This window comes from Poecilia formosa, unplaced genomic scaffold (genome assembly GCF_000485575.1).
Source record: "Poecilia formosa unplaced genomic scaffold, Poecilia_formosa-5.1.2 Scaffold32, whole genome shotgun sequence".
NCBI classification, from domain to species: domain Eukaryota; kingdom Metazoa; phylum Chordata; class Actinopteri; order Cyprinodontiformes; family Poeciliidae; genus Poecilia; species Poecilia formosa.
The window spans coordinates 1,495,707-1,634,486 of NW_006799971.1; the positions used below are offsets into that span (position 1 = coordinate 1,495,707).

At 40.1% G+C, this 138,780-nt stretch overlaps 2 protein-coding genes and 1 long non-coding RNA gene across 4 annotated transcripts; all 3 read left to right on the top strand.

Moving 5' to 3' along the window:
• The first annotated feature begins 12,437 nt into the window (after positions 1-12,437).
• Positions 12,438-20,837, top strand: LOC107835937 (sodium/potassium/calcium exchanger 1-like). The gene is made up of 3 exons (XM_016670263.1): positions 12,438-13,195; positions 19,767-20,009; positions 20,124-20,837. Exons 1-3 carry the CDS (start codon positions 13,043-13,045, stop codon positions 20,835-20,837), a joined length of 1,110 nt encoding a protein of 369 aa, XP_016525749.1. The 5' UTR covers positions 12,438-13,042.
• Positions 20,838-23,896: 3,059 nt separating this feature from the next.
• Positions 23,897-88,829, top strand: LOC103136412 (F-box/WD repeat-containing protein 7). 2 transcript variants are annotated; one of them, XM_016670292.1, is made up of 11 exons: positions 23,897-24,306; positions 61,967-62,049; positions 63,299-63,440; positions 67,208-67,342; positions 67,433-67,556; positions 69,694-69,830; positions 70,327-70,440; positions 78,815-78,996; positions 80,693-80,918; positions 82,276-82,486; positions 87,268-88,829. In XM_016670292.1, the coding sequence occupies exons 1-11, from the start codon at positions 24,079-24,081 to the stop codon at positions 87,534-87,536; spliced, it is 1,851 nt and encodes a 616-aa protein (XP_016525778.1). In that variant the 5' UTR covers positions 23,897-24,078; the 3' UTR covers positions 87,537-88,829. The 2 variants fall into 2 exon arrangements, with proteins under 2 accessions (XP_016525778.1, XP_007549712.1); XM_007549650.2 differs by lacking the exon at positions 23,897-24,306 and adding an exon at positions 54,578-55,194.
• Positions 88,830-91,591: 2,762 nt separating this feature from the next.
• Positions 91,592-120,311, top strand: LOC107835945 (uncharacterized). The gene is made up of 2 exons (XR_001661789.1): positions 91,592-92,001; positions 120,096-120,311. It is a non-coding gene; the product is annotated as an uncharacterized LOC107835945 (long non-coding RNA).
• The last annotated feature ends 18,469 nt before the right edge of the window (positions 120,312-138,780 follow it).

Sequence of the window (138,780 nt, forward strand, 5' to 3'; positions counted from 1 at the left end):
TATAAACTGATGGATTTTGAGACATTATAGAATAGTTTTAAATTAATGTTCTATTTGTTTACACTAGGTTTCTATTACAGTGTTCCTATTACACATAATTTTGTTGATATTCTGCTAATGTCGATAAAACACAATTTTTCAATTGTGTTGTTTCCATTAAGAAATGCAATTAAAAAAAATCACACCTGAATTGCGATAAGTCGTTAAAAAACATGTTGTGGCGTGATGCTGCTGCCACTTTCTATCGTCTTCTTCATCTGTTCATCTGGTAGTAACATCCGGTTGTTGAGCATGTAGAGAAAAGTGTTTTTGTTTCAGTTTTGCGAAATGCACAAATTCTGTAAAACCTCCTCTTTCTAGTGCAAAAACCTTTTTAGCTAAAAACTAGTTTTTAAAAAAAAAATTGTTTGCACTAAGAAACTTTGTGTTTGTGAGTTCAGTATACATAATTTTTATTATCAATGGAAATGCAGTATATTCAATTTGGTATGATTTATGCTGAAAACTAAGTCAGACACATAATTTTAACAGGAAACAAGCAGAATTGAAAATTGTTTCTGAATTATGACCCAAAAAATCGGAATTGAATCATTAGACACAGAAATATTTGCATCTTTATTTGCTGTTCTTGTTATGAGGTTATCTCAGTTGTCCAGTGACAACTGAGACAACTGAGATACTGACAGATAACCTGTCTCTGTCAGTCAAAAGATAGGTTATGCCTGTCTCTTGACTGACAGTCATAACCTTTTCTTATAAACAAGATGGCTTGCATTTGTTCCCTCAACTTAATTTCAGTTTGACGTCCAAACGCCTCCTATACTTTCACTTCCCTAAACTGGTCAAACATCACCTTCTTCCTTAAGACGAGCCTGAAACCAGAAGAAAATATTTCAAGATGATAAACATGCCAACAAGTTTTTACAGAAAAGTCTTATAGTATGGCAAACTTTAGTAAAAAAATATTGTTTCACCCTCCAAAAAAACGTATGACATTGCCAAAGTTGTTCTTATTTTTATTAGCAAACATTGATATAACATTAATTGGAAGGGTTTAAATAATGTTTACATGATTAACATTTATTTATTGTTTTGATTTTACTAAATGCACTAATATATTGTAATGGCCATGAATCCTAGCATCGGTTTTCAGATAAATGTGCTGATTGCCCACAATATTAAACCCTTTTGTCATTCTGCCCTCGAGAACAAGCTGAAACCAAGTGATCAAAGGACAGGCTAGCAGTTAGCTGCCTGACAGACAATGCTGCTCGCTGTAGAGTCAGAAGTACACCACCCCGATAAGAGTGCTGGGTGGAGCTCCTTTGGTTTCATGTCACAACTGGATATGCTCTAAACTGCCACATTTATCTCTCCTAAAAGAGAAGTTGCCAGCTGACCAGCAGTGTGCAACAACAAGTGGGAGGAAAGTGGAAAAGCTATTCCAAGGAATATTTGGAATAGCTTTTCTCATAAATGATTCATCAGATTTAATTTTTTTAGCTCAAACCTATGCTCATTGTTTCACTTTTATTTTGCTTTGTTTTTTTTTTGTTTTTGTTTTTTTTTGCTTTTTTTATCCATTTAATGCCATCTTTATTATAAACACGACAAAATGATTCTTGAGTTTATCACATTAAACAGCTAAAAGTCAGATGCATACATTCAGTTTTCAATTTGGTATTTGCAGTAACCCTCCCAACCCCACAAAGGGACAATGAAAATGAATGAATGGATGGCTAGTTACAACTGTGTTTAGTTAAACAGAGCTGAAGACTGCACTGGCTTTATCCCGCATGGACTCATGTAGTGATCAGGGATGTACAATATGAAAATTTGGGTCGATATTAATAATGTTGTCATGGCCAATAATTTATATTTACTGATATTGCATATATTTTCCTATCCTTTTGACACCAAGAAAATAGGATCAGACAGTCCTGTGTCCCCACCGCTGTCACATGACCAAACAAATACCACATAACGAAGCACAAGTCCCATACAGCTTAACAAACTTATTGTTGAAAATATCTCCCCCTAAACACCAGATCAGGCTAAGCTTGTGTTGCTATAGACCTGGGAATTATAACACTTCAGGATTTATTGAAGGGATTAAAGAGACTCGGAGACAGAAATGCTAGCAGCTCTACTCTAACTTTGACTCTGGAGTCAGCAACTGATTGCTGACTCCAGTTGCAATTTAAGTTTAAAACCAATAGATTGGTTTTAAACTTAAATGAAATTCTTATCAAAGTGTGAAACGCTCTTTAGCCGCATTGATTACTCAACAGCGTCTTCACAGGTCTGACTAATAAATCAATCAAACAGCTGCAGCTGATCCAGATGCTGCTGCTCGTGTTCTCACTAAAACCAGGAAGATAGAGCACATAAAACCAGTTTTAAAGTCCCTACACTGGCTCCCTGTAGCTCAAAGAATAGACTTTAAAATACTGTTGTTAGTTTATAAATCACTGAACGGTTTAGCACCACAATACATTAAAGATCTGTTATTGCTGTACCAACCGTCTAGACCCCTCAGATCTTCTGGTTCTGGTTCTGCTCTGCATCCCCAGAACCAGAACCAAACGAGGAGAAGCAGCATTCAGTTTCTATGCACCACAGATTTGGAACAAACTTCCAGAAAACTGTAAAACAGCTGAAACACTGGGTGCCTTTAAATCTCAACTTAAAACCCACCTGTTTAGAGTTGCTTATGGCTGAATTAGGGTTAGAGTGTGGGTTTTGATGTCTTCGATGTTTTTAATGTTTTTATCTTTAGTTTTTATCTATTTATTAATTTCTTTTTATTGCTCTTTCTCACTGTTTACATTTTAATGTTATAAAGCCCCCTGGAAAACGTCCCAGTTTAACGATGTTCAACTAAAGTCCTACGGGGTTTAAAGTCCCAATTGACGGCGTTTCACCTAAAACCCTAGAGGTTGGAGTCCTTGTCAAACGGTATTTTTGACTAAAGTCCCAGAGGGTTAGAGCCCCAGTTAAACGACTTAACTGAAGTCCTAAACGGGGTGCGGGTTTTAATGTTTTTATCTTTTTTAATCTTTTTCAAAATCTCTTTCTCTTTCTCACTGTTTATTCAATGTCACATGCTGTTTTTATTTTAATTATGTAAAGCACTTTGAAATGCCTTGCTGCTGAAATGTGCTATACAAATAAAATTTGATTGATTGATTGATTGATTGATTGATTGATTGATTGATTGAATGATTGATTGATTGGGGTCCTCTGGACTTGATAAAGCAATACACAAGTACAGGACATTTACTGTTTATTTCAGTGTTTGCTGGTGTACTGTCTGAGGAAATTGTTGTTCTTATCAACATTCAGATGATTTTTTTTTTTAAATAAATCCAAAAATGGCTATGAATGTCACAATAACAAAATCTGTTGGACAATAAATTGTCCCAGATATTATTGTGAGAAACAATATTATTTTGTGACAGTTTTCAACTAATAATAATGTTATTTTAACCTAGTTCCCCCTGAAAAACTGCTTACCCCTATGGTAGGGATTCTAGAGCAGTCTAAAAGCGACTCACCGTGATTTTGTGTTTAAATTTTTTTCAAAAATTTGGAGGTGCATGAGCAAGCATCATAATACATTGGGGTAACCCTGAATAATTATGGCTTATTAATTTAAATATGTCCACTCAAAGGTTCTTTAGAAATTATTATTTTTTTTATCTTTAACACTGGAAGTGGAAAGCATTTCCCAAAATAAACAAAATGATAAAAACAACAATAATTAAAATGGGTTATGAAGTCTCCTTAACGAAAATTTGTCCAAATGGAAATGATCACGCTCATTTTCATTCGCCGTGAGATTAATTCTTAAGGTGAACGACAGTTTTACTTATACATTTTTAAGAAATTAATAAATATCCTTCATTATGTTTTTCATGCAACTTTTATATGTTTTTAGACAGATAAATTATCATTGTGACTAAGCTGAGAAGAACAGACATGTTTCTTGGCTGCCAGCCGTTGCCCATTGTTCACTTCCTATCTGTGACGCAGAGGAAGAGCTGACACACGTGTGACGGTGAGTCACGGCTACATGCTGCTGCAGGTGTTGTATGGTGATCCTCTGTTAATGCTTTTACAGTCAAAAGAAGTAGTAACAGCGTTTTCTCTGCCATCTGGGGAAGAGACTGTGAAGTCCCATCATCCTTATCTTGCTGCTCTGACCTCTCTGCTTTCTTCCCCCTTAATTTAATTTGTTATGACATTAAGAGGACCTGCTGTTTTTCCGTGACCCAACCCTGGATAAGGTAATAATTAATATAAGTTAGAAGATGTTTTTGTTGAGCCCAAAGAAAGCCTGACGTAAATAATTATTTGTAGGGCTGTCAAGTGTTTCAAATTCTTAATCTAATTAATCTCAGTGTAGCAGTGAATTCATCATTATTAGTCTTAAATTGCATTTTGTTAAAATGAATGACTTCAGTTAATAAATGAGTTATAAATCATTTTATTTAGAAGACAAAATTAGTTCTCAATAATTATTCTTTGAAATAAAAACCAAAAATAAATCATGCCACTCCATAACTCTTCTGGTTCTTGCACCATTTATTAAAAAGTGAATGACATCATACTTTCACATATGAATACTAAAGAAGGATCAATATTTTGATTCTTACCGAATAAAATGTCCAAGTGTTAGTGATGAACTATCACACCCGGATAGTGTTAGTCACTAAGGTCCAGTGAGCTCCTGTCACAGTGACATACCCTGCAATTTTGCTTCTTTAATTGTTTCGTAGAGTTCAGGAATTTTAATAAGTACTCTGCCTCTTGACTGTGGATTGTAGAATCTGTTGAGATTTTTCATTTTCAAATCTGAAAACTGAAAATCATGGGCAAAGCCCATGTACTTGACTATGTCAGTGGGTCTACAATCCATAGCAGTCCATTCTGCAATAGTTGCAGTGAGCTTGTCAGAGGTAGATTTATTCAGTTGTCTGCATTTGCTGAGGGTTGTCAGGCACGTACTGGATGAAGCGGAGGCTCCGTCAAATAGGTGCGTTGTGTTAAGATGATACTCTAAACTCGAGGTGGTTGGTTGAAATGAAAGTTTCTTTCCGCAGCACGTGCAAATGTCAATGCATTAACAGTCTTCTTCTTGTGTTTTATGCCAGTTGTCAGACCAATTGATGTTGCATTACCACCACCAACTGGACTAGAGTGTGAATGCCGAGAGTCAGTGACAGCCCTATTTCTCAGATTTGAGATGTTTTATACCTTCTAGATGCAGTTAGTGAGTGCGCTGGCTGTTCACCACTGCTCACAAGAGAAAAGGAATGGTGAAAGTACAGTTCCCTGTGTTTCTGACACAGTCCTTCAGTCTAAGAAACTGTGGTCTGTTAGTGATGTAGTCAAAGATCCAGTCGATTGTTGAGGCCTCCACCTGTGTTCTCTGGAGTTTCTCACGGAGCAAATCAGGCTAAGTTGTATTAGATGTTCTGGAGAAATCAAAGAACATGATCCTCACTGTGCTGCCTGCTTCGTCCAGATGACAGTGGGTTTGTTGAAGCAAGTGTATGATGGCATCATCAACTCTAACTCCATGGCGATACGCAAACTGCAGGGGGTCCTGATGTGCTGGTTTCCTTACTGGACCAGCAGGAGTGTCACCAGGACCTTCAGGGCAACAGGTCTATAGTCCTTAATGACTGGTGGGTGAGTTTTCGTTGGTACTGGAACCAGGATGTCTTCCACATCCAGAGTTCCTTCTGGACTCTGAGCTGACAGCATCTGGACTCTGGACCTGCATCCTTGTTTTGGTTCAGTCTCTCCAGATGCCCCATCATGTGACTTCTAAAGATAGACATGTGAAATGGGAGGTAACGGGAGCAGCAGCATCTCCTGATTTGGTTGAAGACAAACTTGTGAAAGCAGAAGAGTCCACGATTGAGGTGGTGATATTGTTCCTCTGTTGTTTGCTCTCCAGCTCCCTCTAGTACACCTCTCGCTGTCTCTAATTTTGACCTTGAGCTGCTTATGTATTGTCCTCAATGATTCTTTCTCCCTGAAAGCTGCTTTTTCCCTTATTGATTTGTTTCTAAGGTCAACAGCAAGAGATTTGGACAAAAAAAAAAACAGAAGACATACAACTCCTACAGTAGAGGAGACAACATTTCATTTAATGGACTGGGAAAGAGGCAACAGCTGTGCTCCCATTACGAATGTGCACAAAACTTTGTCAATATTCCACTAATGTCGACAAAACAATTTCACAATTGCTGTGTTTCCATTAAGCGAATTTAATTATATGGTCAATGGAAACACAGCTATTGAGGTTTAGAGTCTCTTACGGACTCTTCACCAGAGACAAGAACATGATTCCTCTGTTCCATGTACGGAAGAGCCCACCCTGTGCTTCATTGTTAGCTTCCCTGGCAGGATGCAGACCTTTCACACTTCTGACTAAGACAGAGTGGAAGTTATCAGAGACATTATGAACAGACTTTCACTCTGAGGCATCCTGCTTTTATTGTGTCATTTTAAGCCTTGTCCAGGGTGCACCAAATATTAGAATTTTGTTTAAGTTTGTTTTGTCTTTGTGCTTGGTGTTCAGAGTTGTAATACTGGGGCTATAGGGGGGAGTATTCCTTAAAGCCCAGGCGTGTGGTGCAGCTCCTGAATAATTGATTCCAGCCACACGTTAGTAATCTAAAGGTAAAGTGATAGCGCTCTGCGTTGTCTTCTTCAGGCTGCTGCTGCATTTTTAAAGTGTGAACTGGCACTCAGGTGTCAAAATGTTAACCTTGTCATCTCCTTAAAACTCTCCCGTCTGCTCATGGGATCCTGAAAAGGGGGGACATCAGATACGATGCTTCAATAATTCACAACAATGGTTTGGGACTTGATTTTCATTTAGCTGCTGCATCCCTGTTTTTTTTCTCTGCTGTTTTAGACAAGATTGAACTTTCTAATATGATGACATTTAATATTCACTCTGATACTTGGCATATTTCAAAAAGCTTTGTCCTCTTCATATGTTTGAGCAACTGCTGTGATCTCACTTCACAATAATTGATGAAAGACGGATTATGAAATATAAAGCTAGAGAATTCAGTCATCCTAATTTCATTTGTTTTGTAGCATTTTCTTCCGTTTCTTAGCCCCTGTTTACATGGAGCCCCTCTTTTGAATCAGAATCACTTTATTGCCTTCAGTTCACCAGGACTTTGTGAAATCTTTCTGTAACACCCCCTGCAGAGGTGTGAAGTACTTTGCTGATGTAACAGTGAACATGCGTAGAGTGTACAGCTGCAGTGTTTATCCTACGCATGAACGGGTAGATGACAACAAAAACGGTGGCAGATAGCGTGCTAAACTTGTTCAGTTTAATTTCTGATAAGGAATATATTTATTTAGATGAGCACTTCGTTCATGGGAGACGGCAACAGGTTACCATAACCCATGTTGCTAGCATGGAACCTAATTATTATGGGCATTGGGTCCCATGCTAGCGAAAAATAATAACATTTTAGCTTGTTATCATTTCGGCATGATAACATGCTAAAATCACAGCGCCATGTAGTGGCCTGCCATGAACACTACAGCTGACCCCTGGTGTCCTTGCGGTGCTGTCGAAACTTTTTCCCAATCAACATCTGAAAATACCTGCAGTTTCCAGTTAACGGTCTTGTGTATAGCCTCAGTTGTATCTGTTTCTTACTGTTCGCAATCTATAGATAAATATATCTTGCATACATAATGTGATATTTTATTCGACGGACGCAGAAAGAAGTCACTGCTGTTGTTCTCCAACAGAGTAAACTGCTTTCTGCAGCCGGAGTTGAAAGTGACTGAGATTTAGGTATCCTCTGTGTCATTCCCTAATCAGACCCACTTATTCCCTCTAAATAATTCAGCACAACAGTTTTCCAGCTTCACAGATCTGGTGGCAAAGCGGGATTGGGAAAAAAAAACCTGCTGAAGCTGCATGTCAGAAATAAACATCCCTGAATGGTTCTGTTGGACCTTTATTTATTACAATCAGCTTCATGTCTGTGGTTTTGGTTAGTGTGATAAAGGAAATTCTTCTGGAGCTACATTAGATTTAAAATAAATGCTATAAATTGTCATTTTATTTTCTGGTCCAACAAGGCATTACTGCAGAGCATTTCCAGCAGAAAACTTTTTCTGTGGTTCATAAATAAAAGTGACTCTTTCCAGATTAATAAGTTTAAAGCTCATGCTGTGTGCATGAACTTTAAATACCTTTTAACACTGTGTGTATGTGTGTGCGTGCGTGCGTGCGTGCGTGCGCGTGCGTGCACGCGTAACAGAGAAACTGAGTTCAGTTTTTATCTTCAGAAATGTGTGAGTAGTTGATGCTTTAAGAGTTTCCAAGCGTAGTCTGTGTGTTTGGGGAATGTGTCTTCTTCTCTTAGAGCAGCGTTCTTATGATGGTCTATTAATGTTCCAGTAATTTAATTTTTATTTTAGCCTTATGCCACATTGCAAGAATGCTTGCAATGTGGCAGTCTTTTAGCTGCCTGTCAGTGGATGGTTTTGGCCACTAGAGTGCAGCACACTCATCATGTTTACTATCATTTCAGGCACTATGATGAGATCTGTCTCATTTGACCTTAACTAAATACATAGTTAAAGAGGTCATATTCAGCTTAAAGGGACAGTAACGTCCACTTTTAAGTGTCCAGGGTGGATTTTTTTTAAATATGGAAATTAATTAAAATCCATTTGATGTGTTTTAAGCACCGAGTACATTAACTATAAACTATTTAATAAAACCAGTTTAACTCCTCACTAACTTCTTGAAGTTTGTTAAACTGAAAATGCAAAATTTTGAGTTGATATTTAAGTAGCACATTTGAAAACAACAAATAGTTGACCAAAGTGCTGTACATCAAATAAAACTACTTAATGAAGTTAAAATTTTGAACAGACAAAAATAAAATAATAATGTTCTAGTGTCTTCACCAGATTAGCACCCCCCTATTGCTCAAAGTCCTTTACCTACCTGAATCATCACAGATCACAGTGAAACAAAGTTTTCATTACAGTATGGGCCTTATTTAAACACCATTCTGGTGTTTACCTTTATTAATGCGTTAATGTCCTGACCCAATGCGTCTACTGTTTGGTGTGCTGGTGCAGCTGGGCTGCTGAAAGCTGCCGGTGTTGCGCCCTCTAGCTGCAGCTGGTGAGATTTGCTCCTGGTCTTCCTGTGAGACCCAGTGCTGTGGTGCATTGACTCTCCTGTTTATGGATCAATACTGAAGCAGGGAGCTGACACAGTGAAAAGCAATATTCATAAATAATTAATGAGGCACCCTTTCACCCAGCTTTGTCTTCAAGTCCCGAGCAGGAAAAGAACAAAACTCTGAAGATTCAGCCTCGGATGTGTTGCAATGACGGATTGAAAATTTGCTCCTTTTGTAGACTATTTCTGAAGATCAGAGCATTCTGTTTTAAAGGTGTGTTGTAGTGAGATGATGATGGGCGGCCTGTATGGTGTCTTCTATCAAGTTTTATGATAGCATGGAGATTGTAGTTGCGCTTTGAGAGGTTGGCTTTGAGGGTGCGCGGGCCGCGCAAATGGTGAGGCATTTACAGCTGACGTACAGATTAGTGCAGTATTCTTCTAAAAGATAGGGGGCAGTATACTTTAGAGGTGGAAAATGGTTAAAAACAGCTAAGAATGCGTGATGCCGCATATCAAAATTGGCTGCGTGGTAAAACAAACATAAATGACGAAGAACTGTTGCTTTTATGACTTTTAGGCAATCAAAAACAACGAAAAAATATGGCGTGTTCGTCCGTCTTTTTCTGCACTGAGTTTAAAAATCTCGACCAGGCACCGCAACAGCGAGCGAGGCAAACACAAGTGAGGAGGGGTGCGACCGGCACCGACCTCATGCGCCTCATCTTGCCTGTTCAACGTGTCTGCTATAAACCGAAATTCAGATTAAATCATATTATGATGCTGCACTCCACCTTTTATATTTGTAGTTTCTACTTCCAGACACACACAACATTAATTTATAGTGAAATAATAAACTAGAACTTATCTATTATCCACCTGGCAGAAGAATGCTGCTGCTTTAAGACAGCATTTCATCCAGAGAATGTAAATAGATTTTAGGATCTTCTGCATCATCATGACGTTCAGACGTTGATTTGTTGGAACTAGTTCAAGTCAACTTTTTAAGGAGCAGTAATTCATTTCTAACATTGATTTTGTTCAAATATAAATCGATGTGTGTTTTCATGAGGCCTCGTTGGCCTTTCCCTCTGAAGTGCTTCCATACTACATGGTGGCTTTTACTAGTCAGCTCTTAACTAGGTTTGTTAGTTTAGACAGCCTGCTGTTAAGAGTAAGCAGAGTTTATAAATTCAGATTAGAACAGGGTGTTGATCTGAAGCTGCGGCATGCTGCCCTTTTAACAGAACAGGTGTCAGCATCTGTCTGAACTGAAGCAGATTAAAGATAAGAGTTGTTCATTTTGAGATGGGGATGTTTTTTATAGTGTTTAGTTGAAGGTTGGACAACTTTAAGGACTGTTGTGATAAAATTACTTAGAATAAATGTTGATTATTCCTGCAGCTTCAATTGAAGAAGCAGTAAAATATAATTTCTCCAGACAGGAGTTGAGTGGAAAGAAATCCTTAAACAAGGTGAACACCACCCTGCTGCCTGAGTTAACTTTGAAACAGTACAAACACATGTAACGGACAGCTGTACGTTATGAAATCACTGTATATAAAGGCTGAATACATAAATATGTCACCGTTTGTGTTCCTTCTTTTACTCATATTATTGAACTCCATTGTTGTGTGTGTCATCTTATCTTTGAAGTTGACCCTTGATATGATATGCAAGGTCAAGTTTTATTTTATCTTCTTCCCACAGCCCAGTCTGTCTCTGCGCCTTCTCTCATGATGGCAGGTTAGTCCAGGGTCTATCTGCAGCGTTTACAGCTTCCCTGTTCCTTCAGTCTGATGATGCAGTGCTCCCTCCCCCAACCCTCACATCCACCCCCTTAACAGTGAAGTGCTGAGGTTATTTCTGGACATCTAGTTCCATCTGTCATTAGTTAGCATCATGCATCCTCTATTCGCAGCAGGACACTAAACACAATTCAAAACATGAGTTATTGCCATAAGAGTATGGAGAGATTGATTTTTCATTTAAAGCATGAAATAGTCTAGATAAATATGGAGAACAATGAGTATGAAAATATGTTCCATATCCCTTTCTTAGTATTGCATCCATCCATCTGTTTGACTTTAAAGAAATATATGATAAAAGTTTACGAGGGATGCATCGATCCACTTTTTTTTTCTGTTTTTTTTTCCTTCTGACCAATACCGATCTGATGCAAATAAACAGTGCCAAACTGATTTAAAACTTTTCTTTTTTTAAAGTACAGACATAAATGGACTGAATTACAAATTTATTTAATAACTTCGCATCAGTACAGCACAGTTATATACACCTGTAGCTTCACAAGCTTCGTCAGAAAAACAACTTTAATTTGTTCAGTCAGTTCAGTTTGGATTAGAACAGCCAAACTGACAAAAACAATAGGACTTCCTTGGTCAAACTTCAACAAATCATCTTTCAGATGGTTCAGAAATTGTGATGAGAAATTCTAAATATGATGTAAAATAAATAATAAAGCATGATGTCGCTCAGAGCACAAAGCATAGAGTTAGATTGAGTAGATCTGCCCCTGTGGATCAGGCAAATAGTCACTGATACCCAAACTAGAATCATATTGGTGCATCTCTAAAAATCATGAGAAACTTTTGTGTCTTGATTCTCAAAATTAACCAACATTTTTACCATTTTCTCATTTTTGAGCAGAAAATAAATAAATTTTTGTAAAAAGTCAGAAGGAAACTTAATAACTTCCCAGCTATTTGTGCCACATTCATGTACTATTAATAGCCAGCTGTAGCTAGTCCTTTAACTGGAGATTTTTCTTCCATTATTCCCCCTCCGTCCCTCCTTGTCCCAAACAGTTAATTTGACCCCTGAGAGTAATGTGGGGATTAAAAATACACATTTATAAAACTCATGTTTAACTGGCAACTACTGAAAATGCATTTTGATATCTGATATACTGCCAGGATCAAAGCATGCGCGCCGTTAGCCGCTTAATGACTCAGATGGATCTTAATTGCCACATTTCAGAGGATTTATTTTCTCGTCGCCTCTTGGTCTTTTCCATCAGTGGTGGACGTCTCTGCGTTATTAGGAATTTTTCAGCATCTCTCCCGTTAAGTGTTCTACACTGCATTCACACAGCGCTGACAGATTATTGCTATATGCTCCCCCTCCCCACTCCCCACTGTGGTATCCTCCCATGCTTATCGGTCCCTGTAGTGCTCAGAGTGGCTCAGATCTCCTGCTGTATTCCGTCCTTCCTCAATTAACGGAGCGTCCGGCTCAGATTTCACATGGAGAAAAGCACTTTTTTTTATCAGCGAGTTGGAGGAGTTGAGTCTGAGTGGTTTACTGCTGCAGCTGGGGGGGGGGCTGTGTGTGTGTGAGAGAGAGAGCGAGTGTGTGTGTGTGTGTCGGGGAGTTGGCATCCCTCCCTGCACAGCAGTCGCAGGCAGCAGAGGGAGCGGATCGGGAGACTGCAGGGACCGGCAGCAGACTGCAACCTGGAGAGTTAGTCTGACTACAGAGGAGGGGGCGGGTTGTGGATGGAGGAGAGTTTGTAACCGAGGAGGTGGGGAACAGCAGGAGACATGTGCTGCTCAAGGACCATAGCCGAGCAGAAGTAGAGTCGAGAAGAAGCAGGACCACCAGGGACTCTAGTTCTCCACCTGTCCTTTTTTACTTTGGATGGACCGTGAGCGCTACCGTTCGTGCTATGAGCGTCTCTGAGTCGCCACCTGTGGATCAGAACCAGCCGGGTCCCACTCCAGCTCCGAGGAGGTCGCCTGGCGGCAGGAAGCGGGGATCGGCTGTGTACCGCAGCCCATCTCGCCCCCCCCAGCCGCCGCGGCCCCCAACGCCGGCGCGGCCTGGCCCCCCATGAGTGGGTCCATGTGCGGTTGCGGCTGCAGCATCATCTCCTCCCTGATGAAGAGACTGGGCCGCTCGGCGTGCTGCTCGGACCTCCTCTCCTGCAGCCAGACCTCAGAGCAGCTGCAGCGCCTGGCCACCGGCCGCCCACCTCCACCCAAGGTAACCACCTTCAAGCAGCCGGGGCTACGGCTCGGAGCAGGAAGTGGGAGTTTAAAAGGCCAGCGTCCTTTTTTTCCCTTTCCTGTTTTCAGCCTGGAGAGCTGAGCTGTAATTGATTCTTTAATGGAAGCAGGTGATTTAACGGCTGTCTGGCTGCCTTGACAACAGTGGACCTCCTTTCAGTTTGCCCATTTATTTAAATGGATGCCTTCAGTCTGCTTGTGGTTGACCATGATTGCTGCTGCCTCCCTCCTCCCACTCCAGCTGAAGAAAAGCTTTTTCTAATAACAACATGCTGGATGTTTCTTAGTTGGTCCTGATCCTGGCGGTGCGTTTGAGGGTTTCCCGTCTTCTCTGCGGTGGGTTGTTCACGGCCAGCAGCCACAGAGATATTAGTCGTTTTCTGTCTTCCTGGCAGCTTGTCTGTGTTGCACCAGAAGGCCAGTTCTGGTTTCCAGGAAAATCCACAAAGGATGCTGATGAGTTGTTGCATGGCAACAACTTAAAGAAAACAGATGAGTGACAGTTCTAGAGATGAGCTGTTTATAGACAGTGTCACTCAGAGGTGGGTAGAGAACCCAAAAATTATACTCAAGTAAGAGTAGCACCACTCTAACATATTTTTACGCAAATAAAAGTAAAAAGCATCCGTCCAAGAAATTACTCAACTAAGCTTAAAAATGTACTGGTTAAAAAAGAAAAAAGATACTCAAGTACTGAGTAACTGATCAAATTGTCAATCATTTAATATTTAAAACTTACATAATCATATGGACCAAAATGGAAAGTGAAGTGGACATTTTGGTATTTCAAAGAACAAAAGGACAATTATTCACATAAATAACACAAAATAAGAAAATCAGGCAAAATACCTTTTTACCAAATCAGTTTATTTCAGTATAAAACTTATGAAACTTTAACAAAACTGCAGGTGTTGATTATTTTTATTTGTTAAACCATGTTTGTTTTTCCTTCAGTGGATAGAGAATCCAGAATTTATACTCAAGTAAGAGTAAAAAGTACAGCGTAGTAAAAATACTCCTAAAAGTAAATTTTTTTCCAAAAAAGTTACTCAAGTAAATGTAACTGCATAAGTGTAGCTAGTTACTGCCCAGCTCTGGACAATAGTGTCACTCAGAAGTGGGGAGTAAGTAGGAACTACTGGATCTACTTCAATATATTTTGTACTCAGATAAACGTGAAGAAGTATCTGTCCCAGAAATTACTCAAATGACAAAAACGTGAAGTTATGTTTAATATCTGGTATTTTAAAGACTAAAGTGAAAGAAAAATAGAAATAAGTAACATGATTACAAAATAACAGATGCAGGCATCACTTCACATCATTGAAACACTGAAACTAATACAGTCTGTAATGCAAACACAGTGAATGTGCTGAAGCAGCAGGCTCAGCAGGGAGAAAATAACATTAAAAAAATAAAACTTGAACACAAACAAGAAGTCTTACTTCTGCATCTCATGCATTTTGTTTTTCTTCATTCAGTGAAGTTACTCACAGTACATAAAGTATCCAGAATTTTACTCAAGTAAGAATAGCGATGCCTTATAATACAATTAATCAGTAAAAGTAAAAAAAATTAGTAGTATAACTACTCCAAAATGTAAAATTTTCTCAGAAGGTTTCTTGAGGAAATGTAACTGAGTAAATAAAGCTAGTTATTACCAACCTGTAGTGTCACTTTTAGGTTGCTTAGAAACTTTATGCTATGTTATTGAGTAAATTAAAAATAAAAGTTCCTCAGTTGAGCCACTAATGACCATTTATTTATGCATTCAATTTTGATTAATCTAAATAAGCAATTTTCTTCCAACAATTTTAATTTGTTTTATGAAATTAACTCACAAGTAATGCATAGAGCAAAATGCATTTCACGTTGAACAATAAATGGTGTGTTGAATATCAATCCCTGTTGTTTCTCAATGCAGTAGCCTGCATTAGCGTGAAGACAGTCCATCCTTCCTTATAATTCAGTTTGTCCGCTCATCCTTAAAAAGTCTTAAATTAATGTATCTAAAATTAAAACCTAAAAATGTCTCAAATTAATGTTAAAAGATGTAAGTTGGCCTAAGATCACTGGATCACTGGTATGAAACTTTGTCGTGGCAGAACTATTCAATCTTGTGTGTCGTTTTTTTCTTTTCTGTCAGGCAACAGTTTGAGTCACACAGGCATCTTTATTGCTTTCTGTGTGGTATGTGTACAACTAGCTGCTAACATACCTTGGCTAGCTTGCTCTCTTTTTGTGTTTATTGTGGGTAAGTGCAAACGTATGAGCAGCTGGCTGGACGACGTTGGTTGCTGAGATACGAGCCAGCAGGATCACCCAAACCATCACGGCTGATTCTAGTGTTTCTGGTCTTCAATTTCAGTCAGGCTGGCATTAAAAATCTTACATTTGACTTGCTGAAACCTGCAGATACCCTGGAGTTGTTGACATTTGTCCATGTTTCCTCAAGTATTTTTTGGTAATTTATCTGTTGCTATTAGTTCCAAGTTTGTGAAGCCGCCCTCACCTTCAGCTCACTCCAGATTCTTCATCAGGTTCAGGTTGGGACCTTGAAAGCCTCTTCAGAATGTTAATATCACCTATAGTGCAGAGACGTGCTTTCAGTCTGAACATGGCAAGGTTATGAGTGAGTCAGCTGTTCAATCACAAGTAGCACTCCACCAAATCAGGAAACTACTTAGTTGCAATATTATTGTTAAAAATTGCCATGGCGATATTCCTTCTGATGGAGCCAGGCTTTCCTTGCTTCACCTTACATGACGCCTCCACCTCCCTCCATCAGCTGTACTCAACATGGAGATCAGATGTGGGCCAGTCAGTCCATCTAGCCGGCCTGATGTATAATCAAGATGCACAGAGACAGAATGCCTCGCACGTGAAATGTAACATCTCACTAAATATTATGTTCAAGAAGTAATTTATGATTGGTGAATTTCTCTGCCAGATTCTTTGTTCAATCATTATTAAATGGGATTAATATTAGAGGCGAAAACTGCCTGGATCAAGACAGTAACGGTTCCTCCAGCAATTATGAGCACTGTGGCTAAAATATGAAATATTTCATATACGTCCGATTTTATTTAATGTAAACACAGTAATTGTGAAATAATTATTATTTTTTCTTTTTGGAAATTGACATTATCAGAATATCGACAGTTTTGTGCACATTAGTAATGGAAACACAACTACTGACTGCTTTTGCCATCAGCTGGTGTGTGTGTGTGTGTGTGTGTGTGTGTGTGTGTGTGTGTGTGCGTGCGTGTGTGCGCGTGTGTGTGTGTGTGTGCGTGTGTGTTTTGCGTCCTGTCTGTTTCAGTGAATGTTGATAAAACCTAGCAGACTCTGTTCTCTTCACCTACCGTGACGTGCTGCTGTATTTCAAACCTCCAGGGCTTTTAGAACTCTGAAAAAACGCCTTTTGACTCGGCTCGTCTGAGACTGAAGCAGACTCTTTGTGCTGCAGTTTTCTTTTGAAACTGTAGTTGACGTGAAGCCAAGCAAACAAATTCACACAAGCACAGTTGCAGACAGGTTGTGACTTTTGTTTAAGAGGTTTGGAAACATAATGTTGACTGATTATGGCAAAAAATAATTTTTATATGAAGTCTCACCTTACTCTAAAATGTTAATTTTAAACCAGAGCTTTTAGAATTAATTCCTCTGATTAATGAAAAAGGACAGTTAATGACAGATGTTAAAGAAAGATTATAGAACGAGTCATAATTTTTTCTAAAATATTCATTAGCATTCTTTATTATGATGGTGTGTAAATCAGTGTGTTGTGCATTTGATGTGGGAGTGGCTAATTCCTGGGAAGATTGGAAGTTTCTGATTAGTTTCTTGAGTGACATGGACTTCCAAGTATATCACGATATTTGGTTATATAGCATTGTAATGATAAATGTGCCAGTAAGAACTATTTATTACTTCTTTTTTTGGTAGCTGTTTGGCTATGACTTCATGACACAGCAACCATAATCCCACATAATACAAATACTGCTCTGGAAAAACATTCCTGTTTGTGATGTTCTTATACAGGACAGCAGTCACGAGGGCTGGACGATGTGGCTGAAAAACGTATCGCGATACAATCATTCATATCAGTCAATGTTGATAATTATTTAGTTTTTTTTTTGTTTGTTTTAAATATCTGAAATCTTGCCAAATTGGTACCGTGACATTTCCTGTTTCATCCGGTTTTCTATCCACATCTTTGTTTTTTACTTATAAGCAGTTATGAGGCACAGTGGCAAAACCTGAAACTGCTGCTGTGCAAGTTAATCAACAGGCTGTTGCTAGGTAACCAAGGAGTGACTGAGTTGGTTCATGACACCAACCTTTCATAGCTCAACTATGAAAGGTTGAGTGACTAAAGTTTTTCTTTTTTCTCCCTACATTCCCAGAATGCTGTGCAGTTCTGCATTGGAGTTCAGTCAAATTATTGAACATTCTATCAGATGGATATTGATAAAATATTTTCAGATGTATTGGTATTTGTTGATACTCTAATTGAACTAACAGTGGAGAAAGATAAATATAATCCTGAGAATACAGACAATTTAGAAATTATCATGACAACGATATAGCAAAATTCTTATGGTAAGAAATTAATCACGATAAATGATAAATGACATGATAAATATCCATTCCTTCAATGAGAAAGCCTCTGTCTGACTGTACCAGAACGTTGATCTCTGTTGGGAACAAAGCAGCTCTTCACTCTTCATTCTGCTTTCGGTTTGCCAGCAGATGTTTTCTCTCCTCATAGAAACACAGTGGTTATTTAATCTGTCTGTCTGCGACACTAAAACAATCTAAAGTACTTTAAGATTCAATAAAAGAACAATTTGTGTCGTTTTTCTAGCTGCTGTGTTATTTGAAGGCCAACTCTGGAATGTGCTTTATTTAGTGATCGATGTCAGACTTTAGTTGTTTGCCTGTTTCATAGCATGTTCATCTGCAGCAGAAACTAGTTCCAGCTGTGCGAAGGCCTGGCTACAGAATCCTGGTCGTTCCAGTAAAAGGGAGAGAAATTTCAGCTATTCATAGTCTTCCTTTTCTAGGCGGTCCCAAGAGACGGGGCCGTGCAATCCGAGCTAGGTTTAATGCTTCCCACCACGCAGCAGCAGCAGCACCGGGTCTATCGGCCAGACAGGCAGAGAGGAGAGGCCTTTCAAAGCTACCTGCGAGTCTCTCCTCAAAGTCGAAGCTCTTAGTGTGAACTGGAGATGATAAAGGTTGCCAGCATCCTTCCAATATTCATCCATTTTCTGGTGAAGTGGGATGTGGGTAAACATTAAGTCTTAATTTTTCACAGTCTGGATTAGATAGAGGTTTTTCACTATTGGTTTCCATGCTTATTTAGAATCTCATAGACACTTTAACAACAATTACAATGGAACTAAACTTGATTCCTGTCACAGATGAGCAATCTGTTGAAGCTAAGGATGCAAGTTATGATTGAGTTAAACTAAAGTTGGTTGATCTTATTGATAAATTAACAATTTATTGATGAGTGGCAATTTTCTTAAAAAAACTTGAGTTTTCTCTGAGGGCCGACTGTTTTGCCTTAACATACATTTTCTACATTTTACATATGATGAATTTAAAAGAAAACATTACTTTGTGTCTGCTGTATCAAATACTGAGTGAATGAACCAGAAATTTTGCTTTTCACAATAAAAAATGGTCATAGTTATAAAGTAGCAAAACAGGAACTTCTTAGGTTGCTGAATAGAAAAATAAAAGATGAAAAGAATGAAATATTCTAAGCACTATATCTCTCTGTTCCCCATAAACACAAAGATATTCTGTTAGACGGAATGTTAAAACTTAACTCTAAAGTTAACTCACGACAACCTTGATTATTGATATGTTGTTTTCCAATGATACATTTTTTCCCCTCCACTTTTCTGTCATATTATCTTTGCGTTTGTAGTGGATCATGAATTTTTGGTTGAGAAGTTAATGCTGTGCCTTCTTGCAGCTCGGTTGACTGAGCGCTATTAACTGAAGTTGGTAACTTAAAGAGCTTGAGTGTTTGTATTTCAAAACAGAACGGCAAAAAGCGCAGTTATCTTCCCACAACGGACTCTGGTTGGACCGCTTCTTTTTACCCTTTTTCATCCTTTACGTTTTTCGTCTTGGTATGGCCGCCAACTTTAATTTCTGTATCAGCTGGCGCCTCTGAAGGAGAAGTAGCGCCCTTTGCTGGATGGGGGCCAAACTACAACACTATTAGACAGTCGAAGGCTAAGCAGATGTTATTATTCAATCCAATTTTAATCTGTTAAACCATTAATTGACAGTTAATTGTAAATGTAATAATTGTTTGCATCCCCAATTGAAGCCCGGCTTCCACAGACTCATGTTTTAAAGAAATTCAAGTTTCAAATGCAGGATTTCAGTATCTGTAATATTGCAGCAGTCGGGGAGAAGAATTTGGAATGACCTTTGAACCCCACTCATTCTCTCTCTGAACTGTTTCTATGGAATCTATCCAATGTGAACCCACTCTCTGCGTTTCTGTGTGTTTCCTGCAGAATGCCAAGCCCTTCCCCTCCTCAGACAGCCTAGCGAAGGTCCAGGAGGTAGCAAGCTGGCTTTTGGAAATGAACCAGGATCTGCTGTCGGGGGGCAGCAGCAGCAGGCGCAGTCGGGGCCTCGGGGGTCAGGCCGTGAGAGGTAACGCCTCCTCCACCACCCGGGCACCACAGCAGGCGGCCGAGGACGATGAGGACGAGCACGTTAACCGAGTGGTGGAGGAAGAGGAGCTGCGGCAGAGGGTAAGGTCTCAGGAGACGCAACCTCATAAATAGGGACGAACACTTTCTCATGAGAATGTTGTCTGTTTTTTTTCCCCTCTTCTTTTTCCCCTCTTCTTCTCTGATCCCGATCAGCCGGAGGCGTCGCAGGCCGACGGCGAGCGGGAGCAGCCGTGGGCACCCGGCGAGTCCGGAGCCAGCAACGGCCCTCATGGTGAGGGGGAGGAGGGCCGAGGAGGGCCGCTGAGCGAAGTCACCGGGGACGGCAAGGGAAGCCAGTGGCAGTGGGGGACGGACCAGCAGAGGCAGCTCCAAGGACAGCGCCCCCTGGAGGAGGATGAGGACGAGGAGGAGGAGGAGGAGAACAACAACAGCAGCATTCACCAAGAGGAGGAGGACACAGAGGGGAGGACAGAGGGAGGGGAGGAGCATGGGAGGGAGGAGGGAGAGGAAGAGGAGGAGGAGGAAGAGGAGGACGATGAGGAGATGGACCAAGACAGCGATGAGTTTGAACATTCAGCGGAGAGTGGGAGAGAGGAGGAGGAAGAGGAGGGGGGAGAGGGAGAGGAAGGGCTGCGCTCCCCCTCCCTCAGGAACAGCGTGTCCGCCCCTAGTAGGAATCAGGAGACGGGATGTCCACACCAAAGTTCTTCCAGCAAGAAGGTAAGCTGCTGCTGCTGCAGGTTCTGTCCCGCTGCTCTGCAGGCCAGAGCACGCCCCCCTGTGGAGTCAGCTGGGACGTCCCAGAGTTTATCTTGGCGCCATACCTTGCTCACCTGCATAAACGCTCAGGTCAGTGCCACATGCTGCTGTCTGTCCAGCTGTCAACTTGGTCAGAGTCTGAAATAGTGGCAGTAGCCCAGGGCCAAATTTTTTTTTTTTAGGGGGGGATGGACACAATTTTAATAAATAAATCATTAACGATGTATGTCGCGATAGACATGTGATCGATATCAATAGATAATACATCTTATAGAATATTCAATATACAGAATAATCACTGAACTCTGAACCAGAACCACACAGCTTTCTGGGGGATGTAGGGAGAGGAAAGGCTATAGCCGATCAACCTCTCATGGTGAGCTAAGCAAGGTTGGTAGCATCAACAAAGTTTCAGGTTTCACCACCGTGATTCATAGCTGCTTAAAAATAAAAAACATCAGCACTGAGTGAAGACTGGATAAAACAGGAAAGGGGAAGCCACTAGTTTGGCAGGATTTCAAATACTTGAAACCAGAAACGAGAGAAAAATTGACATTGATTGATATTAAACGCTTATAGTCTATTAAATGTTTAGCCATATTGTCCAGCCCTTATTGTTCTTTATATAGTAGCTATAGGCCCTTATCTGGTGAGATGTAATAATATTTGGGAATTTTTATGAATAAAAACACTCAGTATTTGAAAATGATAAAGATAAAGTCATTTTATGGGGGGAATCGCATGTTAATGACCAAGAAATTAATTAAACCAACCGACATCAGTTCAAACCTAATTATTTATAGAACTACTTATTAATATCCTGTAATTTGCATTAGCAAAATGATTTTTCTCTAGTGGACAGAGTCCAGCGACTCATGTCCTTTTAGACCTGGCCCACCATGGATCTCAAGCTCCATCTAGTGGGCTAATGCTGCCTTCACGCTGCAAGCAGTAGGAATCAATCTGAATGAGAAAAAGAGCTAAAATATCCATTTTGATTGGACGCGTGAGGTATTTGTTAAAGGTGTTTAATGTCCCTGCTGGGGCAGAGCTTAAGGCGGACTGGAGGAGTTTCCAGAACCAGAAGCTCTTATCAGGATCTTCCAGGTTGGAACAGACTTTTCTCTGCCAGGATGCCCACAAATCCTTAAAAAGTCTTAAAGTCATTTGAGAAAAAGTAAGTTCGTGGCTTTAATATGTAAATCACAGGTATTAAATTTTGTCTTGACAGGACTGTTTAGGTTTATAAAATATATGTATTTTTTAAATTTATTTACTTTTTAGAGAAAATTTGTATAAAATATATATATATATTTTGGTTCTCACGGCATTTTCTGTCAGGTAATAGTTTAAGTTAGATCTTCAAAGTTCTTTAACTCAAGACAGTTGAGGCAACAGTGCCGGTAGCCTCAACTAGTTACTGCTAGGTAGCTAGTTACTAACTAACATGAGTCCTAGCTACCTAGCTAGCTAACCAGCACCTAGCTAGCTAACCATGCTAGCTGCTAGTAACCTAGCTAACATGGGTCCTAGCTACCTAGCTAAGCTGCTAGCTAGATAGCAGACTAGCTACCTAGATACCCATACTATCTAGGTTACTAGCTAGCATAGGTACGTGGAAATTTATTGCCAGTCGACTGGATGTGGTCTTAAAATTATTATTTTTAATTAAAATGTTAAATTTAGAGAATTGATTTAACAATAAACAACCCCCCTATACTGAATGTGCACCCCCTGCTGCCCACTAGTACGTGGGAGAATGCAGGAATGTATCAAACTGAACCTTTCTGGCCTCATAAGCAACTTGTGGAGTGTTTCTGTCCTCCCAACTTCTCTCAAGTATTTGAGAGAAGTTACACATACCAAAGACAATATGTGTATCTTTGGTTTTCCACATATTATTTATTACTTTTATTTGTTCAGTTGATAGAAATACATCTAAAAAAAAATGAGAGAAATTTGGTTGGTGGGATATCTTTGTTTGCAGTGGGGTGGTGTTATGCTGGTATTTGACACCAGAGGGCGACATTGGTTCGTTAGATTTTTGTGAATTTTATTGTTGAGTTTTATTTTTGTTGCTAGATCCATGTTATTGGTTTTACTGATAAAATAAAAAATATTGCTTCCTATTAAAACACAGTAATAAATGTAGTTTGCATTGTCCATCTAAAACACATGGCATGGTTGTAGTTAATGGTTAGGACTTTATTTTCTTGACTTTGAGTACAACTCAAGTGTTTTCTTACCTTCACTTTCCTGTTGAAACTCTGGAGCTTATTTCACTACACCCGCTTCTCTCAAAGAGACTCTTTAGCTCATCTTTGCCAACCCTGTTGCTGGGGTACAAAAAAAAAATTATAATAAATAAACAAACAATGCCTAGCCTGGTGGGGGCGCAAGTAAAACCTGGTGGCCCGCCAGGCTGGTAATACTCTGAGGGAAACCAGTCATCTCCGTAGTCTCTATCAACTCATTTCAAACTAAAATGTGAAGGAAACAGTTAAACGACCATGCGCGAGAACTCAAGTTGTGCACAAGAGTCTGTCAGCATATTTTAGGTTATCAAGTTACAGCAGGGAATAGTGTGAGAGTAGAAGAGAGTTTCAGTCTCTGGTTACCTGTGCTGCATACTGCCCGTAAAGTACAACACCACCCTACTTCTGCTCCACTTTTCCCCAGTAAACGGCTTCATTTGTTGATATTTTTACCAGTAAAGTTCTTGTGTTCAGACTGAGTGAGGAAGAAGTCGTGCTTTTCTTTGTATTTTAGCGTGACGTTCTTCTGCAGCTTTAAATAACAGACGTTCTTGCTCAGGTGCCCGGGTTGCTCAGAATAACCTTGAACTACTGATAGCTGCTGCTGAAGCCTGACCAGCCTTCCTCAGCACCTTTCCACAGAGATCCTGAGCTTCTAACAAACCCCTAACGTCTTCTCTCCGGCCGACCCGTGAGGTTCAGATGAGGGTTGGTTGTCTGCTGTCTATTTAGGAACTGAACCCCAGTGATATCCAGAGACTCTGGTCTCCAAATCGAAGGGGTCAGAGTGGTGACAGAACGACCCTGGTGAGGAATCGCCCCGATCACACGTGTGCTGTGTCAGACGAGTCCCGGTGCACATTCCAGCACCCAGGGGTCACGAGAGCTGGGTCTGACTGGGCCCATCCTCTTTTCAGACTCTGACATCAGCTGCTGCGCCTCGCTAAGCTGACACTCTGACCTCAAAGACTACTTTAAAGACTGCCAGGCAGACGGCCGGACGAGTTTCTCATCTGGTCGAAGCTCAACAAGCGCCTCTTTGAGATATCTGGATGATACCGAGAGGAGCTGGGAAAGGTTCTTCTGTCTCCTTCTGGGACATGATCCACTAGAAGGTTTGCGTTTTTTCTGCAATGCTGCGGCATTGCCCCATTCCCCGTTTCTCATCGTCGGGTGCTCGGGCAAAGATGCCAAATGCTGCCACTGAGAAGGAGAAGGCTGTACGTGTCCCGCAGGAGAGACAGGCCCTGGACCTGCCAGACCCCAAGGACATTACCTCCAAATCGTTACCGCCCCAGAAAGTACTCAAGATCTTTAGCATCAACATCATCGCGCAAGGTTTACCGTTCTGTCGCAGACGGGTGAGTGGCATCCGTCACCAGAGAGGAATGCACTTTGGTTTCAGTTTAATCACTGATCCTAAAATATCAGAGATCACTGCAGAGGCTAGAGCTCACTCACGGGCAGACTCAAAATGTCTGCCGAATAACTACACGGTTAATAACTAAAGAGATCTGCTGATTAATGCTGAACAACTGCAGATGTTTGCTGAATAACGGTGAATAACTGCATATAACTGTTAAATAACCACTGATTTGCTGAATAGCTACAAATATCTGCTGAATAACTGCAGAGATCTACTGAAGTCTATTCAACACATTCTCTGTTCTTGACCACAGCTTAGCAAAGAATAATTACCTCTTTTGCTCACAGAGATTGATAAATACTTATCTGACAAACATTTTTGCTAAATTTGACACAAAACTACCAAAGTATTTTAGGTTCTAGTCATAATTCATAATTTTAAAAATAAATAGGATGTGAACAGCAGCTTGATTTGTATTATGGTGCTGAATGTGGTAGGGCATTGATTTGTCTTTTTGTCCGTTGTTTCCGTTTCCCATTTATGGTTTGCTCTCTGTGGCTCCGCCCCCAGCAGATGACGACAGTGTAGCAGAAAGGACCGGGCCGAGGGCCTATTTTAGTCTTCTTTAACATTCCTACTGAATTCAGTCAGCTTAATGTTCATCTAGATTAATGCACAGTGATTCGTAGAGATGTCACAAGACAGCCGTCTGATGTAAAAACTGGTTCTGTGTGCGCGTCTACTGCATGTGATGCTGAGTGATATGAAAATATATATTAATTCTACCAATTTGCATATTTCAGAACACTTGACTGCATATTTGATAAAATTGGTTCAGTTGCCAGACAGATCTATGGTTAGCTATAAAATTTTTTTCCATTTAATGTTAAGGTCTCAAGTCCTGAATGTGTCAAAGACATCGAGAGTTGCAACTTTACACCTGAGCTGCTGTTTCCATTTTAAGGTCCTAGTTTGTTTACTGCTGCTGGAGGATCTCTACATTCCCCCCCGCCCCGTGTGCTTTATCAGTGAAATAATGTGAGCAGTCTAACTCATTAGTGTAACTCTAAAATTGCTTCGAGGATGAAACAAACCCCCATTCCTAGTTTTATTTTTTCTTCTTCAAGAACAAACATGTAGGCAATCAATATAACTTTTTAATTTGTCACAAATCTTTGAACACAACTGTGGAAAATATTAGGTAAAAAAAAGAACAATCTAATTATAAGGGATTGAGATTAGGTTCAAAGCAGTCATAGTAATTTCTATGGGGCTGAGATGCTTAGACTTACCATAAATGGCGGGAACGTTGTGAGAAAGTAGAAAGTTCAGAACAAAACTAAGGTAATCATAGTTGCCATTAACTTCTCACTATTCAGCAAAAGTCCTGCTGATGAACAAACTACTCTGATGGTTGGTAGCTTCATGGATCAAAATGGCTTGAAGTCCACACAACAGTCATAGAAAGTAAAAGCTGTTTCCATGTGTTTGTTTGTATCGCTGTACCATATAATTACGCAATTTAACATTTTGAAAATAAATTTGCTTAATGGAGTCATGCCAGTTTTGGAAAAAAATAGTTGATTAAAAAAAACTTTTTTGGTTTAAAAAAAAGTTTTGGTTATCTTGAAATTGGCTTGTTTTGCAAAACTGCAGTGGAAACACTTATTACATGATCAACAACCGGAAACTGCCACTGGCGCAAACCAGGAAGAAGAAGACGGGAATTAGTTGGAGAATCATTGCGCAGTGAGTTTTCTCATGACTTGAACAAACGTGAACAAACTTATTTCATGGAAATGTAGCAATTGCGAAATTGTTTTTCGACATTAGCGGAATGTTGACAAAGCTTTGCATACATTTTGTAGTGTAATTGCAGCTAATGAGGAAGCATCGATTCCTCCATGTCTTAGCCGCCATGCTGCCCTTTGGTCCTCCTGACCCGTTTCCATTTCCTTCTGGTCAACCAGTAAGCGGTCCAGTTCATCTTCATGCAACTTATCAGTTCAGTTCTCCTGACAGTTACTCATTTTCATTAAGTATGGAGGGAAATTTCACATGTAATTCAGTTTATTCACACAATTATTTTATTTTTGTGCATTTCCTACTATGCCCTTTCTCCATTAATTGTACTTCTGATCCCAGAGGAGCCAGTTAACCCTTATGAAACATTCAAACATAACTCAAGCTCAAACTTTTCTATTTTAGTCAGCATGTGAATGCTGGTTAACAGGCAGAGTTTCACTCTGATGACAGAACAGCCATGCAGACTGAGTGTAGTCACCAACTGGAACCAAACCCAGCTGTATGACCAGGAGTCCAGTCAAAGTAAGAGTAGTTGCTCTGTGCACGTTGTGGGGTAAACTAAGCCATGGCGGTTCATGGAGTTCCTGGCCCTGGTCTCCTCTGTGGCCTCTGCGGTGTATGTGGCAGCTGTCAATAAATAGCTTCACAGGGAACTTCCAATGGCTCCCTCTGGTATAATTTAACTAAATCATCCATCCATCCATCCATCCATCCCTCCCTCCCTCCCTCCCTCCTTGTCCCTTAGTGGGGTCGGGAGGGATGCTGGTGCCTATCTCCAGCTAACGTTCCGGGCGAGAGGCGGGGTCACTCTGGACAGGTCGTCAATCTGTCGCAGCTAAATTAGCCTGAAATCAAATCTTGAGAACAAATGGCTGATACCAAAACACAGTTTTAATCTTCGTTCTTTCGTTTCAGTGCCTCATTAGTTCTGATGCAAAGTATTTACTTCAGCAGTTCTCCTTTTTCTTTTTATGTATTTGTTTGTCTTTTGGCATTAAAAAGGCAGGGGTAAAAAACAAACTTTCAGTCATTAAACACAAACTCAGAGTAACAGAGTGCAGCTTAAAGCAGCTATTAGCTTACACTCCTGCTATTCTGATGGTTTGCTAATCATGTCTTCCACTCGTGGTATTTACACAGCAAAACATATCCAGAAGTATTTTGCCAGTTTTACAAAATACTGGTGAAAGTATTTTGACTCTCCAACATCAACCCTGATGTTGGAGAGAATTTCAGAGCCTTCAAAATGCATCTGAAACATTACGCAAGAAGACCAAACTATATTAATAAACAATGCTACTGTCATTCAGTGCAACAGACATTAACATTTGGATAGTTTTCACAAGCTTGCACTGAAAATGGATTCAACTTTCCCTTCTGACTGTCGTCTCTAGTTTTTCCAGCGCAGTGCACAGTAGCCAGCTTCACAGCCAGACAGGCAGGCGCTGGCGGTGTTGCTTTTTTGAAATAAGTACATTTTAATGTTTCATGTTAGTTAAATTTATTTTAAACTCTAACTATGGGTAGTATAAGTTAACAAATATTGACTATGTAAGTAAAATGTTTTACATTGTTTTAATGTAAAAAAGTCCAAGAAAAATTAATTCTGAAGTTTGTGGCGTCTTTTATTTAGCCACGACTGTGCGCTACAATCAGTTACACGTAGAGGAAACTCTGGACATCCTACTGACCCATCAAACAAACAGTTTAAAATTCTGTCCATCATCAAATAGAAACTTATATATTTATAAAAACTCTCAAACTTTTGCTTTTATGAACATAGAGCTTCTATATTCATCACATTTGGTTTAGAAATATGTTACTTTTATTCTTAAACTTTTATTTTAGCTAAACTATAATCTAAAATCCTGGAGCTTTTTTCAAGTGATCTTATTTGAGGTTAAGTCATCTAAGACTGGGATTTTATGATTCAAACCAGCCGTTCATTAAGACAGAGGTCCTCTTCTCCAGGTTAAAGAGCTACAGAGAGAATTCCCACTATGTCTGAACTTCAGGAAACAGGAATGTAGCTCCAGCTGTTGAAGGAAATGGCTGCCATGATATAGATCCTTAATGACTGGAGGTTTTAGCTGCACTGCCACTTTAACACGCCCCTGCTCCCTGAACTGCAGGCCTGTCGGGTAAGGCAATCTGGACGTGCCCACTGCAGCTATGTCTGCATCTAGAGCCATCAGCAGAATGCATCTGCCATGTGAGCAGGTGTTGTGGGTGTGCTGGAGCTTTCTTTAGCCGCTTCCTCTCAGTGTCCAGTTCCCTTCATGAGAGAGTTCAGCAGCTCCAGACCTCCACCTGGATCAGATGGATGGTTGATGACCAGGCTTTGGTCAAACTGGCTGACAGGCCAAGGAGGTCACTCAGCCATCTGATTCAGCTGCGTTGGAGCAGCAGACTGGAGTTGCTGACCTCTGACCTGGGCATTTCTCACACCAATGTGGTTTGATTTAACCCATCCCACTGTCGCTCTGGTGTCATATTAAGAGTTCTTCTGCTGGAAACTGAAGCTCCGCCCAGGTTTCAGGTCTTTATCGGCATTTATTTTGCTTCATCTGTCTTTCCCTCTTTTCTCCTGTCAGAATGAGGAGCAATGTTTTCTTTTCCATAGTGGTGCGTTCACACCAAACGCGTTACGCGTATTCAGAACATGTCCAACACTACTAAGTTCGATGTAGACGCTTAATATTTTGCTCTACACCCAGTGCTTCACACATTAGGCGCGTCTGGTTTACATTCAGGGTCTGTATGGAGGCATGTGGAGGGTCAAAATCGCTCTAGCCATTGTTTTCAGTGGACGGCCTATATGTCCAAAGCGTTGAACGCTCAAAATGCTTCAAATTGCACCTTACTAGATGATGGCCCTCGATGTGTCAGGTGTGGTGGTTGCGAGGTGGTGAGGAGAGACGCAGAGACCCAGATTGTGATAAAGATGATGATGGATTTAATGAAGAAAGCTCAACAGTCCAGAACAGGCAGCACGCAAGAGAGTTAGCACACAGCTAATTACCGGTAGCAACTGAAAACCTAAGGACTGAAAAAGAGAGCTAAACCAACACAGGACTTTGCATTTGTTTGCAGGCAGACAAATGACCTATGACATATGTTTGACAAGGACCCGACAAGAGACAGAGACAGCAGGTGGACTTAAATACACAGGGGTAATCAAGGGAACGAGACACACCTGGGAACAATCAAGGGCTGACAGGACAACACAGAGACTCAGGGAAACAGGACTAAACACAGAAAATCCCAAAATAACTAAACAGAAAAACACGGATCATGACACAATGTGCCTCTGCATAGACTTTGAATGTAAAAAAAGACGCTATAAATGTTTATCTAAAAAGTTTTGCATGGTATTACATCATGCAGATTAATCTCATCACCTATTTTGACCTAGAAGCCAGTGGAGGGTTACCCACATCACAGCACCGTTTTACACGGTCCATGTTATATTGTACTGTGGTCAACAATCGAGTCACAAACTGGAGTGAAAAGCTTCGCGAGGAGAGTCAGACTGGTGCGCAGCAGCAGTTTCAGGGGGTTTTGCCACTGAGCCTCATAACTGCTTAAAATAAAATAAAATAAAAAAAACAGCATGGAGTGAAAAAATAGATGTAGTACATACACAAAGTTAGTGGTTTTATGGAAAAACCATAAAAAATGTGGTGTCCAAGCATTGTGGACACTCTGGTGTATGTTGTATCATGCCAGCTGTAACATCATATTACGACACAAACCTGGACGTGGACCTGGAGTCAGATGATCTGATGAATCAATTCCTTAAAGGGGCAGTATTATGTAAAATTTACTTTTTTAATCATTAAAACATATTATTATGTTATTCCCTCATCAAAAGCATACTTGGAGTGTTGCCTTGATTCTTTCATGCATGTTTCAGAAATCCTTCAATCTCCCGTGGCAACCATTCAGCTGTGCAAAACACCTGGGTGGACCTACCTCTGCGTTCCAGACGTAGCTCTTCCTCAAAGCTGCAGTTTCCAAACTTTTGAGTTACCACCTCAAAGAGCACATTATGTCCTATTTGATAAATATTCAACATTTTATAACAACTGAAAGTAACATAGTTTCTTGATTGTGCTATAAAATGCCACTATGTGGCTGGAAAATAGATAATGCTGCCCCTTTAAGAAGCTACATATGAATTCCATTTAGTTACCATTTATAGTATTTACTGGATAACTTCCAAAATGATGTTATGTTTTATACTTATTTACCATATATTTGTAAATTTTGCACCGCCATTGATCAAAAAATACAGTATAAAGCATCAACATGAGCCTGTTAACATGCCCCGATTACTATAGTTAACCTTATAGGTGCACTTGTGAAAGTTTTCAGTCTCGCTGCTGTTTCTGCCTGGTTCAGAGTTTTTAATCTGCAGACGTGTTTATTAAGCAGTGTGGCATGAAGGAGCAGCTGTGTTTACCGTTGGCGCTCTCTGTGGACCCGAGTGTACAGAAACCAAAGCTGGCCTGCAGGCATCCTGCTGCTCCACAAACAACCAGGCCTTTTAACTAGTTCTAGTTAAAAGGCTAGTTTTAGTTTACATATAGCCTGATGCATAATGATGAGTATGACGGAGTGAAAAGCTAATTAGTCTTTCCAAGTTTTTATTCTTTCTTCCCCGACTTCCGTATGTGATGCAAGACATTGCAACGCACTGGAAGGAAGTCTGGATGAAGCTGTGAAGAGTTTAGATCAGATGAACTGCTTGATGTGAGAAGTTCATATTAACATGTTTCAAACATGCATAAAGTACATGATGGAGATGTCAGCAATGATTAGAAATAATAGACATGGAGCATCCTCTTCATTACTGAAAGTTTAAGCTGACTTTAAGCTTCAGCATCTTTCCTTTGCAGATAAAGGATGATTGAAGAGATGAAATATTCTGAAACTGTATGAAAAAAATGATCTAGAACTCCTTTCTAAAGCCAGCCACTTTTTATTTGCTTTAAATATTTTATTATTTAAACAAAAACCTTGTTGATAAAAAGCTTTGGTGATAGAATGATGTTTTTTTTGGCTGCATCAAATTTTTTTTTATCTTGCATAACTTTAATGGAAACACTTTTTTCATATCACACGAGACACATGATCAACATGTCACAAACCATGAAGAAGATGACAGGAAGTTGTTGGAGTATCATTGTGCAGCATGTTTTTTAAAGGGCCACTTTTGTGTAATGTTATTCCCTTGTCAAAAACTTACCTGGACTGTTGCTTTGATTCTTTCATGGATGTTTGAGAAATCCTTTATTGAGCTTGTTATAGGAGCTGATAAAAACATTTTTAGGGGTTAATAGAGGAGCCATGTTGGGATGACTTCCTGAAGGCAGAGTTTCAGAAAGAGCAGCAGTTTCTTGAAGAGACAAGAGGACCAATTTCAAGGTCCTCTTGTTGAATGACAAAGTCATATCTTTTAAGTCATATTTGATAGAGCATTTCTATAACAGCTGAAGATAACATAGTTGTGTGAATGTGCTATAAAACGGCACTGTGTGCCTGGAAAATACATAATTCTGCCATTTTAAAGATTTAGTTCTTAGCTAACGGTCTGTGGTGGAGCAGCAGCAGAAGCGCTGCGCTGCAGGATGGCAGATTCTTTGCCCTTGGGCTGCAAATAACCCAGAGCAGAGGCATCTGCCATTGGCTATTCTGAGAAGCTGCTCCATTCCGGGGAGGCGCACGGATCCGGTCGACTGGCGGCCCAGACCCGGGTTCGCCCGAGCAGTTGTGTTTAATCTGCAGGTTGCCAGGAGGAGCACAGGCTGAGGTAGAGGATCAGTCAAGGCGCTTACATCCTCCTGGTTTATTTTCCTCCTCATGTCCTGATTATTCTGATTCCAGCATCAAGCAGCTCATAATGGCCGAGCTGACACTTTTTTTTTGAACTGAAGTCTGGTTAAAATATGATTTGATGGTACACATTATTGTTATAGTGTTATACGGTGTTTTACATGCAGTGAATACTGGATGTCGTCATTGCCTCAGCTGCTGCAGGCTGCCTGGAGGCTCTGATAGCTCCCAGGAGGGAGGAAGAGGCTTCTTCCATCGGTCACAGACCTTAAATATGGCTTTACCTTCAGTTTAAAGGTACACTAACATTTGTTTAATTTTAAGCTAAATAATCTTGACTGAGGTAGTGGTGCGCCTATCCACTTTTTTCACTTCCGGTACCAATATCGATCTGAAGTTAGGCATCAACCAATACCAATCCAATACAGAAAAACAGCTCTGGATTGACTTTAAAAAAAAAAAAAAAAAAAATTTAAACACAGACATAAATGTACTGAATTACAAATTTATTTGCCAACTCTACAGCTGAACAGCACACTAAAATACACCAATAGCTTCACAAGCTTGGTCAAACATCTAAAAACAACTTTAATTTGTCCAGTAAGTTCAATTAGGAGTAGAAGAGCCAGTTGAAAATGATCTGACATTGACAAAAACAATAGGTTGACTATGTTGGTCAAACATGTAAAAATAAACTGCAACAAAATGTTTTCTTTCAAATGGTTGAAGTGTAAAAGAAACCATTTGATCAGACTTACTTTGTCAACAATGGTTTGCAAAAGCTGCTTTGACCAATATGTAAGAAATATGATTTCATTATTATTTAAATTTATTTAAATGGCAAAATTTACCATTTTACCATGGTAAGTTTATTTACCAGAAAAAAAAGAAAAAAAAAAACAACTTTTTTTTGAAAAAAGAATTCTTCAAAAAATGAAGAATTTTTTGGTGAAATTCTTCATAATAATATGTTTATGGATTAAGATAAATAAGAAAGTTGCTCGAGATGAGGGTAAAATAATCTGGGATAAACTGTAACTTGTTTTCAGCTGTCGGCCACATTCTCTCCGTCCGACCTGGTTCTTTATCAGCCTGGATGGTGCAAGTAGTAATTTAGGCCCCAACGTTCATGATGTGCAAGTTCTCATCTTCATAATGACCTTGGCTGTGGAGTAATCTGCCTCCATGTCTGACGGTGGCGACGGCGTTCAGACCAAAAATATCCATCTGTCAGAAACGAGGAGCCACGTCGGTACAGGTAGCACCAATGAAATACTATATGGTCCAACAGATGAAGGCTTATCACGTCCCAGCTGCAACACAGAAAGGCTTGGAGAACGTTTCACCATGGTTGCCGAGGTAAACAGTATTAATAACACTCAGATTTCACCGATGTTTCAAAAAAGCACAAACATTTACAGTAGAAATATTTAACTCGTGCTTATTCACTCTAGTTTTCACATTATTCTGTGAGGACATTCCTGACAATTCAAAGTTAAATCACGCTTCCTTGTCCCTATTTATTATTAAAGAAACGTTTCCTGCATGCGTCTCGGGCAGCGGGTGATGTGGCTCCCTTTAGCTCGCCCTCTGTTGGCTCAAACAGGACAAATGCTTCCTGACTGGCAGAGGATTAGCTGCTGGTTCAGAAATGAAAGTCATCTCTCTTTTTTTTTGGCACTGCCAACGTGTTTTATATTACTTTTGAAATTTGGCTCCTGATGTCTTTTTTCTATATGTTTGTTTGGAGGGGGATAAAATGTTGGCAGGAAATCCCTCTCCACCTCACTGGAACCACATTAGAACATTGGATTTTAAAACTTGACGGTTTCATACACATTTCAAGTACAACTGACATTTAGTAATACGTGATACTTTTTCTGAACAAAAGTTGAAACAAACGAATATGTGTAGGGCTGGATGATATGACTGAAAAACTAATCACAATATAGGGCTTCATACTATTCTGTGAAGTATGAAACCATTATTGATATCGGTCAATATCAACAACTATTGATGTGTTTTTGTTTTAAATATCTGAAATCCTGCCAAACTTATGGTGTCACCTTAACCTTTTTATTCACACTTGTGTATTTTTAAGCAGTTATGAGGCACAGTGGCAAGACCCGACACTGCTGTCAGGGAACCAAAGAGTGAAAGAGTCTTAGTTGATGCCACCAACATTTCTCTCGCCAACCGTCTTTCCATAACATAAAGTAATACATTTTTCATATGCTGAATGTAAAAAATAAAAAATGTTAACTTCATTTTGTCAGCTTTATCAAATATTGACTTGATAAACAGAAAATGTTGGTTTTCTCACATTGTTAAACTTGGACATGAAGTGATTTAATTTACACCCGCCCTCAAAATCAACCTTGCTTATAAGCATCATATTTTTTTCTACCATGTTACAATTTTCCAGATTTAACACTTTTGCTTCTCTGTCATCACTTTCTCAACTTTGTAGCCTATCAGTAATTTATGAACGAGAAGTTCTGTCATGCAGCTTGACTGAATGAGCTCTTATTAAGGTGAAACATAAGGAGCTTGTCGAGTGTTTATATTTCCAAAGATAACCGGATAAATTGCTACTTTTCATCCCACAGCAAACTCTGTTTGTACAGTTTCTCTTTCTCGTTCTGGTATGACCTCGCCATATTTATTTCTGTATTCACTGTCTCCACTTAAACATGACCAGTGGTGCCCTATTCTGGATAGTGGCCAAACTACAGCACTGAAAGAAGGTCTAACCGGATGTTAATAATTTAATAGATTGGAACTAATTTTAATCAAACTAACCATTAATCAACATTTAGTTGTAAGTCCATTTATAGGCTGCATTCCAAGATGGAAATAAACTAAGACTTAAACTTAGTTTTAATGGCTGGGATTCAACGTGGCGCCTAGAATTGCAGACACTGCATAACTGGCATTTTAACTAAAGCAGCATCAGCTTAGATACTTAAAAGAAATAATAAATTCCTACTTATGACAAACCAGCAGTGATGCACAGTGGGCCCAGAGTTGTTGGGGGTGATGAGGGGAGACGGTGTGTCCTGGGCAGGTTTAGCTCCAGGTGGTTCCGACCGCAGCGGACCATCTGTCCCGTCTGTAGCAGAGAGAGAAGCCGTCTGCTCCGGGGTTCCTGCAGAGATGCAGGAATTCTGGAGCGATTCTAGCAGACATTGTTGCCGTAACAAAAAATGGCTGAGTCATTCTGGACGTCTTCTCCAGGAGACAGAGGAGCAGCCTTGATTTGCTCAAATGATAAAAACACTCAATGAAACATGACTCATTGTATGACTCGTTCAGATGAGTCAGACCAAGAACAGGAGCTGGAGTTGCTTCCGAACAGAAGTTTACAAAAAGTCTTAATGCATTTTTATTAGGCTAATTTTAAACTACAGCGTTTAAGTGATTATAAACAAAAGGTAACAAAGTATGTATAAAAAACTGGCGGATAAGAGACAAGTGACCTGAAGGTAGCTTGGTTACTTGACTGTGCTATAAAATGGCACTAAAATACATAAAACTGGTCCTTTAAAAACTCCTAAAAGAGATTTCTGATAATCTGTAATTCAGCCTTTAAAAAGTCAATTGAATCGTACTGTAAACTGTAAAAAAGAAAAAAAAAAGACCTTTTAATAACTGAAATCTTTCTCTTATTTTTTTTCTATGTCTCCTTTCTTCCGGTTGGACGGGAACATGAAGGTAAGAAAAAGTTTTGTTTTCCTGTAAATGCTCATGCTGTGGTTTCCTTTCTCTTTTCTAATCCTTTATTCTGAACCACATTTGTTGCAAACACATTTTGTTCTCAGGCGCAAAAGCTCAGAATATTTCTGTGACCAATAGGGGGCAGCATGACCTAAAATCTGATGACTTTTAGAGCCTTTGTGTGTCAACCAACCAGGATCCATACGTTCAGCCTCAGCTTTTTGTGCACCACTTTGCCTGATGTGTGAATTTAGTTGGCTGCGGCTACGTCCTCCCTCCCTCCCTCCCTCCCTCCCGCTGGTCTTGTTGTTTGTGCCGATTTTAAAATCACGCCATTTCCTCTTCTGCCCCTGTTAAAAAAAACAAACAAAACAAACAAACAAAAAAAACATCCATCCTCGTCTCTACTAAGCTAATAAGTAAAAGCAGTCCTGGTGTCTGCAGACACACCTGGCTAAGAGCTTTGGTAAACGTTGACATTGTCATGGCCGTGATTGCAGCACTCAGCGCCGTATTAGTGGACCAGATCCACTCCTCCATCTCCCACATTAACGCAGTGGTAAGTATGCAACAAAAACGAAAAAACATCCTTTTGTACAAGGTCAATGCTAACAGGCCTGTAGCTTTTGTTAAATATTGAAGCAACAACTTAGCTTAAAAGCAGAATAATAAGCAGACAACTAAAAATCAAATGTACATTAAAATAAGTTGTTAAAAGCAAAGTTTTCTTTAAAGATTCAGCTGTTTAATGTGAATTGCCTCAGGACGTTTCTCTTACATAAAACGGCTTTTAGAGGAAGTTTGATGTATTTATTTCTAAATAATATTTCTAACAAAATATTCTTTGACAAATAAAGCTGACATGATTTAGTCATGTTTCTGCTGAGTTGTGGCGAATGTGCAGGCCAGAGTCAAAGACGGGGCTCGGCTATAATCATGCAGTCTAACAGCATGATTAATATTATTATCATCATTAATATTATTTCAAAGTATTTATATATTTAGAAGAAATTTTAAAAGAAAATACAAATTACAAATGCAGTCCATAACTATAATTATAAAATAAATTTATTTTACCACATGTACTTTCAAAATGTTTGATACATTGATACCCTTAGACCCAAAACATTGTTGTATTTATCTTAAAAATTCATCTTCAAAGCATGAAGGTTTATCAAAATTAATGTAATCTGTTTAAAATAAAATGACATTTTTTGTCCCCAATAAGTGATCATTTCTTACATCTTGACTCCACTGTTGTTTTTTGCAACAGTTGCCCTTCTCATGCATCTTATTTACATCATATAATGTGTAAATAAGACGCATAATATGCGTCTCGGATTTTACTGGGAAAATCCTAGAAGAGATTATTTGGCTTCAGTAAACGACCCAGAACAAAGACATAACAATAAAGCTTGATATATTTGTGTATCAAATACCATGTCACATTGTTCAGAACTAATTTTCCGGCTTCATTCGAAAAATTAACAATGCGGTTCACTCATGGCATCACTTTAACAAAATAAAACTCTCCTGCATTAGTTTATAGTAGAATATTTTCAACTCAACCTGCATCCTCCTAGGAATTACATCAGACCAAGGTTATTAAATTTAACTAAAACCAACAAAAACTGAAATTGAGGAAACATTTTCGTTAACTGAAACAAATAAAAACACTAATTAATGAGGAAAATCTATAACTATCTGGACCTATGTCACGTGTTTGTAAAACTACAACATACTGAAGTTGTAGATATAATATTCTTCATCATTAGCCTTTCAAACTGAACCTAAATATTAACCAAAGCATGGAAAAACTAAAAGTAGTGCTAACATAAAAACTAAAATAAAACTAAATATTTAACTAATGATAAAAAGAAAAAACTAGCAAAGACATTCTAAAAACTAATTAAAACTAACTAAATTAGACAAGCAAAAAGCCACAACGAAATCAAGCTGAACTATCATGAAAAACCCAAAACTGTCATGGGTTTTCTCTGTCTGTGTGGCAGACGGAGAGTCTGCCACACAGCTTGGGATGATTTCTGTGCTGATCAGCCATCAGAGTGATGAGCTAAAACATTAAAGTCCCGTTTCCAGGCGGTTCATCATGCAGGACGCTGATGTGGCGTCAGCTGATGCATGTCTGTATACTTTTCACTGTGGAGGACGGAGCAGCCTCTCTGACAGCTCTGATCCGCTGTGCGTTCCCGCTGCCAGGCCCATGATGGATCCATATCATGTCCACCTACAGCAGGAGAAGAACCTCATAAAAGCTTTTCATATGGATTGTTGTTTTATACGTCCAACCACGTCCTGAATGAGACTCTGAGTAGGAATACACTTTATCTCAACATGGAGGGAAAAAAATTTCTTGCTGAGGGAAAATAACCACGGGGGGTGTGTGTGTGTGTGTGTGTGTGTGTGTGTGTGTGTGTGTGTGTGTGTGTGTGAGAGAGAGAGAGAAGTACTTCAAACCCTCCAGTGTTCTCTAGAGTGTTATCACCGCTCTATATTCCTCAGCCGTTGAGCAGAATCGTGGCGTTAAGCACAAGACGGTGTTCAATTATTTTCCGTCTCTCTTTAAGTGCTTTTTTCTACCTTCCTCTTCATTTGCCAATGGTTCTTAAGAGAGGAATATGCTTCTAAATATGGCACATAGTGATAAGAAATTAGTTTTCTGTACATCCATTTTCATCTGTGCCATTGAAACATTTGGTAAAGAGTCATAAAACCTTCATATGTTATAACGTACTTCTAACCAAAACAACTGCATAGACTTTTTTGTTAAGTTATGGAAACCCAACATGACTAACTAGATCTATTGCTTCTGGAGATGCAAATTATGATTAATGAGTTATGTGTTGATCTATAGTTGACCGATGTTATTGATCGATTGATGTATTGATAAGCGGCCATTTTCTCTTGTATCAAGATCGCTGACCATCTTTCCATAACATAAAGGGCTACATTTTGTCAGCTGTATGAAATACTGACTGAATAAAAAGAAATTTGTGGTTTTCTTGCATTATTAAGCGTAGACATATTTACAAAATATAACAAAACAGGAATCACTTAGGTTGCCGATTACAAAAATAAAAGATGAAAACAATATCTTTTATTTTGAAATATTAAATTCCCTATTAACAGAGCGATATGCATGCAGAAGTATCTGTGGTTGCTCTGGAAGGAGTGTTCAAATGTGGCTCCATGAAGTGCTTCAAGTACTCACAACAGAACCTCAAAATCAACTTTACTTACTGGCATCATGTTTTTTTCCCCCCCCATCATGTTGCAGTTTTTCTGAGTGATCCCCTCCATGTTTCTGTCTTCGTAGCATATCAGTCACTTTTGGTTGAGAAGTTGTCGCTGCTCCACCACATAGCTCAGCTAGATCAGTGTTTAGGTGAAACTTAAGGTGCCTGTCAAGTGTTTATATTTCTAAACAGAACCGCGTCAAATTCATTTTGCATCCCACAAAAGACTCTGTTTGGACTTTTTCTCTTTCTCGTTCTGGGATAGCTCCACCATTTTTGTTTCTGTATCAACTGCTTTCTGGTTTATGATGAGCAGTGACACACGCCCTCTGCTGGATGGTGGCCAAACTACAACACTAACAGAAATGTCTAAGCGGACGTTATTAGTTAATCCATTGGAACTAAATTTAATTGAATAAAACATTGTTGACAATTAATCATAAGTCAGTTTATTGTTTGCATCCCTAGCTGCTTCTATAGAATTTGTGCACATCTTCAGTGCATTATTATTTTGGGTTTGATGCAAATAGACTTAAGACTATATGCGTCAGAAACGCTAATTATCAAGCAAGCTTAGAATGTTTTCACTGGTCTGCTGTTTATTGAGAAACACTGGGAGAGGAACAAGCCGATTGGTTTTCTAGTCGGGTCTTTGAATGTGGTAGCTATCCTGCAGTCTGCTGCTTAACAAACAAGCTGCTGATAGTTAAACTGTATCTTTAGAATGACTAAATTATTACCTTAACAGGGTAATAATACTGACTGTTTACCCAGTCAGTATTTTATGGTTTTCACAACAATTCAATTCAGTTTATTTATGTTGCGCCAATTCACAACAAATGTCTCACTTTACAAAACGTGTTTCAGTTCAGTTACACATACATGGATCCTAGTTATCCAACAGCTATCCAACAATTATGATCAATTAATTATTCAAAGTAGATTTAACAGTTTTAATCTAAGTAAACCCAACAGGTTGCAAATCATAGACTTGCAATAACTATTCTCTCCTTGATAGCAAAAAGACACATTTCTGGGACTATAAAACTGGTTTCTTTGCACGCACGCACACACACACACACGCACACACACGCACACTCACATAAACCCAGACCATCTGGATTGTGTGTGTTCTTATTTAGTTATGCTAGCTTGATGGATGACAGAGGAGGGGAGTCCATGGCTACATTAGATTTTTCAGCTTTGTTTCCGGACCAGAACACAACATTCATAGTCAGGCTCGTTATCTCATTAAGCCCGTCTTTCTAACTAGAGGACAGTGTCCTATCTGGACAGTCAGTCTAGTGTGGATCAGTAGAGTAGTTGTCTTCCTAGAGAAACAGGTGAAGTGTCATATTTGAGTTTTTCAACCATACCTTATTCTTTCTCATGTGCACAGGCTATCCAGACTCATCGTACATCCATGACCTGAAAGGACTTTACACATTAGCTGTATGAACAGACATCTAGTTTCAAATTCTTTTGGCCTCAATGGAACAAATCTATTCTTAGTTGAAAAAACAAAATTTGGTTCACTTTCAAGATGTCTGCTATTTTCATTGTTAAATAAAATGACAAAAAAAGCAGATTTGGGTGCAGCAAAGTCAGCATTTCAGTAAAAGCATGTGGATAGACTTGGTTTGACTCGTTATAAGAACTTGGTAAAAATACACAAATACTTTGTGCTGTACTTATCATTTTCTGTTGTAAGAAAATTCTATCTGTAGTAATTTTACCATGTTTTAAAAATAAAAAGTCTCCATTTGCATCACACACCTATGCTGGATGGCCCAAAGTTGTGTCGAAGGGCCACAAATGGCCAACGCGCCGCACTTTAGACATCCTTGGCCTAGTCGAAGGAACTGTTTGCATTAAAGTTGCTTGAGGATACCAGAAGCCACATGTGTTGACTCTTCACCATCCCAATCTGGTCAGGATCTCACCCAACAACCCCCCATCCTCCCACGCACACACAGAGATGTACACCTCCTCCAAACATCAGCATGCTACTCTGGATAGAGCAGAAAGTGCTGATGTAGTCCAACTGGCCTCTTTAATTTGTGATGAGCGGGGCCAGCACGGGACCGCCAGGGCCTGATGGCCAGATTGTACTGCCGTTCCATGCCCCCCTCCAACCCTTCACCTTCTTACATGCCAGTGGTAGAAGCATCTGCTAAGTCAGCAGCAACTACAGAGTTCAACTTCCCGTTCTCACTCCTGAAAAGACACATATTTGGAAGCTCAGACCTGAACTCTGTGTACAGGCTCGGGAAGTGTCAGCTTCACTTTTGGTTGGTCTCACTATAATAATGGTTAACCAATGACCAGCTGTTATGTTACATTGCTATAAATAGTAGGGTCACCATCTTAACTGAAAGCTGAAACTTAAAGCTAATCTCACATTTTTCTGGATTTCCAAAGATTAAACCGTTGCATTTTGCGATGGTTGCGAGTATTCCACAGGTGTGAATGCACACATGTGCAGAACGCAGCTGCAAAGTTATTCTTTACATGAACAGGCAGACAACAACAAAGACAATGGCGGATAGCATTTTTCTGCATTTTGGTGTATTGTGCTACTTAACCTGTTCAGTTTAACACAATTCCTGATGAGGAATATATGTGTTACAAAAGCACTTCATTCATGGGAGACAGAGACAGGTTTCTCTTTAAAGGAAGCGGAAGTGAAGGGTCAAATCACATGTTTGATGACATGCTAAAATCACAGTGCCATGTAGTCGCCTGGCAAGACAACTGCTGCTGTGACTCAAGGAGTCTTTGCAGTTCCATCTAAATCTGGAACTTTTTTCTTAATCAGCACCTGCTATTTGCATTTGTTTTATGCAAATATCATTATTTGTCTCTAAACCAAGACCTCCTCTGTGGAAATCAGATCACAATCTTATTTATCTCTGCTCTGAATGTAAACCTGACTACCTGTTAGGAAGACGACTGTTATGAAGTAACTGATTGGATTGCTCTTTGCCAGCCACATAGAGAGGACATCAATGCCCTGAATGAGTGACAACATAAACTTCTGTGTGGACAGCACCATCCCCACCAGAACAGTGAGATGCTTCCCTAATAATAAATCCTGGACACCAGTGAGCTAAAAATTTTATTCCCCTTTGGGATCAATAAAGTACTTTTGAATTTGAAATACCATGAGGCAGTGGTCTGTGTAACTAATCTATGTCTAAGCAGCAGGGTCAGGGAAGGAAGAAGAAGTACATCTTATTTTCAGTCTCGTTCACCTGTGTGGGGATATTAATGGGGTATCTGGGTGAAGGAGGCAGTGAAGCTGTTATGTTACACGCCGACAGGTTTCTGGTTTATTTCCAGCCTCATATTCTGGTCATTGCTCCTAAGAAATGGAGTTTGCGGACTTTAGAGGCGAATGGAAGTCTTCTCCTGAGACAAGGCCAGAGGCAGCAGCACACACTGCAGGCTGAAGGCCAGCCACAGCGAAGACTGTTGCCTGGCAACAGTTTACAGAGTCTAGCGGGGTCCTTCAAGGCTGCCCACAGCCCTGCCTGCCCTTCGTCATCGTCACATGAAGATTAGGTCTGCAACTTGCCTGGCCTTGAATTATTTATCTGTTATTTTCTGGCAGCCTTCAGTGTTTCAGTCTGCTGGTCGTGCTTCAGGTATCCACATCACCTGCCACTGATCTGAAGTCTGATGTAGATCAGATCAGACGCCTCTGTCCAACCATATGTGGATCGAGGAGTTTGAAGATAGATTCAGTCAGGCTCGTTTGTTCTAAAGACTGCAGCAAAGAGAAATACTCCTTCAGCCCCAATGCGTTTGATGTTTTCTGTTTGTTAGTTCCTTCTCCCTCTGGGCTGTCTCTGCTGCTGCTGCTGATCAGGGGTGCCCGCCTCTGATTATTTGTTTCCTGAATGTCTAATCTGCCAAGTTCATGCCTCTGGCTACCCCACTGAGAAGGGCTTCCTTGTTCTGCGTCTGCCTGGCAATCCCAGTGACTGCTGCTGTCCCCAGCCTCTTGTGCACATTACCATACAGCTGTCCCCCAGGACGCAGAGAGGCAGACACCCAGGAGCTTCAGAGGAACGCCGGCCACTCCCTCCGCCCTCCCAGGCTGGAGCTACGGCAGATGGGCCGTGCAGATTAAACCACCAGGCACATGGCGCCCATTGTGCGTCGCCTATTGTGAAATCGGAAAGGTCACCTGTTGGGGTCAAGGCTGAATTGGTTGCGAAGAGCGCTGCCTCTCATCCACGATCTCTGCTGGTGACGGTTTTGCTAATGTTAGCTTTATGACTGCAGGGAAATATTGAGCAGTAAAGGCTCAGACTACAGGTCCGGCTCTTTGTTGCTGTGGTGTTGTAAAACAATTTCTTCACCAATCGAACCAATTAAAAAATCATTCAGACTGGTCATTTCTGTGCCTAAATTGTTATAGTCAGCTAAAACTGGTGAAATAACGAAAACTGAAATTGAGGGAACATTTTTGTTAACTGAAGTAAATAAAAACGGTAGTTAATGGGGAAAAAACTTTGACCAACTGGAACTGTATCATGTATTTATGAAAATAACTAAACATACAGAATTTCTAGATATAATATTCTATTTTTTTGTGTTTATGAATCTGCTTATTAGCCTTTCGAACTGACGTGAAAGGCTAATAAACTATGCCAGCTGTTGGCAAATTACTGTCCTCCAGACTTCTCATGGTGGTACTTATTCTAGTCCGCAAAATGGCAACAGCAAATTTGGGAGAAAACATTTTTTTTAAATTGTATCTTCTGTTGAGTATTCATTACCCAGTGAATCGGTACATCTATCTATACATAATCACAATACAATATTTTGACCTTTCTGAATTCTGCACCTAAAAATGAACCTAAGTGTGAAAAAACTTAAACTACTACTATAATAAAAACTAATTTAAAACTGAGCATTTTTTAAGTGATAACTAAAAATAATTATCGATCACACTCTAAAAACTAATCAAAACGAACTGAATTTGACAAAAAAAAATCACATCGAAATAAAACTGAACTATAATGAAAAACCCAAAACTATTCTAACCCTACTATGGACAATACATGCAAACACATCTCCTGGACTACATCTTTTAGTGAGACTCCATTAAAATGTTTAATAGAGTCCATTTCAGGATGCTGTACTATAGGAGAGATGTGCCGCATCGAAGTCTGTAGCGCCAGCATACCAGGTGCCCACTCTGACCGCTGTGCCATGCACCGCCCCAAAAATTACCTTTACTACAGCATAGTGTGAAGATTAGAAATGCGCAACATTGCATCCAAACATGTGAACATGAACCCAACACCTAAAAGTTAGATTTTTCTAAAAGTCAGAAAGATGAAGTGAAATGTGTAATATAGACAGAGGTTCGTCACCAAACCCAGCATAGAAATCCAGCTACTATTAGTTGCAGTAATAAACACTGTACTACACTTCTTGCGGTTTATTTTTTTGTATTAAATCCATGGTGCGTAGTGTCCTTACCAACACGATTTATTGGTAATTTTCTGACCTGCACCTGGAGCTCTGGTCAGTCAGGTGTGTAATCATTCCCATATCAGAGTTTAGACATGCATCTAGTGGTGAGGCTCCATTAAAATGTTAAATCGAAATCATTTCAGGGTCCGTTGTTAATTTCCTGTTCAAACTGTTACCTTCTGGCAGACGGTGTAGAGCCGTGACATCCAGAACGTCTATTTTTTTATTCTTACATTTTTTCAATTTGCATATCATTTGTAATGAGTTTTAATTACATCATTCAATGCCTATCCGTACCATTTATTGGCATCTTTCAATTTTTGTTGTACTGTTACAGTGCAGTGATGATAAAGGCTCTCTATTATAATAATTTTTTTTTTTAAATCACATTTTAATCAAATTATATGTTGATAAAATAAGCAACACGGAGAAGCCCGAGTTTCAGACCGGTTCTTGACGTGTTGCATTCAAATTCCAGGTTCTGAAAACCTTAAAGGTTAGAAGTGGCCCTTAGCCTGAATTCTGTTGAACATCATGAGCTCAGATGAAAGTTCCTGAATGTCCTGCACCAAACACTGCACCTCATCATATCTAAAGCCCATTAAAAATACATTTTAGCCACTATGAGAAACGTAATCTCCACTGTCAAACACCAACTCATGTTTCTGTTTGTATCCAAAGTGGAGTGTGTCAGGACGAGCAGCTGGAAAAGTTGCTGCTGTTCAGGTAACTCCTCATGCTGTGGTTTCATTGCAGAAAGTGTTAAATCCACTCTTGGGAAGATTAAAGTTGACCAGTTGACCAGTTGGCTGGTAAAACCTTCTCCTGTCAGTGGGAAATGTAAATAGAGGATCATCCTCAAATTTTGGAAAGATGCTTTTAAAGGGGCAGTATTATGGGTTTTCCAGTCACATAGTATCATTTTATAGCACAATCAAGTAGCTGTTATCTTCAGTCATTATAGAAAATATTGTATTGTAAAATTGTAAATATACCTTTAAAAGAAATGTTATTTTGTAAACACCTTGAAATTGGGTCTCTGTCTCTTTAAGAACTCCTGCTCTTTCTGAAATGCCGCCTTCAGGAAGTCATCACAACATGACTCCTCTATTAACCCTTTAACAACATTTTTACCAGCGTTGCTCTGAGAAGTGGCTCCTATAATGAGCTCAGCAGATGCATAGTTCCAGTGTTTGCTAATTGCTGCTGGCTAGTCCAAAGGAGCTGTATTGACCCAAACACTTAAACTTTTTTTCTGGTATTTTTCTTTAAACCGTAGAAACAGTTTGGCTTTAACTTTTTAAAACCTTTTGTTTGCATAGATATAACCAGCTCATCCCTGATCTGCATGTATCCACTGTTTAAACAGCACTTTATCCTGCTTTTTAAAAGCTGCATGTTTAATTTATGCTCTGAATAAGACTCAGCAGTCAGTCACTCAGTGGCATATTAATATCAGCCCATACCAGAGGAACTGCTGTGCAGTGCTAGTTGTATGAGTGAGTGAGTATCTGTCCCACATGTTTCAGTCTTTTGGGAGAAACATTGACAATCTTTCTGCATTATTTAAAGCTCAAGACATAAGCAAACAGAAGCAGTAAACAAACAACCCTCCGGCCTCTGGAGGGTTCTCCCACTCCGACTGGGAGTCAGGAAACAGGGAAGTGGTGCGTGCGTGCGTGCGTGCGTGCGTGCGTGCGTGCGTGTGTTGGAGGACTCTGTGAGTTTGTTCAAACTTAAATGAGTTGGAGACGGAAAGGATTGGAGCAAAGCATACTCTGTCAAAACTGCTTCCAGTGCCTTTTGTTCTAATTAAAATATCTTAACATTGAATGCATCAGTTTCCAAGCCCTCCAGCGAGATAGCTGGATCATTAGGTAATGCCTCTTTAAAGTGGTGCACCAATCCAGTTTTTTCACTTCCTACACCGATACTGTATCAGCCACTATGATCCCATATAGAAAAATGATGCCGAACTGACCTAAACGTTTTTTGTTTTTTTTTAATAAAGACAAACATAAAAGTACTAAATTACAAATGTATTTGCTGACTCTGCACCAGTACAGCACACTTAAATATACCAATATTTTGACAAGCTTGGTCAAACATGTAAAAACAACGTAACTTTAATTTATTCAGTCAATGCAATTAGGAGTAGAACAGCAAATACATTTTGCAATTGTAGTGTTAGATAAGAAACATAATTAAAAACACACGTAAATACGTTTGTTCACACAAAAAGTCATTTAAAAACATGCAGCACCATGGCCCTCCTTCCACTTCCTGTCGTCTTTTCTGCCGGTTGCAGTTGAAGTACTTGACTGTATCAACCTGAAATTCATTTCAGTTTATTTACACAGCGCCAATTGATAGCGCATGTTGTCTCAAGGCACTATACAAAAAAAAAAAAATCATTTAATTACATTTATTCTAATTGATCCATTTATCAAACAGTGTTCTAAGCTCCATTCGCTATTCAAAGTAGCTGAAAAAGTTTGTCTGTCGCACCTCCTGGACCAGCAGGGGTGACAGCACTAAATTACTTGCATTGTAGGCGTGGGCGATATGGACTATGAAATTTTAGCACAATATTTTGTAATACTATTGTGATAACAATAAAAGGGATGATGAAGAACTATTTCATGTTTTCATGTGAATGCGTGGCAGAGCAATAATAGTGCCACATACTACTCTCTCTCTCTCTCTCTCTCTCTCTCTCTCTCTCTCTCTTTCTCTCTCTCTCTCTCTCTCAAAAAAAAAAAAACATTTCTATTTGTAATCGTCTTCTTCATGATGCCACTTATTTAAAAAAAAAAAGAAGAGGCATTTATATCACTAAACCGCCAGAGGAACTGCATGTAATCGGTTTTAAACTTACTGATATTTATTGATCCTCTTGTGGAACAAACGGTGGAGAAAATAGTAAAAATGTTTCCAATAATATCCTTTTTTTTTGACATCAATAATTAAAATTTATCGAAGCAATGTGGAATCAAAACGTTAAAAGAAATTTTCATGATCAGTGATAAAACATACAATAAATGGCTAACCCTTTCTCAGCAATCCCTCATATTGCGACAGTGGAAAGGGAAAACTTCCCTTTAAGGAAGAAACCTCCACCAGAACCAGAACCTGGCTCAGTATGAGCGACCATCTCCCTGATGTATGTTCATAAAAATAAAAAAATATACTTTTAACAATAGATTGTTGCTGGACTGGGGAACAACTGGAAGTGTGGATTATCTTGTACACAGAATAAAACCAGAAGGAGTGAATAATACAAAAGCAGTTGGGCTGCGGATGCTAATCCCAACACACTGTGAGCTCCTTGAAAGCAGATCTGGGTCTAGAGACGACGGGAACACCTCGCAGTGACTAATAAGCTCACTTTGCCTCATCTGGGATGCCGAGTGGAAATTCTGGATGATTAAAGACGTCATTTTGTTTCTGTGTAAATGTTTCTGCCAGCTCTGGCTGAGTTTCATCTGGCTTGTCAGACACTTCTCTGCAATCATCTTTTCTTTTCTTCTAAATGAGAGCAGACTGCTCAAACCCCACCTTTCAGGTGAGAGGGTGAAATGGAGGAGCAAGTAACTGTTACTTTCAATTGTTACAAAAATGCTATATATATTAAATATGATTTAAAGGAAATTTGACTTTGTAATTGAACCCTTACAAATTAGGCCTCTATCTCTTTAAAACCTCCGGCTATTTCTGAAGTGCCACCTTCAGTAAGTCAGTCACTTAAACAGAATCTCTACATCATTTGAAAAGGAAAATTGGTTTCTGAATCAAATCAGGACCCTAAAAATCTGAATCGAGTCGCTACATATTGAAAGATTTGCATTTCCAGTATTTCACTTTAAGGTGGATATTTATTTTATTTGACCTTGAAGTCTGTTAGAATGGTATTTAATAAGAAAGGTTTCAAAGTTTTCCAGACTTAAGTGAAACATTTTCCATTTCCTCCATTTTGACATTTCCATGTTGTGCAGGTACAGGTCTGAGTCCAGTGGTCCTGAAAAGCTTTCTGACCGCTCTCCTGGTTTCTCTCAGATGCGGTGAGCTGAAGCGGATCACCCTTTTCTCTCTGAAGCATCTTTTAGTCTCCGTCGAGCCTCTGCTGCGTCACCCCGCTCCTTTACTGTTTCAGCGCGACGCTTGTGGCCCGACAGTATCATGACTGAGGGCATCATTTAGCAGAAAAGCCACTCAAACCCAGTCATTGATTTCTTGTACTTCATTACTTCTGCTGCTGCAAAATGACCACATTGAGGAAGCTAACGAGGCAGTGTCCATCTTAATCAGCTCTCCCAGTCATTGTTCTTCCGTCCTGGCAGGACTACCGGGGCATGCAGTTGATAATACTGCTGTCCTCTGCTGCCGGGAACAGCTGGGATTGTGGCATTGTAATCATTTTAATAAGGTAAAAATAAGGAGCTCTAGGGTTTATGAGCCTCAAGTTTCCTTAAAGGTGAAGTATGAAACTTTTGTAAAAAATGTTTTCTTTTGCGTAAAACCGTCACTATGTTGTAATAGTATAGTGTGAGACAGACGGTCTGTGAAAGAAAACAAAGCTCCTGCAACTCCTACCTGAACCACGATTGTTGTCTGAAGAAATGCACCACTCTGGTCAGAAACAACCAATCAGAGCCATTAGGAGGGCCTTAGCGCTGTCAGTGAACCTCGTGTACGTGCTACAAAGTGCGCTAATGGCGGAGAAACAACTTACTGTTTCAGGAAAACAATTTATTCACCGTCATCGGTGATCATGGTATCTAGGCTTAGCATTCACAACAGGCTTCAATCTAAATAAATACTGAAGCTCAAAGCGGTCAGAAGATACTCAAAAAATCTACTCCAAGGGTAATATTATGCTTTTTCCAGGGATATAGTGCCATTTTATAGCACAGTCAAGTAACTGTTGCCTTCAATTGTTATAAAAATTGTTGTATATATAGCAAATATGACTTGAAACAAACTTTACTTTGAAAAATAATACCTTGAATTTGGGCCTCTGTTTCTTTGAAAACTCCTGATGTTTCTGAAACTCTGCTTTCAAGAAGTCATCACAACATGGCTCCTCTAAGAACCTTTTAGCAACGTTTTTGCCAGCAACATTGCTCAGCAGATGCACAGTTCCAACAGGTGTTTGCTAATTGCTTCTGGCTAGTCTGAAGGAGCTGAGTGGGGCAGTAGCAGGGAGGGTCTCCTCTGTGAGGTAGAAGCTTGGAAACTGCAGCTCTGAGGGGGAACTTTGTCCGTGCTAGGTCCACCCAGGCGTTTTGCACTTCTGAATGGTTGCCACAGGAGATTAAAGGATTTATCAAAAAAGCATGGAATAATCAAGACAACCCTTTAATGAGGGAATAACATTATAATGTGGTGTGAAGTTTAAAAAGGTTGATTTTATATAATACTGCCCCTTTAAGTACAGCACTCAATTAGACATACTCCATTACTGTCCACCCCTGGTTTTAACTGACATGTAAAAAACATATTTTTATTAAAAGCTCCATACTGCAGCTTTAGCAAGATGAGCATCTGCTCAAGTCAACTGCCCATCATCTCTACAGAAGTGAAAAAGTCATATCTGTTGCATAAATATTAAATGAAACTTTGCTTCTCTTTTGTGCTGGAAGAAAACTTTGAAAACAGTCAAAAGGCTCAAAGAATATTGATTTACAAACCTTTCATTCTTCAGCCTCCAGGTCTCCTGCTTTGTTTCTTTCTGCTATATTTGGGCTGGTCTCTGGGTGATGCTTTTAAGCTGAAGGTGAGCAGACAGCAACGTATGACAGCATGAGGGGGCCTGGTGGTGTAAAACATGTCAAAACAAAGTTGTATCCGCCTACTTACTTTTCTGGTAAAATATCTCCACTGTGCACACATTTTACATCCAAATAAAGACTCTCACAGAACATCAGTGACACCTTATGACAGGATTTTTAAGGTGGGTTTGGAGGGAGGAGTCACGATGAAAGACCCAACAGGAATGATCAGGATTGTGTGTCACTAATCTGGATTCTCCATCTTATTTCAAGTGATTGGCTTAAAAAGTTAGTAGTAGTAATGTATTATTTTATAGTTTTACATGGTCTACAGTTTATTTACTGCATCATTATTTGTGGGGGGTTTTCTGACGCTGACAGTCCCATCAGTCAAATGTGTTCTACAACCTTACATTTCTAATTTCATTTTTGAATTGGCATCCAGCTGAAGTCTAATGAATTTACATCTTTGGTTCTAATGCTAGGCTAACAATAACATATTTAGTCTGTATTGATTATTTAGCTTAAATAATCTGCTTCCAAAATTTCTCACTTTGAACTTAATGACTAGGTGGAGCATTATGTTTCTGACTGCAGAAACAGTCAGAAACATGCACTTCTGAAAAAGTGCAGCAATTAGCAAACACCTGGTGGAACTGCGCATCTGCTGAGCTCATTGTAGGAGCTGTTTCACAGAGCAACGCTGATAAAAAAAAAATAAAAAAATGTTGTTAATAGAGGAGTCATGTTGTGATGACTTCCTAAAAGTGGAGTTTCAGAAAGCTACAAAGTTTTAAAGAGACAGAGGCCCAAATTAATGCCGTTACATTACAAAGCAAAATTTGTAAAAAAAAAAATAAATAAATAAAAATAAAAAGTCATAATAATAAATAGCTACTTGATTGTTCTATAAAATGCCACTATATGCCCTTTTAATTTATTTATATATTTTTATTTGCTCAGGAATATAGACTAAACACCTGCAAAATGTTAGCATAAGTACTTAAGTAACAGTGTTTATTGTGCATAGTATACATGTATGTAATTATCTGCTCTTCATAAGGACTCACTGGTCAAACAATCCACACTATATTCATCCTTAAGTCATTTAATACTGTCGAGGTTTTTAGTATACATCTGCACATTTTACACATTTACCTCTGTGGCAAGGTGGTGGAAGTCTCATCTAATTCTGATGGGTTATGGATAGGAAGTAAAACTGCAAATATTTGACTAAGTACTCCAACAGGAGAGCATACAAAGGTCTTTATTTTTACATTTTTCTCCAAAGCTAATTAGTCTTTCTAAGTCACAATACAGAAACCTTGACTTTGACGTTGTCTTTGTGTGTGCAGTCAAACGAGACGGCATTTGCATTTACCCACAAGCTATCCCCTGCACAGCTCTGTAGCAAGTTTATATTTATACACCTGCGGCTGTTCAAATACTGCAGCAAGTGTTTAATGAGGATGTTCACCTGAATTTGTCTGATTTAAGATAACTTGATTTAGTTTTACACACAATACAGATGCCCTGTGGTTTCCTTCTACAGTCCCATAAAATTAACAATACACAAAAATAGCATTAATCCAACACCATGCAAAATATGGAAAACATCCCAGAACACAGACATGGTTCACTAACCAGTAGAAAAAGAATGACGGCCGATCTAAAGGCCACAGTCCAGCCTCCCTTGCATGCCAAGCATTCCAGAGTGCTGTGTAAAGGTTGCAGCGATGTTGACCATCAAGAGGGGCTTCATCATCAGAGCCCCATTAAAACACACAAAGACCCCAAACTCTGTTTCATACACTTCAACATCTCATGACTCCCCCCAGCTCTTTCACCACTGAAGTTCCACTAAACCTTTGTGCCCCTCAAAAGACATCCATTCCTTCACCTTCTACTAGAAAATTAGCATTTCACAAGCATAATAGAAGAAGGGTGGAACTTCACTAACTAAATAAAAGTCTGTTGAATAGTGACCCATTTCAAATTTTAGACTGCTGCTAGATGTGAACCTCTAACCTCCAACTCCAGGTCACTCAGCAGCTACTGGTGTCAGCAAGCGATGCTTGAGAACTGTGTTCCATCACCTCTGAATAAAGTCCTTCCCATGCTAATTCTTTATGAATTCCAATGCCTTATAATGTCAAAAGAAGGAAACATTGAATGTGATTCAGTTTAAGCAGGTAGGTAGACTGGCCTATTGAAGCCTTTAAAGACCCCGACATACTTCATGTGAAGTGCTGAAATCAGTTCTCATTGATGTAGGTGCTTGATGAAAGTTGTGTCATTTTGTTTGCAGGCATGCATTCGCTTGTTGCACTCAACACCAGGCCCTGGTCAAACTATTTCGACAGAGCTCTGTGCAAAATGTGGTGTGATTAGTTAGAAGTTTGTTGCTGTGCTTTATACTGAAATGCTGTCTGACATTTCACTTCAACTAGTCCGCTTCCCGATCCGGTTTTTAGTATCTGTAGGAGCCATGGAGACTTTTGAAGAACATTTATCTGATGCGGTGAGAAATTATGTTAGATCATATTTGTGTAATTCTTCACTAAATAACTCCTATTAAAATACGCCTGGTGAATGATTAGGTTAACTTCTGGATGGAAATTGTAATGTCGTTCACCGAGGAGGATGTCTGCAGAAAAATGTGCTGCTCTCTCCATGACCATTTTGTTAAAACAGAGGTAGCAGGGAGGGGGGAACCCCCACAAGTAGTGGAGTGACATATAGCGAAGTAGGAGGGGTGTCCCTCAGGTGGTCTGCACCGTTGTATGAAAGGTGTGATCAAATATGAACATGAAAAAGTCACATGACTGTTTGGCTTCGGAAGGCTGCATCTTTTTAAACCTCACCATCAGGCATGAAAGAAAAAAAAGTCTGCTGCTGGTCCAAACCAAAGGGCTTTACTGGTGTGAATAAACCTTGAAATAGACAGTAAATGTTTTCGTGGACTTTGTTTATTTATTCCTCCCTGTTTATATGCTCCTACCTAAAGGTCAAAGCAAACCCCTCACTGGTGGTTGGCTTGATGGGAGAAAATGTCCAAGTTTGTGACAGCTTTCATCGCCATAAATATAAGCTGCCAACTCCAGGTTGTGATATTTTTCCCTTCGGCTGCTGTAGTTGACGTTGGGCTACAGGCGGTGCACGGTCTTTCAGTCAGTCATGGATCATCATTTGGAATTTCACTCACTGCTGTTCTGACAGAAGGCAGTACAGACTACATCAATCAGATTTGACCCATGGAGCCATTGGCTGACTGTAGAGAAAACATGATCCATCAAACCAGATCCCCTTCATCCACCGATCCTTGATCCAGTTGTGAAGCTCAGTGTTCATTGTCATATGTTCAGCCATCTTCCATCCTTGGACTAATTTTGATAGTTGGTGATCTCAGCAGACTGGGAACATTCCCCGGGAGCTCTGACCCAGCTGAGGGCAGTTTGGTCCTTGTTAAACTTGCTCACGTTCTTGTAACTTCCCCCATTTCTCCACTTCTGATCCAAGAATTTCTGCACAAATATTCCATTTGCTGCTGTCGCAAACATGCGACATAATCATTATGTAAAGTCTACTTTTTATGAGCTTTACATCATGTTGTAATGTTATTCTATCATCAAAAACATGCATGGTGTGTTGGTTTGATTCTTGGTTCATGTGTAAGAAATCCTTTAATTTCCTGTGGCAACTATTCAGCTGTGCAAGACGCTTAGGGGAACAGAGTTCCAGCTTCGAGACACTATTAACTGCATTTTCCAAACTTTCCTGCTTGCTCCCCACTCAGCTCCTTCAGACTAGCCAGCAGCAATTAGCAAACACTTGGTGGAACTGTTGAGCTCATATATGAGCTGCTTCTCAGTGAAATGCTGGTAAAAACGTTGTTAAAGATATTAACAGAGGAGCCGTGTTGTAATGACTTCCTGAAGGCGGAGCTTCAGAAAGAGGAGTTTTAAAGAGACAGAGGCCCAATTTCAAGGAATAAAATTACTAAGTAAAATTTCTTTCAAGTCATATTTGATATTTATAGCATCTTTATAACAATTTAAGGTAACACAGTTACTTGATAGCTATTTTATAGCGCAATGTGCCTGGAAAACACAAAATGCTACCCCTTTAATCACTTCCTCTGCCAGTGGTCATAATGTTGTGCATTGTCGGTGTGGCTGAGAGGATGATGTTTTGAGACGTGATCTTCATATGTGGATCCATCGGTGTGATGCGGACCGGTTGAAGCAGAGCCACGAGGCCGCTGGGGGTGTGTGTTCGCTGCGGTTCGCAACAAGTGAAGCCCTCGCGAGCAGACCGTACCCCACCCTGCAGCCTCCCCCTGCTCTCCTCTGCTCTGCATAACCCCCCCTATCAGCAGAGGATGCGCCGCACACGGTGCTGCTGAGGAGACGTAGGACTGCACCATTCCTGCCGCCTCCACCGGGGAGGCTGTAATCCCATCCTGTAGGGAGGAAGAAGAGGAAGAGTCACTGCTTTGCACTCTGACGCTCCGTCCTCTCCTCCCCCCGGTTTTCCTACCGTGTCTCTCTCTCGCTCTCTCTCTCTCGCTCTCTCTCTCTCCCTCTCTCTGTGTGTCTCTCTCATCTGTTCCCTCCCCTGAACGCAGAGGCTGCTCGGTCGCAGCTCGCGAGCCTCCGGGATCATCGTATTGTTCGCCCACCGCTTTCCCCCCAACCCCCCTTCTCTCCCGGTTAAAACGAAGCAACACGGCGGACCTTTTCTCCTTTTCAACCCCCTTTCCTCCTTCCCTTCTCCTCTGGATGTCCTCACCGTGGGAATCTGCGGCAGCCGAGCCAGTCCGGTGACGTGCCCGAGCATGTTCTTACCAGAGGCGGATTTACCTGACAGTCCGTCGCTGCCCTCGCTCCCCCGCCAGCACGCGCGTTTGGACTTCACCGACCGTCACTGAGGAGGAAAGGAAGGAAACACACCCCGGCTCTAAGGATGGGGTTCTACGGCACTTTAAAGATGATTTTCTACAAAGTGAGTATGGTCGGCTCCGGCCGCTGCAGAGGAAGAGTCGCGGTGTGACGGACCCCCACCTCCCTCTCTCCTCCCCAGGGGCGGCTCTCTAACTGCTGGGGCCTTCGTGTTATCACGGGGCACGGTGGGCACCGGTCACTGCTTCACTGCATCGCTGTGATTTGTCCTCTTCTTCGTCTCTCTTAACTTCAGCTGTAGTGAATTAAAGCCTCTGCTCCCATATGGTTTGGAGAAGGATGTTAGAAATGCTAATAATGGTTGGATTTTTTTTAAATTATATTATTATTCACCAATATTTCTGGAGAAATATCTAGATTTTTTTCACACACACGAGAGCAGCTCTGCACATGAGCTGCTGTTCTGCCTTTCTTAAACCACCTGGACACATTTCCAAGCCACATCCAACCGACACACAGCAGACAGAACCGCTAGCTCTGCTTTTGTAAAATTAGACTTTTTAATAATAAGTTGGAAACAGGGAGCTGACAAACAGCCTGTCCGCCTGCAGGCCAGCTTGCAGGGTTATCATAATTAGATGTTATGCAGCACTGCTTATCTTCCTCTGAGCGAAGTGACTGCTGGAGATGTGTGCATGTGATCGGCGCGCCTCTGCCTCTTCCCTGACATGGTGCTCCTCGCCTCAGGCTCCACAGCACAGATAATGGGTCACTGTGTCAGACCGGGTTGAACTACAACCTCCTCAAAGATGCTTCCTGTGTTACTGGAGCTAATTTAAATGGTGACACACCGTCCAAGCTGCTAAGTATTAAATTAACCGTGCTGTGATCTAAATAAAGTAGATCATTTCTATTAAATTTCTAGCTCTATTCTTTAGAGACTTTTCATTTTGTCCAAATAATCATTATGAGACGAAAATCTCATAGTAGGAAGTGATTTTTATGGCAGAAAATATTTGCTCACTGAGCTCTAATCAACCACCTGGAGATGGTGATCCTTAGTAGCAGTGAACCGATTGCAGTTTTCTGGCTGATCACTGATACCGATTTTGACTGATATATATATTTTTCTTTTGGGGGTCAGGGGCGGGGGGGGTTGTCTGAAATGTTGCTAAATATAGCAAGAAAGTCGCTGAGCTGGCTATAGAGTTGGTGACTAACTGTCAGAACTTGCAGACTTGACCTGGTGGGTGTGTCAGTCAAACCTCTCACAGCAGAACTAACGTTGATTTTTAGACCTTTGCTGAGGTAGATGAGATCAGTGGATAGCATCGACTTCATGTGGAAGTTTTGGCTGATCACCGATCTCCCAACATGAAGGAAATCGCGGCCAGATTTTTTTTGTGCACTGCAAATCCTTAGATCAGATCTGATCAGCAGGTTAGATCGGTTCTCCTATTAAATGTGTCAAGACAGGAACGTCAATCACTTTTCCTGTGTTTTCCATCCACTTTTCCATATACTTTCATGAGTGATTATCAACGAACCACTTTTTTCCCCCATGTTGGGTTGAAAAGTACTTCTGCTTGAGCAGTTTTTTTTGTGTGCTAAGAACCTCAAAGCTTAACTTTGCCAGACTTTGCTTTCCTTCAGGAAAGCCCTGAACATGGAGTGTCTAACAGTGATGTTAGTTTGAATATTTATTCTCTTCTGTTTGATTTCCATTGTGGTTTTTGAAAATCATAGTTTAGATTTGAGTGGGTGCTGTTGCAGCTCTATTTTTTTTAACTATTTTTGAACAGAACTGTTCTACATGCTGCCTTAATGAAAACGCCCACGATTCCTGAGAGTGATTGCTTCTCTGAGAACGCCGTTAACCCTCTTTGTATCCATCCCGTGGTTCTTTATTGGATCGGGCAGAAGAGAGGGAACCCAGCGGTGACGAAAGGGGGAGGGAAGAGGAGCGACTCGGTCGCGGTGATTTCCAAACACTGCGTTCTCTCCGTCTCTTTAGCACAACTCTTTTTTCCTTTCCTGTGCTGATGTCCAGTTTCAGGTTTTCTCACAGAGGCGCATATTCTCAACCCAACCAGTATGCCCTCTTTTTTTTTTCTTTCTTCTCTCCTGTCTCACTCTGAAACACACACACAAAACAATACCACACACAAACACACACCCTCCGCATGCATACACACACCCAGGCTCTCCTTGGCTACTAAACTGCCGATGCAGTGAGATCACCACTCTAAGAACAAGGCTTTTGGGTCTTATTTGCTACTCTAGATATCTAATAACTCACCCTAATTACACCATCTTAAATTAAGTCTGACACAGGTTACACACCTTAAACTCCCAGAGATGTTTCTGTAAATTTCCCTTCATGGATTAACTGGAAATTTTTCTAGTAATACTCCCCACTTTTGCATGCATGAGATGAAGTTTGAGGAGAAATAATAAAAGACTGAAATAATTAAGTGGATCAGGAAACTTTTAACGCACAGGACATTGTGTGTAATCATTTACACACAGGTTTGGGTTCTTGTCATTTGTTGTGGTCTAAGCTTGTCAAAACTGGATTCCAAAAACACTTTGTTTAGAAGATGAATTGATCATTTTCAAGTGAAAATTGCATTTATGAGCAGTGATTTAAAAGTGATCCTGTAAAACTGTGATGAAATTAGGGTGCACCTATATATATATATATATATATATATATATATTATTAGTATACATGTTTGTTTTGGGATGCTTCTTTAAACATTCATATCTTTGAATATATCATGTTTGAGTTTCTAGAGGGGGTAAAAACCATCTTACATTTAGATTTGGTGTTCATAACATTTCTGTAAGCCCAGGAAGCTGAAACCACAAACAGACGCTCAATCTTTTTCTCCCTAAATTATAGTGATAAACAAAAAAAGCACATATCTGGAGGTAGACGTGTAATCATGCCACTGTAGAGCCAGACAGCATGGAGTCAAATGTCCAGCGCTGTTCTCTGAGTAGAATACAATAGCACAATAATAAACCTGCATCCAAACGGCATTGTCTGTCTCTAAGGGAAACATGGGTTGCTTTTGGTTTCTGGTTTCTATAAGCCATCATCTAATTATGCTCTGACTTGGCACAGATGATTGTTTTCCTGCACAGGATGTGGCAAAACAACTGAAAGTGACACAGTGGACAATGGCTAGCTTTGCCACCAGTGTACTAACAATGTACTAAGTTGGCCTGGAAGAAAAACCAAAAATTAACTCACGAATTGTTGGTTAATTTTGAAAATTAACAGATGAATTGTTGAAAATAACCAAAGTCACCTTGCCCAAGTCGGTATTTTTGGTATTTTAAATAAAAATGAAAAGAAAAGTTTTTTTTCCGTTTCTTTCTTTCTTTCTTTTTGGCTTTGTAAACGTCAGCTATGCTAATGTCCCTTAACGACGCAGCGCTACCTGTGCTGTCTGTGGTCACATGGCTCCATCACTTCCAGTCTTTAAACAAAATTTGTAAAGAGTGACGTTTGCAAACAGGAAGTCAGTTTAATGGTTCCTGTAACAAACAATTAAAATCCTGGAGAAAAGGAGAGATTGTGACGATATGCGACGTGAGTTTTTATTTTGAAAAGTAATTGCACAGGGGCTTAAATTCACCAGACTCGCAGCACGAAATTAGCACTTTGACATGGGAGTTCTCCAGGCCTTATCCGCTTTGGTCAAGGACGAAGAGAAGCTGCTCAAAAAAAAAATGTCATCAATCATTTGGTAACATTTTGTGTTCATCAAGGACATTGGAAATTAAGTTATTTTATACTTCTAAACTTGTTCAGCTGTGCTTATTTGTTCGGTAACAAATAAGCACAGTAACTAAATAACTAAAAGTACACAGTTCCTTCATTTATGTTCAGATGCTGTAGTTTTAAAGTGACAATAAAATAAAAGTGGCATATAAAGTAGGGCTGTGTAATATCGATTTTGCGATATATATCGATATTTTCTTTCCTAGAAAAAAAAATCGATATTCATCTGCAAGTATCGTAACTGTCACCTTGCTCACTCGCTGCTTGCTTCGCCGGGAGAGTGATTAGGTCATCAGGCTTAGAGTGATTCCTTCAGATGTTAAGTGTCAAGGTTTAAAAGGTAACAAACTATTCAGAGCAGGATACTTGGTGCACTTTATTTACTTTACAAATGCATGTAAGCTACAGTTTGTACTGTTTCAGTTAAAAGAAACATGTTTTCTCATCACTTCTTTGATTCATTTTGTCCAGCGGTCGACTTTAAGTCTGTGTCCATGTCCAACCAGAGCCAGGTATTGTGTAGTTGGTGCTTTTAATCAGTTTTCAGTTAAATTAATTCAGTCCAACTCTATAACAGTCACAAAATGTCACCAAAATCACTCTGTCCCTCTAAAATCTTTCAGAAAATCGCAAAAGTGTATTGAATTGTATCGTTTGCTGAATATTGCAATATATATCGTATCTTGAGCAGAATATCGTGTATCGTATTGTATCGTGAGATTATTGTCTCACTACAGCCCTAATATAAAGGATGGTGGTTCTTAAGCAGAGATGAATTTATATTTGAGCTTCAAAGATGAAGTTGTTCTTAAAATGGTTCATGTTTCTCCTCTAAACCAATTGAAAATGATTATGGTAAGGCCAGGCGGTTGCGTGTTGCGTCTCGTTGTGGCAGGACACTAGAGGAACATGATCACTAATTCCTCTTGCTGATGAAGGGAGGGAGATCACTCGCATGTGTGTTGGTTAGTCTGGCCAGGGGGAGTGGCAGGCCTGGGATGAAGGAAACTTGGCTGGCCCAGGCCCCGCACACAGCCGCTTTTGTTTGCCCAGTCGGGTGGGTTGTAACGGGGACCTGAGGCAGCGCTCATACGCAGGTGATGAAGAATGATAAAGAAGCCACTCTCTGGTGTTTGTTGTGAGCCGTCGATGTGAATCACAGCCAAAGAATCCGGCGTGTGCCCTCTTCCTGAGAGTTGCCGTATTCTGTGGTTATTTAACGAACATTCTGTACCCTTGGAATCTGGGCGTGAATGTGTTTGCCTCTGGAAATTATTGTTCGTCTGGTTGCTTAGGGATCACCATCCCCTGTTCTTGTGGTTATCATGTTCAGGATGGGAACTCAAACACAGTGAAACATCCAACCACGGTGCGCTTTCTTACAGTGATGACTCTCTTTAAGTCTACCCATAGATCTGGTTTCTGTTTGGTGCAGCAAAATGTTGAACTTATTCTGTAGCCAATAGGTGAATTTAATGCACACACACGTGTCTATGCAGTGGTGTTAATGTTTGAATGTCCTCAGTTTCACAGCTAATGCTGACAACGTTTCTAACTTGCAAAAGCAGTCCTCCGACAGAACACTGAGGCATGTAGGTTCACACACAAAATAAAAGTGTACAAATAACAAATATACAAATAAAATTAAGAACAAGATGGCAACATACAATCCTGTTCACTTATTAAGAATGCACAACTCAGTAGAATAATAATTTTTAAAAAAGCTACATAATGTACATGAATATTTGTGCACGGCAGAATAAATCTCCCTGGGGCGTCTCAAGATCTTTACAGATTTTGAAAGTGTGGCCTCCAAGCTTTCCAACAATGTCAAACTCATGGAAATAAATTAACAAAAAAAACAAAGTTTTCGTTTCAGCTCCTCCGCCTCTCGTCCAAAACATTCCTCCTCTTCAGCTAACTGCAGCGATGTAATGCAGTCGCTTTTGCTGCATTCTTTCGTTTCATCCCGTTCTGATCCAGAAGCTGAGGTGAGACCAACGACTGCCTTGTTGTAGAAGTTGCCATAACGACGCATTGTATAACCACAACTCAGTTTGTGAATTTAGTAATAGAAGCGTGTGAATGGCCAATAAGACCCGGTTTGTTGATCAGCTGTGGGTTTCTTCCTCACCCCGAAATGGCTCAGATTTACTCTGTAAACGAACTGCATTCAAACACAAAGTTTGTCTTTTCAAAACCTCCCAAACTGCTGTTTAAAGTGTCATGGGAGGGATTCTTCATAACTTTGACTAGTTTATTTGGTAGGAAAAAAAAAATAAAAAATTCTTTTGTCAGAAAATGGTTTGTCTTGAAATTTTTGTCTTCTCTGTTCGTCCTCTGATGACTTCTTCCACTTTCTCTGTGGCGCGTCACATTTATGCATTTAAAAACAATAGGCTATTTACAATATGTGGAAAATAAAAACTGCAAACACCAGAGACATGCAAACACTAGCAGGGCTGTGAACACTTACTGAGTTTCTAGAGCCTAACAGCTGCTAGTTGGAAGGATCCACGATAACGCTGCTCTGTGCAGCGTTATCGTGGTTGTGATCCCTCTGAAAAGCAACCCCCGTGTCAGATCAACCCCACAGAACGAGGCTGCTACTATTTATGATGGTGATTGTGTTTATTGTCACATTATAATTCACATTTAGGCTTTGCGTTGGTCTGTCACTTCATCATTAGGTACAAAATGAAAAGCGTTTTTAGTTTTCACATTTTGTGGAAAGGTTTGTTGGTAAATTCCTTGTAAACACTGCCTTCTTTTTTTTTATCTCTTTATCTTTACTTTAATTTCTTTTTATTTCTCTTTCTCACTGTTTCTTTTTCTTAAAATCTCTCTCTTTCTCATTGTTTATTCAATGTCACATGCTGCTTTTATTTTAATTATGTAAAGCACTTTGAAATGCCCTGCTGCTGAAATGTGCTATACAAATACAATTTGATTGATTGATTGATTGATTGATTGATTCTTTAAAAGAAGTGTGATTTATTTATCTTTTTCCTTTCTGAACATAAACTTGAGTGGTGTCATGTTTTCTAACGTTCTCCCTTTATTTCTCTCCTTTTCTCCTCAGATGAAGAGAAAGTTGGACCATGGCCCAGAGGTCCGATCTTTCCCTTCAGGAAAAAAGCCCTGCAAAGGCCCGGAGTATCCGAGGTATGCTCAGAGATCCTGCTCGCCGCCGTTTTCCTGAGGTCGCCAGGCCCTGGCCGTTCCTTTGTTTGCCATCTGCCTCATAGTGTAACGGTGCCAATGAAAATGTCAAGTGTTCTGAACTCTGGGAGCTGCGTTCGTCCTCCAGCGGGAGGCCGGTTACGTCCGCAGTGTCCTGCCTGCCGTTTGTTCCTCTGGCACTCGATCTTTAATGCATGAGATCACATGTAGCTGCTTTAAAATTCAAACCCAACACAACCTCTTCTGCGTAAACGGTGCGCTGTAACCGGCTCCCCGTGCCATTAAAAATGAATCGATAATGAAACCGACCCCCTGGCTTCCAGTTTTTCCCGCCAGCTGACTGAACCTGAAGCATGGAGAGGTTCTCCTGCTGTCCGGACCCGGATCAGTGGTTGTAGAAACCTCCTGCCACAGAAATGTGCTCTTGCACAGTTGATCAAATGAAATCTCTGACTGAAAATAAATGTAGCTCAGCAGAAACCTTTGTGTATGTCCAGATTTAATTTGTATTTAAACGTTTAAAACAAAATGATTTCCGTTAAGCCTTCCAGAGTATAACATGGAAACCTGAGAGTCTTCAGACATGTTTGGTTTGAGACAATAAAACATTTTCTCGAACATTATTTTGAAAATATTCATAAATTGGCAGTTTTTGATATGCGTTACATGGGCAGTTGCGCAGGGCAGCATCAGAAAGGGGCAGAGCACCTAAGAACTAGAAAATAAAATATATCTTATCTGTCAGTTGTCCCCTGAACAAGTTTGCTACTACTTGTATGCATTTGTAATGGAGTAAGTTTCCCTTAGTTGCTGTTGAGCACTGGGAGAATACACAAACTGCTTTCTGCTGGAATAAAAAAAGAAATCAAACAGATAATTCTTTTCATTTGAACTCCCGCCTTCTGCCGTTGGAGTGCAGCAGAAGGCGGGGTTTGCCCAGGGCCCCATTCCTACAAGAACCAGAAGTGTGTGCATATTTATATTGTGAGCATACAAAGTTAGGCAGTGCTAGATTAATTTGATTACATTTCTTAATCAACTTACTGCACTGATTTAAATATTTGTCCGGATCGCAGCAAAGCATTGCCAGATACTCCCGTGATATGTTCCTTATTGTTGATGCTGAAAGCAGAGCTTCCTCTGCTGCCTGTTCATGCGCTCCTTTCCTGTAGAGGAGCAATAAGAGGGGCGATGCTGACTTTAAAGGTGCTTTGTTGTGTGTAAATTGCAGCCCAACAGGAATTGTCCCGTGTCCAGCCACACCCACCACCTTCGGCCACATCAGAGCGGCCAACGGCCAGGGCCAGCAGAGACGACGAATCACCTCAATCCAGCCTCCTACGGGGCTCCAGGAATGGCTCCGAACATTTCAGGTGAGCCACCTCTGACAGGCCGTCAGAGAGCAGGTGTTCGTCCAATCACTGCGCTTTTAGTCTCCCACATAATTGGTTGCCTTGTTGTGTCGGCCCAGCACATTATCAGGAGCATCGTGGTGAGGGATTGGGATGAGCCAAAGCTGCTGGACAGAACAGCAATGAAAAGATGAGTTAGTTGAGAGCTAGCTCTTTATTAAAGCTTCACCTGAATCTGATAACCTATCTCTGTTTCTGATAGTGATGTATCGATCCATTTTTTCACTTCTGATACCGATACAGATATCTGAGGTTTAGGATCGGCCAACACCAATCCAATACAGACAAACAGAGTTGACTTAAAACATTTCTTTTTTGTAAAAAAAAAAGACATAAATGCACTGAATTTAAAATTTATTTGGTAACTTTGCATCAGTACAGCACACTTAAGTCCACCTATAGCTTTCAAGCTTGGTAAAACATGTAAAAACATGTTTTAATTAACAACTTTAATTTGTTCAGTCAGTGCAGTTAGGAGTAGAACAGCTAATAGCTCAATTTCACAAATGTGCACCAAATGTAGATAAAATACCTTTTTTTTTTTAATCTCGCAATTACAGTGTTTTGCTTAAACGCAATTACAATCACACATGCATAAGTTTGTTCCCATAAGGCTTTAAAAACATGCCATGCCATCGTCCTGCTACCACTTCCTGTTGATACAACTGAAAAACCACATCATCCGAGCGCCAAAACCTTTTATTGAAAAATTTACTTCTGTCTTGTTAGTCTGGAGCTGTAATGACCTCCGACCTCAAGGAAATAAGATGTAATATAAACTTATTAGCCCTGATAATCCCGGTGATTTTGTAGCTGTAATGACTTGTCATAGATTTCATTTCCACAGAGAGTTATGACTTATTATCTTCTAATAGCTGTGTGGACCTGTGACCCCTCTGTGTTTGTTCTAAACATTATTTCATCAAAAATATTTCTGTTCTGACGGCAACAGGGAGATGAAGTTCCATGTGTAGAGGCTGGACGTGTTTTCCTGTTATTACTGGTTTGTGGTGAATTTAAGAAACAACGTGTTTTATACCGTAGGCTGTAAGCTAGCAAAGAATCACAAAAATATATATCAGTTCCCTATTTTGTTCCCCACAAATACTCTAATAAATGCAGGGGGTAAAAAGTGTATTCTAGTGTTCCTCTGATCATGTTTCAGTCCACCAAATTTTTGCTGCAGTTGTGAAAGACAGTTTATAACAAGGTAGAAATTTTAGAAGAGAAAATCATTTTAATCTCGGGTTGAGAGGACGGACCTGAGGAGGAGAAGCTCGTGTTTGAAGCTGAAGATCAGTGGCTGGAGTTGATGTAAGAGTTAACTATCTGTTGCTCAGCGCTGTTTGTGGGCAGCTCTCTGCAGCCCCTCATTACCCTGAGAACCAGCACCTCCGGCTAAACCTTTCAGTTGCCAAATTACAGGTGTAGAGCCAGATTTTCCACCCCGCCTGTAATCAGCGTCAGAGCCCAGCTTTTCCAGGGCAGGGGACCTGCATCTGCCTGCTTCAGCAAACACCTCAGAGTGTTGTTCTGAAGAAATGGTTGAGATGTTGAAGATGAAGGTGCTGCAAAGCAACTTTATGGTGTCAAACTTTTTCACTGATGCACTGGTGGAAAAACCCAAGACACCTGGAGCACATCCACGCCTCACTTGCTGCCTTTCCATGACAAAAGTGCGTAAAAATTAGCCTATATTCTGCCAACATTGGAAAAACACAATTTAGCAATTGCGAGAAATTAGCACAATCAAGTAACTGTTAACTTCATGCTACATAAATGAAATATGTTTCAAAATAAAATAGACTTTGTAATTTAATACCTTGAAATTGGGCCTCTGTCTCTTTAAAAACTCCTGCTCCTTCTGAAACTCCGCCTTCAGGAAATCATCACAACATGGCTCCTCTATTAACCCTTTAACAATGTTTATACCAGTGTTGCACTGAGAAGTGGCTCCTATAATGACCTCAGCTGATGTGCAGTTTTCCCTGGTGTTTGCTAAATCTTGTTCGCTAGTCTGAAGGAGCTGGGTGAGGTGAAAACTTGCAAACTTTAGCTCTGAGGAAGAACTTAGTCTGAATGCAACGCTAGGTCCACCCAGGTGTTTTGCAGAGCTGAATGGTTTCCATAGAGATGAAAGAATCAAAGCAACACTTCATGTATGTTTTTGATGAGGGAATAACATTATAATATGATGTAAAGCTCAAAAAATTATATTTTACACAATACTGCTGCTTTAAAAACATTTTGTGTCATCATCCTCCAACTACTTCCTCCCATCTTCTCATTCATGGTTTGCGCCAGTAGAAACATCACATCACACGACTCACGTGACTCGTGTGATGTGAAAAAAGTGTTTCCATCACAGTTTTGCAAAATAAACCGATTTTGATTTGGCTAAAAAAAACACCAAAACTTTATCGACAAGTTTTTTTCCAAATTGGCGTGTTCCCATTTATTTTTGAAATGTCAAATCGTGCAATTATACAGTCAATGGAAATGCAGCTGATGATGGACAACTGTGTTCTGTTTGCTTCACTTTTTACGCTTTCACCTCCAGTCATGCTCAGAGACGTGGAGGCGATGCTTTTAAGGCACTGCTATGTGTGAATACTTGTATTGCTGCCCTGCTATTCGCACTTTTCTTTTTTTCTGAATAATATCTGCAAAGTGATGTGGTTCGGAAATAAAACCAGAGGTTATTACAGAAGTAGATCAGAGAGAAAGTGTGTTTGGCTCATCTATCTGGTTCAATAGAGCCTTGTTACGCTGTGCAGCAGAATGTCTATAACTGGCTCAGTGTTTAATATCAACAACTACATATTATAGACAATCCAATAAAATAGCTGCGAGTTTTTTACTGGAAGATGAACTGCATTCAATTCCACCAGTACAACGGTGAGTTTATAGAAATGTCAGCCTTTAATTCTTCTGTGAAGTCAGTCAGCTCCGTTTGCTTCTACTTCATACTTTACTGGCTGAAAATGAACTTTGACCTCATCATCATCTTCCATCTACATTAGGCCGTCAAATTCATTTTAAATTTTGGGCCTTATCAAAAATCTGAATGTTGTTAAAGGGCCAGTTGTGCCAGAATCTATTGCTAGAACCCATTGAACTGTTTAAATATCAATAAATATCTGTTGGTTTGAGAATTCAATAAGTGTTCCTTAAAAATAAATAATTGAACACCTTTTCAGTCCATCCAGAATGTCTTGATTGTTTTTGTGGGTTTTTCTTGCAATCAAAATCACAGATTTTCTTGTGCTAATTTGGAAATATTAGATTATTTTTTTTTGCAATATTTGTGCTAATGTAAGACGTGAAATGTGACTTTTTATTTATCACTGTATTCATCATGAACTACAGCTTGACATCAAGTAAAATGAAGGCAGCAGTCATTTAAACACTGGTTTTTGGCCAATTTTGAGAAAAAAATTACAGCAAAATCTGGAAAAAAAAATTGAATTTTGCATGAATTTTGTGGATTTGCAAAACAGTGGAGGGACATATTGATATAATTTGGAGTCTAGAGTGCCACATAGAGAACTACGTCGGACCGGATTTGGCCCCCGGGTCTTGAGTTTGACAGGTGTGATCTACATCCTTTTCCAGATTGATGCTTTAATGATGATGTCATCTAAAACTGAGCGCATCCAGTGTCGTTGTCAGCCGGTGTCTGGCCCCTGAATGAAACCTGTCTCCACGTTTGCTTGTGCTGTCTGCAGAGCTGGAGCGGCCCGGAGAAGCTGCTAGCGCTGGATGAGCTGATCGACAGCTGTGAGCCCACACAGGTCAAGCATATGATGCAGGTGATCGAGCCGCAGTTTCAACGCGACTTCATCTCCCTGCTGCCCAAAGAAGTGAGCGCCTCGTATCGCCTGGCCCTCTGCCTGCTGTCCTGTTCTGTTGTGAATTTGCAGCCCTCTAACATTGTCTTGGTCCGTCAACAGCTGGCTTTGTACGTACTTTCATTCCTGGAACCGAAGGACCTCCTGCAAGCGGCGCAGACGTGTCGCTACTGGCGCATCCTGGCAGAGGACAACCTGCTGTGGAGAGAGAAATGCAGGGAAGAGGGTGAGTCTGGCTGCTTCCCACTGGGACTGTCGGAATAATGGATGCTAGAAAATGAATCACTCAAAAATACTAGCATGCATTAAAATTTATGTAAACTTGCAAACGTAGCTCGTCCACTCCCTGTAGAATCACCCAGTGAGCTGAGGGCATCCAGAAATGGCATGAGTCAATCTCTTTAGCCAAGAAGGTGAACACAAGCGTTGTTCTGCATGCTAGCTTGCTAATGCAACACGCTAACTCTACCAGACTGATGTTGGAGAGCAACTTAAAAAGGTCGGGGGATCTCTCACACATCACAAGCTTAACAGCTAGTGATTAAATATTAGCGTCCCAAAGAACTCAGAGACGGTGCTCGATTTGTCTGAGCTACCTGTCTAGATGAGCTTCCCGGGCTGAAAAGTTCCAAACAATGCAATGTCCCGCCCGTTTCCTGTCCTGCTACACTCAGTTTCCTGTTCTGTGACGCTCTGTTCTGATGTTCCGCTCATGTGACGCAACGTTCCGTTCTGCTGTTCTGGTCCTGTTCCGTTCCAGTATGGTGTAAGTTAACGCAGGAAAATGTCGATCAGCTGAGACTGATCTGCTACTAAACAGGAAGCAGTGAAACAGCCAGAGCTCCAGTTGTAAGGATAGCTAATAATAACAATGGTGGAGCCAGGCTGGAGCTGACAATTAGAGCAGAAAGAGCCAGTAACCCGTAGCAATCCACCCGGCCGCTATAGCTGATCACTAAAGAAATGACTGTGCAAAAATTACCATCAGGCAGAAATTGTACAGAGCTGCTCCTGAATACATCGTCATAGACTGGATCCTTGTTTACACTGTAAAAATGTGTTTTATTATGCTCCATATCCATGTTTGATTTCAAGCAGGTTATTATTTTTTTGAATTTATCCTTTATTGCTGTCTCAGTAACACTGATTTGGACCAACAGCAAATGAACAGACAGATGGAAGAACTCAGTGTCTCACTAAAGATAAGCAGTTGTTGTAAGATCAAACAACTGCACACCTGAATCAAAGTTCATCCTCCCGTAATAGATATTATGGGAGAGTACTTCTATGAAATATTATCTTGTCTGTTTTACCAAACGGGGAAGTGACACTTTAAAACTTTTTATTTTTGGAAGTGAAGGCTGAATTCTCCTCTATTCATACAAATTGACCGCATGTGTGGTTGCACTTAATGTGCATATAGTTGATCCGTGCCTCAAAATAATATTTTTCTACTCTACACATTGTAAATGTGAGCACCAGAAACGACAAAAGATGCATTAATAATCAGATTATTAACAACAATGCGCCTCCTTCTCTGCTACCTGCTAAGTGTGACGCATAAGAAATAATAGGAGTGTTAATATGAGCAGGTGCTGTCTATAAAAATGTGATTATAAATATGGTCACAAAAGCCGAGATTGCGTTTGCTGAAGTACAGCAGCGACTCTGAATGTAATTTTCTTTGTTCAGTCACAGGTGTTGCAGCCAGAAGAAGTAGATAGAAATAGATTTGTCATATTAGTCCACAGGTTTGTCTACAAAGTACATATTTTGACAGCAACCTGTTCTATATATTATTGACTAAGTTATTTTAAGAAACATTTGAAAACATCCTTACTGCTAATAAAGTGATCAGAGTGAGTCTGTGCTGTATTAGATGATCTGTGTTTGTTTCCTCTGGATATTAGCCAGCCACTAGTCGACTCCCAATTTATTGTAACAAAGTTTGCTCAGCTTCAGATGATGTGATGAAAACGTCTCTCTGCTGTTTTATTGCATTTTTTTTTACACCCTTGAATCCAACAACATCCAACCATTGCGGTTCTTGAAGTGGGAAGCTGCTTCCGCCTATCAAAATGGTGGCGGGAAACCCAGATGCAGGAAATGTGGCGTCATGTGGGAACTATGTATTCATTAAGGAAGTTAAATATTTGTCATAATATAATAAAACATGCTTCTTTGCTCTTATCTAGACAGAAATATCTGCCTTTAAAGAAAAGTTGCGGAGTGTTTTTGTTAGGATTTGTGTTGAGCTTGACGTTTGACCACAGTGACCACCCTGCTGAGGGCGGTGCAGATCTTAGTCACTGCTGCTGTTTTGTACTGTGAAGCACATTGAGCTTGTGTTTCTCTCCATGCAGGTATCGACGAGCCTCTGCCCCCGCGGAAAAGGAAGGTGGCCAAGCCGGGCTTCACCCACAGCCCCTGGAAGAGCGCCTACATCAGGCAGCACAGGATAGACACCAACTGGAGGAGAGGAGACCTGAAATCACCCAAGGTAGCTTCCTCTACTGATTCCCAATGGGGTTAGATGAGGATGAAGATCTGTTATCAGACATCTTTAAGTTAAAGAAAACGGCTTCAAACGAGGCCTGAGGGTTGGAATTGATGGAAAATGGTGATAAGTCACGTCTGCAGTGTTCCACTGAAATAAGAGCGGAGCAGGCTCTCAGGACGGTGTTCTTCAGTCTGAGGTCTGGTTTTATCTTTTACCTGTGAAGAAAATTTTCATCACATCATGACCCTGAAAAATAAAATCTTTAGGAAACCTTGGAGGTTGCAGTTGCTTTTGGGACTTCGTGAGGTCATTTTAGGACACAGATTATCTTCCTGAGGTTTTTGTTTTCTTCTGTGTGGGCATATAAACTCAGAACCAAACACTTCCTCTGAAACGGCCTCCATTTTTCTCTTATCTCACTCTGACCCCTGGAGACACGCCACTGTCGACCTCCTGTTGTCTTCATCCTGTCTCACCCTGTCTCTCCTGTCCCAAGGTGCTGAAGGGACACGACGACCATGTGATCACCTGCCTCCAGTTCTGCGGCAACCGCATTGTCAGCGGCTCCGACGACAACACACTGAAGGTCTGGTCGGCCATCACAGGAAAGGTAGTTCTGTTTCTATTCTTGAGCTGGGTTTTCTGGAGTCAGAGTGGTCACCAGGCTGGTTTTCAATTTATGGCAAAGATACATGGAAATATTTTTGCAGCAGTTTTTGCCTGAAACTTACCATTCAGAAACCACTTGCTGCATTCTTGTTGGTTATTCAGGAGGCTTCACTTCTGCTTTTCAAAGATAATTGAGCATCTGTTTGCAGCCATTTTCATATGCGAGTGTGAATGTTGAGTTGGGGAGGTGTGGCCAGCAAAAACTTATTTGCATTTAAAGATACAGAGGCCCTAAAACATTATGAGAGGAGCTCAAAATAGACTAAAATTTAATTATCTAGGAATGATTTTGTGCAGAAAACGTGATGAACGTTCTTTATAGCCTCTAGACCTATCATGACCTGTTTGAGGAAGCATTACAGGTCACATTTAAAAGAAAGACAGTCAGGAATGAGCTTGAATCATCCCAGGTCTAAGCGTGTGTTTAGCTGATGAAGTGTGAGGTGTTGGAGTCCCAGATGTTCTTCTGAGGAAATGATCAGTGAATGTGACATCATGCAGAATCAAAGCTGATTCTCAATAACAGCTGTGATCAGTGGAGACTTTTCCTCTTTCCAGAAATATTTACTCTGCTGTTGTTGCAGATTAAATCCTGTTAGAAAAAAGCATTTCTGTTTAATGGTGACAGAATAAAACACAATAAACTACCAAACATTATGATTTATATCAATAAGCTGCACACCGTAACTGATTAACAGATTCTCAAATTTACTGATATTTATTGATTTGCTCGTGGAACAAGCGGTGGAGAAAATATCAAAAATAACATTTACATCATACTTAGTTTTGTTTTGTTTACCGTCAATAACTAAAATTTTTAATGACAACGATAAATCAAACTTATTCTCAAAATTTTTCACAATAAATAGTTTGCTTTCCAGTGTTGATTTGATTCACAGTCATGCAGGCATAAAAGAAATAAATACAGTAATAAAACATGAAAAACTTTATGATTGCTTGTTCCTAGTGCCGTATGTACAGAAATATTTGATTTGCCCTGTGTTGTTTTGAAAGGCAGCATGTTCACCACATGTCTCAGCTGGAGGAACTCACAGCAGCAGGCTGTCAGTGTCTCTGGTGATCAAAACTTTTCTCTGTATCTAGATCCAATCTTCTCCTGAAGAGCCTCACCAGTCTGTTTTGGCTTCTTACGTTGATGCGTTTCGCAGCGCTGCTCCACAGCATCCGCCTGCACACACTGTTGGTATTCATAGCAGGAGCTGGAGCGGTCACACTGAGCTGCTGCTTTATTAAAAAGGAGGTGGAGGTGTGGAGAGGTTGCAGATCAGTGTTTATGCCTCCCTGTTGGACTCCTGTTTAACCAATAATCTATAATGATCATCTAAGCACACAAATGGAACATATCTTGTGTTTTTGTTCTTCATAATATTAGATCCATATTCGGGAACCATCTTTGTGGAGTTCTTTATAGACGCGTTGCAATGCGACTCCATGCGTGTTAGATCCCATCCTTCGGCTCTCTGCTGGAGGGCAAAAACACTGCTTGCTGACGATGACTAGCTGTCAAGTCGTCAATATAATGAGTGATGTATAAAAGAGAAAAGGTTGTGGAGCTTTGCTGCATACAAGACTATGACATTTCACAGGTCAGGTGTAAGTTTTAATAAATAAAAAAAAAGATGAAGAGGAAAGTATGACAAGTGTGCTAGCTTGACTTTGACAACTTTAACATGTAGATGTGCTGTGGAATTGAGAGTGTTGTGGTTCAGTAAAAAAAAAGGCGACCTACAGCTTAGTTGACAGAGAAGAAGACAAAATAAGAATCCGAGTGGTTTTTAGTTGTTCAATGGTTTGTCTGTGTTATTTTTCCCTTTGCTGTGACGCCAAATTAATACCTACGTCTCCATGTTTCATTTAGTTAACTGAATTGTTCTACCGCCTCAACGCGGCTACAGATGGCAAGTGAAAGAATTAACTTTTTTCCCTCCAGCGTTGCACAACATTTCCAGATGTAAATAATAACATGCAACTTGCCTATAGGTATCTATGCTGTGCATTTTCATTCAGTTATGGATTTTTGGCATTCTTGGCATATGGTGGGGGTGAGGGGAATGCTTTTTATGGATGTAAAGATTCTCCTTTACATATGCTAATGTTGGCTCTGGGCCCATGGCTAATTATAAACCCACCAGTCACAGCATTTGCTGATCTGAGTCGATCTCGCCAAGGTGATCCGACGGGTAGGGAGCTGGCTTTGGCTCTGCTTCACTAAAACCCAAACGTCTAGTTGGCAGGTTGCTGAGTTACGAGCTCAGCGGCTGCATGTTGGGGGAAGGAGTGTGCAGTGAATCGCAGCAGCAGGATGAACCACCTTCATTCAGACTGGCCGGCTCGTCGCCTGCAGCGTTTGAACTGCCTCACCATTGTTTGCTTGTAGCAGAAAAACGAGCTGGAATCTGTTTGTTTGGGTGCTGCAGTCAGACCACACTGCCCCCTCACACTCCCATCCTCCCACCCCAATGCTTCTAAAAGAACAGTCAGTGAGGCTGAGTCAACCCTTTCAGTGAACCGTCTGTCGATGCTCATAAAACCAAAGTAAAAATCCTATAAGAGTCCAAGCTCTCATCATTCCTCCTTCTTCTCTGTTGCCAGCCTTTATTAGTCTTTACCCGTTATATGGTTTCACCTTCAAGTGTTACCTGTGGAGCAATCAGGCGTGTTTAAGAGAAATTCACTGATATTAGTTTCTGTATCGGTCCTGATATTGACAAAAATTCTTGATCGGGTATCAGTGACAACAAGCCCAATCCATAAAGGCAAATCTATTTAGTCTAATTCTATGCTTTGTGCTCTGAGTGTTCTTTATTTTACATCATACTTAGAATTCCTAATTGCACTTTCTAAATCATTTGAAAAAAGGTTTGTTGCAGTTTATTTTTACATGTTTAACCAATGCAGCCAGCCTGATTTTTGGTCTCCACATTTTTCTAAAGCATAAATTTGGTTCGAACAAAAGTCCTTCTGATATATGACGTCAGAGGAGCAACAGTAAAGTTGTTCTCTAGCATTTCTTCCATCACCATCTACAATAACTCTTGAAATGAGCTACAACAACTTTTAATTTTTTGAATACAATTGAATTAAAACAGGATAGGGGAAGAGTTGGCCTGTGATGAAGGAAACCAAGAGCTGTTGATCTGCCATCAACCCAGCAGGTCTCTAAATATTATATTATAGTTATTAAACTCATCTATGTGAAATCCTGCCCCTATCAAAGATGAGTGAGTTAGAGACGTGATCTAAATGTTCATATTTTCAACAAATTAGAGCAGCTAATTCCTGCTCATTTTTATGTTTTGTTTTGCTCCATTTGTTCTCTCCTTGGATTATATTTTTGGATGAAACGCTAAATCGAACCCACGCTGAGAGACAATCAGAAAATTAACTCTTATTATCTCAATATTTGTGAGTATAAAGGAAAAAGACAAGGTAAACAAAACTGCCTTGTATTTGTCTTCATGAAAGTAGTTTTGCTGCTAACTTGTTCCCGTGGAGGTGTTTAAAGATGCTGTCTTTAGTGGAGGAACCTTTTGTCTCGGCGTGTCTCGGGCTCGGGCTGGAGCTGTCAGTCTTCCATCCACACACACTAACAGGTGCACACACATCTCAGCGCTTCAAAGGTGGCTGCCTTGTGTTTAACAGAGCACAGCTTGTCCTTGGGGTGCCTGTCAGCAGCAGGCTCGGCTGTCACGGAGATTTAAGATGGCAGACCAGTGGACTGATGTTGCATCCAGGGAAGAGGGGGCGTGTCCGCTGGGGACCTGCAGTGATCCGCGCTTTACCCTGTTCTTTCCATCAACAAGACAAATGTTGCAGCTTGCTTCTTCTGAGGCTATCACTGATAATTTAAGACTGGGGAATTTATACAGAGTCATTATTGTTTTATTTAAATGTTTGGAGCAGGTTATTGACTTCAATGAAAATATAATGCATACTAAGCAGAGTTTCCCACTGGGCTTCACTTGCTCCCACAACAGGCTAAATGTTGTTTGTCTGTTTATTAAAGGTTCTTTTATTCACCAGTAAGCAGAGATGGGATAAAGTCTCTTAAGTAGAACTGTTAGAAGCACAATGGCAACATAGTACGGTCAGTATGTGAACACAGGAAGATTGAGGTCACATGTATTTATTTATTTATTTTTTTAATTCACTGGAACTTTGTGGTCACTTCCTGTCTTTAATGGTCTGCAAGCTAACAACTCCGGCAAAGAAAGTGACAAGTCATGGATAAAGGATGAAACATTTGTTATATTTGTTGTTTAGGTATTGTTGCTAATGTCTTCTCATAACACGTAAATACCACGTTACATTTTCACATTTTTTGTTAACTTTAAACATTTTTAGCTGAAAAACACAGTAGGCTGCTGGCATCTCATCCAACGGGAGGGGTGTTATGTTAGCATTAGCTTTCTGTTTCCTGTACTGAACAATCACAGCCTTAGGCTCAGTCAGGTGTGATGACCACTGCTCTATATCGAAAGAGGACGTACTCATGTTTTTATTGCACAATCTTAAATTATTGTCTAAAGCACTCCACACCAAACTAATGCAAGAATGGTTGGAAATAATGGCATACAGGAAGCTAGATGTCAGTATTGATTGCTATTGATTGTTTTTAAAGAAAAAAACATTTAATCTTTGTTTGGATAAGGATTTTTTTCAAAGCATTTTATACATTTCATGACTGTACCCAATATATGAGGAGGAATAATTAACTCTAGTCGTCCCCACTGACACATATAAACTCTTTTATTTGATGTGACGATAAGACGTGAAGGTGAAACATGTCTCCTAGACAGCTTTAGCAGTTTGTTGGCGTTTCTGGATCTTTCAGTGTCCTGGAGGCAGAGCAGAATAAACATTTATTCAGCTTCCACATGTTAGAGCGTGTTTCTTTTATGTGTTTGTAACTTTGGCTTTGAGGCTTTTCCACCCCCTGAGACTGACGCGTAACATTTCTAACCTCTTTCTCCTGTCGTTCTTGTTTCAGGCTGTCTGGTATGAAGATGAAACATTAATCCTCAATAATCTTTGAATGATGTGGCGTTTGGTTGTAAATATGTAGAATCTTGTTCCTCACCTCTGGCTGTTATAAAACCCAGGAACACCTGAACATAGGAAACGTAGGGGGAAAGAAAACAGTTCAACCATGTAGATAGCTGGTTACAAGTATTTTTGAGACAAAAATGTGTTTTCAGACTTTTCTTTTGTAATGTCTCTTGAAAATGTAATCTTATATAATGAAATTATTTAGTTTTTGTACAAGGGTTGCACAAAAAATATGTTCTAAGCATTATTTAGAGTTAGGCCTGTCAGGATAACAACGTTTCCTGGGTGATGAATTGTCCCAGAAGTTATTGCGATAAACGGTAATATTGTTGCTGTGAGAATATTTTCTTATGTTATAATGGTAATGACACGGTAATACAATTATAAGACATTTTAAATATGCAAAATAAATAAAACAACCGAAAGAGCAAATGAAATTATTTTTTTTTTTTTAACCAAATTTTTTTTTCAAAAAACCCACCCCCCCGGCCTTAGGCTTTTGTTCATTCGGTTTTTGTTGAAAAAAAGAAAAACGATAAATTATGCAAATGGAAATGATTAAGTTCGTTTTAATTTATCATGCGATTAAACTGATTTACTGCTTATTGCCGATTTCCCATCCGGTAGCATTACAGACTGAATAATAGAGTTCCATCTTTAAATTTGAGTAAAAACCAGAAGAAAAATCAACATTTATAGCGTTTTTTTAAAAACTGAGACATAATATTACAGCACAGTCTTACAGGGTTAATCTTCGCTCAACATATATTTGGCTTCGTTTATCCTTATTATACTCCCCACAACGTTCATAAAAAGTACATTTCTTTATTGATATTTAACGCAGAGACACAATTGACCCTCTTCTGTAGATCTGCATCAGCAGCTGCGTCTTTAAAGTGGGCGTTCACAGTTTGAGTGAAAAACGTTAATCTTCCTTCATTCTCAGGGAGAGGCTTGTTTAACGTTGGATTGCTGAGACGTTCATCTCAGACGTAGTCTCTTCCCACGCAGTGTTTGAGGAGCTCTAATCACACGGATTCTTGTTCTGAGCTTCCCTCTGAAGCTTTAATTCACCCGGTGAATCCTGCATCCGCATGTGTCCACCGCAAATTACATAAAGGTGCAGCCCTCTCAGTATCAAACCCAAAACTGTAGAATCTATTTGTCAAAAAATGTGATTTGGAGGGATTTTATTACACTGATTTTTAGGCATTCAAATAGTAAGCTGTACTATGCAACAGTAGTAAACCAACTGTGACGTCTAGTAAGTAGTATTTAGATTCTCATGATGGGATAATATTGAGTAAAGTATCAGTTCAAACTCTATTTTATACCTAATATTCGTGCCTTCATTAAAAACAAAAGTTATTCTAACTGCTGAAAAAATCATTTGTTACTGATTATAACTACTGTTTAATTCATAAACATGAGCTAAAACGTCAAATAAACTCTTGCTAAATATTTCAGTAGTTTTACATTAAGCATGCTTATTGGCATGCTGCTGATGTTAGCTGGTTAATTAACTGTGTTTCTGTTCAGGCGGCCTGGTCTGCAGTCTACTGCTCTACAGACACGCTCCTCATACCCTGCAGTTTTAAAACAGCTTTAGTTATGCTATAGTTGGCTTTAAGTTGGAAGATTGTGTTAGATTCCAGCATTCTCACGTCTGGTATCTTTGGCCATTTTTGTATTGACTCAACAAATGAAATGGGGAGCAAAGTTGATACCAACTGACGGGAACAAAGAGCCAGATTAAAAATGTCTCTTTAGAGAGTTGTCTATCATGTATGGACTTCAGTAGACGGGTTCATGTCTCCAGTTTAGGACTTCCTTTGTCTGAATAGGTTATTTGTTAATAGAGTGACTTAAAAATGAAACGAAGCAACTCCTTAAAAGGGCAGTATTATGTAAAATTGACTTGCTGAATGCTACTATTCAGTTGTCCAGAATGCCTGGATGGACCTAGCCCAACCTTCAATGACAAAGCTCCACCTTCCCATTCAGCTCCTTCAGACTAGCCAGCAGCAATTAGCAGTTCCTCGTTGAACTTCACATCTACTGAGCTCATTATATGAGCTACTTCTCAGTGCAACTCTGGATAAAAATGTTTTTAATGGGTTAACAGGCGAGAGATGTTGTGATGACTTCCTGAAGGCGGAGTTTCAGAAAGAGCAGGAGTTTCTTAAAGAGTCAGACACCCAATTTCAAGGCATTAAATTAGAAAGTCAAATTTCTTTTAATTCATATTTGATACAACATTTTTGTAACAACTGAGGGTAATAACATAGTTACTTGATAGTGCTATAAAATGATTCTATCTAGATGGAAACAGCATAACATTGCCCCTTTAAAATACCTGGGTAGAGAAAACCTTTCAAAGAACCTCAGCTTGATGTGAGCAACTTATGATAAAAGAAGCAAAACAAAAAGAAGGTTGGAGAGGTGTTTGTTTGGATGCAGCTTGCTTGAAGTGTAGAAAGTGCGTGCAGTGAAGCAAGATAAGATATTGTAACTGGACGTTACAGTCGCGTACAGCGGTCAGTGAAGGTCCTCTGTCCCTCACGGGAGAAGGAAAGTCTGCCGCTTCATTTTCACTCTATCTGCGCCAATGTTCCCTTCAGCTTGAGCTTATCAGGCGCAGTCAGAGGTCACATGTTCTACAGGAGAGCGACAAGCTTCAGCCTGACGCTCAGAGAACCACAGCTGCTGTCCCCCACCCACCCAAACCTCACTGCCAGAGTTTCACTTTAATGCATTTAGGATAATTAAATCGACCCAAATGTGGGACAAACTGCAGAGACGCAAATTCAATTGATCAGAAAGATTTCCATAACTGCTGTAATCAATAGCTAATCAGGCATCCCTAATGAGGATGAATGGACGTGTTTTATTGAGGACGGTTGTCAACCCCTTTGTCAACAACAATGAATTGTCTGCCTTTCAAACAGATAAGTCAGAGTGATTCTAACAGCTGGCTGAGGAACGGGGTATTTTGCCCGTGAGCAGGAGCGGCGTGCAGCAGGCCTTTCTTCCAATAAAGGGTCGCAGAAATTGAATTTTTCTTTCTTTTTCCCCTCCCATCCCCCGAAGGCAACATGAGGTCGACGGCAAATGAAATCCCAAATGAGATTTCCAGTTGTGAACCTGATGCTGGTGTGTGTAAATGCAGACCGGGGGGCCAGTCCTCCGGGAGGCAGCGAGGATTCCTGACTCTGTCTCTGTGTCCCCCACCCCACCCCCCATAGTGTTTACGGACATTGGTGGGCCACACCGGGGGCGTGTGGTCGTCCCAGATGCGAGACAACATCATCATCAGCGGCTCCACCGATCGCACGCTCAAGGTTTGGAATGCAGAGACGGGAGAATGTATCCACACCCTCTACGGGCATACCTCAACAGTACGCTGCATGCACCTACACGAGAAAAGGTAGGAAGCCGATCCGCCCATCAGCCTCTGACTGCTGTGCTTCAGGAGACATTCTGTTACCGTTTTCTAATAGGAACTGAGTCCTTTAGAAATCCACCTATCCGATTTTAATATCTGTATCGGTGTCAATATCGAAACACATTCTAGGTTGGATTTCTGTAACAATGTGGCCAATCCATGAGGGCAGATCTATTTAGCACCGACTGAACAAATTAGAGTTATCTTTAAGTGTTGACCAAACTTGTGAAGCTATTGGTGTATGCAAGTGTGTTTTACTGGTGCAGAGTTATCAAATAAATTAGTATTTCAGTACATTTATGTCTGTGTTTAAAAAAAAAAGAAAGGGAAAGAAATGTTTTAAGTCAATTCAGCACTGTTTTTTTTGGGGGGGGTTTGAGGGGGTTGTATCAGATTGATATTGGACCTCAGATATCTGTATCGGTATCGGAAGTGAAAAAGCATAATCAGTGCATCCCTACAGTTCATACAGTGTAACATTCTAGAGCAAAACAATGTATGTTTAGTTCACAAATATTTTAATAAATAAGATTTTCTGGTTTGGTATGATTTATTAAAACACAGACTAAATATACTCCTGCAGCCATTATGTCTTTATCTTCATACTAAGCTCATCATGGTTGACACCTGCTTAGTGCCAACTGTAAAAAAATAAAAATAAAAAAAAAATGAGCCTGTAGTCGTTTATTCCTGTTCCTTGTGATGAACAACCGGCAGAGCAATCAGGCAGAAAGAGCAACAACAGCTCTGGAGCAGAGGCCTGTAGCAGTTCTCCTGCCTCTGCAACAGGCAGCTCACGCTTTCACAGCGAATAAACGGAGCCTGTGAGGCGTCTTAAGTGAACTGCTGCTCACTTGTTCACGCTGCAGCACTCTGGAGATTCAGAAGTGCTCTTTTTGCCTCGGGGCCAGCCGAGTTTTTTTTTTTTTTTTTTTTTTTTTTGTGTGTGTAGTATTTGATTACTCACCGGGTGGAAAGAACATGTCAGTGATTTCCATCTTTTAAAGCGCTGCAAGGCGTTGACTAAATAAAGAGCGTGAGCTTTGTAGTTATTGCTGTAATATTTTCTATCTAAGCGATTTACGAGATGCTCCGGAAGGTTTGCAGGTGTTTGTCTGCGTTGTTCAGTTCACGGCTGATCGAGGTGAAACCGTGAGGGGCGGCGACCAGACTCTACACTTTGAAACCCGTCTTCCTCCTAACCTACGATCATATTGCCGTCTGTCGTGAAGACGTGGCTCGAGGCGGCCGTTTGAACTAAGGAGCACATTCTGTACTTTCAAGTGTGAACATGAATGTTGCAGGATGCTGCCGCTGTTTAACTGATGACCGATGGACAATGTTGAATCTTAGAAAATCATTATCAAGCCTGGGTGGATATGGAAAAATAATATCCTGTCAAAATAAAAGTTTTCATATTGCCACCTTCCTAAAATAATGGCCTAAGTTACTTTCTGACAAAAGTGATTTTTTTTTATTTTTTTGCCTAAAAATGTATTTTTTATATTTTAGGTAGGTGACAATATGTTGATATTGATGTATATCACAATATAAAACAAGTTACTATTTTTGAACTTGAACTACATGAACATCTAATCTGAATATTTCTGAAGCAATTTAAACAGAGTTTTGCTACTGAAGCTGAATCGCCACGTCTGTGTTTGCGGTTGATCCACAGGGTGGTCAGTGGCTCTCGTGACGCCACGCTTCGTGTCTGGGACATCGAGACGGGTCAGTGTTTACACGTCCTTATGGGCCACGTGGCAGCGGTGCGCTGCGTCCAGTACGACGGACGGCGGGTGGTCAGCGGGGCCTACGACTTCATGGTCAAAGTGTGGGACCCAGAGACGGAGACCTGCCTCCACACGCTGCAGGGCCACACCAACAGAGTGTACTCCTTACAGGTGAGCTGAGTCAGCTCCAAGAGCCGCCTCTAGATGGTGTGTGTCTTTCTCACGCTTTGTGTGCCGTTTAAATTTCACCAAAGTGAATTTGGGAAGGCTGGTTGATCTTTTGTGACTTCTGGAAACATTTGTTAAGATCTTTAAAATGTCAGAGGAGAAATGAAAATTGTTGCTACACAAATGTAGCACAGTTTATTAACATCACATTTTGTTGAATTTTGCAAATTTGGACTGGCTGGTCAGCCTTTCATGACCTCTAGAAACTTCTTTTAATATGTTTTTATTTATTTTTATTTATTTATTTTAGTTTGAACATAATAGCTTAATAAAAGAACAGTCATGAAAAAGGAATGCAAAAGTTATTTTGTACCACAATAATCTTAACATGCTTGAAAAAGAGTAAGAAACTTTTGAACTCCTACCCCATAAACTCGGACCATGTTTTCAGATGGATTAATAAATGTTTCCAGACATCATGAAAAGTGGACCAAGCCCTCAACATTTACCAAATCAACTGGTAAATGTGCTACATTACTGGTGGTTTGTGCAAATATTTGTTTGTGCTGCTATCATTTTAAAGATACTAATAATTTATATATCAATAAATGTTTCCAGCCCCGCAAATCAACTCTGCTACATTTTGCTGGCTTGTGCAGCAAAATATATCAAAATATATCCTCCTCACACATCAACAAAATCAAACAAAATTGATTTTTTTTTTCTATTTTTTGCAGCTAAAAAAATGTAGCAGTTGACACAAATTTAGTTGAAATGTGAAGAGAATTGGTTGACCTTTCAGGACTTCTGGAAAAAAATCTTTAAAATGATTTCCCCAATTTAAGGAAGATGGAAAAATCCATTCCAAAATGGCAAACTTTTTTTTTTTTTGCAAAATCCATTTTGCAAACAAAAAACATTGCTGCATAAACGTAGCACAAACATTTGACACCAGTTTGGTTTGTTATGAAGAAGTTGGTGGGGAACTTCAATCATGTTTGGAACTCAGTTATGTTGATTTAATTTGCTATGTAGTTTTTAAATTTTGTATAAATGAAAGCGGTTTTCTGTCTTTAAGATGTTCTCCAATGAGTAATGACCAATCTGTTTACTCTAATAGATGGATTTTGTGTCGCCTCCTCTTTGTAAGACTGTAACTGCTCTTCCTTCTACTGAACATACAGACAAAAAAGATGAGCTCCGGCAGATCAATAAAATTCAATCCCTTTCAATGAGTTTAATCAAAAGTTTGTAAGCAAGAACGCCGCTTCAGCTAAATGTTTTTTTTTTTTTGCAATCAGCTGCCAGCTGCAGTTACCCTGCCTGAATATATTTAAAGCGATCGTTTTGATTCTCCCAGTTTGACGGGATCCACGTCGTGAGCGGCTCCCTGGACACGTCCATCAGGGTCTGGGACGTGGAGACGGGGAACTGCATCCACACCCTGACGGGTCACCAGTCCCTCACCAGCGGCATGGAGCTGAAAGACAACATCCTGGTCTCAGGCAACGCAGACTCCACTGTTAAGATCTGGGACATCAAGACGGGCCAGTGTCTCCAAACGCTGCAAGGTGAACACACATGGCTGCTGCTTTCACTCACTTTTTTTTTTTTACATATTTGTTAAAATTATCATGTCATATCGTAAGACAGGTAATCTGTGAAAAAAAAATCGAGCTCCAGCACTAACTGCATAAATACACCACTCAGTCAGTAATAGCCAATCAGAGCCAGGAGGAGGGTTTTAGTGCTGTTAATCACTCTCATCCTCACCCTCTCCCACTGGCTCTTTCCAGCTAGTTCACCATAATATAGCATGCTACCAATGCCATCATTACTGTGGCCTCTAATGATGGCGGTAAACAGTTTTTCTGTGGTGGTTAGTTATTTTTCCACCATTAACTCATTTAGCAGTGCGTTCACAAAGTTAATTGACCTAATACCTAAGCTAAGACCCTCCTCCTCGCTCTGATTGGTTGGTTTTGACCTGGAGCAATGTATTTCCTCAGATGGCAACAGCAGCACTGTGAGGAAGTGGAGAAGCTTTATTTTTCACAGATTATGTTTCTCATATTGCACTATCACAACATGGTGACAGTTTTCAAAAATATGGGGCAAAAAAAGTATTTTTGTAAAAGTGTCATACTGCAGCTTTGATGGCACAAATAAAAGATTATAAGCACCAGGGATGGAAGTAACTTATCTGACCCTTAGGGTTGATACATCTTCTGTTTGTTCACTTGAGGTAGAAACATCTGCTTAGCTGTTTACTTCAGGAGAACCTGAAGATGATTGTTTTATTATTGATGAAAATGTGGGCATCCTCACCTTTGTGAAGAACTTTGATGTACAGCAGAAATTATTGATGAGTATTTAATAATTCACATCTCCTGATAAAACCACACAAGTTGTAAACATGTGGTGCGGTACGTGGACTGCAGCTGACCTCGGGTCAGAAGAATCAGAGCTGTGTTGCCATGGGAAACACAGGTGATTTCTGGAAGCAGCGTGAGCTTGTTGATCGGCTGCTAGGTCAAAGGATTATTAGTTATCATTATGCAGACAGTAGCAAACAGCCGCTGCTATCACATTCATGCTGGCATCACGTCCGTCAGACATAATGGAGGAGCATGGCTGCCAAACACCAACGCTGCTTCCAGTTGGAAACATGTTGGTAAAATTAAAGGATTACTTTCAACCTAAAGATCCCGGGGGTATGAATAATTCTGAGCTTGATTGTATGTTATTGAATGCCCAGTACAAATGTGTTGCTTTTATATATTTAGCCAATGTGTTTTGGAAGTGTATCCAGTAACAACCTTGTAAAAACATTGTGATGGTGATAAATTTTCTATTTATTCTACAGCCATAGATATTCTAGCAAACACTGATACCGTGACATATTTTCTGTTCCTTTCACACTTCACCTCCTTCTAATATTGAAGCATAATAAACAGCCATCATATTGTGTAAAAGCTAATGATGGTGGGGCTAAACTCATTTGTTACATTTTTAGCTGCTGCAGTTCACTTTCACACTGCACTGACTCAAATGAACCAAACCCTTGGAAAACCTGTTTTCCCCCTCGCCTGTGGTGGCGCTGCACCAAGAACTACTGAAGGAATCAACATGAAAACCTCTGAGGAAGACATGAGCGCAACTTCCATCTTCACAAAATGTAAACAAAAATGGAGTGCCGCTAGATTTTAGCAGTTGTAGGATTTCTCTCTTGCCTTTGGTCAAAGTCCAGAAGCCAATTCTTTCACTAGCACAAGATTTGTGTGTTGCATTTACCCAGAATGCCATGCGGTATAGTCTGCCTCCTGCTTTTGGAGCGGTCTCTGTTCCGCTTGATGTTCACACATGCATTCAAACCGCACCAGAGTTCATTTGAACTGAATGAAGTTCACACCTCCCCAAACCAAGCGGACTGGACTTTCTAGACAAAAGAGCGAGAGTTTGACTGGTGTGAGTGCACCCTAAAACTTTGATCATACGTTGGATGCCGATAGAACGACAACTGAAGAGCGGCCGTGTAGTCATGGACCTCGGCTCAATGGTCTTGAAAAACTGACCCGATTCCCCCCAGTTTCAGTCGGACCAGCTGTGTTCAGTCCATGTTGTCCTCTGATGCAGATCCAGTTTCATAGCAACCTAACATTTTGTTTTTGAGAAAAGAAAACTTTTGAAGTTGATGTGGATCAACCAGGCGCTAGCATCGTTTTGAGGATTTGAGTTACATCAGTGATGTTACAGATCCTCCTGCTGTGTGTTGAGATCCTGGTTCTTCTTTTCTTCCTCTTGCTGCTTGTTCCCTTGTGTCCTTTGTGTCCATTTGAACAGTTTTATCTCCATTACCAGGACTTAGTGCCTCACTGTAAGACCAAAGTCCTTTTCCTGAACACCCGTGGCTGTCACTGGTGCCCCGTCTCTAAATGCCCTCATTAGCAGCCTGCAGTCCAGTGAGCTGGCCCCCCACATGCCAGAACAGCATCTGAACAAAAAGATGCCCCAGTGAGAGACTGGAGAGACGAGACGGGGGAGGAGAGGGCTCCAGCAGGAAGGGGCTACAGATCTTTGTAGGTCAAATAATGAGGTCATGATGATTTCTGCCGGTCATTAGTGTGTTCTGATTAGACCATAGTGAAGCAACAGGGTCTTCACTGTCACTGGACCATGATGAAGGTTCTGATGAAGCTGCTTTGTAGTGTCAGAAAGGAGGCCAGCATGGTGGTGGGGGCAGGTGGGGGTTAAGGGATAGGTTCTTAGGGAGGGGACTCAAACCCGAGAATTCATCCTCACACTGAAATATTCTTTAAAGGGGCAGCATTATGTAAAATCCACTTTTTTAGCTTTACATCCTGTTATGTTATTTTCATACATTATGTTATTCCAAGTATGTTTATTCCTGATAAACATACTTGGAGTGTTGCCTCGATTATTTCATACATGTTTGAGAAATCCTTTATTCTCCATTGTAACCATTAAGTTGTGCAAAACACCTGGATGGACCTAGCACCGCCTTCGAGGATGAAACTCCTCCTTATAGCAGCAGTTTCCAAGCTACTGTGCTTATGCCTCACAGAGCAGCCCTCCTCCATGACTCCCCCAACTCAGCTCCTTCAGACTAGCCAGCAGCAATTAGCAAACACCTGGCGGAACGGCATCTGTTGGGCTCATTATAGGAGCTGCTACTCAGTGCAATGCTGGTAAAAATGTTGTTAAAGGGTTAATAGAGGAGTCATGTTGTGATGACTTCTGGAAGGCAGAGCTTCAGAAAGAGCAGGAGTCTGAAAGAGACAGAGGCCCAATTTCAAGATGTTAAATTATAAAGTAAAATGTCTTTTAAGTCATACTTGATATATGCATATATATTAAATGTATTATAACAACTGAAGGTTGCAGAGTTATTTGATTGTGCTATAATGGCACTTTGTGGCTGTAAAACCCATAATACTGCCCCTTTAAATTCATTATTATTTTAAACTAAGTGATATCATCGGTGTTTCCATCCATCCACCCACCCTTACATTAGCAGCAGCTTTTATTGCATGTTCAGTCTTCCTGATCTGTTCCAACTAAACTTTTCAGGACCTTCAGTGATAAAAAAAATAATAAAAAATAGTACATTTTTCCTGTAAAGCTTTATAGGAGGTGATAAACCTCGCTGATCCAGACAGACTAATATGAAACAAAACGGCAGTGGAAACCATGCCAGTCGCAGCCGTTGGCTCTGATCACTGGGACTATAACTTGGCTTATTAATCTAGTTCTCTTCAGGCCAGCAGACATGATCTTGTTGTAGAAACAAATTGTCCAACATGACAGAAACGCAGTTTTCAGGTGTTCGCTTTCACACCGACTTAAATGGTCCACAAGACACACCGAGCCGAGCTCCACCTCCCGCTGAAGGAATGACTGTTACCAGTTCATAAGTTCAGAGGAAGTAAGTGATGGGCTGGAAAATCTCATTTTAGTTGTCACTAAAAACTAAAATGAGAAGAAAAAAACCCAGAAGGTGTCGGTGAGCCGTTCTCTCGCTGCATCAGACCAGAACTGAGCAGAAGAGGTTTAATATTTCAGTACGTATTTCCTCATTTTCTTCCCGTCTTCTGGCAGGAAGCACAGAGCAACTGGAAGGTGCAGGGGGTCAAGGTTATGATAGAAAATTATTTAAATCAAAAAAGTTGGATCAAAACTCTGGAGCTGGATCTCTGCCATCTCAGAAAGACCAATTGGATGGCAAAACATTGACAAACATGCACTTTGAATATTCATCATAAGTGATGTCAAACTGTTTCAAAATAAACTAAAAATCTACTGTTGCAAAAATATTCCATCACATTTCATCAACAAGGCAGTTAAAGTGATTTACATCATGAAAACATTTTAAAAATTCATAAACGCATCATAAGGTGACCAACTGCAAAACCAATAAACATTGCATGTTGATTGGTGCCATTAAATCTGTGCAGGTTTTAGTATAAATTTATAGGAGCTCAGTGTTTCAGCTGTTTTGCAGTTTTCTGGAAGTTTGTTTCAGATTAGCGGTGCATAGAACCTGAATGCTGCTTCTCCTCATTTGGTTCTGGTTCTGGAGATGCAGAGCAGAACCAGAACCAGGAGACCTGAGAAGGTTTGGAAGGATGATACAACAGTTCAGTGATTTATTAAACTAACAGAAGTATTTTAAAGTCATATTTTCACAACTACTGTTGTTTTCTTGGTGTATTTTTTGACGGTTTCTCTTGGTTTTTCTCATCTGGTGAAGTTTGTGTGCTGAAGCCCAAACGCCACCAAACAAATTCCTGGTCCTGTCTTCTCCTAACCGTCCTTTGTCTGTCTGGTCCAGGTCCCCACAAGCACCAGAGTGCCGTGACGTGCCTCCAGTTCAACAAGAACTTTGTCATCACCAGCTCTGATGACGGCACTGTCAAGCTGTGGGACCTGAAGACGGGCGAGTTCATCCGGAACCTGGTGACCCTGGAGAGCGGCGGCAGCGGCGGCGTGGTGTGGCGCATCCGGGCGTCCAACACCAAGCTGGTGTGCGCCGTGGGCAGCCGCAACGGCACGGAGGAAACCAAGCTGCTGGTGCTGGACTTTGACGTGGACATGAAGTGACAGGAAGTGGTGCAGGGGAACACGCCGTGGAAGGACGAAGAGAGTGACCCACACAGAGAGAGAGAGAGAGAGAGAGAGAGAGGAGGGGGACAGGAGCCCGGAGACCGAAAAACTCTTCATCTACACTCAGAGAGTCTACAATCACAAAACCCGCCGCTGTCCGCGTCTCCCGTTTGAGTTCCTGCTACGGACAAACTCAGTCCAGTCCCCTCTGACCCCCGGCCCCTCCTGCTGAAGGTGATCTGGAGGGAGAAACAGAGCGAACTCCCCTGAAACCGGCCGGCTTCGCACAGAGAACCCGCTTTCGCTCGAGTCGGACAGATTTTCAGATGTACAGAGAGATATTATTTTTTAAAACTCCCCCCACCCATCCATCCCCTCCCTCCCTCCTATCAGAGTGTGTGCATACAGTCATCACACGGCCATGATGACTGGCTTCCCCTCACAGTTCCTCCCAAAGAGCTGCTGGACGTGGTGGGGGGGCGTCGGGGTGGTCCGGCCCGTTTCCGTCACTCCGTTTCCGTTCTCATCGCTCTGCACTCGGTTTTCTGGACTTCTGATTTCTCCACATAAACACAACTGTGAATTTCAGGATCTGAAGAGGTTTTTTGTTTTTTTTTGTTGTTGTTTGTTGTTGTTGGTTTTATGCTTCATGCAGAATTTCAGTATTAGAGGAAGAATCCGGTCCGGTCTCTGTTACCGTCAGTGCTGTTCAGCTCTGGGGGGGGTTTCCTCAGAAGCTGGAGGGCTGAGGACAAACACCTCTACTATCCACTGACCCCGCGCCCTGACCCCACCCTGCCCCCGCCCCCCCGAGTGGCCAAACTGAATCTAATGCTGCTAGAGGAACCGGAACCAGAGAATGGAGCTTCTACTTGCTGTGACGTTTTAGTCCACAGGCGAAATTCCTCACAGGACTCTGTACGTTTGGACTTAAACCAGAAAGGCGACATGACGTGACGTGATCACCATTTTTTGGGGGGTTTTTTTGCATTTGTTTTTTTGTTTGTTTTTTTTGCCACTGAAACTTGAGCCAAACGTGCCTCTGCGTTTGAGGCTACGAGGAGGGAGCGCGTCCAACAGAAACTGACAGGAGACACAAACGAGGGGGAATTGTAACACTGTTAGAGAACGTGTGTGTGTGTGTGTGTGTGTGTGTGTTAAAGTGTGTTAGCTGGCAGCTTGTTATCACATTCCTCGGGACAACGCTTCTCCAGCCTGTTCTTTGGGAAAAATGTCGAAATGCTGCGTGGAGGACTGGCTTCAAAAAACAAAAAAGGTTAAAAAATAAATCAAACTAACAGATGTACTGATTTTAACTTGTGAATGAGAGAATGGCCCATATGTCTGTGTGAGAGACTTTTTTTTTTTTCTTTTTTTTCTTTTGCCCCTCCACAGGTGTCTGAAGCAACAGAGGAGACCACCATCAGGCATCAGCTGGCAGGTCGGGCCGCGGAGCGTCTCGGTGTTCCACCGAAACGAACACAGACAAAACACCTTGTAGCCAAAACAAGTCGTCTCAAAACCTCCCAGAGTCACAGCTCCAGCTGAACTGTGAAAGTGGTATAACACTGTATATTAAAAAAAAAGAAAGAAAGAAAGAAAGAAAGAAAGAAAGAAAACAATCTCGCTCTATCTCCTCCTGTTGTTTTCTCCGTCTGTTTTTAATTTATGATCTGGTTTGAGAAATCAGATTTGTTGCAGGTGTTTTTATTTTGTTCAGTTCATGTAAAACTGCCTGGCAAAAAACAGCAAAAAAAACAAAACAAAAAAAACAAACAAACTAAAAACAGACAAAAAAAACCTGAAAGGGATTGTGTATTTGTTTGATTCACTTAGAATTTTATTTTCTTATAACTTAAGTGCAATAAAATGTGGGTTTTTCTTTTTCATTTCAAGCATATCAGTTGTCTGTTTTTGTTTACCTCTGTGAAGGCATCTTATATGGTCAATAAAGCAAAACTATTTGGTTAAATTCTCCTGGATGGTCATCATCTCAGCTCCTCAGTTATCCTAATTTTTCTGGGATGAAGTGAATCTAAAACAAATAACAGCAATGATTTTAAAACCAAGAATCAGGTGGAGAAGTTTCAAGTTATGGACTTTTTCAAACATGGAAGCTAGAAGCTCATTTACCTCACAGAGAGCCTGCTGGAGTCTGCATGTTCTCCCTCTGCATTTGTGGGTTTACCCTGGGTACTCCAGCTTCTCAAAGGCATCAAAGGGCTGTTTTTGTTGAGAAATGTGCACAAAACTATCGATATTTCGATAATGTGGAGAAAACACAATTTCACAATTGCGGTGTTTCCATTAAATAATGCAATTAATGTCCCACGTGAATACTTTTGCTCACGCAATAAGTCGTTAATCCTCCAACCACTACCTGTTATTGTCTTTGTCGTTTCAGCCAGTCGTAGCTGTTGATCACAAGCAATTTTTTTTCACATCACTCCTGATATGAAAAAAGTGTTTTGATTGGAGTTTTGCGAAATACATCAATTTCAATACAGCTGGAAAAACCACCTCATCCTAGCACAAAAACTTAATGAAAAATGTGCCTTTTTTTAATTGCTGTGCTTCTGTTAAGCAAATTTATTTCCATAATTCCTATTTGTGCAATTTTAAGCTCTACCTTTGGGTTTTTGTCTTCCATCAGTGATGCATCATTAGGCCACTCAGTTCGAGCAGCAACGGAGTCAGCCCTGTGCTGCAGGTTTCCCCGTTGCCTAGCAATGGCTGGTTTCTGGCCCAGGAAACAGTTTACTGTGTGGGAGCGTTGAGGGGGCTGCACACCGTCACATGAATGGATGTGTGTGGGGGGGGAGAGGGAGAGGGAGACGGGGGTCTTTACTGTGGTTGGCAGGTCACTGCAACTGTTGCTTCCCAGACTCGCATCATGTTGTGTAAACAGCTGCTCTGCTTGTAAACTAAATGGATGTAATCTAGATTTATATACTCATTTCTGCTGTTTAGTTCTGGCTGAGTTGGCCTTTTGTTTCAAGTCTAGATGCTGCAGTTAGTCACTTTTACCTCCAAACAGTCAAACCAGCCCTGTAATCTTTAAAACTAGTGTGTCAGTATTTCTGCAGGATTTGCAGAGGTCGTTCTTGTTTGTTTCTGAGCTTTTGCTGCTGCTCCTCCCATCATTTTCAGTTCAGTGGCCAACTTCTATTTTCAGAAGAATGCCTTTTTGTTAACATGCACAGCATACAGTGGCTCAGAAATGTGTTGTAGACACAGTGGAGACATTTCTAATTCTTTACAGAGACAGACTTTGCTGCTTCTCTATCTGAATTGGTTGAAAACATTAATGAAATAATTTGGCAGCCAGGAACTAGACAAAAGAAGTTTGGCACCCAGAAAACACTGATTTTGACCCCACTGTAAATGCTGATCAGCATCAGACATGTAAAAAATCTTATTGGTTGTGATGTGAAGAAAAACAAAAATAAATGTTCAGTTTGGTGCAGATCAGATGAAATATGTGGAAATTACAGCCAAACCTATGGCCATGGTGTGACCCCACTTCAACCTGCAGGAAAACTCAGGACTTTGATCACTTTAGATCCCCAAACTCACCAATTTTCAAGCCAAGAAAAGTTCAATGAAATGCAGAGCTTAAAAACAACTCAAAAAAAAAAAAAAAAGGTTCAATCCAACATGGCTGACGTCTTGTTTGTTGTATACTTGTCTATAGACAGGGCCTGGACTTTGACCCCAGCCCACGGCTGCAGGAGACTTCTGTAGGTCCTGGGAAGTTCTATAAATGTGACAAACTTCAGACCTTTGCAGTAAGGTAACCTAAATGAGGACAGCGTTTTGAAAGTTGCCAGGTGGCTCTGTTGAGCTTTTTCTGTTGCGACTTTTCCAAAACCATTATAGTCATTTTTACCAAGACTGGTAAGCCAACAAAATTCGGTGAGTTTTCATATATTGATAGACCTTCAAAAAGTCAATATATTTCCTGCTCAGGCCTAATAATGAAAGAATGCTTGTTTTTGTACCAATAATTATGCAACTAAAAAAATTGTTTATATCATTTATTAGAATGAGCCACGGTTATTTGACTAATTTTAATAGCCAAATAATTAAAATGAGCAGTAGACTTTGAGAAATATTTTAGATGTAAAAAAAAATAATGCAATGAAAATACTGTAGGCTATTTGGTTTTCATAAACTTAAAGTAGTCAGAGACGTGGCATGTTGTTGGCGCTGCTATGCATTCTGGGTAAATGAGGTATGCTTGGTCTGTTCGCGCTGTTTTCGTCCAGCCAAAAGAGCAGTAGGTAACGTCTTAAGATTTCTCAATTTGAACCGTAGCGCTCTGAAACTGTAGAAAACACAAGGAGTAATGAAGATGAGGAGGACCAGACGGAGGAAGAGTTGCCTGAAGAAGTTGCTGTTTGTGCTGCTGCTGCAAGCTTCATAAACGAAACAATGAATGACGCCTGCCTCTGGTACCACGGTAAGTCTTGTCCGGTCGTCAGTCAGGTTAAACCTATTTAGGTCCTGATCTTCAGTCCGGTGTAGGGGCCATGGTTTCACATTTGGTTCCTGCGGCAGTGGAAATAATTTGATCATTTAAAGAGCTTCCAGCTGTCTGCCTTTAAAGTTTCTCCCAGCGTCTTTCGCTCACTAGCCGGAGTTTTAGGTGCCAGCTAGCACGGCTTGGTTTTAGCTTTAGGGTAACGACCACCTGTTAGCTTCTTCATCAATTTTGCTCTTACTCAATTTTTGAAGTAATTGTGAGTTATTACTTAACACAAAGAGCATTTTTTTTAGTTGATAGGAAAATGACAACATATTTAAGCCAACGTGTTTAACTAAATGTGGCTCACTTTAAAGTGGGACGCTGAATAAATGAATTCAAATAAAAGGTTTAATTTTTTTTCTATAGTCTCAGATTTTGATGTTTCCACAAAAGGTTAATGCTAAACCTTTTTACACATCGTTTGTATACAGAATCAGATTCATTTTGCTGAACAATAAACAAATATTTTATCACGGATAATAAAAATCTACTCATTGAACAACCAGGTTGTTAAGCATGATGGTATCTTCCTTGCTAATCTCAAAAGCTACAATTATCCCACTTGACTGGTTAATTCTGCAAACTTCACTCTTCACTCCTGTTTTTACCCATATTTGCTCTATGTTCACTGAAAACACTTTTTGTGTTTTAATTAAGATTTTTTATTTTTTATTTTTTTATGGGTGTAAACATTCAGAGTTCACACAGCGTAACAAACAAGATAGTCTGCTCTGTAGCAGACACTGATGGATCCCCGCTGGCGGTCCTTAAACGAGCGTAATATCAGGAAGAGATGAATCATCTCATTTCTTCAGGTGATTAGCCATTTATCTACTTTACTCTTGCTGCCACAATTGCACTGCGCATCCTGTTGATGAATGAATGTGCCCCTTTTTTCCCTCCATTCTCGGCGCTCAAACGAAGCACGTCTGCTTGCCACCCCAGCAGCACTAACTCATCCTGACACAAACAACACGGCGTGAGGGATGGAAGGGATGACGGGATGCTCTCTGCCAGGAGCTGATGGCACGGCAAAAAGTTCAGGGAAGGGAAGAGCTTTGGATGCTTCATTCAGTGTATCTCCCATCTCTTTGTTCGCTAATCCTGCCCTAAAGCACTGCAGCCCCTCTAATTGTGAGCAGATTTTCTAAAAAGGACCGTAGCATCAGAAGTGGTTGTGTTTCACACTTCAGCCTAATCCTGTTTGGGAGGTTTTGTTGCAGCACATCAATGGGTAATGAAAAGGTTTAATCGCCATAAAGCTGCAGTCAGTGGTTGATGACGGGAACATTTAAATCTCCTTTGGTTCCTTTTGGACAGCTGATGTTCATGTTGGTCATTAATGCTGACCTCCTGATAAGAAGGTCAGGAGGTTCCTGCAACCCCACAGATGCATGACTGCACCAACTGTTACCCTCATCCTCCCTCCCCCACTGCTACTCAGGTATTTCAAATTCTTCAGCTTTAAAGTGGCAGTATTATGCAATATCAATGTTTTTATCTTTACATCATGTTATAATGTTGTTCCCTCATCACTACAGTGTTGCATTGATTCTTTAATTCATGTTTTAGTAATCATTTAATCTCCATGGCAACCATGCAGCTGTGCAAAGCCCTTGGGTGGACCTAGCTCAGCCTTCAGGAACGAAGCTCCACCTCAGAGCCTCACTTTTCAAGTTTCTGAGTTTCTGCCTCACAGAGCAGCCCTCCCTCCACTCTGCTCCTTCAGACTAGCCAGGAGCAATTAGCAAACATCTGGTTGAACTCCACATCTGCTGAGCTCATTATATGAGCAACTTCTCGGTGAAATGCTGGTTAAAAAACAACAACTATGTTACAGAGTTAATAGAGGAGCCATGTTGTGATGACTTCCTGAAAGTGGAGTTTCAGAAAGAGCAGGAGTTGTTAAGGAGACAGAGGCTCAATTTCAAGGCGTTAAATTACAAAGTCAGTTTTCTTTTAAGCCCTATTTGATTTAGTATTTTATAACATTTAAAACCTGTGTAACATAGTTACTTTATTGTGCTATAAAATGGCACTACGTGGCTGGAGTAAACATAATACTGCCTCTTTAATATCAAAAACTACCACAAGGCAAAAGGTGAGAAACCAAGAGGAGCTGCTCCTCCAGAGTCAGCTGTTATAGCACATGAATCATGTGGTTCTAAGTGTGATGTGAATGTAGTTGCCCTGCTGGAAGGTGAACCTCCACCTCTGTTTACAGCCTCCATCTGCTTTGTTTATTTCCATCCATTTCCCCATCAACTCTAACCAGATTCCCCGTCTCTGCTGAACAGAATCATCCCCACAGTATGAATCTACCACTGCCATGATTGTCCTCCTCTTCAGGGTGTCACTTATTGTGACCGTAACTCTTAATTTTGTTCTCATCTGATCTGAACACCTCCCGTCATACTTCCAGTGCCTCCTACATGGCATGAAAAGTTTCATAATCTAGCAGAGATAATCTTCAAATCTTCTATAAACCACCAAAATATTGTCTCAATTCACAACCGATCCACAGCTTCTGGCCTGTTTTTTTGTCTTCCTCTTCTTTGACCTTGTTCCTGCAGGTTTTAAATGTCTCGTAGTCAAAATGTGTTAGCATGCGGCGGAGGCCTGCAAAGGAGCATCGGGCTTGGTGCCACATCGGAGCCCATCTGCAGGGCCCATGTGCGTGGGTGGTGAAAGTACGTCGGAGGAGAGGAGAGGATGCCAGCGCTGTAGGTAGGAGCCTCCCCTTCCCGCTGAGTGTCCGGCACCACCTGTCCCACTCAGCTGAACCGATGAGAACAAGGTGTGCGGCGGTGCGCAGCTTTCATTTATCTGCAGAGGAGGAGATGAGTAAGCAAATCCACTCCAGTGGTAATTATATGCCCAATTTTCTGCAACAGAGAGCAGCGTGAGCGCTGCAGCGATACATCCGCTACGTTCCTGGTTTGTTCTAAAATGGGACAAGACTTGGTAGGGTTCAAAGTGATCCAGTGTCAGATGAATGTGTCTGCACCCTTTTCCCCCCCGGTTTGAAAGCTAGTAAGTGTGTGCGCACGCGTTTGTTTGTAATACATTGTGGGGACCATTATCCTGACATACTACAATGTGGGGACCCACTGCTCCTTGTGGGGACCGTAGCCTGGTCCCCACAAGGGAAAACACTGTTTTAGGGTCAGGAGTTAGATTTAGGCTTCAGGTGTGAATTGAGTTTTGGTTAGGGGTTATGGTTAGGTATGTAATGGTTAGGTTAAGGGTAAGGTTAGGCTATGGAAGTCAATGAAAAGTCCCCACAAAGATAGCCACACAAACGTGTGTGTGTGTGTGTGTGTGTGTGTGTATAGCTGGGGCTACATGCTGCCTGCTGCGTTTGGCAGTGACACTATGCGGCTCCTGAGCAAGAAACTGAGAGCTGCAGGTGGAGTTTGGGCTTGACAAACCCTTCTGAACTAGACATGTGATTCAGCTGAGCTACTTAAAGCTGCAGTATGTAACTTTTATTTATTTTTTTAAATAGTTTTTTACGTATTTGTTTAGAACATCGCCATTTGGGAGACAGATAATCTATGAAAAAAATCTAGCTCTTCTCCCAGAAGGCAGAGGAGCTAGATTTTTGGTTGTTTCTACAACCAGTCAGAGCCAGGAGGCGGGTCTTGGCATGTCAATCATATCTGTATGCGCGCCATTCACCCCCAATCCTATAAGCCCTGTTGCTCCCTGCTTCAAACATCTTCTGCCTGTCAGCAGAGCCTGTCATGAATACTAAGGCTAGTTAGCGTAGCCGCCGCTGATGGCAGATAAGCAGCTGTTCTGCTTATCTGCCATCCGCCAATGGCTAAGTTGGTTCTCTGCCATTGGGACATTTAGCAGTGAGTACATAAGGTTGATTGACAGCAGTAAGACCTTCCTTCTGGTTCTGATTGGTTGTTTTGGGTCGGGTGCGGTGCATTACTTCAGACTGTAGTAGTAGCTCAGGGAGGAGGTGGACGAGATCAGTTTTTTCACAGATTATCTGTCTTATATTTAACTGTCATAGCATTTTAACAAATATGTAAAAATCATATTATTTGTTGCATATTGCAGCTTTAATGTCCTGACCTCATGAATCACGAGGTCATAGTGCAGAAGTCTTTAAAATCCATCTTTTATTCATAATTTTCTCCTGCAGGCAGGCTCCTTCTGGTAATCTTCTCAAATGTTTCTGATCAATAATTCTCCCAGCCTTGTGAAGATGGAAGGATTTTTCAGCTTTTTCAAACATTTTCTGTTTGAAAAAACCTTGTAGCACCCAGTCAGTGAGCACAGGTTTTGTAGAGCAGTGTTTCCCAACCCTGGTCCTCAAGGCACACTGTCCTACATGTTTTAGAGGTTTCCCTGCTTTAATGTGCCTGATTCAACTGATTGCAGTTCAACAAACATCTGTTAAACAGTCATCAATTGAAATCAGCTGGTCTGAAGCAAGGGAATACCTAAAACATGCAGGGCAGAGAGCATTGAGGACGAGGGTTAGGAAATACTGGTGTAGAGGGTCCTCAACAATGAAACAAAAACTGTTAGGTCTAAAAGAGCATAAAAACTGAACGCTGCTTCTCGTTTGGTTCTGGTTCTGGATGCAGACCAGAACCATAAGACCTGAGAGGTCTGGAAGGTTGATACAACAGCAGTAGATCTTTAAAGTATTGTGGTGCTAAGCTGTTCAGTGATTTATAAACTAACAATAGTATTTTAAAGTCTATTCTATCAGTATAAGGACTGTAGAACTGGGTGATGTGCTCTATCTTCATGGTTTTAATCAGAACACCAGCAGCAGCGTTCTGGATCAGCTGCAGCTGGAGGATTGATTTTTATTTATTAATTTATTGTTTTTTTGTTTTTGTTTTTGTTTTTTTTGTTTTTTTTTTAGGTAGGCTTGTGGTGAAAAAAAAACATCCAGATTTTCCCAAAAATTAAATAGTCATTAAAAGAAATCAATTCATCATCCAACCTAATATCTAGTTGCTCTTTAAAGATCGAAGCTCTGAGAAATCCAGTCGTGTGTTTTCTCTATCCAAACTCAAATTTATTTACAAGTAAAAATTCCAAATTAACCTTGTCAAATGTTTTTCTGCATGTAATGAAAACAATTCTTATTTTGGATGTTGCAATATTCCATTATATTAGTATTTATAGTCAATATGCTATTACGGAACAATCTTCTGCATATCGTCATGGATGAGTCATCTGAGGGATTCTTTCTGGCCTACTTAAGCTTTATGGGACTGCAGGGACAACCAAGGACATTGTGGTCTGATGTGTTAGAAATGATTTTATACTGTGTCCAAACTGATGAATGTTGATGATTTTGTTCCTCCTCTGTTCTTGAATTTCTGTAGCCAGGATGTGAAGTGTTTTGTGATCTTTTCTGCCTTTTCAGTGGTACCAGATAGGTTCCATTTAAGGTTTTTCTTGATTCCGCAGGCTTGGCAGTAATCAGGCCTGGGTCTAACTAGCATTAGCATTAGTGACAGGCTACACTACCACTAATGTATTGGAACCACCAGCGTAGCAAAGAGCAAGCGGGAGGGAGTGAGCATGAGAATGATTGACAGCATTAAGACCCTCCTCCTGTCAGTGATTGGTTGTTTCTTAATGACTGGTGTATTTCTGCAGTTAGTGCTGGAACACAGATTATCTATCCTATATTATACTGTTACAACATATTTACAGTTTTAACAAATGCTAAAAATAACATATTTGGTTCTAAAAGTTGCATGTTGCAGCTTCAGATGTCACCCAGAGAGTGCACTACTTATTATACTCGTATTATTTGGCTGCTGTTGTGTCGTGTTGACAGTTTCCTCAGTCTCTAGTTGTCTTACATGTCACATCAGAAAGAAAGATTTTGTTATAAGTGAAAACAGCAAGGAGATATTTTAGTTTGAAACCAAGTGCAAAATACATTTAAACCCTCCTCAATGTGATTAATACAGCTTAGTGTAACCTTTCTGCAAAAAACTAACATTACATGCAAAAATAGTTGTGCGACTGTTTTTTGTTTTTTATTTTGTTTGTTTTTGTGCATAAGCACTGATTTAAATCACCAGATTTTCTAACCAGCTTTTGGGAATTTAAAGGATCCATCTGTCTGGTAACTGAGAAAGCTGTTGGGTTGATGAACTGGATGCATTTCAATGTGCAATTTAGTATCGGGCGATTAGCAGCTCCACAGACCAGGAACGGGATCTTTAAAATCAGACCAATACGAGACGGGAAGCAACTGGAGATGTTTAAGAGAGATTGGTAAGGCTACGAAACATTTAGAAAACAATCCAGCTGGGACAGAACGATGATCAGGAGCTACTGTTCGTGAAGGTTTGGGGGGGGGGGATGTTTGGGCTGCGATCAAAGATTTTACAACAGGTATAAAACCTCTGAGGACTGCAGTGGAACTGCTGTGTCAGCTCAATGCTGAGCTCTTGAAGCAGCCGACACTTCCAATCATTTGGAAAATATTAGGAGAAAAATGAAAAATTACTGATTGTTGCTCTCTCAAAGATCCAAAATCTGTTTTAAAATATACATGATGGATTTGTTGGACCTTTGTGTTGACATTTTTATCTCCAAATCCTGTATTTTGTTCCCCTAGACTGATATTGATTAATTTTTACATTTGGGTGAGGCGCTGGGGAGCTGGGGGGTGAAATACCCCACCAGGGAGCCAGCTCCCCCCGCTGGCCCTGTTTGATTACTCTTAATAGCTGAAGCGGTGTAAGAGCAAACAGATGATAAAGGCCATAATAACTGCAGTGCTGCTGCTAATCCCCTTCTATGAAATTCACAGGGTTTTCTTTCACTCGTCATTTCTTAATTAGTCTCAAATCAAAGGAGTTGTTTTATTCCATAAACAACTCCTTTTATTAATAGCCACAAATGAAGAAAAGAGACTGTGCTACTTCCTACATCACACATACTGGCTTTGCTGTTAGCAGCTGGGGTTATGGATGCAAGTCAGCACATTTGTGTTTTCCAGCAACATAGTGCCATTTTATAGCACAAATAAAATAACTATGTTACCTTCAGTTGTTATAAAAATACTAAATATATCAAATATTACTTAAAAAAAACTTTACTTTCCAATTTAATGCCTTGAAATTGGGACTCTGTCTCTTTAAAAACTCCTGCTTTTTCTGAAAGTCATGAAGCCAGTCCTTCAGGAAGTCATCACAACATGGCTCCTCTGTTAACCCTTTAACAATGTTTTTACCAGCGTTTCACTTAGAAGCAGCTCCAGCAGATGCTCAGTTCCACCAGGTGTTTGCTAATTGCTGCTGGCTAGTCTGAAGGAGCTGAGTGGGGGAGTTGGGCTGAAAGTGCTCTGTCCCGGAAGGCGGAGCTAGGTCCACCCAAGTGTTTTCAACAGTTGTGTGGTTGCCACGGGAGATTATAACATGATGTAAAGCTCAAAAAGTCAATTTTATATGATGATGCCTGTTTACAGGCTACGTGAACGTATTTTATAGATGTTAGTGAGAGGAGATGAAAGAAAAAACACCAGTAGAACAAAACAAGCTCATGTTGCTGGGCTGGAGAAGCTCAGACTTCTGGGAGACATCAGACGAACAAAATGGGACGAGAAAGAGGTCAATCACAGACAGAGTTCAAGTGAATATAAAGGTTGAAGGTTTAAGTTGGAGCTCCAGAATGCTGTCAGGGAGAGACACGCACGCACGCACGCACACACACACACACACACACAGCAAAATCCAGAGACACATCTTTTGAAGCCAGCAGGACTTTTACATATAATTAAGAAAGCTGCAGATGGAGGTTGGCGTACTGCAATGCTCTAGACTGTGTTTTGATTGATAATAATGATGGTGGCCTCTGGCTGTGTGAGAGGACTCGCATGATGATGTGCATCACACAAAACTGATCAAAGTGTCTGAAAATGAGACGTGAAGGCTAATGTTGGAAATAAGAGCGAGAGAAAAAACTCAAAGGGAGGAGAGAAAAAAACCCAGGAGCCTGACCACGGAGACGGCAGATGTTTTACAGAAACCGTCTCGTTTCTCTCAGTAGGGGGAAGGCCGGGTGAAACGGAGAGGTGGGGGGGCGGTCCGCTTCTAAAACGCACAGCAGAGAATGTCAAGATGCAGCAGGCGTTTCCTCTGCAGAGTTGAAGAAGCGTTGAAGGAATCTGCAACAGACATTCAGTCATTTCAGTGTTCCACCAGAGGAGATCTGTTCTATGAGAAGAGGCTCCGTTAGGAAAGAAAAACATAAAAACACCCACATGCTATCCCAAATGTCCGTCCTCATAATCTGTTAGATTTCCACACCACTGCCAATGAGACAGGAGGCTTTGTGGTCAGTCAGACACTGAGTGGGATGAGACGATGAGCCGGCGCCGCCAAACAAACCATATTCGGTCTGCGTCCTGGTTTCTGCTGGGTTTCCAAAACTACTAGAAACGTTTCGTGTCAGAGACGTCACACCTGGAGCAGGTGGGGGTTTCCGAATGATATTATCCAGGGACAAATGGATCAGGAAGGGGGCTGGTGTTCGCCCGCTGGCTCTGCCTGGAGCTACCTTCTTACGTTTTGACGATCGTGCACAAGGTTCAGTGCAACTGGATCAAGGAGCAGATAGTGGGCGCAGTTGCTGGGACAGGTTCTGAAATCTTTGGAGCTGCTGTAAAGTGTAGTATAATGCTGTACAGGTGCAGTTAATACATGATCTACAATGTAGTGCTGCCAAGAGGTTTTACCAATATATGTGAGAAAACGTGGCAGAGTTTGGTTATTTTCCCCAAACCAAACAAAAACATGTAAAGTTATTGGGTTGGTTGAAGTTTGATCAGTCTGTACACAGGATTTTCAAGTCTTGTTACAAGATGGTTCTGATGGGCAGAAAGCTTTGAATTGCTTCTTTTGAGATATACATTTTTTTATCAATAATATTATGGTTTGATAAACTTCAGTCTGTGTTCTTATTGTTTGTTCAGCGTAGAACTACACAGTTGAGATTTTTACTCTTTAGTATCAAATGCATTCAGATTCCTCAAAGGAATATGAAGTGGCCCAGAAAATTATCAGCCATGAAGGACTCTAATCAGACACCAACTTCAGTGTCATCAGCCAGTTATGTTCTGAGGCAATGCACTGCAATAACACAAAATATTACCTCGTATTTTTGGTCTAGTTTCTTGTGCAAATATCTTAATACAGTTGGATCTTTTCAGCAATATATAGGAGCTTGTTTTAAGTCGATAATTCCTTAAAATTGATGAAAAAGTACAATTTCCACTGTCACTTGTGTAAGTGGAAAAATGTCATGTTATCAGTGATATAATCTGCGAGTGGAACACGTACTTATTCATCAATATTAAGGAATTATTAACTTGATTATTTTGTCCATAATCAAGTAATTCCCTGACTCAGTAGTTTTGATCTAAATGACTAGTTTTATTTAAAATCGCCTTATTTAATTTTGTAATTGTTCATAGTGATACATAATTTATACTTGCAGTAGTGGGAATGTTTTTTCTTCTCTACTCAAAAACATAAACTTACTGTTCAAACACAGCAAAGAAAATCCTGGTTAAGAATCTGATTTTGTTGAAAGTCTGAACATGTTGATGTGCGAGCGCACAAACACTGAGGAGACTTTATGCTGCAAAATATATCATTATTTTTAGTATTTTGTAATGTATTTATATTTGAGTGGAGTGCTGTTGACATTATTGTGAACAGCAAAAGGCTGTTTTTTTTTGTTTGTTTTTTTTTTTTTTTTTTTTTTTTTTTTTTTTTTTTGCTTTACTGAGAGAATAAGGTTTAATCAAGACGTACTATAATTTTTTTGTACCAAAATGTTATATTTAATTACGTATTTTTGGCTATAAGCAGTCATTTTTGTGGGTTTTATTTTAGGAAACCTTTATTTTTGACAACTGTTAATTTCTGAGATATTTTTATATAGACGCTAACCAAACTGAATGCTGTTCTTCATTTTGCACTGCAGTTCTCTCACTCAAAGCCCGTTGCAGAAGCAAAGGGAATGGCTAAAAAAGGCCAGAGAGTTTGGGATTCTGCCTGTGCTCCGGACTTCAGTCGGCCTCTAATTGAAAACTTCTAATGAGCTTGAAGGGAGCTCAGCCGAATCAGTCCAGCTTGACTCAATTTCCACATTAAAACCCACTTGGACTTGGACAGGACCAAACCGTGTGGAAACAGATTCTCACTCCCTCTGTTTACTGACTTTCTTATGAAGCTTCAAATGAAAGCTGTGCAAACATGCAAATGAAACGAACCAAATCAGTCCGTATTATTCATTTCTGCTGTGCGTGTAATCAGTCCGTTTAGAGTGGTGGGAGGAAACGAAAGGGGAAGGAAAAAAAAAAACACAATGCATGCATATTGCATTAGGGAGCAGACGGCTGGGGAGGAGCTCATTAATCAAAGGCTCACAGGCGCCGCTCATAACGTTGAACCAGCGGATGTTTTCAAAGACGTGGAGGCTTCTAATGAGCAATTTATCTCTACACAGTTTTTCTACAAAGTGGAGAGAGATCTATGGCCAGATATGTATTTAATTAGCTGTGCAAACATCTGAATGAGCAGCAGAGGTTCCTCCCATCATCGCTGCAGCACTCTGACTTGAAGAGAATCCTCTGGATGTTCCAGGGAGGTTCTGATGAAATTCCTCAGATGTCTAACTATACACAAATAAATGTGCAGATGAATGTCAGTTGTTTTTTTTGTTTTTGTTTTTTTTGTAAAAGAAACTCCCCCATAAACATCACAGCAGGCAGACAATCGGCTCCAGCTCAGTCAACCTAAACTGGTTCTGTTCCTCAGCAGACTGATATTGTAAATGTTTGAGGAACGCTGCACCTCTGCTGTTCTCTGAGTCGTTTGGCAGAAAGCTGGTTCAAAGGTGGTACATTTTTTTTTTTTTTTTTTGCTTGCCGAGACGGAAGAGGAAGATGAGGAAGAATAAATTATTCATCAGGCTCGCCTCCCTGCTGTTAAGAGTTTGTACAAACTGCTTTTGTAAACAGGACGGCATACCTCTGATCCAGATTCAGGGTTCTCTCTTTAGGTCAACCAATCAGATCCTCTCTTCTTGTTCTGGATTTAGGTCCCAGGTCATGTAAGGCGGTTGGTTTTGTGTGTGAATAAATTATAACTTCTGTGTTGGATTGGAGCTTTTATCTTGAAAAACCCAATGAAGACCAACACTTTTCATTTAAAGGGACAGCATTATGTATTTTCCAGCCACATAGTGCCATTTTATAATGCAATCAAGTAATTATTTAACCTTCAGTAAAGATAAATGAGTAACATTTTTGTATGTACTGAGTGTAAGCTGTAAATCAATGCTTTGGTGTTAGTAGGTTTAACTACTACCCCGCCTCTCGCCCAGAACGTTCGCTGGAGACGGGCACCAGCACCCCTTCCAAACCACTTGGGACAAGGGTGTAAAGAAAAATGGTTTAACTACTACATTACCGCTAATGAGTGGAACATCTTAGTTCGACTTCTGGCGAAAAAAACATTTTCCCTTTTGCCTTCCTTGACTTTATGTTCAGTCACTGTTTTTAGTTCCGTTTAGTTAGAAAAAAAAAAAAACTAGGATATTTTCGCAAAAGGTGGGAACCAACCTTCAACACAACAGGCAAGACTAATTATCAATTGATCAAATTTTTATATTTTTTTTAAGTGGAAAAAGCATTCTAAGTTTGAGTTTACATGAGTTTACTCTTGCAAAGGCCAGAGGAGCCATTTTCTCAATCATTTATGAAGATGAAGATGTTATGATTTATGAAGGTTCACGCATATCGACTGTGGTCGGGAAATGTTATTATGGCTTTATTAATTCAATGGTCATGTTATATGTCTATTTTGATGCTTATTAACTTTCCCATAATGAACTTACTGTCTGATCTAACACTCTGAAGGTTACTCTGATAGATACACCTGTAAGGGAGCCAGAAGGTCTCTCCCTGTGTTTCCCTTATATTTCATCCTCTGGTATAAAGACTTGTGTGGGACTCTGTAAATCAGAGGTGACTTGACTTTTTACTCTGACCTGTTGAAGAGTGTGTGATTGTGTAAGCTCTCATATCATGTACATAATATTAATAAACCTGACAGTGATTTTCACCTTAGCGGTGCTTGGATATGTTTTTACTGCCTCACTTGTGTGGTATGGTTTCGTTTAAGGTCTTTTATTCATATTTATCGGGCGTCCCAATACATGTGGATGATCCTTTAAAGTATGAAACTTTTTTATACACTTGTTGAAACTGTCACCATGTTGTAGCAGTTTGGTACGACACAGAAAATCTGTGAAAAAAAATCAAACTTCTGCTTTCTCCCAGTGCTAACAAGAAACAACCAATCAGAGCAAAGAGGCGGTGCTTAGCGATGTTAATCACCTTCAGTGTGGCGCTCCTCTTCTCCCACTTTCTCTCCTCCCCTGGCTGTCTGCTATGCTGCAGCTGGCATAGGTTGTTGTGAATGCTAATGCTAGTTAGCATGATCATTGATAGCAGATAAACGGTTTTCCTCTAACAGTAAGTTGTTTGTCTGTCATTAACACATTTAGCAGCGCATACATGATTTGATTGACAGCGATAAGACCCTCCTCCTGCCTCTGATTGGTTGTTTTTGGTCCGGAGCAGAGTGTTTCTTCAGACAACAATAGCAGCTCATTTCACAGTAGACCGTCACGACATGGTGACAGTTTTAACAAATATGTAAAAGAAATATATTTTTGATAAAAGTTACATACTGCAGCTTTAAGTGTTAGCCTAAATGTTAAATACAGGTCTGTCTAAGAAAACTGAAAAAGATTCTCTTCCATATTCCTTGCATTCTCATAGTTCATTCATATACGCCACCTTTTAAATCCCGAGAAACAGACCCTGAATGCAACCTGTGGGCTTTGCTGTTTCTTCAAATTCACTTTGAATCATCCTTTACCTCTTGCTAGTTCCCAGCAGAAACAATATCCAATATCCTGTTGGTTTCCTGCCAATAAGGATTAAGAAAGGGAAAGAAAGATAAAGCAAATTAAAGCTCAAAAGTCCAAATGAAGCCAGTACCATCATTCCCACGTGAAGCTTTTGTTGTATCATTTCACTCGGGGCGTGACATTCACAGGTACCTCCATCACCCCTCAGGAAGGAAACTTTGATAGGAAAATCATAAAAGTTTGCAGGTTTGTTGTCGTTTCAATTTAACTGCCAGTTCTGCATTTTTTAATACAGAACTCTGCATAATTTATGTACAGCTATGAATTAAATATGGCTTCTCACTGCAGTGATGGGAATTGAAAAAGATTTGACATTTGTTTTACACGTTATTTGCCTAATAGTCTGACAGTCCGGGGCATTTATAGAAGATGAGTGTCGAACTGGATGGAGATCAACCTTACTGTTGCTAATTTTCCTTCTGTGTTTTCTCAGCTTTTAGCGCCTGTTTCAAAGTAAGCACATGTAGCTCGGAAACAAAATGAAATTTCTTTGTTTAGTTTTGTTTTTTTTTCTTTGTATTTCTACGTTCCTTTTTGCTCTCCTGGATGCTCTCAGGCCCAGAATGATCATTCTGGTAGCAAACTGCTGCTCTGTTTTCTTTAGCAGTCCTCTCTGGGCCTCATTATAATCACTGCATGTTTATTGCTGGTGCAATCACACAAACTGGATCATAAAGTTCCTCTCCCTTCTGTCATCACACATCATGTTAGTTTGAATGTATGTTATGCTCCTGAAAACAACTAGACTGACACTTGTTAATTGTGACTATTAAGATGGTTTTTGATGTCAAAATACTTCAAAGAACTTTTGGTAGCAGCACAAAGTCTAGCGAGCACAGTCTAAGAAAATGGTGGCTTACTGGTTGCATTTTATAACTTTAGGGTAGAGTGAGTGCTTTCTAAGAATATTTGTGAAATGTAGTTTACCAGGGACTTTTTTGTTGTTTTTTTATATTGTCTTCCCTTAATTAGTGTTCTTTCACATTCATTTTTTTAAAACTTGCATTAAATTGTTTTTTATTAGGTGACCATAAGCCCAACAAAGGACTGATAAAGCAAATTAGCTAGCATGGGCCAAAAATGTTGTAATGATAGATTTTATTTGTTAGCACCTTTCAAGACACCCAAGGACATTTTACAAGGAAGAGAAAAGAACAATCCAAGAATGCACAAAAAAATGAAATAAGAGGTAAAAGGAAAAAACAAAAAACAAATGAGATTATAAAGAAAAGGCTAACTTGAGCAGATGAGTTTTGAGTTGCTTTTTGACAGTAAGAAGAGAGTCAATGTTGCAGATGTCTTGAGGTAGAGGGTTCCAGAGTTGGGTTGGTGCTGAGGACAGAGAACAGTGAGCTGGATAGCAGAGGAAGAACGTTGGATTGTGAATGAGTGTTGATGTTACGAACAAACTAGACCTGGTAATCTTATCAATGTGAGAGTGAAATTGCAAACTACTGTCAAGAATGACAGTCAGACTCTTAACCTGAGTGAAGGAGAAACCAAGGAGGGTGAAAGTGAGGAGTTTGATGAAGCAGTTAAGAAGAACTGAGCATCATCAACAAAGTAATAGAAACTGATATTGAATTTATGGAAAATATTGCCAAGAGGAAGAAGGCAGGTAATAAAAAGAAGGGGACAAGGACAGAATTTTGGGGCACACCTTAGCTAACTAGGAAAGTGTGAAAGCTGAAGGATTTGAGTTGGATGAACTGAGAAGGTCATTAGTGATTCTCAGGAGAGCAGACTGGGCTGTGACCGGGGTGGAAACCAGACTGGAATGGTTCACAGAATCAGTTTTTAGTGAAATGAGGATGGAGGCAACCGTTTTTAGCTTTTTCAAGAATTTTGGAGTCAAATGGAAAGTTGGAAAGGAGACAGAGATTATTGGAGATGTTAGGATCAGATCCAGAGTTTTTAAGACGTGGGGTGACAACTTTTGAAAAGAGTTGGAAAAATTCCAGCTGGGAGAGAGGAGCTGAAATAAAAAGAGAAAAAGGCAAGACTTTACAGGAGGTAGTGAAAAAGAACATAAGGGAATCGTAAGGTTCAGCAGAGTAAAAGTGAATAATGTTTGATATCTTTTAAAAAAACATTAATACATTAAATTAATTATTCACTTTTCTAAAACTTACTGGGTATTTTCTTGGAACTTACAGCAAGTAGTTGTTAAATTTCACAAAAGTAAACACTAACTTCTGAAAAGTACCCAGTTATTCGCATCAGAAACCTTTAAAAATAAACAATATGTTCATTAAAAAACCCCTGGGGTACATCGTCCAGAAATGTTTTTTTTGTCCAAGAATATTTACAACTCTTGAGAATTAAGCTAGCTATGAAATAACAGCTGTGAACATCTTGAGACAGAAGTGATTGTACAGCTTCTGATGAATGCTAATGATACACTTTGTAATACATCTGTTAGATGGGAAACCACAAGAACCCAACTTAATGTACCAGAAACTAGTTTTGCAGACCATCTTTAACTTTTAGAATAAAAAGGTTGGATTTGGTAAGTATCCTCAGATTTCAACTAAATAATGCATCCTGCTCGTTTCTATCAAGTATCCTCTGTTTAATTAAAATCTCAATCAAGCAACAAAGGGAAACAGTATACATTTCCAGATTTCTTCTATTTCTTCCATGCTAAATGAAAAGCAAAAGTATGAAAAAACCAATCAGTCCCTCCTGGAATCTGTACTGTTCAACACACTGCACTGAATGCAGCCAGAAAACCTAAAGTTAAATACAGTGAAAATTACACACTACAGCAAGCATAAAGCTTTGATGATGAATAAAAAGTTATGACAAATTAAGAGGAGCATGAACAACTCGGCGATTAAAGACAGTGACGGATATTTTAAAAGTAGTCGGATACAAGACCGTGCTGGCTTTTGGACTTTGTTTTGATTTCTTATCAGTGTACAAGAGTATTGAGAGTCTTGAGGTGGAAGACAACGATGTCCCCTGGATAAAAGCTCCTAATCTGGCTTCCATAAATGAGGATAATGGGTGTGTGCCTCCAGTCCAGCCCTGCTGCTCTGACAGCCCGGTCTGCTTCACAGGGCTCATTACCATCCTCTGAGCCCTCCTCGTCTTTTCTACACTCTTGCTTTCCCTGCTGTCTGGGCCGGATCCCTGACTGCCACTCCCATCTATTTGTGGGTCTGTCCACTGCCCTGAGTGGCAGGTAATTATCAGCGAGGTGACAGCAGGCTATTCCAAGAGCTGAGAGGTCATCAAGGTGCTTTCTGGTGCGCAGTTTTCCTGGACTAACCGAACTTTCTCCCATTGAGAGACGGTGGGGGGTGAACTCATCTTCCATCACCTGACTTACACAGACTGAGGAGATTCACCTTGTCTTACCTGTTGCTAGTTCAAGTGGGCAGGAATGTAGGTACTTTAACTGAAAAATGTAAAAACTGTTAATGTGAAACAATAGAAAAAATGTGTTGAAAGGAAGCTAGATGCATTGCAGGGAACGTATTATACAAAATTTGCATTTTGCACATTTTTATGCTTCTATTTGGGTTCCTACTGCTTCTAAAAACAACCCAAGCCATTCAACAAAAAAAAAAACAAAAACATCCAACTGGTTTTTGACAGTAAGTTAATATTTTACGGTGTCTGGAAAATGAGCCATTTCAAAAACCTTTGGAATATACTGTCACAAATCAGCGGGTACTCCTCCGTTACTCAGCAACCCTGTCGCCTAACAACCCAAGCAGAGCTCCAGCGCATTTGGTCAGCTGGTTTTGCCTCTGTATACGCTGTACAATGGCTGCTGGAAAAGATAAATGTTTTGTTGTTGACTTGCATTCCAGAAACCACACGCTTGAATCTTAATGGTTGTGTAGGATACTCCACTTCTGCTTTTCAAAGATGTATGGTTGTATAATATTGCAACTTTTTGCAGCTATGTTCATGTTTGAGTGTAAACGTTGGGGGCGTAGCCAGCAGCTTATTTAGATTTAAAGTGACAAGACGCCCTAAAACAGCTCATAGGCAGAACGGAGCAAACTAGAATCTCATCTAAGAATGATTTCATGCAACAAAAAACATTTAATGAGCATGTTTTATATTGCCCAGAGACGTTTCCTAACGGAAGTAAAATGTGTCACCATTAAAGTGATAGGTATAATGGTGTATTCACACCAAACGCATTTCGGACATCTGGTTTACATTCAAAGTCTATGTGGAGGCACGTCGAGGGTCCGTTGTGGAGCGTCTAATACAAGCCATGTGGAGCATTTTGAGTGTTTCACGTCTCCGACGAATTGGTCAGCAATGGAAAACGATTAGAGTGATTTTTGATGCGTCTGACGTGCCCTCTGCTTCCACATAGACTTTGAATGTAAACCTGACACACCTGATGCGTGAGACGCTAGGTGTAGAGTAAAATGTTCAAAGTGCACATGTGTCAAACTTGAAGCGTCGGACGCGTTTGGTGTGAACGCACCATAAGTAGAACATCTAGACAAATGGAGCGGAAGGAGTATTTTAATAATAGAAACAATAGGCCAGCAGATCAAACTGTCCTTATTAAGGAGAAACTTCCAGTTAGAACTTGCTAGCTCTTGCTTGTTCATAGTAAAATTAGCCACATCATATTTTTGGGGAGGTACAACCAATGCAATCAGGTTGTAATCATATTATAAGTAAATTTTTTTTTCCACCATGTATCTGCTCCCAATTCCCCCCACCCCCCCTAAAAAAAAAACAAGGAACAAAGTCAAGCCCCAGTTCTGTTCAGCGTGGGTAATACCAACATGTCTTCTGTTTTCTTCTCCTCAGACGAGTGTTATCGTACGCATCCACTCTGGTTACATAAGACCAAGTGGCCTTTATTTAGCTTGAGAAGGCTCCAATTTGAGGTGCGGCATAAACCAGGCAGGGCTCTGAATGACGCATGTAGGCACAAAGAAGTGGAAACATTTCCAGTTTTGGTACTGGGAGTCACCAACACGGTGGCAACGTGTTTCAAACCGGGACATCTGGCGCCTCTCATGAGAAAATAAATCAATATCTGTCTTGTGAATCAGATGTTTGAACATGAAAGCAGAGCTCAGGAACCTTGGGGATTGAGGGAGGCTGGGTAAAAAAAAATAACTTTAAAAAGAGAAACGCGGTCAGTACTTTGAATCTGTGACAGACACGTGAGGGCGTGGTGGGATCCACCAGACAAACACCACAGAACAATCTGGAAACTGCTGAGTCATCTTGACTTGAACCACACTGCCATGTAAAGCCATCATTTACTAACAAGACGGTGGCTTTTCCACCAGCTGACCCGAGTTCCTACCCTCACACTTTGCTGACATGAGCTTTCCTCATCTTAAAATTACATTACTATTCATTTCCGCCGCACGATTTGTAGACGCAGCAGCAGGCAACACAAGGCTTGAAGTTCCCCGCCTGCGGCTCCGTGATGGATCTGCACCCTGCGCTCCGATTGATATGCAACAACTGTCTTCAGATAGGCTTCTGCTACTGCTGCTGGAGTGGATGAAGAAGAAAAAAATAAAGCACGTGCAGGCAGGCAGGCGCAGAGCTGCAGCAGAGACTCGGATAAAAAACCCCCAGCTTACTTTGTGATCCCACTTCTCTGTTGAGCCCTCGAAAAACAGAGCAGAGCTGCACTCTGAGCTGAACAGACCCGCGGATGTAGGCTGTTAATCTAATGTAAACCTGCGGCTGCTTTGCATTCAGCTCCCTTTTTAACTCATACACTCACTTCATTTGAGATTCAGAGTCAGAGAGGACGGTCTCTAGATACGGCTGGATTTCCCGCAAAAATCTCTCCCAACAAAAGGCTTTTCTGGGAATGGAGGCCAGATAAATGATGTCTGCCATTTTTGGTCAAAGTGTTTTTTAACAGTAAAGTGGGCTGTGGTCCAATCAAAATGACTCGCTGACCTCGCTGTGTTTTTCAGATGAAGTTGATGTTCTCGGTGCTCCTCTTCATCACCATTTTATCTGCTGTTTCTATGGTGAACACATCATCACCGCCTTTCAAAAGTATTCATACCCCTTGACTTTTACTGTATAAAACTGGATTTATACTGACTACGTTACATGCAGGTTGACTGTTAAATTATTAGGTGACTGAATAGATAAGTGAAGGATGCTGGTTGCCCTGGATTAACTGTCAAAGTGAGAGTTCATCTATTAAATTAACTGAAGATGAATACATAAACTAAAGGGTACAGACATTTTTTCAGAGGTGTCTTTGTCAGCCTGCCTCTTTATTATTAAATACAATATAATTTCAGATTTTTGTGTAATTTTTGTCCGGGTTAACATAAAAATGAGCTGCTATTGTTGCTGGTTAATTAAACTACAAAAAAATAATTGTGTTGATTTACAAATATGAAAATTTGAGCCAACGTTTGTCCAATGATAAGACTCCTGTTATGGTAGAATTTACCAATATTTTATTTTATAAGATTTTTATCCGATTACTCGATTAATCATCAGAATAAATTGATAGAATACTTGATTACTAAGATAATCTTTTACAGCAACCCTAATATATATTTGCACATTAGCTAGGGCTATCGATCGATGATTTTTAATTGGATTAAAACAACTTTGCTGTGAATTAGCCATGACTAATCATTATAAAAAAGGGACTGAGTTAATGAGTTGTAAATGCTTGTCTATTTATTAAAATATGATCTAACAGGCAAAACATGGGATCATTTCTCATGTCTGTCATGCTTTTATATTTATCATTGTTCATGTTTTTCTATTTGTGTACAGCAGCTTAGTGTTGCTTCAGTTGTGAACGGTAAAATGCACGCAAAATGATCCTTTGGTATGTAAAATGTTGTTTTGTCTACAACAGTAAAATAATTCTGGGGTTTTTTTTGTGTGCTGTGAGCGACAACGCAGCACAGAGGAGGAGGAGAGGAGAAGAGAGTGGAACCATTTTCAGAGATGACTTTTTTAAGAAATGATACATCAAACCCAAAGAGAAGCAGCTGAAACAGAAGGAAATCACATTCAAAGTACACAAACCTATGCAATTAATCCCACATTAAAAAGAGATTAACGGCGTTAAAAGAATGTGAATTAATGCAGGATTAATGATTCATTTTGACAGCCCCATAAGATGTATGTAAATTCCAAGTGATGTGAATACTTTAGTAAAATGTTGCCTTCATGTTAAATAAATAAACCCTTCTACATCAAAGCCAGAACTACGTCGCCTTTAAAAGGTGACTAAAGAGGATTCAACAGTTTACATAAACCTCAACATATATACGAACTGTAAGCCTAATCAATACAGGCAAAAACATCTTCTTAAATGAAAGTCATTACTTTGACAAATCCACTATTTAAAGCACTAATTAATTACATGCAAAGCTAATGTCCCTAATAACGGAAAGCAGGCGAGAAGAATGGAGGAACGATGATGGATCCATTTACTGCGGCTGAGAGGGGATGAGAACAGATGGGTGTTGGTTTTGCTCGTTCTGCTGCGTCTTTCCGAAGCTCAGTTCAGTGTCCCGCCCAGACCGCTAAGCTGCGTAGCAGAGGCGTGGTGTCAGCCGTCTGCCAGCCGATGGCAACAACTTTGTTTAGGGAGGTAAATGAGTCTGTTGGAGCTCCTGCAGGGGCCATCTGTTGACGTAGGCTCGGTGACAGCCATAGCAAAGATGTAAAGCTCCTGCAGCACTGCTTGTTTGATTATAAAAAGCTACAAGCGCGCGCGTGTGTGTGCACACTCACACATCTGCATGCTATTGTTTTTGGAATGCAGGATAAGTGTGTGTTTGAGAGCATTAAACATTCATCCTTGTTGTGCCCCTCAGACGCCATCATTGCATCTAAGCCAAGACAGTTAAGCATCTGTGTTTCAAAGACAGTAAACACAAGTTGTTCTCTGGAAAGCAAGAGCCTTTTTATTCATAAATAATGATGCGGCTCATTTGTTTGGGGCAATTGTTCTCTCAACAGAATTTGGAAGTTAAAAAGTTTTGTAGACATTTTTTTGTTGTATGTTTTTAAGAGTTACAAAGAAGATTCCATTTAAATTGAGGTCCAGGATCCTTAGAGAGGTGGATGAAAAATTCACCATCTCTGATTTAAAAAAAATCTCTTTGTGGTAACGTCTTAAAACAATAACAATTTCATCATGTCTTATAGTCAATGTTGTCTTTATGTTAAATTAGGCTTATTATTACTGCCCCTTTAAACAGGGGCAGTAATATTACTGCCCCTTTAAACAGCTTGTTTAAAGGGGCAGTGTTATTTGTTTTCCAGACTCAGTGCCATTTTGTAACACAATCAAGTAACTATGTTACTTGATTGTTGTTATAAAAATACTATATGTATGCATCAGGAAGTCATCACAACATGGCTCCTCTACTAACCCTTTAAAAACGTTTTTACCAGTGTTGCTCTGAGAAGTGGCTCCTATAATGAGCTACACACTTCCATCAGGTATTTGCTAATACCTGATGGATTTTTGCTAATTGCTGCTGGCTAGTCTGAAGGAGCTCAGTGGGTGGATTCATGCTGCTCTGTGAGGAGGAAGCTTGGAAAGTGCAGCTCGGAGGAGGAGCTTCATTCTCAAAGGTGGAGCTAGGTTCACCCAGGCGTTTTGCACAGCTGAATGGTTGCCATGGAGATTAAAGGATTTCTCAACATACATCAAGGCAACACTCCAACTATGTTTTTGAAGAGGAAATAACATTAGAACATGATGTAAAGCTCAAATAAGTCGATTTTAAATGACACTGTCCTTTTAAGACATAAGAGATGGCCTTTTTGTTTTTCTTTTTTGCAATAATGAATCTTTGAATGAATAAATAAATAATTATTTGGCTCATGTTTATGTATATATATAAAAATACAAATTTAGAAACACCATTTTGACCATCCCATGCTACATTAAATATCAGATACTCAGGACTGGTTTCTGTTCTCCTAATATTAATGGCTTATTTCCTTTTTTTTAAATTTGCATTTATCATGTTCTGCAACTGGAAAACCTATTTTCCCTTCACATCAGAAGGACCCAGACCGTGCCGTCGTTTTCGTTTAATGCCGACCGACCAATAAGACCCTGCAAAACCTCTCAGTGTGTGACTTGTCCTCCCCTGACTCCAGAGAAAGACACAGATCCAAGCCGGCCCGGCACAAACAGGCGACTGCAATCGATGGGCAACATAAACACACAGCAGCTGTGTTCTTCCCTGCTCTTTATCTATTGCTCCAAAGCACCGGGAAGCTAAATAACCTTTTAGCAGGCCCAGGCAGGCGAGACAGATGACTCGCCTAAATGAGTCTTCTGCTGATGCTGGGCCTTAAATCAATGGAGGTGGCAGGCATTGAAATGAAGCCCCTGCAGCTCTTGCTCATGGTTTTCCTTCAGTACAGCCGGAGGAGTCGGCCGTTCCTCTTCTCGGGTTTTCATGTTTTATCTCTGGCGCGCTCGTTCAGTCATGATTTGGCCATGAGCAAAGTTACGATCGACTCTCGCTCCGATTCGCCAGGACGGTCCTAAATATTTAAAGATTAACGCTTTTAGCTGTTCTACATCCCCAAAATGTGAAAACTTAAATTGTGATTTGAATTATAGTTGTGTGCATTTTTGTCAACATTTTTCCTAATTTTGAAGTTTGCATACTCTGAATAAAAAAAAAAATAAAAAAAAACTTTTTTTTTCTTCACTGTCTGAAGTTAAATCAGAGCAAAATTCTCTTGTTTTTGGTTGGAATTACCACAACTATTTGTATTTGCTAAATGCCTAAAAAATGAGTGAAATATGTCAGATTTCTTGTTAGGCGTTTATGTGTCGTGGAGGATCCAAGAGCAGAAATGTAGTGAAGCAAGGATTCTCTATTTACAGCTTACAGCAGGATGACAGTCAGCACAGGAAGTAGGATGGAGATAAAACGAAGGACTCTGTGAGACCGAAGGCAACCTGAAGAGCTTAAATACTAAGGAAGAGTTGGAAATGACAAAAGGGGCTAGAAAAGCTAATTACAGGCGAGTAGATGCAGCTGGGGAAGGACACAGGAGTGACAAAAAGGAAAAGACTGAAACTAGCTGCGTTTCCACTGACTGTAATAATTGCAGAATTTGACATTTTGAAAATAAATTTGCTTACTGGACATCCTGCTAGTTTTTTTTATTTTTTATTTATTTATTTTCCTTCTCCGTATCAAAATTATTTTATTTTGCAAAAAGTGAAATGGAAACACTTTTTTTGCATCGCACGAGTCACATGATCAACAACCGGATGTTGACACTGGTACAAACCACAAAGAAGACGACAGGAAGTAGTTGGAGGATGATGGCACAGCATGTTTTTTAATAACTTATCGCATGAAGAAACTTATTCACGTGTGATTTTAATTGCATTTCATATTTAGTGGAAACAGCAAAACCTTGTTCTTTTTTTCACATTAGTAGAATATCCAAAGTTTTGAGAATATTTTCTGTAGTTACTGATGCTTAAATAATAAACAGAAACTAGAGACCAGCCAAATTGACAAAAGAGATCAATTACAATGACAACACAGGAAAACGGTCAATACAGAAATGATCAAGAGAGAAAATAACTGAAGCGAAAAGTTCAAGCATGCCTGCGGGTCATTAGGCTGTACGTCACTCTGAAGCTTTATTTTTCCCCTGCGCTGTTTGGTGTGTGTTCTTACTGCTGCTGCTTTATGTACATCATGTCAGCCGACACTGATGGAGTGGCTTCTGAATTCTTCTTCACATTCTACTGCCTGTACAGGTTTAGCTGAAGATTTTGCAGGATGAAGGAAAAGGTTCCCACTGGAAAAATAAGAAGCTGTAATTTTCTGCAACAGAACTATAAAGCAATATTTTTTTTCACTGTGGCTTCACTCCAACTTAGTAAAGTGACTCCAGACTGTGAAAAGGTTGAGCTGTAAAAAGTATTAATTCATTTCACCAATGCAGACTTCAGCTTTCACTGCATTTGAACTCTCATATTGATTAATTATTGAACTGCTGATTCTTTTGCAGAAGTTACACTCTGAAGCAGCATTGAAGTTGCAGTATTATGTAAAACATACCTGAAATGTTGCCTTGATTCCTTCATGCATGTTTGAGAAACCCTTGAATCTCTATGGCAACCATTCAGCTGTGCAAAACACCCTGGTGGATCTAGCTCCACTTTCTAGGTGCAGCTCCTTTGCAGGCCTGTCGTTTCCCTCCCATGTGACTCCCTCAGCTCCTTCAGACTAGCCAGCAGCAATTAGCAAACACCTGGTGGAACTGCACATTATCTAAGCTCATTATAGGAGCTACTTCTTCTGAAACGCTGATAAAAATCCTTGTTAAAGGGTTAATAGAGGACCCATGTTGTGATGACTTCCTGAAGGCGGAGTTTTAGATAGAGCAGGAGTTCTTAAAGAGACAGAGGCCCAATTTCAAAGGGGTTAAATTATGAATTCTATTCTACATACATCATTTTTAAAACAACTGAAGGTAACATAGTTACTTCATTGTGCTATAGAATGATTCTATAATACTGCCCCTTCAAAGTCTGCTTCAGCCTTGAGAGGATTAAAACCCCAAAATTACTTTTGACTGGAGGATTTTTTTTTCCGTCTCCACACACAACTGAAAATACAAGTATTACATTAATAGTGAATAACATTTAAAGAGCAACACAATATTTGAACTGCAGAGAACTTTAAACAGACATCACCCTCCAGGTTCATAATCTCTTGTCTCCCAAAACAGTTGCAGATGCACCTTTTCCTGTAGGAAAGGTAACCTGGAAAAAGCTAAACCTAGAGCCTTTTGAAAGAGTTCATCCATCCATGCACAGAGGAACTTGCAAATTCCAAACACAAAGACCCCAAAAAGAAGAAAGAAATGTGATAATTTAAGACTTTTTCGCAGGACACAGTGTGTGTGTGTGCGCATGTGTGTGTGTTTTTTTGTTTTGTTTTTTGTTTTATTGCCCTGGAGAGTTTTAACTTGCCTTTTTGGAGCTCTGCCCTAATTTTTGCAATAAAATTGTGTCTGCTTTCAATTACGGCCATCTGAACTGCGCTGTTTTGTGAAACCGCGCTGTGTAAATGAGCCTGTGTCTCCATAAATTTCTGTCCCGGTCAAAACATTATTTGTCTCCAGTTTGGTCATTTGATGTTTTGCATGCTGAGACATTCAGAAAGCCTGACCTGCTGTGTTGGGGCTTTTTATTGAGATGCAAATGTTGTCCCAGGGATTTTTAGCTCCCAGTCAATGGTTCATTGTATTTGCCTGACTTCTTGGGCTCCACAAATTTATGGTGTTGTTTGTGACTCTAATAGATCCACCAGGGCGCCGGGTGTGTGGAAGCTGTTTGTGCACATTTGATCTGAAACACTGGATGGAGTATTTGTACATTTCTCCTTTATTTCTGTCTTTTAGCTTCATGACAAATGTCTTTAACGTGGCAATCCATCACTTTGCATGATGGCAATTTATAAAACCTAATTTGGTATCAAGAAAATAATGGGCACTCGGAGATTTGATCATTAATACTTAATGAATAATTTTCCAAATGCTGAAAGTGATGGCATGCTAATAACATGAAAGCAATTTACTTTGACAGGTGGCAAATGAGGTTCAGAGAGACTGGATGGATGGATGGACAGGCAGATCTGTCCGTCTGTCTTGTAATCAATGGAAATCTTAATAAAAGTAAAGGAGCAATCTTAGCCTATCTGCATTACATCATTGTCAATTTAGAAAAGTTACTGAACCTGTTTCATTAGCTGCATTTTTATTGACCAGACAATTGTGAAATTTGACATATCAAAAATAAAATAAATGTGCTCAGTGGAAATGTGTCCATTTAGAAAAAGCTCTCTTTTTTTTTTTTTGATAAGTTTTGGCACTCAGATGAGGTGTTTTTTCTTTTTTTCTTTTTTTTTCTTTCCTTTGGCCATATTGAAATTAGAATATCTCGCACATTACAATGGAAACACTTTTTTTTCACTTCACACACAAGTCACATGACCAACGACCAGATGTTGCCACTGGCGCAAACTACAAAGAAGAAGATGACAGGAAGTAGTTGAAGGGATGTTTTTTGATATTGACGTTTTGCGCATATTTGTAATTGAAGCACAACTAGTACTGACCTCCTCTGTCCTCCATGTTACATTATTGCCTCCCTTGCATGGTCTTTTACTTGAATTCATCAATAGTTCTAAAGATATTACCCCTCATAATCAAACACCTGTTCTAGAAGTCAGCTCATATTCATAACTGCCCTCCTCCCCTCCCACCTACCACACTGATGCTTTGCTCTTTCTTGCTTTGAGGTTCAAATGAAATGTGGCCGAGTGACAAAACTGTCAATCAAAACATGTTTCGTGACCACCGGCGTGCCCGGTGTGAAAACGTCCGTGGCTCTGCGGCCAATGTTCCATGAAGAGGCAGCAGCAGCCGGCCTGACTCGACTGTAAATAAGTTACAAGACTCTCTCTGAACTCAAGAAAATGGTCTCAATGCAACCGTGTTGCGCCGCACTCAGAGCCACTGCTGAGCTCGTGAATACGGACAGCCTATTTGTCAAGTCTTTCAATTACGAGCGTTTAATTGTGCGGTGTGCCCAGCCAGGAATGTGGGTTTTTAAGATGTATAAATACATGGTAAACACCCTTATTTACCTCGGTGTTCTCAAACATAATCACCAAGCTTGGCTCCACACTCTGTGCTCTGCATGAAATTAGCTGGCTATTGATTCCTCCGACATTTCCCCACAGTTCTCAACATCACAGGGCTCTAATTGGCAAACTTACAGAGTTTCAGACAAAGTGACAGTTTTGTTTCTAAGAGTTTTTTTTTCTCAGTTTGAGAGAGATTGCACAGAAACTGTGCAGTCTTTTTTTATTTATTTTGATCACATTTTACATCGCTTGCTGTTCTTGATGTGACATTTGGTGACATTTACCGCAGGAATTTGAATGACTGAGTCTTAACATGAAAGGTCATGCCATTCATGAGAGTTTGCCCACTAGAGTTGCCTTATGTCAACATTTCCTGAGTTGTGCAGAGTGTACACACAGTGTTGTTTGGGCTCCTTCTGTTATGTCTGATTATTTTTTTACACTTTGAGTCGGGTTGTAGTTGTTGTTTTCAACAGGCTGTAAAATCCCACAAATAGTTCTCGTATAATAAACTAACACTAACCTGTCACTGTATGCATGCTGGGTATGAGGGATTGCTGCAAAGTCAATGACAACGCAACGCCCCCTGCTGGTCCAGACAATGGAATAACATATTGCTATTCTGAGGTTCCCTAGATAGAAAACTGTCACAATATTGGACTGTTTAGGTTTTGGGTTTCATTTGTGTTCATACTTTATTTCCTTGTTTATGTAAGCTGAGATCTTTACCTGTTAAATTATTTCTATTTAGTTTCTCTGTTAATTCGTACTTTACATATTTTGTGTATTTTATGGCCCCTTCAGTAAATACTTTGTTTAACCACCTATTTCTGCTTGGGATGCACCGCTCCACTTTTTTTCACTTCTGATGCCGATACAGATATCTGAGGTTTAGCATCAGCTGATGGTTCTGGATTGACTTAATTATATGATAAATGCACCAGCGCAGTACACTTATACATTCACAAACTTGGTCAAACATGTAAAAATAAACAGCAACAAACCTTTCGAATGGTTCAGAAAGTGCAATTAGGAATTCTAAATATAATATAAAATAAATAAAGCATGACGTCACTCAGAGCACAAGGTATAGATCTAAACTGTACACAACAGGCACCAATACCTGATCAGCTCTGATTAATTCTTACCTTCTCTGATCTTTATTTTTGCAGATCTTGGGCACGACGAAGAATAAACCGCTGCCTCTTGACTCCAGAGATAAAACAAATAGCTTAATGATTACTTTCTTTAGTCTGCATTTTAGAATTTTGGCACCAAACGTCTGCAGAAATGTCCAATGCCAAAATGTTGATTTGTCGTATTTTGTTTTCGTAAATTGCACTTTATAAAATTTGGGGTTTCTCTCACCAGACTAATGGGAGTGTGAAGTTTGGCAGTGACCGTAATTGGACGGGGACCGCGAGGGGACACTTCTGATGCGGCAGACAAAGACGAGGGAAGCACGGCTGAGCAGCGCCGTCTGTGGGAGCTCTTATCTAAGGAAGAATCAATGTGTGCTTCTGGCCCCACTGAGGCCTCAGTGAGGCTACATTAGCAGAACTAATTAAAGCTCATTTTAAAAGTTAATTTGCAGCTGCTTCATTGCTGCTGTTTGCTTCTCCTCTTTTTCTTTCGTCTCCACATCGGCTCATTGATGGAGTCATCGCTATATTCGTAGTCCGTTAATAAGTGTTAGCAATCAGCATGTGCTACACTACTCAAATTACCGATTCAAATTACATCCAGGCGTATTCATGCCATTCATCCAAAAGTTCCTAAGCTCGTCAGAAGTTGTTCTAGATTTTCCAGAGCTAAATAAAAGAATTTTGAATATCCACATATGAGAATATCCAGTCGGCCAGCGTCCGCTTAGCTGAGTTTTGGTTGCAGTTTTACAAGATAAGATAACAACACGATCCAAGATTTTTCTGCTGTGGGATTTTTCCCAGAAGCCAAAGCTGCCTGGTTAGATTTTCAACAAGGAGGTTTGACCCAACTTACCAAGTTCAAAGGCAGAGGGAGCAAATACTGAAGAAATACATGTAAACCTTTGATATGGAAGACATTTTCTCTCATTTTTGAAACGTTTAGCAAATAACATTAATTAGGCAATTCTAACTGACCTGATGCAAGATGTTAGTTAACTTCACAGTGAAAAAAAAAAGTGGATGTATCTTTTTATTCTGAGTATGTAGCTTTAGCATGTACAGGTCAGAGGACATGTCTGAGAAATTCTTCATTTTAAACTCTTTAGACACTTGAGAAACGACTTGTGAACATCTCTGCAGGTGAAGCCCTGATCTGCTAACACATCTCCTGGTCCATTCTTTCATCCTGCACTCATTAACAGGGAAGCTGTGCACCTTAAATTATGTAAAGTAAACTTTTTTGAGCTTCACATCATGTTATGATGTGGAGTGTTGCTTTGATTCTTTCATGCATGTTTGAGAAATCCTTTAATCTCCTGTGGCAACCGTTCAGCTGTGTACAATGGAAGGGAGCACCACCTTAACACACTCACAGAGCAGCTGTGCCACTCAGTTCCTTCAGACTAGTCAGCAGCAATTAGCAAACACCTGGTGGAACCGCACATCTGCTGAGCTCGTTGTAGGAGCCACTTCTCAGTGCAACCCTGGTAAAAACCTTGTTAAAGGGTTAATAGAGGAGCCATGTTGTGATGATTTCCTGAAGGTGGAGTTTCAAAAAGAGCAGGAGTGTTTAAAGAAAAAGAGGCCCACTTTCAAGGTGTTAAATTATAAAGTAAAATTTCTTTTAAATCATGTTTCATATATATATATATATATATATATATATATATATATATATATATATATATAGCATTTTTATTATAACTGAATGTAACATAGTTATTTGATTGTGCTCTAAAATGACACCGTGTGGCTGGAAAACACATGAAACTGCCCCTTTCACTCCTCACCCTCAGCCCAACCCTTCACTCGGCTCCGATTTAAAGAAGCTGACCTTAAAGTTACGACTTAAAGAAAACAAAAAAACTCCATATAAACAGCTCAGAATTTGTCTTTGGTCCCACAACAACTCCAGTGTAGCACCATGCAGACTCAGCACCAGCTCACGTATTGGTTAACGCTGGTCCAGACAACTCCTCTGAGATGTTCTCTGTCTCGCACACAGAGCCTGTCCTCATTGGGAATCCAGAGGTACATCCCGCCTGCCGGGCCGGCCGGGCCTGAGCTGACGCGAGGAGACAGGCTCTCCGAGGGGAGGTGAGAAGGCTGTCGACTGGCTCGGCCCATGGGGAACCGAACGGCAGCACTGAGCACTGCAGCTGTCTTCTCCAGCAGGACGTGTGATAGGTTGGAGCGTTACACGATGGCAGAGGAAATAACAGGATGCCAGACATGGATATGACTTAAACATGGCTCAGGTTTGTATGAACATTTACCTTAAATGGGACGTATTTCCACGCTTCCTCATAGCCAAACCGATCAAATGATTTGCTCTTCAGGTCATGACTGCACCAAACGGATTTATTCACAGCTGGTGAGCATTTAAATGGAAAATTTAAACATGTAGTAGTTTTGTACATCACTATTTTAAAACCTATTGCTTCTGAGAAAACTGTTGTGAAACCAGAAAACAAATCTCTTCTAGTATCTCTTGTCTTAGAAGTAGTTGCAGTTTCTCGAACAGAAGAATAAGTCAAACTTTAAAGTGTAACTATCCTGGTAAAAACCGTCCTGTTGTTCTACGGGTCACTTTGTACAGAGAGTTTACTCTCAGCTGTAGAGAACCAGTTGCTTCCTGGAGGCGTGGACTGTGTTGAGGTTTTACATTTTACCAAATCACTAACGTTTACCCATGACGTATGTAACGCACCACTTTGATGCTATGAAGCTAACTGGAAATTGGGTGAAACTGTAACTGGCAGGGCACAGGTGAGAGGGTATTGACTCTTTTCACCTGATGTCACACTCTCCAGAACTCCGCCCACTCCGCCATGACAGACGTCAAAACAACAAATACGCTCCTTTAAAGCTAGTCTAAAAACAGACATCTGTAGTCTAATGTCGCTTCTATTCAGTTGATTTCCCTCTAAAAAGTCAGGCGCAGTCAGCTGCACAAGCAGACAGGGATACAAACCCAACTTGTGATTTTGTTGTATAACTTTTAATGAGGAAGGAAATGGCAGTGATGGATAGCAGCTGTCAATCATAATGACCATCAGCCCTCAGTGGAATCGCGGATTTGCAGCGAACACTTTTACAAGGTTAGGTTAACGTTCATGTACTTTATAAGTAGGTGTAATTAGAAAGATATCAAATATTGCATTATGGAGAAGGTACGCATCTAACCATTAGTAACCATGGAGACAATGCCTCCACATCATGTAGCCTAGCATACATAGAAAAAACTGGTTAGCATCTCGTCTTTTGTACGGTTTTAAGGTTTCTCTTGTTTAAGGGGAAACTATTTTAATGACATAGGGACATAAATCATGTGGTGTGAATTCAGGCAAAGTCAGGAATTTGATCAACACGTCAGGAGGAAAAAGGCATGAGTCGGTTTCTATACTAGCTATTTCCAACTTTTGTAAATACCTTGTATGAGCCCCAACCGGGTGTGTTATGTTCACAGACAAAATTAGCTCAACTCGAACAAGTAGAAGCCATTAAAAAACTGGGAAAAACAACTTGGGAAAACAGTTTCAGTGATCCGACGTCCATCATGGTGCCTGGAATGATTAAGTGACGTAGTTGCAAAGGGTCAATAGCTCATGTAACTGTTTTTCATCCGTCACTGTCATGATTTTTAATGACTTATTCACATGTGATTTTCATTTCATTTCTTATTTAAAGGGAACACCACAACTGTGAAATTTTGTTTTGTTTTGTTTTTTTCTTATATTAGGGGCATATAGACAAAGATTTACACACATTTGTGATGGAAACGCAGCTAATGACACACCCAGCGACCCACACACAACTCTGTACTCAACACTACGCTGACATATTATCATCATTTTTATTGTTTCTCTCTCTGTCTTCTGAAAGTTCCAGTTAATGCATTGCTAGTCTCGTCACAGATCTCCTTCACAAATCCTGACGACTGACTGTTGTCTCTACGGGAGCTCTGCGCGTCCTTTTTAAAAAAAGTCAAGGTGAAACATCAAATTCTCAAGCGAAGGCAGGACGGGGTGGTGAAGTTTGGATTTTAAAGCTCCTTTAAACAGCTGCATCTGAAGTAGCCCAGTTCCCACTATCTGGTCTCCCCTGAGAAAGCTTGAGAAGTCGGGAAAAGAGTCAGACAACTAGTAACGAAGCGAGGAGACAGTTTTTCACAGAGTAAAGTGGAAGTCACAGTGACTGTTTTTAATTAGTGTGCATCTAAATTTATTTAGCATCTAAAACGAGAAATAAGTCATTTATTTTTGATTGTGGAAACACTGTACAATCAAAAAAAGCTAATTTAGCTTTAAGTTAAGTTTCAGTTTTAATCATTCAGGTGGATTTTATGTCAGATGAATAATTTGTTGTTTTATGCATAACAATAAGTGATATGGAGGAAATGCCCTACCTCAGAAATAAGTGATTTGTTAGATTTCAGATGAACTGGTAACTCGGTTAATGACCAACAGTGCGGTGCACTCTGCTATCTGCTAACGCCTGGTAGACTTGAAGTGTTGAAAATTTAAAGCGGAGGAATAAATCACACTCCGCTGTCGGTTCAGGACCGTGGCTCTGGGGATGTTTGTCTTTATTGGCCCAGAATCATTCAGCTTCAGTGCAGCTGTCCTTGTCTAGACTCTCTTATGGCGCCCATTCAGCGAAGGACACTTTCAAAATAGCGTCATGCAGCAAAGACATCAGCAGGTAACCGTGCTGCCTGTAGGTTAATACCCTATATTCTGCGCTGGCCTGCCCCCATCTTTTATTTTCCCCGAGTTGGGATTTCTTCCCCTCTCTGCTGTCGGCACAGAGATAACTGCATCTTTCAGAGGAATATTACATTCCAATCACGTGAAAACACATTGTGAAATGAATGCAAATCACCAATGCGAAAATTAGACAGAAGTTGATGAATATGTGTGGATGTAAACTGCATAGAGACTGACATGGCAGCTCTACATGCAGCCTCTAATACCAAAGATGCAGCCAAGAGAAGACGCTGTCTGAGTTTCCATTGACCATATAATTGCACAATTTGGCATTTCAAAAATAAACTTGCTGAATGGAAACACATCAGTTTCGAAAAAAGCTGTGTTTTGATAAGCATGAGATTTTTTTATTTTTTTTTTATTTTTTTGCTGTATTGAAATTGGTTTATTTAGCAAAACTACAAAGGAAACACTTTTTCCCCCCATCACACGAGTCAAATGGTCACGAGTCATAACTGGTTGTTGCCACTGCTGGAAGTAGTTGGAGGACCTGAGAGGTGTGGAAGTTTGACGCAACAGCAGCAGATCTTTAATATATTGTGGTGCTCAGCCGTTCAGTGAGTTATAAACTATCAACAGTATTTTAAAGTCTATTCTCTCAGTGGATGGACTGTAGAACTGGGCGGTGTGCTCCAACTTCCTGGTTTAGTCAGAACACCAGCAGCAGCGTTGTGGATCAGGTGATGGCAGACCTGTGAATTCACTGCTGCAGTAATTGATGCAACTAAAGACAAACACACAGATGAGTTTTTTTGGTTTTTGTTGGGCCTTTGGCCTTTTATTCTTGGAGGCCGGAGGGCGGCTTTTTTGGTTGCTTTTTTTTGGTTTTGAAGGTTCAGGTCAGAGTTCATCACTATACCCAGATTTCGGGCCTGATCTCTAGTTTCTTTTTGTAATACCTGAAGCTGTGTGCTGACTCTAGATCGTTTATCTTTAGGACCAAAGATAATAACTTCAGTTTTATTTCAGTTCAGCTGGAGAAAACTAAGGCTCCACACATCGATTTGTTCTAAACACCTGTTCACTGCTTGGATGAGTTCAGAGTCACCCAGTGACATCATAATGTAGAGCTGTGTATCATCTACGTAGTCATGGTAACTAACCTTACAACTACTGTAGTCGATGTAAAATGGCATGTTGAAATTTTCAAGAGTAAATGCCTTTGGGAGCTCTTGCATCCATTTTTGTTGTTTTGCCATTTGCACAGTAATTATGTGTTTCATATTTCATCTGTATGACCCGCTTGGACTCAACCTTATGTACCAGCAGGAGGATAACTAACAGAGCAGCTATGGCCGCCAGCCCATCCAATCATCCTTGCTATTGATTTATTGCGGGACGATGACCTTTGGCTCCGAGGTGCGTGCTGCCTGACCCTGCTCCCAGTCCATGGATTGGTTTCCACTTTCATGTCACACATTGCCCTGAGCTGAAGCTACACGTTGTTAATAAAGTGGGGCCAGTAACTCAAATGACACCTTTGTTTTCTTCTGAACGCAGTCAATATGCTTGATAAGATGCAAACTGTGATTTGATTTTATGTTTACGTGAACATTTTCAGGGGTTAATTTATTTACGATGTAGAATGTCATTGAAAGACACTAGTACATTACAATGCTGTTTTAGTCGATTCATATTCTGCATAGCCTCTGATTAATGACTAGTGTTTTAATTGAAATATGTTTCAATTATCCGAGCTGATGGAACGCAGATCTAATGCTCAGCTGAACCACAGCGGATCTGTTCTTGAGGGGAAACTGAATCATCTCCTGATTGTATTTTATGACAACGGGCATTCACGAATTCACTTTGTTGGAGCAAAATGCTTTATGCTACTGGCCTCCCTCCTGGTTTGGTTTGCTGTGGTGTTGTTTTGGTTTGGATTGGCATCTGGGCCAAACATGGAGGCTTCTTGATGCTGAGACGGGGGCCAAAAACTGGCCCTAGTGGGCCACCATCATTATTCATATGAAATGTGAAAATACATGCCGTACTCGAGGATGTGTTATATGAGCAGTCTTGTTTCAGAAGTAAAAATAAAACACAGCAACCTACAAAGAAGACAGTACATGTGTTTTAAATAAATGGATGTGGTCAGTGCTGTTAGTGGGTAAAAATACTGTTAGAAAACGTCAAATGTAAAGTAAAAGTACTTATGTCGTACAATTATCGGTTTCATAGATCCGTCTGGTGATCTAGATCAGTAGTTTTATTGAACAGAAATGACAAAGAACAAAAGAACAAAACTGGTTCTAAATCAAATCCACACAAGTCAAATTCAAAGTGTTTAAATAACATTGAAAAAATTCTATTTTCATTTCAGTTTTTAAAATACCAAACTTTGCACATAACTTTATGCTTTTTGTCAGATTATACAATTTGTAAATATTAAATTGGACGTCATAATCATGTTACTCAGTATTTGAGCAGACATTTTTCCAAATACTCTTTTATTGTTGAGTAATTTCTTGGATGGATGCTTCTTAAGTATGGAAATTGAGCATAATTTTGTTGCACTCTGCCCACTTCCTCATAGTTTCTGCCATATTAGTTCATTCCTTGAGATTTATTTCATAGTTAATTGTTATTTTTCCTCCTCCTGAATACTTATTTCCTTTAGAGTTTTTTTCCTATCATGATCTACTGTTTTTATTTTAGTTCAGATCTTGTCATATTCTGTTCAGGCCCCTGTATTAACTATTGCTTGAAATGTCTTACCGTAGAAACACTGTAAGATTTGTAACGATGCGGAAACAATGAGAAGTAGGACCATAAATATCAGTTAACTTGTATAAACAGGTAGGAATGCATTAATTTAGAGGAAGAATGTGGATTTTTTTAATCAGTGTTTGACACACAGCAGACGGCTAACCAGAGGCTGCACTGGTTCCAGTTCAACAGGGAAACTCATCTAGATGTCACCGGTTTACTCGAGTCATTTTAATACAGATGATGCTGGGGAATATTGCCAGCATGAAGTCATGAAACTTGAAGCAGGACCACGCAGGGTAAACACCGACCGGGTGGGAGGGTGACAGGTGAGACGAGCGCAGCCTGGTTGGTTCATTATCAGCCGGTGGAGCTGAGCTCTGCAGGGCGCAGCAGGTGGAGGTGAGGCTGCCGGCCTCCTCATCAGCATCCTGTCCCCTCCACTATACTCCGGCACGCTGACCGCGTCACCAAACCAGGGAGGAAACTGTCTGAGCTTGGTTCAGGGAAACAGGGGAAAGAAAGAGACTTTTTCTGTTGTCACAGAAGAATTGAAAGTGGACATCTGTGTTACATGGGTTTAAAATGCAGTTTGGGAAAGAAACTGAAAAACTGTCAGCATTTGTCTAAAATGAACAGATTTTTCAGCAGACTGCATCATGGTTGTAAGGCTGAGGACATACTTTTTTTAATGAAACATAAATGTTCGTTATACCACCTCTTATATCAGGGCAGTGTTATATAAAATGTACTTTTTTTTAGCTTTACATCATGTCATAATGTTATTCCCTCATCAGAAATATACCTGCCATGTTCCCTTGATTCTTCCATTCATGTTTCCTGGAAATCTTTTAATCTCCCATGGCAACCATTCAGCTATGGAAAACGCCTGGGTGGACCTAGCCCCTCCTTCAAGAAGAAGCTCCTCCTCAGAGTGTCTCTCTCTGTCATGACTCCCCCATTCAGGTCCCTCAGACTGGCCAGTAGGAATTAGCAGTGAACACTGGTAAAAAAAAAAAAAAAAAAAACATTGAAGAAATGTGTGCAGAATAGCCAGTGAGTGAGGCAGAAGATTGAGCAAGAAAAAAAAAAAAAAAAAAAAAGTCAACATGGCTTCCTGAAGGTTGAGTTTCAGAAAGAGCAGGAGATTTTAAAGGGATAGAGACCCAAATTCAATGCACTAAATTGCAAAGTCAAAATTCTTTTAATTTGATGTATTGAACATTTTTATAACATCTGAAGTTAATATAATTACTTGATTGTGCTGTAAAATGGCAGTGTGTGCCTGCAAAACACATAATACCGCCCCTTTAAAAGACATTTTGATCAAACTTAGGCCAGACCTAAAATCTTTTAGAGGCACATGCAAAGAAACACAGAACAACTAACCACAACATGAAACAAAAAAAATTGTCTAAATATATAAAAAACAGAATTTCACATCATTAAGACTTTTATTTATTAACAAGGATATTTATGACACTTCTACTGTCTGAGCAAAGCTTTTATTGGAGCCATTTGATATGTATGCTATATAAATATCATAGTTTGTGTTTCTCCCCTGATGACAGCAGTCGGACCCGTCAGGCAGCATGCAGACGTCTCCACAGGTGATGCAGGGTGTTTAATTATACTCGGGTTGGGTGGCGAGGGCCCGGTTTTTAACTCCTGATCTTTGGTGTTGTTGTGTTGACGTCGTCGGACATCAGATTAATCAGCACAGCACGCTGTGGAAACAATCAGCTGCAGCTGCGGCGGTGGATAGTGATGTGATGAAGCGTGCGGGGCTTGGCTTCCACGCAACACCATTAACTTCCCCACTTTCCACCGCCGTTCTCACATTTCTCTCCTAGGCTGCCAGTTAGTTCACTTAATTCTGAGCTGCAATCAAAGAGAGCTTTCCGCAAGGTCAGCTTCACAGAAAATGTCTTTGAGAAGTTCCCCAGACAATTTCGCTGCAGTATGAGAGTACTTTTCACTGTTATCTTTTAGTAGAGGGGGTGGAAGAAGGAAGTCATGCAGTATCAGCCTGCAATATGTTTAGCTGAGAGTAAGAAATAGCCGGGCTTGTAATTGCTTTGGGACAAGCAAGGATGGTTCTTCTGGCAGTGGGAGATTTCCAAGCATGAGGGCAATAAGACAGATAAGAAAAAGAGAAAGAGGGAGGGAAAGAAAAAGAGAGAGATTTTCAGATTTAAAAAAAAAAACTCTACAGACTAAATAGACGTATTATTCTCCCATGAGTTTACAACAAAAAAACACCCCACAGTTTAAATAAAAAGTTTTAGGGGGGAGATATTGAATTGCCAAAAGAGAAGAAGTTTAGATTCTGTTCTTTTCTTTTTCTGAAAATCTTTTACAACCTTTCTCAGTCTGAGCCGAGTTTGACAAGAACCCTCAGAGGAACCGTGTTGCCGTCTCAGCTTTCAGTCAACATCTTTTCTCCAGCTGGGTTCAGTGCATTTTCCAATCACTTCTTCACAAAATCGAATCCACCAAAGGAAGAGAGGAAAACACTGAAAGAAGCACACCGGCTGCGCTTCCATTACAAATGTCCGTAAAACATTGTTGATATTTTGCTGATGTTGAAAAAACACAACTTCACAATTACAGTGTTTCCATTTTGCGATTAAAATCACACGTAAATAAGTTTGTTCATGCAATAAGTTATTTAAAAACATGCGGTGTCACCTTCCTCCAGCTACTTCCTGTCGTCTTCTTCGTGGTTTCTGTCAGTGGTAGCATCTGGTTGTTGATCATGTGACTGGTGAGATAAGAAAAAATAGTTTCCGTTGCAGTTTTGTAAGATAAACTAATTTTGATACGGCCAAAAAAAATTATTGCCAAAACATTTGTCAAAAAATTTGTTTTTCCAAAATTGTTGCGTTTCCATTAAATAAATTTATTTTCAAAATGTGAAGTTGAAAAATATGCTATTGATCTCAAAGGAAGATTAAATGTTTTTTGTCTTGTTTGAACAAAGCTTTCATTGGAGCCATCTGATATATAACCTACATACGTTTTGTAACTAAATTACTTCCAGGTTTTTCAAGAATTATTGTAGATAGTGGATCTCCCGTAGTGGTCAATAGTTTCATGTTTTCTTTAAAATCTACAATCTTTTTTTTTTTTCCTTTTGGGGTTGCCTTATTTCTTTGTAGTTTTTTTTTTTTTTTTTTTTTTTTTTTTCATTTTTTTTTTTTTTTCTTTGAGTTAAGTTTCATATGAGTTGATTCTATTACTAACTGTTATCTTATTGTGTGCTTTTTTATTTTCTCTGTGTTTTCCACGTTGTGGTGTGACACAACGTTTTTTGTGCTGTGTGTTGTTGTGTGATCTGTTGTGGCCCGCTCTACATCTTGTGTGGGGAAAACCCCCAATAACAAACCATCATCCTCCTACCACTTCCTGTCGTTTTCTTCTTTGTGGTTTTCACCTGTAGTAACATCCGGCTGGTGATCATGCGACTCATGTGATGTTAAAAAAGTATTTCCATTGGAGTTTTGTGAATTGAATCTGTTTTGATGCTGACAAAAGCCTAGAGCTAAAACTAGGATGAGTTTTTTAGAGATTGCTTGTGTTTCAGTTTGCACGAGTTTATGGTTAGTATAAAGGACATAGACAGTGTATTTAAGCAAGAACTCACTACATCTTCTCCTTGCTGGTGTTTAAGTAAAAGCTCTAAAACAGACTCTAACTCTGGTTATTTCTGTCTTGGTTATTTTTCCTAAACTGTTTTTTCTAACAAAGACTTATTGCAGGTATAATAACCAGCATTTGCTACCCAAGATGGGACAAGCATTTATGTTTACACAGCAATTTATTGTTTAATAAATCAAGTTATGATTTTATAGCCTACAAAAACATAAAACCCCCAAAAAACTGAAGAAATCTGAAAAGAGGCTCATATGCTTTCTCATAGCTTTTTTTTTTTTTTGACCAGATGCTCAAATGTTGTACTTGCAATTTACTGTAGTCATATTTTAATTAAAGGAACAAAGACTGTTTGTAATATTGTCTGTTAATGGAGAATATTACCCTGGAGAAAACATTTAATCGTCCATACCCTGAATGGAGAAAATCTTCTCCTCTTTGTCAGTTTTCTCTACATCTCCTAATGAGATACAACCAGCTTATTAAAGTGAACAAGGCCGCCTGGAGCCACCAAACACCACATCATTTTATCTCCCTTTGTTTTCCTCCAGCAGGAATGTGTGGGGAAGATCTGCATCGTATCGTTCTCTGGTTTTCACGCTGCAGCCAAACGCCGCGAACGCGTTCCTGTTGCTCTGCTCCAGCAAATCATAGCAAACATGCACAAACACAGGAGCTGCAGAGGTTTCTCTGTCTCCCCCGTTCATTGCTTTATTTCCCCAAACACACATTTTCCAGTTGGGCAGTTAATTGAATTCTGTGCTGGATGTAAAGTAGTGGGTGCTTAGATACAGCTGTCTGCTCACACAGTATGGAGTAGTGGGGGGAAGAGGGGCTACCTGCCGGATCCAGCCTCAGATAGAGGAGGCAGTGGTGCACAGACACACCCACAGAGTAACTGATGGGCAAAACCTGCTGCTGGACATCAAGGTTCAATTCAAACACTCGACTGTAACCCAGAAAAACACCCAGGAGTTGGATACAGTCCAACTAACTGGAGGCAACCAGGACGAGGCTCTGTATTCTGAATGTGCAACATATTCATGTTTTGTTTAGAGTTTCAAGAAAAATTTGGCTTTATGTATTTATTATGTAGCATTTTAAAGGGGCAGTATTATGTATTTTCCACCAGGTACATAGTCCCATTTTATAGCAGAATCAAGTTACTTCAGTTGTTATGAAAATGCTGTTTATATCAAATATCACTTAAAAGAAATTTTACTTCATAATTTATCCCTTTGAAATTGGTCTTCCAATATTCCATTGACTCCACATGCACTTTTCCGAGGTTCTGTGTGGTTTCAGGAATTGACAGTCTGACAGGTCAACCCCCTGCTTCACATGTATGCAGACTTGAGTGTAAAAATGACTTGTTTGTGCTTGACTGGGCTTTAAGTTTAACCTTCCTGAATTGGGCTTTTAAAATTACACACTTAAAGGGACAATGTTGTGCGTTTTCCCGCCACTTAGTGTTATGTTAAAGCACAATCAGCTAACTATGTTGACTTCAGTTGTTATAAAAGTGCTGTATATGTGAAGTTATACTTGATGTATACAGTCCATATCCTTAATGGAGAAAATCTTCTCTTTTTTGTCAGTTTTCCTTGCATCTCCTTGCGCCTTGAATTGGGCCTCTGTCTCTTTAAAAACTCCTGCTCTTTCTGAAACTCCACCTTCAGGAAATCATCACAAAATGGTTCCTCTATTAACTCTTTAACGACGTTTTTACCAGCTTTGAACTGAGAAGCAGTTCCTATAATGAGCTCAACAGATGCTCACTTCCACTAGGTGTTTGCTAATTACTGCTGACTAGTCTGGAGGAGCTGAGTGGGGGGAGGTGCAAGGGAGAAGGGCTCTGTGAGGAGCTTCATCCTCAAAGGTGGCCCCCCAGGTCTTCCTAAGAGTTTCACACAGCTGAATGGTTGCCGTGGGAGATTAAAGGATTTGCATTAAAGAATCAGGGCCAACCTCCAGGTCTGTTTTTGGTTACTTTATAATGTGATGAAAGTTTTTTTTTTCTTTTTTTTTTTTTTTTTTTTTTTTTTTACAAAAGGCTGCCCGTTTTAAATAAATGTCTGCACTTGCCTTGATAGCCTCTCAAAGCTGTGTTTTTTTTTCACACAGCAACGCCTTCCTCATGTAATTACTCTTCTTAAACGCTCCTCTATTTTTATCTCATAGTCTTTATTCCATCTTAAAGGCGGAGCTAATATGTGACGAGCCCTCACATAAGTCAGCCGGTCTGCGTTACAGCGCTGCAGCCCACCTGACCTTTCCAATAGCTTTGATAGCGTCTGTAAAAATAGCGCTGGCTGTCCGCCTCTTCCCCCTCACTCCTCACAACGGGCCACCGTCAGTGTGTCACACCTGCTGCCGAGAGACCGTTACATAACCGCCGCCGCTCACGCAGCAGATCAGCGTTTTCCTCCGGCTTCACGCTGCGTGTGCCTCCAAAGGCTTCCACCTGACAGCAGCAGCCAGACCTGAAGGACACTGAAGGTCGACATGGGCATCAAAAGGGACAAAACGGGTTTTCTTTGGGTGTGTGTGTGTTCGTGTGTGTGTTCTCAATAATTGTGGGACTTACCAAAAGGACAATAATCTATAAAATAGATAAATATATAAAAGAGAATACAACATGAACTAGGCATAAAAAAATTAACCAACATGGCAACAACTAGGAAATAGGAGAAAGTGAAATTCACACAAAACCCAAATACCCATGAAGTGGTTCCTTTTTTTGTGTTTCAACCACTTACTTCACATAAAATGTCTCATATTTTAGGACATATTGTGGCTGCTTATCCCAAAAAAAAAAAAAAAAAAAAAAAAAAGTTTGTGCATTTGTTTTAAGACTGCAGCTGAAATGAAACTCAGGCTGATGACAGAGAGTGAAGAGCTGCAGGGAAAAGCACAAGGAATTGATCTGTCCACTGAGGTGTTTTAGGCACCAATGGAGAGCGCTGTGATTATTTCAAACGAGCTTATTTATTGCTATCATCCATCAGTACTGAAGAGCTTTGTTTAAACCTTTTTTTTCTCTGTGTGATCCCTAAAACAGATGGCACTAAAGCAACACCAAATATTTTTTTAGGCTCAGCGAAAGGACAGGAGGCTCTGGATGAAAGTCGGTCATTTCGGTATTTTTTCACTTAGAATTTAGGGCATCAAAAGGGACACTTAGAGTTTTTTCTTTATTTTTAATAATGATTAAAAATAATTGCCTTTGCCAGATTTCACTTAATGAACTTGATAATTGTTTGGCTTGTTTTCATGCAGTGATATTTCAGACGCCTTGGACTGATACTGAAGGAATCATAAATGTGCACAAATCTTCGTCTACTCTCAGCTAATGTTGTTTTGTTGCCATTGAAAAGGAAACAAACTTACAATCACATGTGAATATGCTTGTTCACAAAATCAAAAATGTGAAAAAACAAAAACAAACCATCGTCCTCCTACCACTTCCTGTCGCCTTCTGTCATTTCCGCCTGTAGTAACATCTGGCTGTTGATCACAGGAGTTGTGTGAAGCAGAAAAAAAAATGTTTCAGTTGCAGTTTTGCAAAATATATCCATTTTGATAAAGCTGAAAAACCACCTGATCTGAGCTCAGAAACATTTTTATGGAACAACGTTTTTTTACATCTCACCAGTCTCATGATCAACAACTGGCTCTTGCTACTGGCTGACGCAAACCACAAAGAAGACGACAGGAGTTGGAGGATGATGGCATAACATGTTTTTTAACGACTTATCGCGTGAACAAATGTATTCACGTGTGATTTTAATTGTTTCTTATTTAATGGAAACACCACAATTGCAAAATTCTGTTTTTTTGGCATTAGCAAACGATTGCTGAATAAGTTTGGGCACATTTATAACGGAAACGCAGCTACAACAGATAATATGACCCTTTTTTTTAGCACAGACAAAATAATAGTCACAAATATAAATAGATCATTCATAACATGTTTCATGCAGTTCTTTTTAAATTACACTGCCCCTAAAATCAACATCAATCTGTGGTGTGGACATTGGTTTTGAAATTTTGAATTAAAATTTAAAGTCTGAGATAATTGGCTTCACAAAGACGTTCTCTGCAGTGGAGTCTTCTGGTATGTGAAGCAGAAAGAAAGGCTTTGACATTGATGTTACTCTTACGCTACTTTGACTTCATAAGCTTCACAGCAAATTGGTTTGGGGACATTGAGTCTTTTGTCTCATGTTAATGACTGATCAAATCATTTAAGCAAAATCATTTTTGCTAATCACATTCATTCTCTATTCGCTCCAGCCTTGTCTCACAAATAATTAGTGAAGAGCTGTGGAATCACTGGTGCAATCTTGTCTCTGTGTGGATGCGAGTCTGAATGTGTGCTGCCTCATGCACATCTGCAAATAACAGGATTTTTAATGATGGTTGTAGAACAGATTTATTGTCATTAAAAATTTATAAATTGAAAGAAATTGTATTGCATGGCTCCAATAATAAATAAAAATATGTAAAAAATATTACATATTGATACTTTTATAGAAAAGTATCAATAAAAAGATTAAAATAATGGCAGTTCAATAGTCTTACAGCACGGGGGAAGAAGCTGTTGTGGAATCTGGTTGTTCTGCATTTGAAGCTGCTGAACCTTTTCCCAGAGGGCATCAGGAAGAACAGACCATGTTGAGGGTGGAAAGGGTTCTTTTAGAACGTTACAACTACAAACATGGCGGAACACTCAGTTACTCCAGAGGAGCGCTGAGCTGGCATTTAGAACTACAGTGACGCCGCCTTGGCGGAACACCTGATGCAGACAAGATGGCAGCAGGGCAAAGGAAGTAAGTTCCATGACTCATGAAACTTGATGCTCCTAAACTGACAATAACTTTGGACTGTCAAAATAAGAGCAACACATACCCTCCAAAATAAAAACCTTCATATTTTTCATACCAGATAATTGCTGTTTTAGGCATTATATAACTGGTTTAATCCAACTACTGTTACACATGGGATTAGTGTGGCCCTTTAAAATTAAGCTTACTGAATATTTCAAAATAAAAGCCTCAATATTCCTCGCCTTAGGCAGTGCACTAATATTAGCCTTTTCCCTAATATAAGTATTTTAGCTATTTTTCATGTATTAGCTATGTTTAGTCTACAGAATGGAGGAAGTCGATGTCAATCAGTAGCCCCACATGCTACTGACAGCATTTACGCTAACATTAGCATTTTGGCTAATTTTAGCTTTTACACTAATTTTAGCATAATGAGTGGAGTAAGTCCATGTTAGTCAACATGCTTGTGATTCTCCACGTTATTTAGTAAATGTTAGCTAAGCTTAGCATTGATGCTAATTTTTAGCATCAGAACGCTCTGTTCAAATCGACGGGCACAGTTTGGCAGGCCCTGTTTAAATTTCTTCAGATATTTTCTAGTTTCCCTTGGTGAATGAACATTGTGTTAGTTTACCTCAAGAAATATACCTGAAATGTACATGTTGTTTGGATGTTTGAATGCTTTTGTAAAGCCTGTTTTCTGTGAACACAGCACCACTAAACAGGGTTTTCCTCTAGACTGCATTTAACCGGGTCTTCCATGATCAACTGTACCTGGACAAAAAAAAGTAAAAATCAAAAGCTGGTGGATCAGCTCTGGTATCAATGGGACTATTTGACAGCTGTGGTGTAAATGAGATTTCTCTGACATGCACTGGTGTCACTTGGCTGCATCTCTAATTGGACGTGTCTGTCAATCACCGTGGGGTTTGTTAGCAACACGGTGACGACCCAGATTAGGAGCAACGTCTCCGGAGATTTGCCGATCTGCCGGTCAAATAAACAAACCAGCTGCTAAGTCGGCTGATTTCGTCATGTGTCAAGATAGCGAGCTGCAGAATCGCTGCCAGTAAGCACAGTTCCCAACAACACTGTTAATTATCTTTGATGCAGAATAAAATGTTGTTGCTGTTACAGTTAACGTGGCTGGTTTCAGATATAAAGAGTTACTGCTGTATGGTTTTCAGATGCCGAGAACATCTTTCTCAAAATCATTTTGACCTTAAATGGGTAACATGTCTGACATAGAGCCATTTTAGAGAGAGTAACACAAGAGAATCCTAGCCAAGACTGGCAGCAGCACACGGTTTCCAAAACATTCCCAATAAAACAGAAAAAGTTAACATCATAAATAAAATGGTAAAAAGATTCCCCAATTAAAACATTTACAGAGAAATGATTCCTTCTTAAAACCATTCATGTTTGCTGATAATCAGTTGTGAATGCTGCTCCAGTTAATGCTATTGTTGCTCCTGTTTAGCATAACGCTAATGTTGCTTTGGATAAATGTTTCTAAGATGTCATGTTTAAAATTGTTATTGATTATAATCCTCCTGTTTTCGAGCTCTGGACGGTTTTAAAGCCGGCTGTTATCTGTGTGCTCGGCCATGAGTGCCGCCGTCCAAGCGGCTACAGGCAGGAAGCTGCAGACGATAAAATCCCTCCAGTTCCTGGGCAAGACTTTTCTACACAGCTGATTGCACCTCTTATCTTTTATTTATCACTCAGAGTTGCGGTGCAGCTGTAGCTCACAAAGCTCACACATCAGAACAAGAATAAGGACAGAGAGAGCTTCATCTGTTAGGTTGTTTTTTTTTTACAGAATACAATATACAGTTGAACCCAAAAGTTTACATGCACTGATTAAAAACACACTTACATACATAAAGTGTGTATGGAAACCCGGAAGCTTTCACCCAAGTCATACAGTTTAAAAGATGCTAAGCAAAGGTATGTAAACTTCTGAAATTGAGGAAAGTTTTAAAAAATGTTCTTCAGCTTTCTGGCTTTCAGCAAATAAAAACTCTTCTGGTGACTCTGAGTTGCCTAAAACAAGAGAAGTTTGGTCTGATTTACATCTTTATTAAAAATGTTATTTTTGTTTTTTACGGATCTGATGTAATCTGAAATGTTGCACAGCAAAAAAATCATCACAACTCTCAGAAATTAAGTATTTATTAATAATATTCAAATTTACTGAATGTCACTGCAGGTCCAGTCCAGTGAATAGTGGTATGAATAAGTTCATAATTACTAACATAAACATTAGGAATGAGTTGATAAATGAATTAATTCCATTTGACACATTTTTAATTAAAATCTAATTGTGAAGAAAAAATGTTGAAGTCTAGATATTGACTATGTAGACTTCAACATTAATAAAAAAAATGTAATGTTCAGACGATTATGTTGTTTTTATACATATTACAATATTGAATTTAAAAAAACAACTAATTTCAGTCAGACTTCAAATAGTCTGATCTTGCAGTGATCATCAGGAAATAAGCCGTAATCATGATTCTCCCGCTTGCCCTTGTAACTGGTCCATTACAGGTAATCATACATATGTTTTTGTTAATGATAAAACATTACTTTTATGAAACAAAATGGACTTCTTTGACTCTGAAAGTCTTAATGTTGGTGGAGACCTTTCATCTTGTTCCACTCAGCGTCTGAAATCCATTCAGGAGGCGACTTTGATGCCCAAACTGCTGATTTGTGTCAAATTATTTTGACTGAAAAGCAGAGTGAGGGATTATGTACCAAACTTTTTTGACAAAATATTGTAAGAAATGCAGAATGTGCTAATGTCATCACACTCTGAGTCAATAGTTGTTTTATACATTCGTCTACACCTTATTTATTATTACTATTGCCTCAGTAAAGGCAATAAAATAAATAAATAAATAAATAAATATATATGTATATATATATATATATATATATA

Excerpts from the sequence above, each read along its gene's own strand:
- LOC107835937 (XM_016670263.1), top strand. The coding sequence starts at position 13,043 with ATGAGTGGGTCCATGTGCGGTTGCGGCTGCAGCATCATCTCCTCCCTG. Across the intron at positions 13,196-19,766 it reads GCCGCCCACCTCCACCCAAG|AATGCCAAGCCCTTCCCCTC; the intron begins GTAACCACCTTC and ends TGTTTCCTGCAG. Across the intron at positions 20,010-20,123 it reads AAGAGGAGCTGCGGCAGAGG|CCGGAGGCGTCGCAGGCCGA; the intron begins GTAAGGTCTCAG and ends GATCCCGATCAG.
- LOC103136412 (XM_016670292.1), top strand. The coding sequence starts at position 24,079 with ATGCTGCGGCATTGCCCCATTCCCCGTTTCTCATCGTCGGGTGCTCGG. Across the intron at positions 67,343-67,432 it reads TCTCCCTGCTGCCCAAAGAA|CTGGCTTTGTACGTACTTTC; the intron begins GTGAGCGCCTCG and ends GTCCGTCAACAG. Across the intron at positions 82,487-87,267 it reads GTGTCTCCAAACGCTGCAAG|GTCCCCACAAGCACCAGAGT; the intron begins GTGAACACACAT and ends TGTCTGGTCCAG.